This window comes from Lithobates pipiens, unplaced genomic scaffold (genome assembly GCF_037356315.1).
Source record: "Lithobates pipiens isolate NorthernLeopardFrog02 unplaced genomic scaffold, aLitPip1_a1.2 Scaffold_8, whole genome shotgun sequence".
Classification (NCBI taxonomy): domain Eukaryota; kingdom Metazoa; phylum Chordata; class Amphibia; order Anura; family Ranidae; genus Lithobates; species Lithobates pipiens.
Genome location: NW_027507903.1, coordinates 295,028,359 through 295,172,537, shown reverse-complemented (window position 1 = coordinate 295,172,537; position 144,179 = coordinate 295,028,359). Strand labels below are relative to the sequence as shown.

The 144,179-nt window shown below is 45.1% G+C and overlaps 1 protein-coding gene across 1 annotated transcript; it reads right to left on the bottom strand.

Annotated features, from left to right (window-relative positions):
• Positions 1 to 39,407: 39,407 nt before the first annotated feature.
• Positions 39,408 to 87,924, bottom strand: ZNF346 (zinc finger protein 346). The gene is made up of 7 exons (XM_077472487.1): positions 87,766 to 87,924; positions 71,957 to 72,060; positions 70,189 to 70,284; positions 66,972 to 67,116; positions 66,336 to 66,605; positions 53,110 to 53,203; positions 39,408 to 46,206 (listed from the first exon to the last, which is right to left on the bottom strand). Exons 1-7 carry the CDS (start codon positions 87,821 to 87,823, stop codon positions 45,903 to 45,905), a joined length of 1,071 nt encoding a protein of 356 aa, XP_077328613.1. The 5' UTR covers positions 87,824 to 87,924; the 3' UTR covers positions 39,408 to 45,902.
• Positions 87,925 to 144,179: the final 56,255 nt, after the last annotated feature.

Here is a 144,179-nt window from a genome sequence, read left to right as displayed (position 1 = left end):
ATTCAAAAAAGTGAATTTTTGCCAAAAAAATTGCGCTTGTAAGACTGCTGCGCAAATACGGTGACCGCCATTTTATTCTCTAGGATGTTAGAAAAAAATGTATAATGTTTGGGGTTTCTAAGTAATTTTCTAGTAAAAAAAAAAAATTTTTTAACTTGTAAACACAGAGTCTGAAAAAGAGGCCTGGTCAAAAGAGAAATTCTGGATATATAGATTAAATTCATTGATGCCTAAAGGGTTAAACAAGGAGTTAAATCTTCAGGTGACTAATTAGCTCATCTTTTTTATTTTCTATTAATTTACTTACCTGCTCTATATTTTTCAGCTCTTTCCATGATATAGCTCTTTGTAATGAGTGAATTTAAATGGAATGGATGGACTAAATGTGCAATGGGACAGATATATATGAATTATTTTCATTGTAGATTTGCACCATTTTTTACCATTGTTTTTCACTATTATGTGGAACAATCCCTGTTATCTGCTACTATTTAGTTGGATTTGCATTCAACCTGTGTTTTTTTAAAAGGTTGTAATATGTCAATGAAGCAGTAGGCACCCGCCAATGAAACACCTGTGGCTGGATTAAAAGTACTATTCATAAGTATTCATAAATACTGTTAACAGCCAGAGGGTGCTACGTCCTGATGAAGCTAGAGTCCCTAGCAAAACATGTAGACGCATGTCTTCACACGCCTGACACCACGACACGCTCCTGCCTGCCTCCACAGTAGCTTGGACAGTTCAGCGGTTTAGCTCACGCAGTCCATGAGCGAGACATCACATCTCTGCAGCTTCATCATTTTCTGCCCCTGGGTTTAGCATGAGATAATGCTATGATTAAGGCAAGTTATTATCCACACAGTTTGGAAAGGAGATCTTTCTCTCATCTCTGTGTATTTGCTTGAGCATTGGACCCACTTCATCATGACACATAGATGCTATTATATTATTTCTCTATATTATTATTCTAGTTTGTCCCACATCTATAGCCTCCCGTGTCCGCCCAGGGGAGGGACAATCGATTAGGGTGCCTCCAACGCCATTTGAGGCCCTCTTGGGTTTCCACTGGTGAGTTATGCTGCTTCTATCAAACTCCATAAACTAAGATTAATTGGTAGCGTAGCTACAATCTTGATTTATTACTTGTTCATTGTTCTTGTAATTATGAGAATGTATATATTTCTAGATGCTATTGCTGAATTCTCCTGAAGAAGCGACATACGTCACAAAACCTGTTGAGGTCTGTACCTACATCAGTTTGTTCCCATTCACCAGATGGGTTCTAGATTATACAAGTGTTAACCCAATGTTAATACATACAACAATTCCTAGGTTGTTTTGTTGTGATTGTATTTTATGTATCTTTTCATAATAAATGTATCAAAAATATTCTTTTATCTTAACTTTTCTCAATTATTGGGTACCGAGATAGTCCATCAACCATTATAGGCATTACAGGCATTTTATTATTGGAGTAGCCTATGTCAACCCTCCCCCTTTTTTCCAGTGCTGACCAGTAGGTATAAGTACAGGAGAAATATGGGACATTTGGGTTGCAAAGAAGCTAAATTGCAATTGTAACCTTTTAACAGCCCTGAGCTCTTATGCCACCTGCTATTGTCAATAAACTAATATTCAAAAGGTTGTTCTTTGCTGTTTAACTAAAGGCAAAACCTTTTTTTTCATTTTGGATAGAATAAGGGAGGGTTGTAACTCCTGCCAGGTTTGTTTACCATCTGTGTTCCATCAGAGAGATTTTCCTTCTCTTCCTGTCCCATAGCCAAAAGAGGAAGTGAGGCAAAATCCCTCCAAAATAAGAGAATCCCTGGTTGTCACTAAGGTTGCCCCTCTATTCCTGTTCTGGTGACAACCCAAAATTCATGATTTTCTTTCACTTTCACTTATGATAAACAGGACAAATAGATGGTGTATCTGGTTAACAGGGCAATGGCAGCGATAAAAACCTCACAGGTGTCCCAACCCTTTTCCACTCTACCTTTTTTTAAATGCAGTCGCCCACATTGCATGGTATTTTCCCTGCACTGCAGGAGCCTTGCCTACTACTTTAACCACTTCAGCCCTGGAAGGATTTATCCCCTTCCTGACCAGAGCATTTTTTGCAATTCAGGTCTGCGTCACTTTAGCTAACAAATGTGCGGTTATGCAAGGTTGTACACAAACAAAATTGATGTACCTTTTTTCCCACTTTCTTTTGGTGGTATTTGATCACTTCTGCGTTTCTTGTTTTTTTTGCGCTATAAACAAAAAAAGACTGACAATTTTGAAGAAAAAAGCAATATGTTTTTACTTTTATCTATTAAAAATATCCCCCAAAAATATATAAAAAAAACTAATTTCTTGCACAGTTTTGGCCAATATGTATATATGTATTCTTCTACATATTTTTGGTAAAAAAATTGCAATAAGTGTATATTGATTGCTGTTCACAAAAGTTATAGCGTCTACAAAATAGGGGATAGATTTATGGCATTTTTATTATTATATTTTTACTAGTAATGGTGGCGATCTGCGATTTTTATCAGGCTGCAACATTATGGTGGACAGATCGGACACTTTTGACACATTTTTGGCACCATTGACATTTATACAGCGATCAGAGCTACAAATAACCACTGATTACTGTATAAATTACACTGGCAGGGAAGGGGTTAAACACTAGGGCGTGATCAAGGGGTTAAGTATGTTCCCTGGATGTGTTCTAAATGTAGGAGGGATGGGCTCACTACAACATGACAGAGATCACTCCTCCCGATGACAGGGAGCAGTAGATCCCTAGGTCACTAGGCAGAACAGGGAAATGCCTTGTTTACCTAGGCATCTCCCCATTATGCCTCTCCGCGGGCCGCTGGTAAACATTGAGTTTGCGGGACCTCAGGCATGCTCCCATGGCACACAGTGGGCACGCGCATGCTAGGTGGCAAATGCAAAGGGACATACAGGTACGCCATTTTGCCTGCCCGTGCCATTCTGCAGACGTAAATCGGCGTGCGGTGGTCTGCAAGCAGGTAATAGTGTATTGGAGTTCTATTTAAAGTGGATGGTACTGCAAGGTGCTGCATCATGGTTTGCATGTTGTTTTGAGCTGTGGTGAAACACATTTCATCACAATGTAATAAGGTGAAGCAGTTTAAATTATAGAATAATCTCCCTGTTTGTTGTGGATGGGCAAACAATTACTTCTCACAAGCCTATCCACTCGTCCTGTATCCTACATGCAAATTTGTTTATATCTACAGTATAGTCAGGGCCAGCGCTACCGCTAGGCAAACTAGGCAGCTGCCTAGGGAGCAGCCAGGGACGCTGATTTCCCTTCGCTGTCCAGAGTTTCCAACACCAGCCACAGAAGGGGCAGTCGGCCACATTTCCTCCTCTAGTGCTGACTGCAGCCCTGTCACAGCAGGGTAATCTGTCCTCGCACAGTTTCACTTCCACTGGGGCAGCTGCTGTGCCAGTGTGTGCTGCGTGTCTGGGGCTGTATACTGCTTCCTCGCCCACCAGTGGCATAGCGTGGTGGGTGCAGCCAGTGCTCTCACCCTGGGTGCAACATTTTAAGGGGTGCAGAAAGGAGTTCCCATCCCCTGAAAAACCCATCCACCTGCTCCTTCCCCTCCCTCCCCGATGGCCACTCCTCTGCTCTCTGTGTATTTTACTGTGTGCTGACAGCGCAGGGGATGGCTCGGGAAGTGTAGCTATCCTAGGTGGAGAGGATCCATTCCCCACACTGCTCCGTCCACTCCACCTACAGCGTGCCTGCAGCCTGCCCTCAGAGGTGGGTGGGACGATTAAAAAGAAGCAGCCGCTAGCCACACTGAAACAAAAGCTGCTAAATGAGCCAGTGAGCCCCTGAGGACCATTACAAGTGAGTGAGCACTTTCACTGACCAGACCCTGCTCCACGCCCCCCTTTCTCTATTCCTGATCTCTCCCCCCAACCTCTCTCTCCCTGACCCCCTTTCTCTCTCTCTGACCTCCCTTCTCTCTCTCTCTGACCCCATTTCTCTCTCCCTGACCCCCTTTTCTCTCCCTGACCCCCCTTTCTCTCTCTCTCCCTGACTTCCCTTTTTCTCTTTCTCCCCTTGACCCCCCTCTCTCTCTGACCTCCCTTCTCTCTCTCTGACCCCATTTCTCTCTCCCTGACCCCTGTTTCTCTCCCTGACCCCCTTTTCTCTCTCTTTCTCCCTGACCCCCTTTCTCTCTCTTCCCTTGACCCCCTTTCTCGCTCTCCCTCTGATGCCCCCCCTCTCTCTCCCTGACCCTCCTTTCTCTCTCTCTCTCTCTCGCCACCTGCCCCCTCTCTCCCCTTAACCCCCTCCCTCTCTCTGACCCCCCTCATTTCTCTCTCTCCCTACCCCCTCCTCTCTCTGTCCCCTTGACCCCCCTAGTATAGATTTGGGACGGAGAAACCAGTAAAACACAGAGAGGATTTTACCAGCTGACCTCATTAGCACACACCCTTCATCCATGAATTATGTTTGCACAGCATTTCAGGCATCCCTCCACACGCAAATTTACCTGGCTTGTCAATGTAGGCTGCCACAGCTGCTATTGTTTGCTATGTCTGCATGCTAAGCTCTTTGAGGCTGCGTGTTGGACACCTCTGATGTAGTGCAAGGGCCTGCCTCATTGGATATAGAGTGATTGGATAGATGGTGTCTTCTCCTATTCCACAGTTTTGGTAAATCTAAAGGAGATTACGCAGAGATTAGACAATCAGATTGTATAGTGTATGCCCACCCTTATACACCAAAATGTAACTAGTTGCGCTTTCAGAGGCATTAATTTTTAACACACATTTGCCACATGAAAAAAAGGTGGCAAACGCAACAAAACGAACAGTAAAAAACATACAACTGTCACCACGCCAAAATGTCCCATGAGCTACTTTGCCATGTGTAGGACAGCCCATTGAAATCAACAGGCTGCCCTATGTGTGTCATGGGAAAACTAGCCAAAAAACATGCGCTCCCACTACTCTAGGTGTAATTGGGGCCTGAAAGTGAAATTGGTGTGTTTTTACAAGAACAATGTGCTTCCAAATGCATCGCAAACTGCACAGAAAATGCGCACTTTGCCGTGTGTTTCAGAAACACGCTGCAAACGCACCAAAAAGCATAGAAAAACACATACTATGTTCCAACTGCTATTTTTGCTGAACAGCTTGGTCTTTTGAAGGAAACTAAAAAAACTGACTTACTGGCTGGATCACCAGGTAATAAACTATGTTACAGGAGGAATACTGTGTTAATTCTACTGACAGACTGCCTTATACAGTCTACAGTGCCTTGCAAAAAATATTCACCCCCTTGGCATTTTTTCATGTTTTGTTGCCTCACAACCTGGAATTAACATGGATTGTTTGAGGATTTGCATCATTTCATTTACTGAACATGCCCACAGCTTTGAATATTTTTTTTTATTGTGAAGCAAACAACAAATAGGAAAAAATAATAGGACATCTCAGTCTGCTGCAAACAGAGTGTGTCAGCTTGTATTTAAACTGGCCGCTCTGTATGTAGCTTCTGACATGCTGCATAAGGAGCCCCATATCTCCAGAACCATATTGTGGTGTGCTCTCTACTTCTCCCTACAGTGCAGTACCCTACTGAATGAGGAAGCTGGAAAGGTACAGTACTGTGCTAAAAGCTAGATTCGTTTTAAAAGGGCTGTAGTCATGTGTCTGTGCATGTGTCTGTATGTGTGTGCATGTGTTTGTATGTATGTGTATGTATGTGTCTGTATGTATGTGTATGCATGTATGTGTATACATGTGTCTGTATATATGACTGTATGTATTTGTATGCATGTGTCTGTATGTGTGTGCATGTGTCTGTATGCATGTCTGTATGTATGTGTATTAGGGGTGTAACGGATCGTCACCGCCTCAATCCGCAGAGCGCTCCGCGGTCTCGGCCTTAGGAAAATGACGGAGCGATCACTTGTAAACAAACGGGCGTCATGACATGGTTCCTCTCTCCCCAGTCTGTACTGACCTGTACAGTGGAGGGGAGAGATCAGATGGAAGCAGTGATGTGGGCTGGATCTGTAGTGCCCACAGCGCTGCTCTGTGACAGCCATCCCTCCATACCCAGCCAATACTCTGCAATACCCTGCCAATAGTCTGCCAATACCCTGCCAATAGTCTGCGATACTCAGCCATACTCTGCAATATTCTGCAATACCCAGCCATACTCTGCAATACTCGGTAATACCCAGTCATACTCTGCAATACTCGGTAATACCCAGCCATACTCTGCAATGCCCAGCCATACTCTGCAATACTCGGTAATACCCAGCCATACTTGGCGATACCCAGCCATGCTCAGCTGTACCCAGCCATACTCAGCCAATATTACAGTGGGGGGAGATGTCCATTACAGTGGGGAGATTGTGGATATTACAGTGGGGACTATATGGTGGTGGAATTTTCTCAGGTTTTTACAGGTTTTTGCAAATTCAATTATTATTTGCGGATCCAAAAAATGATCAGATCCATGGCTCAGATCCATGGCTGTGATCCGAGGAATGATCCAATCCCTGAGTTTTGTGTGTACATGTATGTGTGTGCATGTGTCTGTATGTGTGTGCACGTGTCTGTATATATGTCTGTATGTATGTGTGTGCATGTGTCTGTATGTGTGTGTATGTGTGTGTATGTGTCTGTATGTATGTCTGTATGTGTATGCATGTGTCTGTATGTGTGTGCGTGCATTTGTATGTGTGTGTGTTTTACTTTTAATCCAGACCCCCTCCCCAATTCCTGTACCATCAGAACTGCTTTTGTAGGGCTTGTGTGTGATAGCAGCCAGGACTGCTGCTCCTCTGAAAAGCAATCCATGCACAGATCACTTTTCAGAGGCATTTGAAAGGCAGTAAAGAGGCATTATGTTGCCTCCTCGCCACCTGTTTTAAGCCCGTAAATGCAGCATCACTATACCGCAACTGTGCAATCCACACAGTTGCGGGGTAGTTGAAGTGTAGGCTCATTCACCCTGGGTATACCTCCAGCTGCAGCCACAGCATGTGTATACCCCCAGCTGCTCCCTCTGCAGCTAAAGGGGGAGAAGTCTGGGGTGGTAAAAAATCTTAACCATGTGGTTTTACTGCCCCTCCAACCTGACATGTGAACAAGCCCTCGGTTCACATCTGTGTGGCTGCGTGCTGTGTTTAGGTCAGCCCATTCATTTCAATGGGCTTCCCTAACTACGAAAATGCAGGGAAAGAAGTCCCCAAGCTTTTTTTTTTACATTGCACTGCACAAAAAAGCACTCCACGTTTTCCAATGTGTGGGGTACCATTAAGAATTAACAGTACGCCTAAAGAGCAGAGCATTCGTCTGTGTGTTGTGAACGAGCGCGACAAAGGCAAGAGAATTCTTGTTGGGCAGTGTATTAGTGCACGAACGGACACACTAAGACCAAATTTTAATGGTTCTAAGAATGTCAGGCAAAATGGTCGGCCCTCACGCATGTTCACTTTATTAAATCTGGCCCTCTTTGAAAAAAGTTTGGACACCCCTGGTCTAGGGTATGTTGAGAGCCAGACTGCAATCCTTGGCTCAGCCTCAAGAGAACTGGCTCCCTGGAGAACACCCTCCCAAACATTTAGCACCTTCCCAGCCACCTTCTAGATGTCCCCTTCCGGGATTGGCTGGGACATGATACATTTTCATTCTGGTCATTTGCTTCTACATGCCCTATATTCTGGAAGTTTCTTCCAGAAGTAGGTGGGAAACATCAAACACCCAGCTTTGGAAACTCTTAAGCCGCGTACACACGAGCGGACTTTTCAACGTCCAAAGTCCGACGGACTGAGTCCGTCAGACTATTCGATCGTGTGTGGGCTGCAACGGACTTTTGACTCGCCAAAGTCCGAAGGACTTTAGAATATGGAACATGCTTCAAATTTTCCCGACGGAACTCCGCCGGACCCGGGTCCCTTCGAAAACTCCGCTCGTGTGTGTGCTATTCCGACGGACTAAAACCGACGCTAGGGCAGCTATTGGCTACTGGCTATGAACTTCCGTATTCGAATCCAGTCGTACGTCATCACGTTCGAATCCGTCGGAGTTTAGTGTGATTGTGTGTGGCCAAGTCCGCCCCGCCGAAAAGTCCGTCAGAACTCCGGCAGAACTCCGACGGAACTCCTTCGGAAGTCTGTCGGACATAAGTCCTCTCGTGTGTACGGGGCTTTACCAGACCAAAAAAATCAATTACTGCTCTAATGACTGCAGTGAAGCCACAAATTACATTTAGCCTAGCAGCCACAACTACTACTACCACCTCAATACAGTGCACTTACACCCCCTTCCTGCCCAGACCAATTTTCAGCTTTCAGCGCTCTCACAGTTTGAATGACAATTACTTAGTCATGCAACACCGTACCCATATGAAACTTGCATTCTTTTTTTCACACAAATAGAGCTTTCTTTTGGTAGTATTTAATCACTAGTGGGTTTTTTTATTTTTTGTGCTAAAAAAAAAAGACAAAATTTTGTGAAAAAAATGCTTTTTTCTTTGTTTCTGTCATAAAATGTTGCTAATTAGTAATTTTTCTTCATAAATTTTGGCCAAAGTATACATATCTTTGGTAAAAATAACCCAAATTCGTGTATATTATTTGGTCTTTGTGAAAGTTATAGAGTCTACAAACTATGGTGCTAATCACTGAAAATGTATCACATCTGATCAGGCCTTCAGTACAACAGGTGTATCTCATTTCTTGAGACACTAACAAGTCAGGAAAGTACAAGTACCCCCCAAATACCCCTTTTTAGAAAGTGGACATTCCAAGGTATTAAGTAAGTAGCATGGTGAGTTTTTTTTAAGTTGTATTTTTTTCCCACAATCCTTTGCAAAATGAAGATTTTTTATTTTTATTTATTTTTGTCATATTATCAGGTTATTTCTCACACACAGCACATGCATACAACAAAATACACCTCAAAATACATTTTGCTACTCTTCCCGAGTATGGCGATACCACATGTGTGAGACTTTTACACAGCCTGGCCGCATACAAAGGCCCAACATTGAAGTGGCACCTTCAGGCATTCTAGGAACATAAATTACACATCTCATTTCTCAACCTATTACACTTTTGAAGGACCTGGAGCACCAGGACAATGGAATTGCCCACAAAATTATCCCATTTTGGAAAGCAAACACCCCAACGTATATTCTATGAGGCATGGGCTGGAGACAGGTACTCGGGTAATTAGATGAGCTGCAGACAGGTACTTAGATACTCTGATGGGCGGGTGACAGGTCCTCGGGTTACTCTAATGGGCTGGTGACAGGTACTCGGGTACCTGGCACTGACTTCATCACAGCCGATCATGTGGTAAACAACCATGGCTCTTTTTTCTTTTTACGCTGTCAGCGTGAGAAGAAAAAAAAACAGTTACTGATCTTCTGTTTACATCATGTGATCAGCTGTCATTGGCTGACAGCTGATCACATGGTAAGGGGCGAGGATCGACCCCTTACTCTGATCTGTGATCACCCCGAGCCTCATTGACTTGGTGATCACAATGCGTGCCGCGCGCGCCCTGCATGGGGCACGCGGGGAGCATGCAAAGGGGAGAATATCTATTGACGGCCTCCCAGCAAAGAGCTGTAGCCGTCATTCGGCTACAGCATGGATCTGAAGGGGTTTTAACGTGAATCTGTTAAAACCCCTTCAGATCCATGCAAATTAACCGGTTAACTTTGATGTCCGACACTTGCAGCCTTTTTTACTTGTGCCCCCACTCCACTATCCCACTGCTCAATGCATGAAGGAAAAAATAGCTGGTGCTGCCTGTTGCCTGGGTTCCTTCTCCTCACTCTCAGGAGATAATGGAGCAACAGGGAAGTAAAGGGAAGGTAAATATAAAAAACTGCAGGTATGGCTTTAAAGGGAACCTGTTTTGCCCTGCATTGTTTCAAGTTATGCATACAAAAATATAAAAAGTTCTCTCTGGAGAAAAAAAAATAGAATGACTTAAAAAACTTAGTAGAGTAGAAGAACAATTAACAAGGAGAAAAAGTTTACAGATATTATAATCATATGGTTGAAACTTAAAAAAGCTGCTGGCAGGTTTTTTAAGTGCAGGCTCACCTCTTTACTACTAGTCTGCTTTACTGGCCAATAAGAATGCATGAAAAGCTAGAAAATGTAGGCAACACAATACATTCTGACCTACAAGACTGACTTTTATAGGTTAAAAACTCTAGCATCAATTCAACTGTTTGTAGGGTGCCACCTTGTGGTTATTTGCAAAAGTGCAACTTATTTCTCCAAATGAACTAAAACAGCGGTGGCCAACTTGAAAATGATAGAGGGCCTCATGTACAGCCCCCCGCCACTTTCAGAGGGCTGTACAATAGCAGCGCATTGCCCAAAAACGTTGGTTATGCTGCAGTGTATCGCAATGCACACTGAAGAAGTTGGAGTACAGTAACCCCCAGCAGTGGTGTCAGTGAACACAATAATAACCCCCGACATTGGTATCAGTGAATGCAATATTATAACACCCAACATTGGAGTCCATAAAAGCAATGATAACCCTCAACATTGGTGTCAATGGACGCAATAACAACCATAACCTTTGGTGCCTGTGGATGCAATAATAACACCCAACATTGGTGTCAATGGATTCAATGATAACCTTAAAACATTGGTGTCAATGGATGCAATAATAACCCAAAACATTGGTGTCAATGGATGCAATAATAATCCAAAACATTGGTGTCATGGATGCAATAATAACCCCCAACATTGGTGTTAGTGGATCCAGTAATAACAACCAATACTGGTGTCAGTGGACGGAACAATATCCTCCAGCACTAATGTCAGTGACAACAATAATGGATCCCTAACTCACATGCATACATACGAATACTAGAGTCAATTTAGACAGAAGCCAGTTTGCCTATCAGCATGTCTTTGGAGTGTGGGAGGAAACCAGTGTAACCAGAAGAAACCCAGACAAGAACAGGGGGAATGTGCAAACTCTATACAGTTAGTGCCATGGTTGTTATTGAACCAAAAGTACAGACCACTATATTACTATGCTGTCACGTTGTTCTGCCTCAAGTAGATGCAAAGCTTAGATATGCTTCAGGCAATTTTTTGCAATAAATGCAGAAAAAGATTCAGAAAGAATATTTACTTTGCCCAACAATGCAGTTACAATGTTAATGACATCATAAGAAGGAAAGGCTATAGCATTAATGGCAATAGATGCTGCAAGCCACATTCATGCTGATTGCCTATGTATATTAAACTAATGGGCTCAATACACCCTCCATAACCTAAGCACCAAAGAGGACACTAGTGTAAGAAGCTCTCAGAATTTGGGGATTTCCATCTGTCCAGTTTTGAATAAGTCAGTTTTCTTTTTTACTATATGTTTAGTCATCCAAGTAATGTAGGGTTTAATTGCAGATTTTTTTTAGGTTCCTTCAAGTATTACTGAGTACAGGAACAGTGATATTGTAGCGGAGTCCCTTGTTAACCACCTTGTTCATAGGTGGGAACAGGCTCTTTGAACTCTTTTTCCACGATCCTATGGATTCCCAAAATCTACTAGGATTATACATTTTCCTGATTCTCACCCTACCCTCACCCTGATCATCAGTGCCCTGAATACACCAGTGCCAGCAATCAGTGCCCACCAGTGCCACCAATCAGTGCCCATTAGTAAAGCCAGTCAGTGCTGGCTATCAGTGCTGCCCATCATTGCTGTCCATCAGTGCCATCTATCCATGCCCACCTGTGCCATCCATCAGTGCAGAATATTAGTGCCTCATCAGTGCCACCTAATCAGTGCCACCTCATCAGGGAAAATTAGTGAAGGAGAAAAATTACTTATTCTCAAAATTTACAGACAGAAACTAAGAAAAGCTTTTTTTCCCCAAAATGTTATTTTTTTTTTTTGTAAAAAAAAATAAAAAAAAACAGCAGTGATTAAATACCACCAAAATAAAGATCTATTTGTGTGAAGAGAATTATAAAAATGTCACATGGTTACAGGGTAGCATGACTTTGTAGTTGTCATTCAAAGTGTGACAGCACTGAAAGCTGAAAATTGGCCTGGGCAGGAAGGGGGTGAAAGCGCACTGTAGGTAAGTGGTTAAAGCCATTCACTTGTGTGTCCAGACTGCAGACTCTTCATGTCACTTGCCTGTGAAGCAGGCCTGGGGATCTATCGAAGAAAGTCCACCTCCTTGAAAGACAGGTATAGCCCCAAAAAAAATGCAAGTAGAAGTTTGTACTTTACTGTATTTACTATATTTATTGCCTTTGTGATTCCTCTCCATATACTGTTCTGTAGAGTTTCTCAGAGACTGTGCTGCACTGCCACCTAGTGGCCTTCCTGAGTAATGCAGTAATTACTCTGGAGTTGCCGACTCAAATTTTTCATTTAAGCTATGCTCTAAAATGGTCTTTCCATTTATGCGACAAGATTGGGATAACACCTACTATACTATACAGTATTTGCTACATGTATCCATTCAAATAGCATACATAAAAAAATTAAAATAAACATTTCAGATTACCTTTTATTAGATGGTCATTTCTAGATTTTCCAGTAAAGAAAACTTTTATTTAGTTCTCTTTGTTATAAGGTGGCTGGGAAGCTGTGCTTATAATAATTAATCACATCTATACTGTGCAGAGCAGGTACGATCATATCAATTATACTAGATTTGAACACTATCTGTCTTAACCATTTGCCTACTGGGCACTTTTACCCCCTTCCTGCCCTGGCCAATTTTCAGCTTTCAGCACTGTGGCACTCTGAATGACAATTGTGCGGTCATGCAACACTGTACCCAAACTAAAAAAAAAAATCACATAAATAGAGCTTTTTTTTGGCGGTATTTAATCACCACTGGGTTTTTAAATTTTTTGCTAAATAAACGAAAAAAGACAGAAAATTTTGAAAAAACAAAAAACAAAAAAAACGTTTTAATCTCTTACTTTGTTTAAAATTTTGCAAATGTGTCATTTTTCTCTTTCACTGATGTGCGCTGATGAGGCTGCTCTGATAGGCAGCACTGGTGATGGGCACTAAAAGGCGGAACTGATAGGTGACACTGATGGGCACTGATTGGCAGCACTAGTGGGCACAGTCCCTAGCCAAGCTATTGAGTCAGATCATGCTGAACTACCTGAAAAATGCTTGCAGTCAACCATGACACCGTCTACTCAGAAATCTGCAAGGCCTCATACACACTTGCAGTCCTGCATTTGGCTTTTCTAATAAAAAAATAAGTTATCTGGGATGTTTAACCACTTGCCGCCCGCCCTATAGGGAATTGACGGCGGCAAAGTGGTTTCATAATCCTAACCGGACGTCATATGACGTGATTAGGATTATGAGCCGCTGCGCGCCCCCGGGGGCGCGCATCGCGGCGATCGTTGTTGCGGGGTGTCAGTCTGACACCCGGCAACTACGATCTCGGTAAAGAGTCTCCGACGGAGACTCTTTACCATGTGATCAGCCGTGTCCAATCACGGCTGATCACAGTGTAAATGGGAAGAGCCGGTGATCGGCTTTCCCTCACTCGCGTCTGTCAGACGCGAGTAGAGGAGAGCCGATCGGCTGCTCCTCTGACAGGGGGGGTCTGTGCTGATCAATTATCAGCACAGCCCCCCCGAGGATGCCCACACTGGACCACCAGGGACACCACTAGACCACCAGGGAAAAGGTAATAAAATCCATAATCCTCCCTAGACCACCAGGGATGCCAGTCAGCACAATGGGTGCCAATCAGTGCCCATAATGGATGCCAATCAGTGCCCACAATGGGCATCACTGATTGGCATGCATTATTGTTTGGCACTGATTGGCATCCATTACTATAACACCGATGCCACCTATGAGTGCCCACCTGTGCCGCCTATGAGTGCCCACCTGTGCCGCCTGAGTGCCCACCTGTGCCGCCTATGAGTGCCCACCTGTGCCGCCTATGAGTGCCCACCTGTGCCGCCTATCCATGCCCACCTGTGCCGCCTATCCATGCCCACCTGTGCCGCCTATCCATGCCCATCCGTGCCAGCTATCAGTGCCAATTTGTGCCACCTATCAGTGTCCGTCCGTGTTGCCCATCCGTGTCGCCCGTCCGTGTCGCCCGTCCGTGTCGCCCGTCCGTGTCGCCCGTCCGTGTCGCCCATCAGTGCCGCCTATCAGTGCCACTTCATTGGTGCCACATTGGTGCCCATCAGTGCCACCTTATCAGTGCCCATCAGTGTAGCCCCATCAGTGCCCATCAGTGAAGGAGAAAACGTACTTATTTACAAAGTTTTGAAACTGAAACAAAAAAAAACATTTTTTTTTTCAAAATTTTCGGTATTTTTTTATTTGTAGCGCAAAAAATAAAACCGTAGAGGTGATCAAATACCACCAAAAGAAAGCTCTATTTGTGGGAAAAAAATGATAAAAATTTAATTTGGGTACAGTGTAGCATGACCGCGCAATTGTCATTCACAGTGCGACAGCGCTGAAAGCTGAAAATTGGTCTGGGCAGGAAGGTGTTTAAGTGCCCTGTATTGAAGTGGTTAAACAACTTTTATGCCTCTTAGATCACTTTTTTCTGCAGTAAGATACTCCTGCTTTAAAGCTCAACTGCGGGGAAACAAACAGTTTTCCCATGCAGTGGAGATGTCCATGCATTGCATGGGCCAACTTCTTGTTTTCTCTAATCCTATCCATCTATGGAGCCTGCTCTGAGCTTGTTGATGCGGGGGGAATGGAGGATTAGGCAAGTAAATCTCCTTTTTCCTTTCCTCTAGAGTCTAGACAAAAAATAGGATTTTTATAACAGCTTACCTGTAAAATCCTTTTATTTTAAGTACATCACGGGACACAGAGCCATTGTAGTTACTATGTGGGTTATAAGCCACCTTCAGGTGATGGATACTGGCATGCTCTAAATTAAAAACTGCACTCCTTATATAACCCCCCCCCCCCTCCCACTGGTGGGAGTACCTCAGTTTTGTAGCAAAGCAATACACGTTTATACTAAAGAAGGGAGGGACCTCTGTGTCACGTGAAGTACTTTAAATAAAGAATTTTACAGGTAAGCTGTTATGAAAGTTATATTTTCTTATCCTTCATCACGGGACACAGAGCCATAGTAGTTACTATGTGGGATGTCCCATAGCAATGCCAACTGAAGGGAGGGAGACACAATAAAAGAAGGGCACCAAGAGTCTAGAGGACTTATACTGCAGCCTGCAGTACACTGTGCCCAAAGGTAATATTGTCATGATCTACTTGATAGAATCTGGTAAATGTATGGACTGAAGACCAAGTTGCGGCCTCGCAGATCTGAGCCATAGTGATGCAGCCCTGGAGAAGTGCGCTTTAATATGAAAAATCACTTGACAAATCCATTTAGAAATAGTAGATTTCAACGCTGCCTGTCCTCTTTTAGGACCGTCTGGCAACACAAACAAAACATCTGTTTTATGAATCTGAGCGGACACTTTTAATAGACTTTGACCAATCTCACCACATCAAGAGAATGTAGTGATCTTGCTTCCACAGAACGAGGTTCTGGAAAAAGTTAAGGCAGAACAATATCCTGGTTTAAATGAAAAACTGATATTACCTTTGGTAGGAATTCAGGATGAGGCCGTAATACAACCGCATCCTTATGAATAAACTAATATGGTTCTTTACAAGAAAGAGAAGGCAACTCTGATACTCTTCCTGCAGAAGCTATGGCAACCAAGAAAATTATTTTTCCTCGTCAAGAGGACCAAAGGAATATCTTGTATTGGCTCAAGAGGCTGCTTCTGTAAAGCCGACAGGACTAAATTTAAGTCCCAAGGGTTCAGGGGTGACCTGACTGGAGGATTAATTCACGTTACCCCCTGAATAAAGTTATGAACCAGAGAGTGTGAAGCAAGAGGTCATTAAAAAAAAAAAAACACTGATAAAGCCGACGTCTGGCCTTGTTAGTACTCAAGGCCAGCTTCATTTCTAATCCTATCTGTAAGAATTCAAGGATCCTATCTATGACATATTTCCTGGGTTGTCAACCCCTGGATTCACACCAGGAGACATATGCCTTCCAGATTCTATAGTATATGACTCCGGTGGCTGGCTTCCTATTAACCAAGTAGAAACTACTGAAGCTAACAGCCCATGATCTTTTAGAATGTGGGTCTCAATAGCCAAACGCAAAATGTAGCATTTGTAAGGTAGGATGGAATACCGGACCTTGCGAGAGAAGGTCTGGCCATAGCAGTAGGGTCCAAGGGTTCCCTACCGCCATTTTTACGATCTCGGCAAACCAAGATCACCTGGGCCACACTGGGGCCACAAGAATCACCTCCTTCCCTTCTTGCTTGATCCTGCGAGAAGGCGCGGAAGCAGAAGAACAGGAGGGAACGCATAGATCAGTGAGAAACTGATCCCATGGAAAAAACCAAGGCATCTGTTACGTAGGCCATTGGATCCCTTGTCTTTGACACAAAGTTGTCGATCCTGTTGTTGAACCTGGACGCAAACAGATCCATGTCCAGAACTCCCCATTTTTGGCATAATGACAGAAAGATGTTAAGGTGAAGGGACCATTCTCAATTCTTGGAGACTCAAGTAGTTCGCCTGCCAATTCCCTATCCCTGGAATGAAAATTGCTGAATGTTGTTTTCCCAAGATAGAATATGATTCACCTTTCTCTGGGCTGCACGACTTCTTGTGCCTCCTTTGTGTTTGATATAGGTCACAGCTGTGGCATTGTCTGATTGGATCCTGACAGGACAATTCTGTAGTCTGAGTGTCCAGGCCTCCAGGGCCAGGCATAGTGCCTGAATCTCTAGAATATTGATGGGCAAGGTCATCTCTGATTTGGACCATTCCCCTTGGACAGATGCTTCTTCCAGGACTGCTCCTCAGCCCAGAAGGCTGGCATCTGTTGTTATCACCTTCCAGGTAACTAGTAGAAAGGATTTTCCTTTTGAAGATTCTTGGATATCAATCAGCAATTGAGGCTCTGATGCACTTTTGGTGATTGGGAAGTCCAGAACTTGGACCTTCTTATTCCAAGTTGACAGGATACTGTTTTGCAGCAGTCTTGAATAAAACTGTGCATAAGAAACGGCCTTGAAAGAAGCCACCATCTTTCCCAACAATTTTATGCAAAGTCGAATGGAAGGATTCTTCTTTGTTTTGATCAACTGAATCAGTTCCCTTATGGAACTGATCCTTTCCTGGGGCAAAAACACCCTTCTCTGAGCTGTATCTATGATTAGCCCCAAGTACTGGAATCTCCTTGATGGTTTTAAGATTTTTCTAAGTTGGGAATCCAACCTAGATATTCTAGGTAGCTGACTGTGGTGACCAAACTTTGGTTTTAAGCGGGCTACCAATTGATCTATCAAGATTGTCTACGTAGGCTAGTATCGTTATACCATGAGCCCATAACCTGGCTACAGGAGGAGCCAGGACCTTTGTAAACACTCGAGGTGCAGTAGCTAGACCGAAGGCAGCTACAAACTGGAAGTGAAGATTTTATACCTCAAAGCTTAGAAATTTCTGGGGAGCGGGGAAAATCAGCACATGTAGAAAAGCATCCTTGATGTCGATTGATGCCAGAAGTTCTCCCCCTTGTAGGATGGAGACTACTGATCAGATTGACTCCATGTGAAAAGAACGGTATTCAAAAACCGGCTTGGATCTTTAAGATCTAAAATGGGTCTGACATCCTCGATTTTGGAATCGCGAAAAGGTTTGAATAAAAACCCTAATCCTTTCTCTTCCAACCAATATCACTCTTTGAGACAAGGAAAGATCCTAGAAAGAGAGACTTTTTTTTCCCTGGATGTCTGGGAACATTTGATCTGAGAAAATGAGGAGACAGGAACCCTCGGAAACTCTAGTTTATAACCTAGAGAAATTTAGGAAGCCTGTCTTGACATTGTTCCTGCCAGACCCTTGAAAACTGTAAAAGCCTTTCCCCCACTCGAGGGGGTGCCCCTTCATAAAGAGGCTTTACTATTTTGTTTTGTGGGTTTCCTCAACCAGGTCTTTTGGCCCTGGGACTAACACTGAGGTTTACCTCTTGAACCTGATGGTGGAGGCTGTCATGACTGCCTGGAGGCTGATGCCCCTGGCACCAGAGAAGAAGCACGTTTTAAAAGAAAAAATGCTTAAACTTCTTTTTAAGCAGTAAAAGGGAACTTTTCCCATTAGAAATTCTTTGGATATACCTATCCAGATTGTCTCCAAAAAAAAATGTACCATGAAATGGAAAACTGGCGAAGAGCTTTTGCATGGTGCTTTGACTGACCAATTTTTCAACCATAGGACCTATGCACATGTACCAGCCCTAGCATGAGCTGTGAGGCCTGGAGAATAGAATCTTTCATAGCATCTACTGTAAACCACAACTCTTCTGATATCCCGGCCAAATCTTGGGCATGCTGATCAGGAATAATCCTGAGTACCTGCATAAACTGGTCCTTGTGAAAAGAACGGTATTCAAAAACTGGCTTGGATCTTTAAGATCTAAAATGGGTCTGACATCCTCGATTTTGGAATCGCGAAAAGGTTTGAATAAAAACCCTAATCCTTTCTCTTCCAACCAATATCACTCTTTGAGACAAGGAATGATCCTAGAAAGAGAGACTTTTTTTTCCCTGGATCTCTGGGAACATTTGATCTGAGAAAATGAGGAGACAGGAACCCTCGGAAACTCTAGTTTATAACCTAGAGAAATTTAGGAAGCCTGTCTTGACATTGTTCCTGCCAGACCCTTGAAAACTGTAAAAGCCTTTCCCCCACTCGAGGGGGTGCCCCTTCATAAAGAGGCTTTACTATTTTGTTTTGTGGGTTTCCTCAACCAGGTCTTTTGGCCCTGGGACTAACACTGAGGTTTACCTCTTGAACCTGATGGTGGAGGCTGTCATGACTGCCTGGAGGCTGATGCCCCTGGCACCAGAGAAGAAGCACGTTTTAAAAGAAAAAATGCTTAAACTTCTTTTTAAGCAGTAAAAGGGAACTTTTCCCATTAGAAATTCTTTGGATATACCTATCCAGATTGTCTCCAAAAAAAAATGTACCATGAAATGGAAAACTGGCGAAGAGCTTTTGCATGGTGCTTTGACTGACCAATTTTTCAACCATAGGACCTATGCACATGTACCAGCCCTAGCATGAGCTGTGAGGCCTGGAGAATAGAATCTTTCATAGCATCTACTGTAAACCACAACTCTTCTGATATCCCGGCCAAATCTTGGGCATGCTGATCAGGAATAATCCTGAGTATCTGCATAAACTGGTCCTTTAAGGACTGAAATACTCTCATCGCTGCCAGCGCAGGCTGAACCTGCGAACGAAATACAGCTTTTAAAAAGGAATTCCAACTTCTTATCTGTTGGATCCTTTAGCATATGAGCATTGTCTACTGTACAAGTCAGGTACAGAGGATATAGCAGCATCAACTGCTGGAAATCCCCATTTCCTATAGAACTTTTACTCCATAGGATAAAGTATTGAAAACTTTTTTGGAGGAAAAAACTGTTTATCTGGGTGCTCCCACTCAGAATACATGAGCTTTTTTAGCCATAAATGGATAGGAAAAGCATGAACAGATTGAGGAGGCTTTAGTGATCCCAAACCAGAAGTGGGTTCATTGATTGACTGCTCTTATTGGCAGTAAAAATTGTAAACACTTTTGAACATCTAGTGTACAAATGTGTTTAGAAGAGAATGCAATCAGATCTGTTTAGGAATATTCACTGTGAATGGTTTATTTGTGACGTTAGTGTATGAAGCCCTATATTTTTTTTTTTTTTTTAGGTATGCTGTGTGAATAGGAACTTGTATCAAACAGATAGTGGTGTTTTCTCAAATTTGACTGCAAAAGTGGAAATACACTTAAAAGCTTTTGTTTGCAAAGTTATCTATGCTGTTATAAGTGTATATATACAGTATGTATATATAAGTATGTATGTATAAGTATGTATAAGTCTATATGTATGTATAATATATATATAATATGTATATATGTATGTATAAGTCTATACTGAATGCATAATCTTTGCATTTCTGACCAGGTTTGTACCGTTAACCTTACTCTACATTTATTAAATGAAGTCCAATTGACATATTTGGTAAGGTTGAATAAAGGCACCAGTCCATCCAGTTCAACTTGTGTGGATGTGTGTATGTATTATGTCTCTAGCATTTTCCATATCCCTGTATATTGTGTTCACTAAGATGCCCATATAATAGTTTTTTGAAATGATTGAAGACTTCCTGCTGATACCACCGATTGTCGAAGGAAGTTCGACATCCTTACCGCACTAACCTCCTAAGCAGTCTAAGGTTGAACTACTTCTCGTCCAACTTCATTGAGTGGTCAAGTGTCTTTTTAAGCAATGTTTCTTTTCCAGGGAAAATACGTTTATTGTGTGTAACCATTCCTCAAAACTGAAATCCTCCAGCCCCCTTATTAGCTTTAATGCATGCTAATAGTTTGCTGGCCTTGTTTGCTGCAGCTTGGCATTGCATGCTATTGCTGAGCTCATCTACTAGCACCCCCAAATCCTTTTCAATCCTCAATTACCCCAGAGGTTCTACCCCTAGTGTGTAATTTGCATTCATATTTGTAGCCCCCAAATGTATTACTTTAAGTTTTTCTACATTGAACCTCATTTGTCATGTAGTTGCCCACCCCTCTTTTTTATTAAGGTTTTCCTGTAAAGTTGCTATATCCTTTTGTAAGGTTAGCTTAGCTTTGTATCTTCAGCAAAAGTGAGATTGAACTATTTATACCAACCCGAATGTTGTTTATGAACACATTAAACAGAATTAGTCCCAGGACAGAGTCTTAGGATACCCCACTTACAACTTCAGACCATTTAGAAGATGCACTATTTATCACCAACCTTTGAACGTGCTCCTGTAACCAGATTTCTATCCCAATACATACACTATCATCAATATTAAAAGGCTTCAGTTTGTAAATTAACTATTTATGGATTACTGTGTCAAATGCTTTGGCAAAATTTAGGTACACTGCATTTAAATGCCTTCCTCTATCCAGACTACAGCTAACTTTCTCATAAAATGTTAAGAGGTTGGTCTGGCAAGAATGATCCCTCATAAATCCATGCTGGTTACTGATAATGATACTATTTTCATCAGCAAATTCTTGGATATAGTCCCCTATTATCCCCAATAGTTTACATACTATTGATGTTAGGCTGACAAGCCTGTAGTTTCCAGGTATATATCTCAGCCCATTTTTGAATATTGGTACCACGTTAGCTTTTTTGCCAATCAACTGGTATCATTCTGGTCAGCAAGCTGTCCTTAAAGATTATGAACAATGGTTCAGCAAGCACCTGACTAAGATCCTTGAGAACTCATGGGTGCAAGCCATCTGGTCCTGGAAATTGTTCACATTAAGTTTTTCAAGTCTTTTCAGAAAACTGGCTTCTGTTAGCCACACGGGTACAATCCATGCTGTGTTGCTAATCTTTATTAGTCTTTATTTGGCCAAAATCCTCATGCCACATACACACAATCGGACATTCCGACAACAAATGTTCGATGGGAGCTCGTTGTCAGAAATTCTGACCGTGTGTAGGCTTTATCAGAATTTCCAACAACAAAAATTTGAGAGCTGGTTCTCAAATTTTCTGACAACAAAATCCGTTGCCGTAAATTCCGAGCATGTGTACACAATTCCGACGCACAAAATTCCACGCATGCTTTGAATCAAGTACGAGCGTTCGGTCTGGTAAAACTAGCGTTCGTAATAGAGATAGGACATTCGTCACGGTGCACATTTTTTAATCTGTTAATGCAGCGCATTCTCTTCTTCTTTATAACGCTAGAATTATGAAGTTGTTTTGCTGCTGATATTCACACAGAGTTCTGACAAACTGATTTCTTTATTATTTCTTGTGATCTCATGAATAATCTTTTTTATTTTTTTGCCAGATTTCCAGAATAATGTTTATAATTTTTGTTTATAGTGAATCCCTTTTTTTTAATCAAGTTCTCCTATTTTTTTTCTAGTGATCTCCATAATATTTTTTTCATTTTGTGTATCAAGTTACCACAACACCATTATTCTCTTGTATTTTTTAACCTCAAAGAGGTTGGTTGGTGTTGGTGTCCCTTGTTAATTTGACATTGTATTTTTGAAATGTAATTGTCTACTCACAAACAAACTGTCCTTTTTTAGCTATAACACATTTAAGAAAAAAATAGACATTTATTAGGCGTCATAACAAAATAAAGAGGAAGGCAACGCTGGATAAACTGGTGAAATTAGCAAAGCCTTTGTACCCCAGGGCATAGATCAACTATTTGACATGCAAAATTGTGAGCCTGAGGAGTCCATTTAACAGGGAGCACAATCCAGTCCAGGACTCTGAGAGATCAGGAACAGCAGCAGTTGACATATATGTCCCCAGGCTGTGGGCTTACAACAGCCTGCGTCTTTTGCCAGACCAGACTGAACCCAGGCCATCACACTTTTGTCTTGCTTCCATGCTTGCTTCCAGGCTGTGGCTGTGGTGTTGGAGTTGTGGCAGGAGGTTGAGGAGGTGGAGAAGGAGGATGCTCCAACTCACATAGGTGGGGTTTGCTTGTTAGTTAGTCCCTCAACCCCTTATTTAGGGCCATATATATCACTTCCTCACAAAAGAGGCATTGGCCCACCTCCATTTCCTGCATTTTGTTGGCAGCCATGCAGGCATAGGCCTCAAGAAGACTGGGGGGGGGGGGGGGGTTCTGAGGGCCGCAGAAGCCTGGCAAATTAACACAAGTCCTGAGCCTTTTTTGTTGAAGGCGGAGGGGAAGGACCTGGGATTTGGTCAGGCTACTGGGCCTGGCCACCTCCTGGCTGCCACTTATCCCCGCCACCTCCTGGCTGCCACTTACCCCTGCCACCTTCTGGCTGCCCCTTTCCATAGCCTCTCCTGGCTGAGGCTTTCCTGTGTATGAAAAAGAGACATAGTTTTAGTTTATTGTTTATCTATCACACACAAATATGTTGAACAAAGCTATACCTGAGACTCAACCTGGGCTCCTCCACAACTTCTTCCTGGGTGGAAGGCCCAGTTTGGACATCGGAAGCCTCAGCTGGGGTGGAAGGAAGAGTGGAAGGAAGAGTTGAGAGGTGAGTTGATGGCCTGATTTCAGACTGGTCTGACAGAAATCGCAGTCTGTCGTAGTACCACAGCCTGGGGACATAAATCCTGGACCTTCTTGCAGTCCCTATTATATGTGCTCCTCAGGCCACCAATTTTTGCCTTCAAATAGTTGATGTCTGCCGTGGGGATCTGTGGCTTTACAAAAATCCAGTGCTGCCTTCTTCTTTAGTCGATTTGTATAAAAGGGGTGTTTTGTCTGCCACAGACAGGGCAGCTCTCTGTACAAATCAATGAATTGGGGGAGGAAATCATGATCGTTGAATCGATCCATTTTATCTGCAAGACATAACACAAGTTAAGATTGTACCTTCGTTAGAACGATCAGCGCTTCCGCTACTCCTTCCTCTGCTCACAGATCGTACGTACGACGCACGCGCGTTCTTCTTTATATACACTGCGCATGCGTCAAACTCCGCCCGCCCCTGACCATCTTTCTAGTATATTCCCCGCCCCTTCTCTTTTGGCGCAGTGGGAGGAGTACATGGCGGAGAAAGAACAAGTGCACAAAGACAGCAGTAGCAATGACAAAAGCCCGGAGCCACGAACATTCCAATCCCAGAGGAGATTTAAGGCCTCAAATATGTCCTTTGTAGAGATGGTGGACATCTTGAAGAGGGCTGACTATGATGGGAAGCATGGACCTTACCCAAACCCAAATGTGAGAAAGGCCAAGATCATGGCTAAAGTCGTGAAAAGTCTGCAGAAGAATTTTGGGGTACGACGATCTAAGGATCAGCTGAGGAAACGATGGTCAGACCTCAAACTGAGGGAGCAGTATCAGTATAGAAGGATCAAGAGAGTTCTGCAAAAAAGTAAGTAGTTGTCGTGTTCCTATTATTATTACTTTTGTGCTGCTCCATGTGCTTTTCTTTACTGTTGGACAGTTTAAGATGGTGGTTAAAATGGCAAGTTTCAGATTCATAGGCACAGTAATCGTTCATAGTAAACATTGTTCGTTCGCCCACTAAAACGATGTTTTTGGCAGATGCAGGTTAACTACATTTGGTCATTCCTATTTGTATTCAAAAAAGTTTGGTACAGTGTTGTCTAGATGGGTTTGTAACTAGAATGAAATGCAAACTTGATTCAGTGTAAGGAGAGGACACTCAGCAGCTGTTTACACATCTGGATGCAGGAGCACTAGTGTGGGACACCAGAACAAACTTTTTAGGGTGTCACACACAGGTGCTCCAGTGGATACTAGGGGTGTCTCCATGTGGGAAACTTTAACAAAACAGGTAAGTATTCCAGCTTTAAGAAAGGGAAAAAAGCATGTCTTCAGCTTGGAACTCTGCCAAAACAGACAATTGTACCACACTTCAAGCAATGTTTCACATTCCTATTTCTGCCTTCAATTATCTGTGTGTTAAGTATACCTTTTTTTTATTCGCATGGGGAGAAAAGACTCGGGATGCCTGAGGTCACCAGGGACCCCTAACCTCTTAAAAAAGGGAAAATCCCAAAACCACAACCTCAGGATGGGGAGGAAGGAGAGGTTTATGAAGTGGGTGAAATAGTGACCACAACAGGTGAGTGTCTGAGACCACAGCTTCAGGTAATAGGTGTATGCCTGCATATTTATAATACATGGTGTGTTTTTTTTATTTTAGGTGATGTGGATGTTGTGGAAGAAGAAACACATTTCACAAATTCAAGTGCGCACGTCCTCATTCAGGAGATCATGGTGTGCAATTGGGATTTACAAAAGATCAAGGAAGACATTAATGATGTGGAAAAAAGACTCAAAAACATCATTGATGTTTTAGGCAGAATCTAAAACACACCCACATTTTTGTAATTGTTTTATTTTTCAAACTTTTCTAAAAAATGTTGAAAGCCAAATTTTGAAGATGCACACAGTGTGTCAACATTTGCTATCGTGGGATATCAATGTACGCGTTTTGTGGGTGTATCCCCTTCCTCGCAATTCAAGTAAGTGAGAGGAAGGGGTCGCACCCCTGAGACACGTCCATTGATCCCCCATGATGGGAGCTAGCACATGTTGACCTTTGGCATGGGATCAGGAGGGAAATCCCCATTTTGACTCTCAATTTGTGTGCATGTTCAAAATTTAGCTTTCACAGGGGTGACATCACCCCATCTGATGAAGGCAATATCAGCACAGTTTGGACATACTAATGTCTGATACTGCCTTCAATTTATCAAAGTTGAACTTTGCAAGTTCCTGAGTTGTATATTGTTTTATGGTTTTAAAAACATACCTGTTTACCACAAAAAAATTATATTTCTACAGTCCAAAAAAAAAAAACATTTTGTTCCAAAAATATGTTGGTTTGTAAAAAACCTTTTCTAAACGCACGTGTGAATGTACGCAGAGTAAAAAATGTTCTACTCAACATTGTGTGGCTTCTTCTTTCAATACTCAATAGCAGTTTTTTGCTTAAGTTGGTGTTTACAGTGACAATGGGGGTTAATTACTAAAGCAAATCCACTTTGCACTACAAGTGCACTTTCAGTGCAGTTTCAGTGCACTTTCAAGTACACTTGTAGTGCAAAGTGGATTTTCCTTTTGTAAATAACGCCCACAGTGCTTTATAACTTGCATCAATCAGGCCATTTTCGTCGCTCCAAAAAATAAATTCATGGTGCTGAAAATTATGAATATTTTTATCATTAATGCATTATATACATTAACAACAAAAACAAGGTGTGTGTGTAGTAGACCCACAACATAATAGCTGAAGAAGAGATTGTCACGTCATGTATCAAAGAAATTACGTTTGCAGTTGCCTCTGGGCGGGAAAAGTCAGTTCATTTGAAAAGTACGGCGGACTAGCACACACACGGCCGTATTGTCCGCCGAAATGCGAGACCGGCAGACAGATTGATGTGCAAAACTACAATCTTAGTCCGCCGGACTTTTGGGTAAAAAAAGTCAGCCGGAGCCCACACACGGACGGATTGTCTGGCGGACTTGAGTCCGCCGGACTTTTCCACCGGATTGTTTGATCGTGTGTACGTGGCTTTATATATACATATACCTTTTTCTCCCTTCCCTTCCCATTTCCTTTTCCCCTTCCCTATTTTTCCTACCACTTTCTTCCATATTTCCCCCCCTTCCTTTTCATTTCTCCCCCATCCCCGTTACCCCTAGTAATTTTTCTTTTTTTATTGGATAGATTAACCCCAGCCTCTATTCCGGGCCTCTGCAGGCCAGCCTCCTGAGTGCAGCCCAGTGCCCGTCTCTCTATTCTATTTTTGGCTCAACATCAGCGTGCAGCCAACAAGCCCTCGTTGGTGGGTGGCTAATGGATCTGGACCACCACAATATATTTTTGTGTACATTGTTATTGTTTGGTATGTTCTTAACTGTATTTTTGATTTATGTAGTGACACATCAGAGGAAGCCCCAGCGGACGAAACATGTCAGGACACAATTGCTGAAAGACTCTGATCTACTCATCTACTAGATGTGCACTTATATTTGTGCAATGTTTGTATAGCCAACACCATTGGTTTTAACACATTTGTTAGCTGCTTAATAATTTTTTTTTACAACTCTTGGCATTGTTGACAACCTATATTAAGAAGCAGGACACATGCATGAGACTTTTATTTTATTTTTGATTGAATAATAATGATTTGATTTGTTATATTTATATATATGGATGTATAGAATGCACTTTTTGGTTAAGTTCTATTGCCAGATAACACGTCTAATTGTACCGTATATGCCGGTGTATAAGACGACCGGGCATATAAGAGGACCCCCTAATCTTACAGTTGTTTAAGCATTTTTTTTCTTGTACTTACCGTACAAGACGACCCCCTTGCGAGGCTTTCGACACTTGATATTTTGTCCTTCTTGCTGGAGCAGGAGCTGGCGCCATATCCTTCTTCCTGCTTTTGCTGGAACCAATCACGGCGAGTGATGTATTCTATTAAACGAATACAAAGCCTGCTTGGATTGGCAGAGGCTGTATCATCATCAGCCCCCGCCTCTCTGACTCGCAAAGCCAATCCGAGCAGGCTACAGAGTAGCCTGCTCGGATTGGCAGAGGTTGTTACTCCAATCCGAGCAGGCTCTGTATTCATTTGAATACATTGCTCACCAGGATTGGCTCAGCGGTATATACTGTATGTAGCTGAAGCTACATACAGTATTACCGAACCCTCAGCAGGCATCTGAGGGGCTGATCCGGCGTATAAGGCGACCCCCGATTTTTGGCCAGTTTTTTTAAGTGTAAAAGGTCATCCTATACGCCGGAAAATACGGTATTTGTTTTCTTTTTTTTAATGCACAATAAAGAAATTGCGGCGAATAATCATTGGCTATGTGTTTTACTTCAAATGACAGTTTGGGAGTAGGCAGTTACATTTACAAAAATACAATGTAAAATTAAAGAGGAAGTAAACCCTCTCTCTAAAAAAACAAGAAAAAAACACCATGCAGGACAAAGGCATAACACAGGGCTCGACAAACCCCAGGCGCCAGGTCGCCAATGCAACCAGAAATCGCAACCTGATGCCTAAGCTGCCACCAGCCCACTCACTATTGATGCCCCAGACATGCAGCAGCATTAACACTGACTGCCGTCCTCCTCCCTCCTCCACACTCAGCGGTGCCGCGCTAAGTGTGTGAAACTGACAAGCAAGGGAGAGAGGAGAATTTGTCAGATTTCAGCTTGATTTTTGGGGTGGGCGGACCCGGCTGGGGTGGGCGGGACCCAGCAGCTATCAAACACCAACCAATGGGATCTGGGCAGGCTGCTACGTGTATGTGGCCCCGCCCCTTTTCTTAAGCAGCCCAATCGTTGGCTGGAGTTTGACAGCTGCTGAGTCCCGCCCACCCGGCCGGGCCCCGTCCACCCCGACATCAAGCTCAAATCTGACATATCCGCCTCTCTGTTACTTGTCAGTTTCACACCCCAATCGGGTCCCGCCCATTCCGACATTAAGCTAAATTCTGACAGCTTCTCTGTTACATTTCAGTAACAGAGTGCTCCGTGTGAAATCTGTCACCGCCAATCAGTGCCACCTGCCAGTGTCACCACCAATCAGTGCCACCTGCTAGTGCCAACCAGTGCCACCGCCAATCAATACCACCTGCAACCACCAACCAGTGCCACCTCCAATCAGTGCCACCTATCAGTGCCAACCAGTGCCACCTGCCAGTGCCAATCGGTGCCACCTGCCAGTGCCACCATCAGTCAGTGCCACCTGCCAGTGCCGAGTGTCACCGCCAATCAGTGCCACCTGCCACCGCCAATCAGTGCCACCTGCCAGTGCCAACCAGTGTCACCTGCCACCACCAATCAGTGCAACCTGCCACCGCTTACCAGTGCCACCTGCCACCGCCAATCAGTGCCACCTGCCACCGCCAATCAGTGCCACCTGCCAGTGCCACCGCCAATCAGTGCCAACTAGTGCCGCCGCCAACCAGTGCCACCTGCCAACACCAACCAGTGCCACCGCCAATCAGTGCCATCTGCCAGTGACTAGTGCCACCGCCAACCAGGGCCACCTGCCACTTCCAAACCTGTGCCACCTGCCAATCAGGGCCACCTGCCAGTGCCAATAGTGCCACCTGCCAGTTCCAAACCAGTGTCACCTGCCAATGCCAACCAGTGTCACCTGCCAATGCCAGTGTCACCTGCCAATGCCATCTGGTAGTTCCACGTGCCTGCCAGTGGCAACCAGTGCCAGCCAGTGCCACCTGCCAATCAGTGCCACCTGCCAGTGCCAACCAGTGCCACTGCCAATCAGTGCCACCTGCCACTACCAATCAGTGCCACTGCCAATCAGTGCCACCTGCCAGTGCCACCGCCAATCAGTGCCAACTAGTGCCACCTGCCAACACCAACCAGTGCCACCGCCAATCAGTGCCATCTGCCAGTGACAACTAGTGCCACCGCCTACCAGGGCCACCTGCCATCACCAACCAGGGCCACCTGCCACTTCCAAACCAGTGCCACCTGCCACAGCCAGTGCCAATAGGGCCACCTGCCAGTTCCAAACCAGTGTCACCTGCCAATGCCAACCAGTGTCACCTGCCAATGCCATCTGGCAGTTCCATGTGCCTGCCAGTGGCAACCAGTGCCACCTGCCAATGCCAGCCAGTTCCATCTGTTGCCAGCCTTACTCTTACTGGTCAGCCCATAACCCTGATGTAACAGCATTTCAATGGAGTTATTTACTGGGTGCTCCATTGTGAGTTAGGGATAGGGGGTGAAAATGAGTGGCCTTACCCCGGGAGCTGACAATCCATACCACTCTAAAAACAAAAAACAAAAAAAAAACTGGCTCCCAACTTTTTTAACTGGCTCCTAAATTCAAAGCAAATTTGTCAACCCCTGGCATAACATACTAGCTCATTTTGAATTACTTGCCTGAGATCGAAGCCCCTGAAGCGACCCTCATTCACCTCCTCCGTCGCAGCCATGACTTTCGGGCATCGCTGCTCCGGCGCTGTGACTGGCCAGAGCAGCGATGGCGTCACTCCGGCGCATGCGCGCGGAAGCCATCAGTGATGGCATGATCTCCTTCACTAACAGCACGCTCAGTGTGCCTGCGCTGTAGAAATCGGTGCCCGTTTTTAGGAAAATATCTCCTTAACCGTGTAGGTTAAGGAGATATTTCTTGCACCTACAGGTAAGCCTTAACCTAGGCTTACCTGTAGGTTAAAGTGGTCTGTAAGGGTTTACAACCACTTTATCAAGGGACACCAAAATAGTTGAATGTTTGATCTTAAAAACTACGGGATAATGTTGTTGCGGTAACTTGCCCCACAAAAAAAAAAAAAAAAGCATAATAATATTATTCTTGATATGACGAGAAAAAAAGCCTTTGAAAATTTGTTTGCAATAACTCCATCAGTATCACCAGCAAAGCAGCTTCATTAATATCCCATTAAAGAAGAAGAGAATGTGCACTGCATTTCGAGATTTCATAATTTTCCACGTCACGAGTTTACAAAACCAACCGCTTCTGTCTCGTCCTTGCTTTGGAGAATGCGTGTTTGTACTTTGGTCTTTTGTCTGATGGACAAACGCACACGCTTGGAAAATCTGACAACAGACATTTGTCCACGGAAAATTTTAAAACCTACTATACAACATTTGTCCATGGAAAATCTGACAATTACTTCTAATTACTTTATTTTAATCTCCTCCTTTCTGTGACAGGGTCAGACCTTACAGATATTCTTATACTACAGCATTCAGTTTTCCACGTGCATGCTCCTGAAGAGTGGATGAATCCACGAAATGCATAGAGCTACTATATGCCATGTTTTATGCCAACTATATGTTTTATTTACTTAATGATCACTTGTAATATGTGATTTGTATTATTATTATTTTTTTTTAACAGTCAGGAGTGCTTTATTGAAGGAAATTTAACAATGCAAATGTCAAGAAATACAGATGCAGTACATGCAACACTGCATGTCATCTCATATTCATACAATAAACAATACATACTCCAACTAGAATAGCAGCAATGGACAGTAGAAAATCCCAGAGCACATACACCCAATACTATAGGCCGAGGAGAATGAGAACGGAATGAATAGTTAGCTAACCAGAAAACGTAACAAGATGCGAGAGCGGTATAGAGCACGCTTGTGGGGAAATCGGGGGGGGGGGGAGGGGAGGCACGGCGGACAATGGACGGGAGGAGCAGGAGGGAGGCCGGGGGGGGACACCCACCGCAACCCAACACTATGCATTGTCAACCCACCGTCCAGGACGACCAAATCTTTTCAAATTTCCACGGACAGCCCCGGTTAATGTATGTTATTTTATAGAGTGGCAGAGCGGCATTTATTCTGTTTTCCCAGGAGGACACCGAGGGGAGCACTGAGGAGGTCCACCTACACAATATTTCTTTCTTGGCATAGAACAGAAGATAAAAGATCAGCAATTTACTATGATGGGATCTCTGTTCATTGTCCATAACGCCCAACAAAGCCAACTCGGGCACCATGGGGACAGAGAGCTCAAGACGGGTATTCAATTGCTCAAATATCCCTGACCAAAAGGCCAACAGGGCAGGGCATGTCCAAAACATGTGTAGGAAAGTGCCCGGCCCCCTCCCACATTTTGAGCATTGCGGGTCCCTATCGGGGTACATCCTAGCCAAGTGCACCGGCGTAAAGTACACTCTATGGAGAAATTTTGTCTGTATAAGTTTATCTCCTGCAGAGATAACTTGCTTGGGGCCCCTAGCCAGACAATCCTCTCAATCCTCTCTGTCCAAATCAGGAATGTCTCCCCTCCACACGTTCCAGAGCCTGTCTAATTTACCCGAGCCAATGGGAAGCAAGGTGGAATATAGAGCAGATAGGGGCTTGACCAGATCGTCGCCTTACAACAGATCCTCAACCGGATCCATTTGAAGGAGCGGGGGCATAGGGAACTGGGCCCTAGCTGGGTGTCTAAGCTGGGCATATCGGAAGTACATCCAGGCAGGTAAATTGTACTGCTTCCTCAACTGAGGAAATGTCAACAGGACTCCCGACGGCATAATATCCCTCAGGGTCCATATGCCGAACCGAACCCAGACCTGTGGGTCCGGCATGGCCCGAAAATGAGGTAAGTTGGGGTTCCCCCAGAGAGGCTGGACCAGAGACCAGCGCTCTACCCGAAAGAATCTGCGTCTCGCCGCCTCCCACACTCTGAGTGTCGCCCTGGTTGGGCCGGGAAGATCCCTGTAAGCCCTTACCCCCCTATACACTAAGTTTTGTAGAGCCGGCAGTGAACCCAGTCCCGCCACCTCCACTTGTACCGCAGCGTTGGACCGCTCAGCCCGGAGCCACCAGTAGACCGTGACCATCATCGCCGCCCAATAATACACTTTGAAGTTTGGCAAGGCCAAACCTCCCACCCCGATGGGCCATTGCAGAGTGGATTTAGCCAAACGTGGAACCGACCCACTCCGAATAAAAGCGACTATGCACTTGTCTACATAGGCCGCCAGGATCCAGACCGGATTATTTCTAAAGAAGTAGTTGAATCTGGGTAGTACACACATCTTTATAAGGTTAATTCGGCCAATAAAGTTCAAGGGGAGCCCGGCCCAGGACTGACATCGTTCCCTCAGGAACCGTTTAGGGGGAGAATATTTAAGGAATAAAACTGGGAATAGTCTCTAGCGACCCTAATTCCAAGGTACTTAAATTCTGTAACCCAGGTAAGTGGTGTCGGGTTAGGTATAGGGGGAACCTGACCATCCAGTGGGAAGATGCTCGACTTGGACCAATTTATACATATACCTGATACAGATCCAAATTTGTCAAATAGTGCCAGGGCAGCTGTAAGGGATGGGCCGACGTCGTTCAGATACAAAAGAGTGTCGTCGGCATAGAGAGAGATTTTCTCCTCTACGCCCCCGATCCGCAGACCCCGAACCTCCAGCGACCGCCTAACCACAATCGCCAAAGGCTCCAGAGCCAGCGCGAACAGGGCAGGTGACAGGGGACATCCCTGCCATGTACCCCTATGCAGGGCAAAAGAATCCAAGATCCAGTCATTAGTCCGCACCCTGGCCCTTGGCGCACAATAGAGCAATCTGATCCAATGTACAAACCTAGGGCCGAACCCAAATCTCTGCAGCACCCCCCAAAGATATTCCCATTTCACTGAATCAATTGCCTTTTCGGCATCAAGGGAGGCAATGACCCGGGACCCTATGTTTGTGTGTGACAGGGTAAGATTTAAGAAGAGACGCCTAATATTAATATCGGTACTTTTACCTGGCATGAAGCCAGTCTGGTCGGCCTGAATTAACGTGGAAATTATTGAAGACAGGCGGGTAGCCAATATCTTCGCCAATATTTTTGCGTCGACATTGAGTAGCGAGATGGACCTATATGAGGCACACTCCTGTGGGTCCTTGCCAGGCTTAGGTATGGGTACGATTACAGCCTCCTCCATGGACCCAGGCAATGCATCCGCCTGCGCCAAACCAGAGAAAAGGGCCCCAAGACTAGGTGCAAGGAGATCAGCATGTTGGGTATACAATTTGGTGGGCAGACCATCCGCTCCGGGGGTCTTACCCCTTGTAGACCCCCCATTGCAGTCTGTACCTCTTCAAGTGTTATGTCCCCATCTAGTTTTAGTTTATCCTCAGCAGCCAGAGTAGGGAAGGGGATAGTATCCAGATATGCCTGCAGGTCAGCCGGTGAGTACTGAGCCCTAGAGGAGTACATCCCCTGAAAGTAATCAATAAATTCAGCATTAACACCCCCAGGGGAGGTCACCAGCTGGCCCTGAGCACCCCGGATACAGGCAATATGCGAAGAAGCAACCTGAGCCCTAGCAAGCCAAGCCAGTAATCTACCATTCTTATTGCCATGCTCGAATATCCTCTGTTTGGAATACAACAAATCTTTTCTCGTCTGCTCAACATTATAAAGGGATAAATCCCGCAGGGCCCTCTGCCACTCACTGTAAGCAGAGTCACTGGGAGATTGAACATATGTCTCCTCACATTTGGAAGCCCTCTCCTCCAGTGCCTCCCGCAAAACAGCCGCCTCCCTCTGAACTGCCGAGATACGGGATATATACTCCCCTCTACTGACTTAAAAGCATCCCACCCATTGTGGACATCCGTAGAGTCCCCATTTGCGGTCCAGTAGTTACATATAGCCTCCATAATTGGTTCCTGCAATCTAACATCCACCGCCCAGAAACTGGACAGACACCAAAGCCCCAGACATGGGGACCTATCCAGAGAAATTGTAAGGTGAATAGGAGCATGGTCCGATATCCCACGTGGCAAGTGCTCCTCCCCCCTCACCCACCTCAGAGCCCCATGAGAGGCATATGCCAGATCTATACGGGATAGCGCCCTATGAGAGGCCGAATGGCAGGTATATTGCCTCTCCCGGGGATGGAATTGACACCACTCATCCGTGAGGCTAAAGGCATCCGCCCAGCTTTGTAGAGCCGGTGAGGGCCGGACCACCACCTGCAGTCTGTCCATGTCCTGTGATGGAACCATATTAAAATCACCAAATAGGAAAGTTTCATGAGTGCCATAACCCATAACAATGTGCATGATATCATACAACAATTGTACATCCGCTGGGGGGGGGGAGATATAACCCCACCAGCACCATTTGTTTCTCATGCACAACTGTATGTATAATGACGTATCTGCCCCCAGGGTCTGTTCGGACATCGAATACCTGCAGGGGGAGAGACCTGCGGACCAATATGCTTACCCACCCAGCATAGCTAGAGTAGGTAGAATGATAGTGGGAGCCCACCTAAGCCCTCCGAAGACCAAGGACCTTATTACCTAACATATGCGTCTCTTGCAAAATACATATCTGGGGATGGTATCTCTGCAAATATTTTAAAAACAGAGATCGCTTAGTGGCCGTATTTAATCCCCTGACATTCCATGAGACTACTGAAATATTCGCCATGATCCGCCAGTTGAAAAAATTCCTATGATCCGCATGCCCCCCCCCCCCACCAAGCCCCAAAGGGCGCAGTCCACCCGACATAAGGGCCCATAGAAGCCCGTAGGGCCAGCAGTAAGCGCAGTATCAGGCATAAATCATACAAGCAAAACATCATGCAGCTGTATTGACACAAAGACTCCTGACTCAAAAACTGGCTGTAAACAAAAGTCCCCAAAATCTGCAACGGATCTCCCCACGCAACCTCAGGAGGTGTTTCAAACCCACAACCCCAACCATAACAATAAAAAGGGTATTTAAGGGAGCGTCAACTAAGTGCGACTGGCACGTGCAACTGATCAATAGAGATGCTGGTGCATAGTAATCAACCTTAGTCTCCTGGGAGCGATCCCAGGGGTACAAAAACTTTTGGTCATCCCACAACTCCAACCCATGTCCCGGGCTTCATTAACGTATAAAAACAAAAACAAGGCAAAAAAAATAGAAAAAAAATACATGCCCCCCCCCCACCACAGCAAGTCCCTGATAGAATGAAATCAGTCCCATGCCAGGAGGGCAAAGTCCCAACCTCCAGAGCCCCGACACAGGAGGCCATCCACCCTCCAAGCAGCACAGCCACACTCTATGTCCTCCCCCATCCCAAGCAGGGAGACAGCCACCCACCGGGCTGCAGCAGACTAAAGCTCTCCTCTACAGGGGGGGCATCCAAGAGTCTTGAGACAGTACTGGTGAAAAAAAAAAATAATTTGACTCCAGCGGTAATACCCCCAACACCCCCCCACCCCACATAGAACCCAACTCATCCACGACCGTGCCGCCGACACGCCAGGCTAGGTAGTCTCAAGGGGCCACAGCCACGCTGGTCAGCCGGGACTCTGCTACAGGAGCAAAAAATATATATATATACCAATCCTTTTCCTCACAGAACCGCCGTGGAACAGTGTCAAGCAGGATCCAAAGTCACCAGCGAGAACAGTCAGTCTCTAAGAGAGAGGAACAAGTACATCCATGCATCCCCCATGGAAATCAGTTTAAACCAAAAAGGGACAAATGCAAACGGGGGGGTGAAGGGGGGCACATAATAGACAAAGTCAGTGAGAACCTCGTCCGGCACCATCAGCGGGGGGGGCAGCGACTCCAGCCATGCTGCAGCATCCCGAGGGGTATTAAATCTCACCGTTTTGCCGTCCTGGACCCTCAGTTTTGCAGGAAAAAGGACACTGTACTTTATATTCCTCGCCCACAGCCCCAATTTAACTTGGTCGAAAGATCTACGGAGCTTCTGTGTCTCCATCCGATTTGTATTTTTAGTGGTCAATTGTTATTGCTGTATGTTTATCCATTGAATGGAATATATTGGTTTTCTTGGTGTACTCATGATTACCCTCATGCAACTTACCATTGATTTTCCAATAAATTTTAATGTTTCACACCTGCTTGCTTCATTCAAAGTCCCAACCCCCAGTCATCCTGATTGCTTTATTCAAATAGGGATGGAGGCGACTGACCTTAACCGGTCACCGCCTCATTTAAAGTCCCAATGTTCTCTTTTTCTTCTAAATAAAAAAATTCTCTGATGGAGCATACAAACTGTCAGATTTTCTGCCAACAGCCTGTCATCACACAATTTCCGTTGGAAAATCCGATGTGTATGAGCCTTTACTGCCCCAGAAGTGCACAGATCAGGAGTCCTGACTCTATTCTGATTCATCTTGTATGTTGGCTCTGAGATCAGTTAGTTGAAGTATTGACATCAAAGATAACAAATGAAACTAGCATTTACAAAAAGCGGGCAGATGGTCCCATCACAGATCCACAAAATCGAGGAAGCAGAAGCATGGAGATCCTACTGCTGAAGGCCTTTAGACAGTGAATGGCTTAACAGTGACATTACCAAATCTCTTTCAAATATACGTTTTTATTAATGCCCAATACGGGCTAAAGCAACAAATACAACTTATGCAACAACGTACAGTAGGGTATAGTGGGGGAAAAAGGGGAGGAGGTCCTCCTGATCAACAAACATACGTAGGGGGGGCAACATACACAGAATAAGCATAACGTTCCCTCCCCACTTTATATCAATTGTCCAGGCCTCTTGAGTTAATAAGTATAGGGTTCATGACCCTTTCCAGCTGGTAAGTTTTATTTCAAGGCTACTGGGCTCAAAGGAACGGTCCGACAACCACTCCCAGTCCCCCCCCCCCACCCCACTGGGTTGGACTCAATAGGCAATGGGGGGGGGGACCAATTCCAACAGATGGGAGCCTCCTGAAGAAAAGGAAATAAAAACATGGGAAGGGTAAGATGAGAAGGGTAGTAGGTGGGGTAGAGCGGTGGGGGGGCAGCTGTTCACAGAGACCTCCTTCCTTTCATAGATATCAGAAGGTGAGCTCTTCAGATTAATCTAAGGGCCATACCCTCTGGGGATAAAATTAAATGGAGCCATATATCCCATGTCGTTTTGTATTTTTCTTCTTGCTGTCTCGCGGTATGCACCAGATCCTCCATTCTCCTAATGTCTTCCACTTTTTGAATCCAGCTAGCTATCTTTGGAGGGGACTGACTTTTCCAGTTAATTGGAATGCATGGCATATGACCAATTTTTTATATTTCTTAATGGACATTGTGTTTACATGTAGTAAAAAGAATGCTGGGTCATTTGGGACCATGTAGTTTGTGAATTTCTGTATAGTTGTTCTGATTAGAGACCAGAAGTGTAGCAGCTTCGGGCAAGACCAGAATATGTGGAGCAACGTGCCCCTCTCTCTCCGACATCTCCAGCATAGTACAGAGGTGTTCGGGTAATAGGTATGCAAGATTTGTGGGGTCAAGTACCAACGTGTCATAAGTTTGTAGTCAGTTTCTTGTACTTTCGTACAGATAGAGGATTTAAGTGCTAGTGCTATCACACGCTGGGTCTGGCCCGAAGTGAACATACAGTTCAGGTCTCTTTCCCATTTACTTATGTAGGATGGGGGTGCGTTTTCTGTCGGGTAGAGCAGGAGGTTGTAGGTTGTGGATAATGTTCTTTGAAGTCTGTCTTCACCCGCACAACCAAATCTCTTTCTGAAATGCAAAAAGAAAAACTGCACCGCTTCAAGCTCCTAAAACAGCCATTCGGGAAGTCCACTGCTCTGGTTGCAGGTGACGAGCTTGTCTGGCTCAACAAATATAGCAAAATCTTGTGACAATTTTTAGTTTATTCTTTTATTGACATCAAGGTTTTTGATCTGAAGGTGTTGTTGTTCCTGTGTGTACCTGGGCGCAGCCCCTACTGAATTACCGAGCTGCAAGCATCTGTCTGTTATCCACCAATGCCTGCTCTCCATCTGCCAGCTGTCGCCAGTGCCAGCCTGCTCCTGCCTACTGCTTATCGGCATCTCTGCCTGCTGTGATTCACCGACGACCATCTGCTGCTTGACCCGGAGATCATGTCCAGTCCTGTGGCTAGAAAGACCACTCTGCATTTCCTGTCTACACTATCAGGGGCTCCGAGTCAGAGGTGTAAGAGAGGCCTTCCTCATTAGATCATGCTCTTCTACCAGATAGGTGACAATGGCATATTACTGTTTTTTCATTGGTAATAGAGCTCTTGATCCCTCCCACACACATAGAATACATTTGGGATTATGTAGTGTGGTATTGACGTAGGAATTTTTAATTGCATGATCAACTAATGTTTAAATGTTCTCCAGCCTATGCCACCCCCACTTCTATGATGAAGCCCTAGGTGGCATTCCAAAGTGGTGGGGACTGTATCTATCACCAGCTATACACAATAAACTTACAAGTAGGATTTCCGTGGAGTATGGACTCTTTCTTCGATCACCAAATCTATCAAGACTAGCCGCCAAAGACAGTAGTGCAACTATGAGGCTCAAAAAGTTTAGGCTGCTAAATTTACATCCACAAGAACCCCCAACGTACATACTGATAAAATGCTCCTGGAAGAAGCTTAATTATTTCCAACTAAGATTCTCATTTTACACTGTGTCAGCAACTGCCCTAAATGTGTTTGAATGAAAACTGTGGGGGGATACTTACTAGAACTGATGCAGCAGTGCATAGAAACCAGCTTATAGGTTTTAGCCTAGGTTCACATTGGTATGATTTGACATGTCAAATCGCATTCCAAATCGGCGTCTATTGCCGATCGGCGCTGCACCGATTCCCAAAAGTACTACTTTTGGCAACTTCGGGGGGCGATTTGTATAGACATCTGTGCAGGAACCCGCACAGATGTCAGTCAATATGCCACTGAAGTCAGACTGCATTGCCGGGTTAGAAATCGTGCAAGTTCAGCTGAACTTGCACGATTTCTAACCCGCTTCAATGTGAACCTAGGCTTATTGTCAAAAGCTTAAGATCCCATACACAATATTAGACTTTCTGCAGATTTTTGTATTCAGATTTACCAAAACCATATAATATGAAACTTACATGCAAACTGAGCTGTTGTTGTCACCGCTGGAGGTCACATCTATCTTCATCCGTCTTCCTTCTGGGTCTGCAGTCTCCGGCTGTGTGACTGGCCGGAGCTTAGTGATGTCACTACCACACATACGCAACGGAAGCTGCTGATCATGGCACAGAGCTTTGAAGAAATGGCACAGGCGGCCATTCCTTCAGAGCACATGCGCCCATGACGTCATCTGTGGCGTATACAGTAAATATCTCCTAAATGGTGCACGTTTGGGGGATATGTACAGTACCTATAGGTAAGCCTTATTATAGACTTACCGATAGGTACAAACAATCCAGGGAAGTTTACGTTCTCTTTAAGCATAACATTTTGATCACCAAAATAAAGAACACACAAATAAAGAAAACATATATGTTTAATTTACTAACACCAGGAGTTTTTTTACAGGTGGAATGCACATTAAAACACAACACAGTATAGAGAACATCTGTTACTCTTCACATTCAGAATGCCACAAGGTCACACACAGACAGGTGAGCCAAAACAGTATGGTTCCTGACAGGAAGGAGATGTGCTTTGTCAGATCCATACTTATCATCCCACTAGTGGGTACAAGCATTATATTATTGATGGTGGCTTTTCTGAAACCCAAACGATGTTCAGCTATGCCATAGAATCTAGCTAGAACAAAAAGATTCAACCCAAAACAAACATTAGAAATAGCAAACCATACAAGTGTATAAACTTTAGTAATCTTCTTTTAACAGATTCACAAATGCTAGCGCTGAACAGGTGTGCACAGAGTAGACAGCAAGCACCAGTAGCTTCCTTGGTAACAAGACATGGAAACAATTCTCATGGCAGACACTGTTACTCCAGGTACACTTAAGCAACAAGCTGGTCCAAATCATAGAAAGATGAAGGACAACCATGTTCTTAATATAGCCTAGCTTTCAACCTCTCTTCTTTCCCCTTTGGGTCAACAGTGGACAAAGCAGGAAGATGCAGCAACAGGAAAACTGCTAAGCAAAATAGTATAACAAAATGAATATGCTCTGTTAAAGCTGCTTTAATTCAATAAGTCACCATTTCGAACATCGAAATGTAAAAATGATAGGGTTTGATGTAGCTTCACATTCTGGAGCACTATTGCAAAAGACAAGACAACCTCACAAGACCTTTTCATCATTGTTGTATCCAGAGGCAAAGCTTAACTATATATCTGTCCCTGTATATGGATATATCTGTAATCCTTGCCTCTGGACAGCTTTCCCACTCAGACATTGTCAGTACGGCACCCACCGTTTACAAAGAGGAAGTGTCTCTTGGCTTCTTTATGCTCTGCATCATGTGGTCATGTAAGCACATGTCGTGTGATGCAGAAGGCAGCTGGCTTTCAGTTCCCTAGGGTGAACAGCAGACACTGTGCTGACATATAAGGTGTAAGTGGGGAATAAGTATGGAATATTGGGTTGCAAAGGGGGCCCAATTGCATCTGCAACCCTCCTGTGCCCCCCTACACCACATGCTTGATGGTTATAAAGTTCAATAGGCTGTTTTTTTTGTGTTTTCTAATAAGAGTTATAAATCCATTTAATCATCTTCGCCACCAATAAGACATAACATAGATGTGTGTAGTCAGATGTCAGAAAGATGTATTTGGATTATCTGCTGTTAATTACCAACCTTTGCCTGTAGCCTTAGCAAACAAGCTGCATCTATCAAGAATATCAGATATAAATTGTAAGTAAACTGGAAATCTTGCTAGCCCATCAACTATGCAAGGCAGAAAGAAATCTGCTTAGACTAGCTCAAAAAAACAAATCGGCACACTAGGCCATAAACTCCTGATCGTATTGCCAAGCTGTCACTTTTTAATGTACTGTTTAAGTAAACCTAGTAAAATGCTTTAAAAACTAAAAGTTGAAACTTGATCTATCCAGAGGTGTAGAAATAAAACATACAAGACATTCAATTATAAAAAAAAAATCTCCTTATTTGTTGGAGATAGACAGAGCACGCACTTGTCAGTCTATCCAGTTGTCCTAAATCCTACAGGTTAGTTTCGTTTTTATCACCAGTACAGAAATAGGCTATTCATGTATTGTTGTATTATGAATTGTGAATTTAATGAAAAAATTGCTGGATAAGCACCTGTCCTTAAAAATGGGCTCCTGAACTTTACAGATGACAAACAACATCAAATTTGTCTTGTTTAAAGGCAATCTTTGCAACTTTTTGTAATTCCTTGAAAACTAGGAACATGAATCCAGTGGACTTTTCCAGTTAACAAATGTAGGTTTAAGTTATCTTATGCTTTACCCATACATGGCTAAGCAAGTTAACTCTGCTATCGCTGGTACCTATAAAACTATCATTAAGAATGCTGACTTACAATGCAGCCATTGAAGGAAAGCATAATGATGGGGATTTACTAAAACTGGAGCACACAGAATCTGATGCAGCTGTGCATGGTAGCAAATCAGCTTCTAACTTCAGCTTGTTCAATTAAGCTCCGGCAATGAAACCTGGAAGCTGATTGGATTCTAGACAGAGCTGCACCAGATTTTGCACTTTCTAGATTTAGTAAATAACCCCCAATGCTCTTCACTAATTACATATTTTAAGCTGTTACTGCACAGTTTACCATAAAGTAATTTTAAAAAGGGGGCTTATTTTTTTACATGCTTTACATGTAGCAAAATAAAGAATTTGTAAATTATAAAATAGAAGAAATTCTATGCCGGGGAGAACATTATTTTTACTGGGCCAAACAATTCATGGACTTATTGTAAAAAGGAGTGAAAAGTATAACTGTTAAATAGTACTGCAAAGCAGAAGCAGAGCTGGGTATGTAGTAAGAACATACAGCTGCCCCTATGTAAACATATCATTTATCATTGCAAATGATATTTAAACCGTAACACAGACTTTATTTACATCAAGCTTATTTCTTTTACACGTATAGCCAAAAAAAGGTTAAAAACACTATACATTCCCTTTTAAGAGACAATGGGGTTGATTTACCAAAACTGGAAAGTGCCAAAACTGGTGCACCTCTGCACAGAAACCAATCAGCTTCCAGAATTTTTTGTCTAAGCTTAATTGAAGCTGGTTGGAAGCTGATTGACTACCATGCACAGTTGAACCAGATTTTGCACTCTCCAGCTTTAATAAATCAACCCCATTGCCACAAGCCCTCCCGACCCAATGATACCTTACCAGTAATCAGCTGCTCCTCTGCTTCAGGCACCAAAATCCTGGTTTCAGAGGATAGAGGGAATGTTAAAGCGGACCTTCACCCTCCAGCAGCACTGTCCTCCTCGCTATCCTGCACCCCCCCCCCCCCCCCCCTCATGAGGATTATTTTGTTGTTTACTTACATTTTTTTTCCTGCTAAAAGCCTCGGCCCACCCTCCATCTTCCGGCATTCACCTAGGCCAGATGTTTTGGAACTACATTTCCCATGATGCTCATGCACTCTGCAGTGTAGTGGAGCATCGTGGGAAATGTAGTTCCAAAACATCTGGAGTGCCAAGGTTTGCCATCACTGACCTAGGCGAATGATGACAGTGCCCCAACACCTCCTGAGATGCAAGATGTACAGTCCCATTCAGTAAGGGGGGGGGGGGGCAGTGTCGCATCCGTGCAACGGCTGCAGAGAGGATACCAGCAGGTCAACACTGGATCCGCTGGCTAGGCGAGTATCTGTGCAGAACACAGTATCAGGTAAATACGGGAAAACAAAAAATTAGGGGGGGGGGTGGCTGAATATCCTCTTTAATGTAGTCCCCTCTGTTATGTGACAGTGTTCGGGCCTAGTAAATGGCTGCTAGACCCAATCACCTGCTCCCCCATATTGAAAGCAAAGGCTATTTTTTCTTAGCTAGAGTAGAAGAAGGGGGAGCAGGGGATCGTTGGCAATGTATCAGTAGGTGGGAGACCTTTTTCACAGACAATGTCCAGTGTATTTCCCCTTTTACAGTAAAAACTGAGATGCCCCCCCGCTATACTTTTGTTATACGTTCACACAGCATAAAATTAGTAAGAAAATATTTCTTACTTTTCTGTTTTTTGTGGGGGTGTTTTTTTTAGCAGATTTATACACAGCACTCTATAGGCAGCTGTATTGTTCAGAACAGTTGGAAATGTGCAATTGAGGGATAGTCGTAGGGACATTTTTTTTATTCTTAACAGCTAAGGTTACCTTTAGGAACATGTTCTCAATGGATTACAAGTGTGTTAATCAGCACTGTCCTAATCTATTGACACTTCCTCCAGTTTTCTAACTGAAAGCCCTGCAGGGGTACGAGCAGCAAGCCAAAGAAAGTATCTGTAGGAGCCTGACATTTCACACGCAAAATTGGAGGTGCAATGCTTTGCGGGCCCCTGTGGGAAAAATAATAACTGTTTCTTTCTGCCAAAATATATCCATTTCCTATAGGTGAACTTAGACTTTAAGTCCATTACATAAAAAAATAATACCACCCAAACCACGAGATCTTTAACCCTTTGACAGACAGTGTGTACATCTAGTTAACAACTGCTGATGATCTTGCAGCACTATACAGGCAGGATTAATTATTGTAAACATTAAAATGAGGAGAGAGAGGGGGCAGGGTCGAACTGCAGCTGAATAGATATACGGAGCTGGAGCTTAGCTTGGGTGGCCCCATAGCAAGCCGCTTGCTGTGGGGGCACTCAACAGGAGTGAGGGGCTAAGAGCTCCAACCAGGCATTTGAGAAGAGGAGGGTTCAGGCTGCCCTATGCAAAACCACTGCACGGAGCAGGTAAGTATATTCAGGTTTATTTTAATATATTAAAAAAAGCAAGACTTTTCAATCACTTTAAGTATTACCACAGGATATCTTTGGGTCAATAGTTTCTGTATCACTACATTATTGTGATTTTGGAAGATCAATGGCTTGCTCACACTGCTAAAAGTCCCTTATGTAGCTTCCAACCTTAAGGCTTGGTTCACACTTCTGCGTGTGACTGTGGGAATCACACGATTCTTGCATTTGCAGTAAAAAATGCCCTGCTCTGCAAAAACGCGCAGAGCTGCCATTCATTCTGAATAGTAGCCCCACATATGTAAAATCGCAGTGCGTGTATGGGAACTGCAGGGAAATCACATGGTCAAAAAGACCACACGATTTCCCTGTAGCCGCATTTTTGAAAAGGTGCATGCACCTTTTTTTTCTTTTGCAGAAACGCAGGCACGGCAGCCTATTCATTTGAATGGGCTGCTGTGCCCGCAAAAACACATAGGTATGAACCTAGCGTAAAGTATTGTGATGCAGACATTATTCCCAAGATTTACATTTTGTGACTAAGCTATTTATTTTAGCTTAGAGCTATTGGATAAAGGGATAGTATGTGTAAGGTGTGTGGATTAAAGCAGCTTCAGTCAACCTACAAGCAAAAAGCCATGTATACTATAAACTGCTCCTGGTCTATAAAAGGTAGAATCTTAAAAGTGACTCTGTGGTCACTTGTATAGAAAAGCATACCTGCTAAAAGAAGAATGAATATATTTACTTGGAATAGTTTCACCGGCCTGGGAGCAGAAAAGCGATGGCGTTTTAAGGCATTGATCTCCGGAAAGGTAACGCCTGGTACGCACTATTCGTTCTTTCGATGGGTTGAACCAAAATAAAACAGTCAGCTCCGGTCGGAGCCGCTGTACTATGTGGAGTTAGAACAGTGATCTCCCCTGCTAAACTGTTGTGTTCTGACAGGGGGAAGATGCCCCCCCACCAGAACACTCCAATCAGCGCTCCTTGCCATTGGCTAAGAGCGCTTATCTGGAGTCGTTGGCTGCTGGTTTTTCCAGTCTGCTCGTCAGACAGAAGCCGACCAAACAAATTTTTTTTGTTGATCCAGCCAATGTCTCCCAACATTTGGCCCGTTTGTACGGTGCTTAAGTATACTGGGACTTCTTTTAGCAGGTAAACTTTGTATACAAATGATGCTGTGCTGATAGGGTCACTTTAAAGGTAGAACAGTAATAGTATGAAAGCTAATGTATCAATGCATTCTTATAAGTAGGTGAGTGATTTACCTATAATCGCCAATCAGGATCAGACTTTCAGGCAAGGCTTGAATCTGATTGGTAGCTCAGAGGTCATTTCAAGTTCTTAGTAGAATATCATTTGAAAATTGGGAAAGAGGTGGCAATGATAGCACATTTTACAGGATAGCTAGAAAAGGTTAGAGAATCTGTAATGTTTGCATTGCTGTGTGGTTTTATTTCCTTATAGTGTCAGAGGGGCATCACTGGGACACAAAATGAGGGTAAATATTCCCCAATCACCTGAGTCACAGACAGGGGAAAAAAAAACTGTTGGATGTACCTATCCTTTCCCACACTAAACTAAAAAAGTTTGGGCTGGAGTTGAACTTAACTTGACTAATTGGAGTTTCTGAGGAACTCTCCTTCAATCTATTTTCTGTAAATCAAAATAAAAAGGATGGTAAATAAGCACTATCCCTCCTTTCCCAATTTTACAGAACTTCCTGTGTTAAAGTCACACCTCTTTTTATTAGTATAGAGATCACCACGAAGCAAGGACAGGATGTTTTGCTGGGGTTGGAGGATGACTTCAATTTTATGGACCATGTAATGTGGATCAGTACAATATGAACATTGTTTTGTTCACTGAACTCAATGAGTTTACAATAAAAAAAATTAAAAAAAACAAACAAACTGAAATGTAAGAGTTTTATCTGTTCTAAACATTGCTCAGGGAGTAGCCAGTTCCTGTTTAAGTACTTTTCCACAGGATAGGAACAGAATAAGGGTTGAGGTGAGACAACACATTCATTTTCATTTCCGAATCATTGGTTCCACAGCACTGAATCGGCCAAAAACAACACAGACCGGTTGATCTAGTAGCCTTGGCCAAAGTAATGGTAGCCCTCTGGTCCTGTCGGATCTTTGCGACCATAGCGCTGTGATGCATAAGGGGGCAGTGATAGTAATCCCGAACGAAAACCAGATGACCTTTGAAACAAAAGTTCTGTTCTGGGAGGAGGTGTACCACCAGTATTAGGAGGTGCTGAAGAAAAGCCAGCTGATGGAAAATGACTTGCTGAAGAGGAGAATCTGGATGAGGGACCTCTAGCTGAATAAGGACCCATAGAATTAGAAGTTGAAAATCTGTCCACAGGTGTAGTTACCTTTGACGTTACACTGGTATAGAAAGAAAAACAGGCAATAAATAGACAACAGGGAATTTAGGCAGATAAACCTAAAGAAATAAATAGGTTCCCCACTTAGGTGGAATAATTAAAACAGTAGCAACCAGATTCCTTACCTTATTTGCAGGTTTAAGAGAAATACATTGTCTATTGTCTAGGGCAGGGGTGTCCAACCTTTTGAAATTCCTGGGCCACATTGGAAACGGAGCAAGGGCCACTTTAGTGACTTGGTAACAGGTCACAATTAGCAGAGCAGGCAGATGACAGAACCGTGTCCACTCTGCATATGCAGAGCAGACACGGACACAGCCCGCTCTACTCTACGGGCCTTCCAGGTGATCCTCCCAGATGAAAGGGGGGATCCGCTTCTGTTTTTTAAGTCCATTTACATTTGCCGCTCTATAAAGGTGAATAGAGAGTACGACTGGGTCCACCTGAAAATGGACAGGCGGACCTTAAAGTGGTTGTAAACCCTTACAAACCACTTTGACCTACAGGTAAGCCTAGATTAAGGCTTACCTGTAGGTCCAAGAAATATCTCCTAAACCTACATGGTTTAGGAGGTATTTACTAAAAGACAGGCACCGCGGAAGTGACGTCATCACTGCTCCGATGCTGTGAGTGGCCAGCGATACCCGGAAGAAGATGGACGCTCCGTACTACAGGGGACAGCGGTGACATAACTGGCTCTTGTGTCAATTAAGTGACACATAATGGGCTACTATGCGATGCATAGTAGCCCATTATGCTTTACCTTTGCAGGGAGACAAAGAAGAAGAAAACACCCATCAGGGTTTACTTCCTCTTTAACAGGCCGATCGTGTGAAAGGGGCCTAAGGCTGCTTTTACACTGATGAACTGCAATTTACTTGCACCTCAACTGACCTCAATCTTCACTTCTTCCTCAGGGTTCATGCAGGTATCCCTGGCTGCTGCTGTCCCCAGGGGGGGCTATGGCTGGTGGCTGCTGGTGGTTGTTCTCCAGGGCTGGTAATGCTGGTGGGTACTGCTGACTGGTTCCCAACCCGCCAACCCCAATCTGGGGTTGCCAAAACGCCATCCCTGAGCAGGAGGTGGCGGGCACTTCAAGGGTCAGTTGGGCACCCCTGCACTGGCAATAAGGATAGCAGTTCATCTTGTGGCAGTGCTGTGTGGCGAGGTGAGGGGGATTAGGAGTAGAGGGCTTTGGAGGGGCGCAATTGAAATCTGGGCCTTGTGCCCCCAGGTAGGGCCATGCAGTATTTACTTACCTGGTGCCCCTGTATTCCCTACTGCCGATGCGATTGCAAACATGGCAGACCCGGCATCCCTCCAGGCTTACATTCGCCTGGCTTGTCAATGTAGACAGTCGCCGCCGTGTCAGCACGACATTACCGCTGTCCCTACAGATGTGCATGGGCTGGTATTTTTTGTGTCAGCCGCTGTGGTTGCTTTGCTTGCACATCATCCCACCCCAGCACTTCCCTAGCTATGGCTATGCAGCATTTACTTAGCTGGCACCCCTGCTGCCATTGTAATTGCAAACATGGCAGCCCTGGCATCGTTCCAGGCATGCATTTGCATGGTTTGTCAATGTAGGCTGCCGCAGCTGCTATGTTTGCCTGGCTTCAACGGCATCCCTACAGACATGCATGGGCCAGGATCATCTACGTAAGCTGCCATGGCTGCTGTGCTTGCACGGCATCACCGGTGTCTCTCCAGACAGCCTAGGTCACATGCTGTACTCTCTGGAGTCAAAGGTTGGACACCCCTGGTCTAGGTTGTCATTTATCCAGGTCATGGTATAGCAAAGTAGTAATTGCATCTTACTGGACTTGTTCTTTTTTTGAAGACATCTCACGGCTTATCCAAGCCAATTATTCAGTTCTAAAGAGTGTCAGGAACATAAAGTACCCCAGCATTTATAGCCGCACAGAAAACTCAGTCACATTTTTAAACTCATGATGGAATAAGTCAAAGCAGATACTGATTCTCCATGAACAGGATGGGAGGTGTGATAGTTTATTCAAACATGCTGTTCTAATTACACAATCCAATCCCATGGTGCTAAGAATCTTGCAGTAAAATGTAATTCTTCAATTTTCATAGCTGTAGATGTGTAGTCTTTTCAAATGACAGGGTAGACATGTTAGAAAGGCAGCTGTGTAAATCATGTAAAGCCCAATCTCCAGCCAGCAATGTGCACAAAAGCAGCTCCCTTCCTCATTGGCTCAGACACAGCAGCGGGAGCCATTGGCCACTGCTTTCAATCCCAGCAAGTGAGGAGGGTTGAGGACAAACAGAGTGGGGCTTGGGAGTAAGCATGTATGTGTGCCCCCATAGCAAGCCACTTGCTATGGAGGTATTCAGCAGAGGGGAGGAGCCCAGAGCGCCTGGCGGGGGACCCAGGAGAAGGGTAGGAACTGCTCTTTGCAAAACCACTGCATAGAGCAGGTAAGTATAACATTTTCCTTTAATATCACTTTAACACACATTGCAGTCATCCTGGGATTGGATTGTGTAATCAGAACAGGGTGTTTAAACAAACTATCATACCTCTCATCCTTCTTGGACAATCAACATCTGACTTGACATTGTTACCTGTGTGGCTATAAATCCTGGGGTATGGCTGGCACTTATTAGAACTGAAGAAGCTGCTTTGATAAGCTGCAAAACATAAACAAGAGCGAAAGGATGATAATAAAATTAGTAATGAGTATACAAATGCCCCCTATAGTGAATTTTTTTACAAATCCTATTTAACCGCTTATATATGTTTTATTACCTTCCCGCACATTTGTTTATTGTTCATTTCTAACTTATTTTTTCAAAACTGACATCATACAACTTTTGCTTGTGAAAGTTAATGAACATTTCTCTGGTTTTATCAGAATCTACAAGGTAACATTAGTACTTTAAGTTGATGAATATGTTAACCCAACAAGCACATCTAGTAACCATTGCATATTGGAGGATCCACTTACCAATTATGATGATCACGTTTTTTCAGTGCAAAGATGTCTTGGTCATTCTAGTAGGGGCTTAGGGACCTCGTCCTCAAAATATACTTCTACCCCTGAAGGGCAACCGGCTTTTGGAGAGGCTCTGAAACAGTGAGGTCAATGAGGAAGCTTTAATGCATCTTGCAGTATATTGTTTTGCCCCAACTAAAGCACAAGGAACAACTTTGCAGTGAAAACATGGCAACACGACCTAGGCTATATTTAACAGATGTAGATGGATGACTTCTTCATAGCTCAATAGTTTGATTAAAAATACAAGTTGTGTGGAGGTGAAAAGTTGAATGAGGGGAAATCAGGGAATGTCTTAATGTGTACATGTCTTCTTTATTAAGAATGGGGGTTTTAGAATAATTTACCTTTTTTTAGACTAAGGCAGGACTATCTGACGCCCCAAATATGCACACAAAACTATAGATATTTCCTGAAAAGATAAGTAGTTTTAAGCCTCATACACACACAATGAGATTATTGGATGGATGTCCATTTCATTGTCCTTTTTTTTGCATGCTAGTCTCATGACTCGAAAATGAAGAGGTTACTAAAGTAATGAAAATTCTTGCATGACAGAATACAACTTCGGAACTGATGTAATGTGTTGTGTTTTATTGTAATGTATTCTGTAGTTTCCGAGCATGCGTGGTCTTGCTGTTCAGGTTTTTTTTTTTTCAGGATGAAAACTGTACTGATTAAAGTGATATTAAAGTCTTTGTTATTTTTAAACAAGAAAAACCAGCATGTCATATTTACCTGCTCTACCTGCTCTGTGTAGTGGTTTTGCACAGAGCAGCCCAGATCCTCCTCTTCTCGAGTCACTTGCCAGCGCTCCTGGACCCTCCCTCCTGCCGAGTGCCCCCTCAGCAAGCAGCCCCACCCATTTTCTCCCCTCATTGGCTCACTGACTTTGATTGGCAGCAGCAGGAGCCATTCAAAAGGGAGAGTCCCGGACAGCCAAGGCTTTCGTGCAACATCGCTGGATCGAGATGGCTCCCAAGTATCAGGGGGGCTGCTGCACACAGAAATGAAAAAAAGTCTACACACCCCTGTTGGGTTTATGTTATATAAAAAAAAATGATTTCAGAAATGTTTCCACCTTTAATGTGACCTATAAACTGTGCAACTCATTTGAATAGCAAACTGTAATCTTCGGGGGGGTGGGGTAAAACAAAAAAAAATTAAAAATAATGTGGTTGCATTAGTGTGCACACGCTCTTACAACTGGATGTAGCTGTGTTCAGAATTAAGCAATTACATTAAAATCCATGTTAAATAGGAGTCAGTTCATGCCTGCCCTCATTTAAAGTGCCTCTGATTAACCCCAAATAAAGTTCAGTTGTACTAGTAGACCTTTCCTGAGATTTTCTTAGTCACATCCTACAGCAAAAGCCATGGTCCACAGAGAGCTTCCAAAGCATCAGTATCAGTCAGGAGAGGGGTACAAAAGAATTTCCACGGTAATAAATATACAATGGAACACAGTGAAGACAGTCATCATCAAGTGGAGGAAATATGGCACAACAGGGACATTACCAAGAACTGGATGTCCCTCCAAAATTGATGAAAAAACAAGAGTAAAACCGGTCAGGGAGGCTGCCAAGAGGCCTACAGCAACATTAAATTTGCTGCAGGAATATCTGGCAAGTACTGGCTGTGTGGTACATGTGACAACAATCTCCCGTATTCTTCATATGTCTGGGTTATGCGGTAGAGTGGCAAGAAGAAAAACATCCAAGCGTGGATGGTTTGGCGCAAAAACTACACTGTACATCACCAAAAGAACACCATACCTACAGTGAAGCATGGTGGTGGCAGCACCGTGCTTTGGGGCTGTTTTTCTTCAGCTGGAACAGGGACCTTAGTCATGGTAGAGGGAATTATGAACAGTTACAAATACCAGTCAATATTGGCACAAAACCTTCAGGCTTCTGCTGGAAAGCTGAATATGAAGAGGAACTTCATCTTTCAGCATGACAACAACCCAAAACATACATCCAAATCAACAAAGGAATGGCTTCACCAGAAGAAGATTAAAGTTTTGGAATGGCCCAGCCAGAGCCCAGACCTGAATCTGATTGAAAATCCATGGGGTGATCTGAAGAGGGCTGTGCACAGGAGATGCCCTCGCAATATGACCGCTTTAGAGTGGGTAAATATTGCCATGTCTAGATGTGCTATGCCAATAGACTCATACCCAAAATGACTGAGTGCTGTAATAAAATCAAAAGGTGCTTCAACAAAGTATTAGTTTAAGGGTGTGCACACTTATGCAATCACATTATTTTATTTTTACTTCCCTCCACCTAAAAGATTTCAGTTTGTTATTCAACCGAGTTGTACAGTTTATAGGTCACATTAAAGGTGGAAAAAGTTCTGAAATTATTTATCTCAGAGGTTGTGGCATTACTCGGGGACCTGAAGAGAGAGAAGAGTGGAATGATGTAAAAGCTGGAATTTTTTTCTGTTGCACTGTATTATAGGAGGCACACAAACCACTCTGAAAACAGCAGAGGGACAGGTTATAGTGGTTCTAAAGGCAGTTTTTTTTTTTTTTTTACCTTAATGCATTCTATGCATTAAAGTGGTTGTTAACCCACTGTAAGAACTTCATATAATCCTCATTGTTTCCTAATAGGTGCTCCTGTGTCTGCAGATTTTACCTCATATCAGAGTGCCTCTAGGCGCTCATGTGACCAAATGGCTCTCTCTTCTCCCCATCTGACAGATGCAGCAGGTGGGGCCGAGACCCCCCCCCCCTGTACTGATGTCAGTCGGGAGGGAAGGAGGAGAGAGCCCGCTGTCACATCAATGCCAAGCAGCGCTCTGAAATGAGGTACAATCTGCATTTTTTTTATATACAACACAGACAGGAGCACCTATTCTTAGTAAACAAAGATTATATAAGATATTAAATGTTATTTCAGCAGCAGGAGCTGAGGGAGGGAGGGGGGAGAGGAGGACAGGAGAGCTGCAGATGATGGAGGCACGTAAACTGACCACGGTGTCAGCACTCAGCAGCCATGATACACCGTGGTCAGTTTACAAAAGCGGAGACAGAAACTGGCAGGATCAGCCAGGTATTTCAGGGGGGGCAAATTACACAGCACAAGCACTGTGCTGTATAACATGCTTTAAAGGAACAGGATCCATTTTTTTTTCAGGTTAAAACTCTTAAAGGTAAAAAAATAACAAAAACAAAAAAAAACTCCTGGGTGCAGTTCCCCCCAACCCCCTTATATTTACCTGAGTCACATCTCAATCCAACAATGTGCATGAGAGCAGGGGGTTTCCCAGGTCTCTCCCTCCTCATTAGCTTACACAGCAGTGGAAGTGGTCAATAACAGCCAGTTAGAATGAGGAGACAGCACAGAAATGGGGCTTCGGGCGAGCCTGCTGAAGTGCCGCCATAGCAAGAGGTTTGCTATGGGGCACTCAGCAGGGGGGAGGAGCCAGGACCACCAGTGGGGTAACCAAAACGAAGAGGATTGGGCCCGCTCTGGGCAAAACCATTGTACACATGCTTGTTATTTAAAAAAATAAAATAAAATTACAACCTTTAGAATCACTTTAAAATGAAGTGTTAGGTTGCATATATGTAGGTGGAAGGGTTAAGAGTTATATTAACAGTAAGGGATGGGTTAGAGGTCAGGGGTAATTATGTTAATTACACCCTATACTGAAGCCCTATACTGAGCTGGACTGGGAGCTCCTGGAATCAAAATCTAACATTTGAATAAAGATTAATTTAATTCAAAATCTGAAAAATTACCAATGCAGAGATTTATTTAGAAGTAAATTAAACTGTACTATGCTCAAAATAAGCATATATTAAAATTCCCCGCTACTTAAGTTCAATATAGTGAATAAGTAGATTACTTACATAATGGATTGATACTTACTTGTTTTTGTGTTTTGCACCACTGATGTGAGCCTCATACTGTGCTATAGAATTCACAACAATATTGCATATGTCACAGGTGAAGCCGTTCCCAGCTGAAAGACACAGGAATAGCATGCATTTATTATGATGGATATCCCTAGGGTAAAGTCATTATATGAATTGCGATGCTCCCGACTCCAATTGCTATGCGGCTTTGATATCATTCATGTTTACTCACGTTATACCTTATTATGGCACAAGGTTCACAAAAAAAAAAAAAACACATGGGTACAAAAGATAAATGATTGCCAGGACTGTGCAGCACAGCAGAGAACAAACTATGCTGCCTGAAATCTCAAGGAGAAATATATAACTAAATCCAAAGCAGAAACAATTTTTTGGGTTTTGAATACGGTAGGAAAGGGCTAAAATATTTTTTTTTTTGCCGGTTGCCATTGAGGGAAATTTCCCTTTACTGTCCCATAGGGCATAACCAAAAGTGAGGGGACCTCTAAAGTGAGTCGTGCTCTTATTGGAAACCTCCCCTTCAACCCTTGTGCCAGTGGAAAACTTTAAACTTTGTATTCTTCCTTATGGTTAACCCCAGTCATCAGGACAGACAGACAATGACACACCTCTATCCAAAGAAAAAAATAGATAGATACACACATTACACTTTTAAGTCCCATGTGTGACCATTCAGTGTACCTAACACCCATTTGTTTTCTCATCAACATGTACACTTCGCAATCCCAATATGCATGTTTGATTGTCTGAAAATCATGCCAATATAGAAAACTGTCCTCTACTGTCAGCCGGAGTGAGCATTGCCAGGCCTAAATTGACATTGATTTTTTAAAGCTGTGATCGATACAGATATAAAGGGCACACATTAAAGTGGAATTAAACTCCGCTTTTGAACCTACAGTGAATATCTCCTAAATTCACACAACATGCAGCCGGTGACGTCACTGGAGCATGCGCTCTGAAGAGACAGCATATCATGTTGGAGTCAAGGGATCCGGTGCGCATGTACGAGAGGGACGTCATCGCGGCCCCGGCCACTCATACAGCCAGAGCTTGCAAACCCAGAAAGAAGAACCATAGCAGCGCTAGGAGATTTGACAGCGTTGTGCTGGAGGGCTCCGTGTACAGGTAAGTTTGCCATAATGTACTAGTATGCAGGGCATACTAATACATTATGACTTAAACCAGCAAGGGGCCTATTGTTTTATTTTGTTGGTGTTTTACTACCACTTTCATGCAGCTCTGTATTCAATAATACATAATTCAGTGTATTTTCTGTAAAGCGGCAGCAAACTGCAGTAAAAAAAAAAAAAAAAAAATTCTTCTCCCTGCAAATTAATGTCATAATGTGCTAGCATGCATCGCATGGTAACACATTTTGAAAGACTTACCTGAAAACAAACCCTTCCATGCTTTCACCGCTGACAGGGCTCCCATCTTCACCTGGTCTTTCTTCCGGGTTCACGGGCAGCCGTCATTTAATTGGTGGTGCCACGTTTACTCCGGCAGCATGGCTCTCTTTATGAACGGTACATCGTCCACTGAGAGCGCAGTATGCCACATCACCCTGGCACTGCCAATCAAACGGCAACCTTATTATGGGCTTACCTGTAGGTATAGATTTAAAAAAAATCCTTAACTACTACTTTAAATGGAAGTAGTTTAAGTACCCGAGCCAATCAGTTGTGCTGCCATGCAATGAGCTTGCTAATGGGAGGAGAGAGCAGAGTGACTTAGAGATGAGCTCATTAGTCTGCAGATTCTTCTTTCACTGGCCAGTCACAGGCTGGGAAGTACAAAACCTGGAACTGTTACTAAACTGCAGCAGATATGAATTAGATCTTCTGGGCTGTGCTGCCCTAAAAAAAAAAAAAAAAAACACACAATTTTGTTACCCTCACAGTGTGACATCAGAAACAGGAAGTGATGAGGATTTCATCACTTCCAGTTCTGGGCCGATGTAAAGAAGCCATTAGACCCAAGATCTCTCCATAAAGATCTCTCATGGCCAATGCTATCACAATGGATGTTGTGCATCCCTTCTGAGAGGTATAAAAGATTAAAAAAATAAATATAGTGTATAATATATAAATATAGAGTATATATATTTTTTTTATATGTTAAAAAAATATATCTTTAAAGCGCCATCCCATGGTCACAGGCAAGGGGGAACACATACGTAGATCACACACACATATGTAAGCTGTGTTTGCGCCACACCTGACGTATTGCCATGAATGTTTTAGGGAGAGCAATAATTCTAGCACCAGATCTCAAGTGTAACACTAAGCTGGTAACCTAAAGACTTCTAAAGCATCGCCTATGGAGATTTATATGTGTCACAGTTTGGCGCAGTTCCAGGAACGTGCAAATTTAAAGCGTGAAATGTTAGGTATCCATTTACTTGGCGTAAGAATTTATGTGAGAAGTGTTAGAATTGGCCTGGTGTTAAAGTTTACAGGCTTAGCAGCCACACTGAGCTGCTCACAGGTGTTGGCAGATTCCCATCACTGCCATTCACACCAGGGAAAAACACCGGAGTGAATGTAGCCAGCCATAGATGAATCAGAAACCAAACGTTGCCTCAGTCGAAAATGGCCAATTTGATGGTGCCATTGTTTTGTTCTTCTAAAAAAAAAAAATTATATATATCTCCAGGTTGTCAGCTCAGGCACTTTTGATTGCAGCACAAAAACCGCATGTTGCAGCTGGCGCACGAATGATGCGAAAACTGAACGACCTTATTCTCCAAGATTTTTCACGTAGTAGAAATCATGGCCCAACAGATTTCCAGCATTAGCTACCAAAAGATATTGGGGCACCAGCTGGAAAGTGGCATGTGTTAGAATTGTTCAGTTCAATTTGGTATTTAAAGCAGTTTTAAACCACTGAACGTGTTTTTTTTTTTTTTTTAAACCATAATGTGCTACTCTACTAGCTCACTATGTTTAACTTACCTTAAAACGTAGCCCTCCCACGTCGAGATGTCAGAGCTGGGGGCCGCTTTCATCTTCACCCATCTTGCTTCCGTGTTCACAGACTCTGGCTCTGTGACTGGCTGGAGCTTCGATTAAGTCACAGGGCTCTGAAGAACGGCATGGGTAGCCGTTCCTAGCGCATACGCCAGTGATGTCACTGCATGATGGCTGCATGTACAGTAAATATCTCCTAAACGGTGCACGCTTAGGAGATATTTACACTACCTATAGATTATCCTTATTATAGGCGTAACTATAGGCAAAAGTCAGTAATGGAAGTTAACTTCCACTTTAAAAGTGGCAGATGTGGAATGCTCATCCTTTCTACAGGATAAAAGGAACACTTTACCTTCATGAACCAGCTGCATTAGTCCGAAGACTGCACTAGGCCATAGCGATGGTTTCCATGGAGGGACAGATGTGTTGCTGCCTATAGCTCTTGTTGAGATACATTCCCAGTCCATTTAGTGAAATACTATTGTGTTATTTTGCTTTAATAGTGTGGGTCCTTGAAACCCGCTTTTCATAGCTGAAATAAAAATTATACCCTGCTGGTATTGGCTAGTGGCACAGGATAAGTTACCTAGTATGAGGCGAGGGCATTCTCAGCATGATCTAGATGCCTGGGACTAAACTTGTGGCAAGGACAGATAAAAGTAAAAGGTATCCATAGACATGAGATGTTGAAGACGACACTTGTTCAAATCTATCATTTTCTGTTGGAACTAACACCCTTTGCATAAGGATGTTAGAAATGGGAATTAAGTTGCTTGCCAAAGGATTTGTAATCCTGTTAGCTAGCTAATAAAAACAAAAAATAAAGCTACTCTGGTAGATTTTAAGATAAATTTGTCATTGTAATGGATTAGTCTACTGCATTGTATCAAGACTGGCTGGAGTTCTGAATAAATAAATCAATCAAGTGATATTTCTCCAATGTTTAAATTAAGAACATAGGAAAAAACTTTTTGGCGTTTGTGCTAAGGAAGAAAAAAAACGAAGCATAACTGGGAGGAGTTGGGTGAAGTTTCCTGTGTTGACACCTATGGCCAATGATATGCATGTACAGATTTAAAGTTGTGGACATTGGGATTGGACACATGTTGACAGCCTCCATTCACTGCTGGGTAAAATTTTTATTAAAAGCAACAGTATATGCTAGTTTATAAAAACCATGCATGCTTCAAATGTGTTACAAATGGCAGTATATAAGAGAATCAAGTCTAGAAACTATAAAACTTTTCTTACAACTGCTAAATCAGCAAAAGCAATGATTTTACTAAACCCAGGGCCCTGCATTTACTATATCTGGTCTCCCACAGCAGGGCTTGACAAATTTGCTTGGAATCTAGGAGCCACCTAAAAAAGTTAGGAGCCAGGTCCGTGACGGCGATCCGGACCTGTCCCTGGCCTGACATGGAGAAGCGTGAGGGGAAGATAGCCCCCCCACCTGTCTCCAAGTCATTGCCCATAGCTCTTAGAGGGACATTTTATTTATTTTATTTTTTTCAAATGTCAATTTTTTATTAAATTGCATTTTAGTGTAAATATGAGATGTGAGGTCTCTCTGACTCCAGATCTCATATATAAGAGGACCTGTCATGCTTTTTTCTATTACAAGGGATTTTTACATTCCTTGTAATAGGAATAAAAGTGACACAATTTTTTTTTTTTTTAAAGAACAGTGAAAAAAAATTAAAATAAAAGTTAAAATAAGAAAAAAATACAAATTTAAACGCGCCCTGTCCTGCCAAGCTTGCGTGCAGAAGCGAACGCATATGAAAGCGGTGTTCAAACCACACATGTGAGGTATTGCCGTGATTGGTAGTGAGAGCAATAATTCTAGCCCCCCTCTGTAACTCAAAACATGCAACCTGTAGAATTTTTTAAACGTCGCCTATGGAGATTTTAAAGGGTAAAAGTTTGTCGCCATTCCATGAGCAAGCACAATTTTGAAGCGTGACATGTTGGGCATCAATTTACTCGGTGTAACATTATCTTTCACAATATAAAAAAATTGGGCTAACTTTACTGTTGTCTTATTTTTTTATTAAATACATTATTTTTCCACAAAAAAGTGCGCTTGCAAGTCCGCTGCGCAAATCGGGTGTGACAGACAGTATTGCAACAGCCACCATTTTATTCTCTAGGGTGTTAGAATAAAAAATATATATAATGTTTAGGGGTTCTAAGTAAAGGGAAGGAGATAGGCGGGCAGTGAAAACAGACAGGGGAAGCTACACTAGCATTGCTGGTTGTCATACCAACGGCCACCACAAGAGGGCGCCAGATTCCAGAAGGAACCATAGGACCGCAGAAGGCCTCAAAGCCGCGGCCTCAATTACCGGCGGCGTGGCAAGACACGATCAGGCTGGGGGGGGGTCCATGGAGACAGAATACCCCCAGCTGTGCTGCCCCAGGTCGCCAATTCTAGTCGCAAATGGTTTTATCGAGCCCTGTCCCACAGAACATGGAAATGCAGTTATTTTTGTAAATATAAACTGCTAAATACCTTTTCTCATCAGCAGTATATAGCAGTTTTAGGACTTCCTATGGCCTCTGAGGCTGCATGACCCCTGGCTGTCTGGACAATGCCGATTACATGCACCCTCCCAAAAAAAATTAAAAAAAAAAAAAAAAAACTCTAGCAATACACACCAAACTGAGCATGTGCAGTCTATCTCCAAGGCTCTGTTCTATCAGCAAATGGATTAGGGACAGTAAGAGGGGGGGGAGGATAAAACAGCCTTTTTACACAATGCAGAGCATTAACCCCTTAGGTACCACAGCCCATATAACAAGCATGCTTTACTGCATATACAGACTGATTTTACTGTTGTGGGTTTGGGAACACTTTAAAGCTAAACTTCACTGCATCTGGGCACCAAACGCACTATTTAAATAATTTTAATATGCAAAGCAAACTCTCCCATCCATCCAGGTCTCCATGCTTTGTTGAGAATTTACTTTGGAAAACACCTCCTTGGCATTTCTGGCCGTAGCCATCTTGAGTAAAGGCAAATTATCCATCTGTCCTCAAAACATGCATGCAAGAGTGTGCGCTTAGCTGAGAAAACCCCTCTTGAAGACTCCTGGGATGTAAGACATAAATTTGCATAGGCAAGAAGCTAGGAATTAACTGAAGAAATGTAACAAAAAAAAAAAGTTTAACACAACTGACATACTTTCCTATCTATTTACGAATGCTAATAGGAGGATTAAAAATAATCAAAATGTTTATCGAGAGTGGTGTGCCACTTTAACTGGAAACAATAAAGATTTGCATGGTCTAGCACGTAGATTTCACTTAAAAAATGCTGTAGGTCAGTGGTGAAAGCATAATTTTAGGAAATGGGTGGCCATTCCATATGTCCTATAGTATGTCTAAACCCAAGAATGAAACCAGAATACATTCCAGCTTGCTAGTTATTCGATGTGGTGGCTGCATTTGGTTTATTTTCAGGCAAATACATTTTTGCAGATATATAAAATGCCTGTTGATTCTACCAGTCCTTGTACCTTTGTGCACTAAACTGAAATATAAAAGAATGTTATGAGCCATCTCATCTGTCGCCTGTAAAATTAGAGCACACCTCCGAGAAGTGTGTGCAGGCCAAACTAGGAGGAGAGCAGCCTAGGGCAACAATACTTCTCCACAGATACAGTACAAGGAAAGAGAATTGCCACCCCAGGTCAGGAAGTGTTACTGACACTGTTGAGATGTTGCAAATGCTTTCTTCATTAAAGTCGTAGTAAACTTGTTAGTAAAAAAAAAAAACAAAAACAAAAAACACACACACTTTCTACCTGCAAGGTAAAGGCATAATGTGCTAGTATGTATCACATTGTAGCACATTAAGAAAAACTTACCTTGAAACAAAGCCCTCCAGCGGCAAGCTGTCACCGTTGCAGAGGCTTCCATCTTCATTTGATGTTCCTTCCAAGTTTGTGGGCTGCGGCCACTTGAATGGCTGAGCCACGATGACACTGCTTGCGTGATGGCAACGGCATGGGTATGCCATTCCTTCAGATTGCAAGCACCAGTAATGTCACCGGCTGCTAATCAGACGAATATTTCCTAAACGTTGCACGTTTAGGAGATATTCATTTAAAGCGGTTGTAATAAGCTCCTGTCCCTTTAAGGCAATATATAACAGTGCTTTTTCAGTGTAATTTGGCTCTTTCCATGTTGTAAAATACCTGGTTGATCCTGCCTGTTCCTGTGTGTACTGGTCACGCTCATAGTAGCTGCTGATTCAAGATAGCGTGGTCAGTTTAGGTGCCTTCGTCATCCTGCTCTCTCCTCAGCATGTCTATCTCCCCCTCCCTCTCTTTTCCTTTTCCGTAGTCTGTGTGTGAACTCCCATCCCCCCCGCTTGGGGGATTCTATTCTCTGCAGCTGCTCCACTGCTTGTTTAAAAAAAAAAAAAAAAAAAAAAAAAAAAAAAAAAACACCACACAATTACTTTTATCCTCTCTGTTTTAGGTCTATGTTTAGTACAGTGTGCGTTTTTTTAAGAACGGTACATGCCTTCTTTGCACAGTGCTGCTGTGCAGCCACGTGTCCTCCCTCTGCCATCTTGCATACATAAGGGAATCTCCGCCCCACCCACTGTGCTCTCAGATTGGAAGGGAAGCAAAGGGAGGACACAACTGCACAGCAGCACTGTGCAAAGACAGTATTTAGCATTAGAATATTAAGAAAACATACATGCTGTACTAAACAGACTTGAAACAGATGATCAAAGTAAATTAATTGATGTGACTTTACAACCACTTTAACCTACAGGTAAGCTTTAATATAAACAAAATCCAGGGATTACAACCCCTTAAAAGTGTTACCCCAAAAATTAAATAGGACATATGTTTTTTGCATTCATATAATTTTTAATAAATTTAACCCATTTTGTTTAGCATCTATTTTGTAAAATATCGGGTGGTGATCCTGCCTTCTCTTGTTGCTGCTAAATGATCACATCATGCACAGAAGCAGATGCATGCTGACATGGTCACCTTGTGCATCTGGGATTGCTGCCAAGTGCAACAGGACGCAGTGGCGATGCATTGTGTGCCTGTATCTTCCATGCCAAGCTCTGTCACCATGCCCCCTGTTAATACTTCTTTCCATACAATAGCATTGCGTGCTTATAGAGACTTACTGCCTGCCCAGCAGAACTTGATTGCCAGTGGCCCATGGCAGAGATTATGGGCAAGACTTGCCCCCTGCAAAATGCGACCGCCAAGAAGCTCCTGGTAGGAATGGTGGGGAGCAGTAGTAGTCTCCCCCACTCCTCAAAGCTTGGGAACATAAAAGGATATAGTGATCATGTGACCACCAAGAAACCCAGGTCAAAAAGGGTTTATGAAATTGATTTGAGAAAAAAAAAAAAAGAAGAAGTAATATGGCATTTCCATAAGGGTACTTGTAAATGTGAACATGCATTTAACCTCTTGGGGCCAGCCGCATGCAGAGATTCAACCTCTCGTCGGACAGGCCTTGGCGCTGAGTGGTCGCATATTTGCATGCATTAGTGCAAATACTGATGTGCTGAGAGCAAATGCCCTGCACTGTTACCAGCAGCTAATGGAAAGCTCCTGATCGATTCCTTGCAATTGGGAGCTTTCTGATCATGTGACAGCCAATCATGTGACCACAAACCCCTCCCAGCAATCTAAACCCCTTAAAGGGCCAGGAGGTGACAGCTGCAAGGGCTTAATCTACTGAAATGTTGACACGTGAAAGTGTATGTTGAGTAAAACACTATTTTTGAGGAAGGTTTAGAATTCCTGTAGCCATCTTGGGATTCCTTTGAAAGATTTTCTGTGCCGCCAACAATAGATTTACTAGATAGGAAGTGTAGAAAAGCTGCAAAAGGATACAGGTGGTATATTATTAACCCCCCACCACACCCCGAGTTTATACAATTAATTTTTTTCAAAGCCTTGTCAGAAATGTAACAACTTGCACTTGACTTTGTCCCTAATGAACAAATCCCAGTAGCTGGGTAAGCAATGCTCATGGTGCAAGAAAAGTTTTAGTGAAGAGAACTGTAAATTTTGAAAATCCCAGAAAAAAAAAAAAAACAAACACACACACACACCCTAAAATTCCTGTTTTTAGTCAATTCTGCAGCTACATATGCACAATCATATCACAGTTCCTTCTTTCCTTTGTAGTCTACAATTAGGTGGTTGAGCTACAGTTTAACTTTCCCCTTTAAACTACAAAGGCAGCCGGATGGGGTTGTACACATGCCAGCCATGGCTGTGATACTTTGTGGCACAGCAAAAAAAAGTCATATCCATGATCGTGTTCAGTGGGTAGTGGGGGGGCGGGTAATATGTCCAGCAGCTCCATGTCTTACATGCCTAGCAAAACTTCTCTTAACCACTTGCTGACCGTGTCATGCAGATATACTGTGGCATAATGGCACTCCTTGACAAAAACCCGTATGAGTACGTCCTACCCGTTTTCGGATCGCATCGGCCAGCATGGGGATTGGGCACATCCCTGTGCCATCAGAGGAGAGGAGCCATATCGTTTCTTCCTTCCAAGTAGGAAAAATTATATGGCTCCTCTTCTAGTCACTCCCATCCCCACACAGTTAGAACATGCTGAGGGAGTACACATTTAGCCCCTTAATGGCCCCCTAGTGTTAACCCCTTCCCTTCCAGTGACATTTACACAGTAATGGTGCATTTTTATAGCACTGATCACTGTATAAATGCCATTGGTCCCAAAAATGTGTCAAAGGTCTCCAATCTGTCTGTTGCAATGTTGCATTACCTATAGAAAAAATAAATTCGCAGATCACCACCATTACTAGGAAAAAAAATAAAAATAAAAAATAATAAAAAAAAACACTTGTTTTTTTATTTTATAAAAATGCCATAAATATTTCCCATAGTTTGCAGACGCTATAACTTTTGCGCAAACCAATCAAATATACACTTAGAGTGATGCAAATTTTGTTTGGGTACAGCGTTGAATGACTGTGCAATTGTCAGTTAAAACAACGCAGTGCCAAATAGTAAAAAACTGCTCTGGTTAGGAAGGGGGTAAAGTCTTCCGGGGCTTAGGCCCCAAAACAGCCGACTATGGCGATATAGGGAGATGTGCACACATTTCTACAATTAAGTGGATCTCCTTTTTTGTTGAAAGTGGAAAATCCCAGTGAATAACACCACTAATATGAATGTATGGGTGTCATGATATTGCTCATATTGCTGAGGAAAGAACCAAGAGACTGAATAGAAACTTTTTTTTTTTTAAGCCATTAGGAGTATGGCACAGCAAATAATGAAAAACTGATTATTTTTAATATTTAGTCACATTAAAAATAATTCAGTTACAATTTCCTCTTTAAATAATGTCAGACAACTATATGCATGTGAAAGTTTAATACATATTTTATTTTTCTTTTCACTCCAGGAAAGAATAAATTTTATTAAATCACAATCACATCTTCCAGTGATTCAGACCTACAAATACTAATCAATACAACAGTAATGTTGGTTATTTAAAAATAGAATGAGTACTTATGATGTGGCATTAAAGGAGAACTTCAGGCTCCCCAAACAATGAAAATGACAAAGGAAGCTACTTAAAAATGTACATCTCCCATTCCCGATCTTAAAAAAAAAAAAAAAAAAAAAAAGAAGAGAAAAAAAATTGACACGCTTATCATAAAAAGGAAACCACCAGTTTTGTATCTACAGAGAAGAGGAGAATTTAAAAAAAATAAAATAAGTGTGTGCGTCTGCCAAAAAAAAATAAAAATTTGACTTTCTCTCCCCCCCTAATCACGACAAAGACTTCTAATTTCTTGCTCCTGTTAAATGTACACAGAGGCGATAATGATTACTGGGACCCAAGACATCTACAGAAAATCTTTGGTGAGATACTTGTAAAATAAATGTACAGCTAGGAGGTCTTTAGGGGGTGGGTGGGCTATGGGGTTTCTTATTACAATACTGGAATAAACTGCTCAGTTGTTACAGTAGGCAGATCTATCTAATTAAACATTTTTTTTCTTCTTTCCCCAAGTAACTAGATTATTTACAGAAGAAAACCAAGAATGAGCCCAGATAAAAAGTTAACTAAAATCATTGTAATGTATATGGAGGAGTGGAAGGGCATATTATGTGCATGCAACAAAACTGCAGTGTCCCTTTAAAGGGTAACCCAGCTGAAATTTATAAAGACAAATCTAAAGTAGGTTTTATCTACCTCAAATCTGAAGTTTACAAAAAAAAGCTAAATTTATTCCATGACTGCAAAGGAGACCTCTTCCTTTGCTTAGACCTGCCTGCACAGTGCCCCAATCTACTGCTGCATACACCATGTGACACCTGAATTCTGGTTTTGGGGCAAACACTTCATTCTCCAATCCCACTGTGGTGTCTCCATCATGAAGATGTAACAAACTGGAGTTTGAAAAAAGTAATGATCTGGTAAACTTTGCAGCTGATTCGGGGGGAGGGGGGGGGTAAGAGGGTGGCAGGAGCACTACAAGTTTCCATGTGGTACTGAAGGAGGCTGCCCGCTATACATCTGCAGGTTCCTCCTGTCAGGATTTACTGCTGTAGGAGGCTGTTAGAAAAATTTCCTTTCATCACTACCTTTTTACCGAACAGAAGTGAAGGAATCACTCCAACACAAACAAAAATAAAATAGGATTTTTTTACTCCTTGTAAAATGCCTTTCCTGGAGTCCATAAAAGGGACAGAGAAGTCTTTCACTGTTGATTATACTGCCACTTACAAGAGGATTGGATACTGGCAAAAAACCTATAGGCCAGCCTAGGACAATCCCTCCCACTACCAATATGCCTCAGTTTTGAAGCCAATACGACTGATGTGTGCGCCACTGAAGAGGGTTGAAAGAGCCTCTCACATCGCTGGATAGAGATTGGGCTCAGGTAATTAAGGGGAGCTGCATACAGAGCGCTACAGAAGACCCTTCGCTGTTATGGTGGTCAATCTGGACAGATAAGCATCCTTATACTAAAAAAAGAGACTGGAACTCCTCTTCCAGTTGGGAGTAACAGAAGATTACGCCACCTCTAGGATAGGCTTTTCAGGCAAAGACTGGATTGACTCAGAATCAGAGCCTCTCCAGTCCATGGCTCAGAAGCCACAGATGCATCAGATATAGAATCCCTAGGGAAGCCTCTGCAGTAAATGTGGCAGCAGAGGCCACCAAATATAAAAAAACAAAAAACAAAAAAAAAAAAACCTCAGCTGAAAAGTTCCACATAGAACTTTGCATGCAGCAGTGTCCAGATACTTACTTCAAACTGTATGATAAGAAACAGCATGAAGCATGCCACACGCCACCCAGCAGATGTCAGTGCTCAATGCCAGTGTCAACCCCTCTGCAATAGAAACCACCATGACATGAGGAATTGGGGTAGCTCTCAAAGGCTGGTCCTCACTAGACGAGTCTTCATAGATAGGGAAAGCAATGTGGCAGAGACAGCCAGTCTAGGCCTGGAAAGTATACCACGGTTAAGTGGTTACCAGTACAGTTTGGAAAGCACCTTATGCTGAACTCAGTACCTGAAGGTCACTTTCAGGCTCTCAGCAACATCCAGTTCAGCAATGTCCTGAAGAAAAGATGTGCATCCTTCCTGAACACTAGCAGAAAAATTAAGCATGCTGGTAGTAAGAGGGGTTATTCAGAGCTGACCATAATTCATTTGTGTCCAATGCTCCTGTGGGCAGCAGTATAACATGAAAGGTGAAAGACTTCAGCCCCTCTATTGGGGGGGGGGGGGGGGTGGGGGGGGAGGAATTCTACTACAGATCATTAAATTCTTTATAAAGGCATCTAAAGCTCACTGTATAAAAGTCAAAATTAATCATAACAGGAATTTTCCAGCAGACAAAACAACTCATCTTATCTTCAGTCATTACCGTATCATTTCATGGTGGGCATAGTAGAAGCAAGACAGACCAGTTTACAAAACACAAAAAACAGTACCAGTCCTAATCTACATTGCATGTATGTTTCTTTAAACTAGCAAGCTACCTTTTATACATCCCTAAAGATATAGCATTGAATATACTAGCAGGTCATGCATACGTTATGCAGATACAATAAATGCTGTAAACAAAAAAGGCTTGTAAATAAAAAGTATGGGGCAATGGAAAGATGTCCCCACTAAAAAATAAAACACTACGACATTCCCTCAAATATCAGCAGGTTTTTCAGTATCAGGCTCAGCATTTAACTCACTTGAAGCAGAGCCTGGCGTTAGAGGTTTGAGAGGTGTACTTTGCGGCAAAGCGTTCCCACAGCTGGTATATATAGTCATGAGCTTGCTCTTGGTCTCCTGCTTCTTATGTTTCTTGCCCGCATAATGTTGTTGTGCCATATGAGGATTGTTAAATGTGGCATTGCAGAGCTGGCAAAACTTTTCAGGGTCCGACCGATCAATTATCCCTGTCCCTGTATTTTTTTCTGGAGCAGGTGGCGTTAGACGAGGCTTCTTGGGAAGAGGTATTCCTGTTAAGCACAAAATCAAGTTTATGCAAAGATAACATCTTTGGCAAAGGAATACACATTCCATTTACAATATAGACATAAAAGCACACCTAAATTACACCTTGCAATGCAAGGATAGAAACGGGGGGGGTTAGAGAAGACACTGATCTTCCCAGTGAAAGGTTGCGCAGGCTGGGGGTGAGAGATGCTACAAAAAGGCATAAGCACAAGCACCCTCCCACTTAGCAAGAGGACAACTTGTAATATGGCGGGTGGGAAGAAGTTAACCCCTTCTATGGTAATTTTTAACCATTTTTAAAATTATATTTAAAAATAAACAGCAGTCTAGCAGTTTATAAATAGAGAAAAAAAAAAAGAATTGGTTACCTTCCTTAACTCCACCCTGTAACGACAGCTTCAGATTTTTTGCATGCGTTTTTCCTTCATAGTGGGATGCAGCAACCACAGGAGATGAAAAGGTCATGTTGCAGACTGGGCAGCACTTATTCCTATCGGTCTCATTACCAGCGTCCTGCAAATACAAAAAATAGTGCCAAAGAACATAATAAAATGAGTCCCTTTACATAAAATATGCATTTTATAGTGTGTATTCTTTGATCATTTCCAAAAATCCCCTCTATGCAGGGTGAATAAAAACGAAAGATTAAAAAAAAAAAAAAAAAAGTTTAATAAAATGCTTTTGGAGTAAAAAAGTCCGTAAGATAGTTTTCTATTGGCCATACAATAATTTTGTAGGATGAGGCTGTAGCTGTATATTCTGCAAAAATGTATTTTTTGGTAAACTCAATGAATCCAAGCTCTGCAAACTGAGATTATGGACTGCATTATTGCATGCACACAATTTCACAGTAACCATGAGATAAAACAAAGTTCAGGAATATTCCTTTATCCCATTGTTTTGCAAATTTATGTACACTACAAACTGTATGATTGTATTGGTTCTGAAATCACCGTTTTACTAACCCAACAGCTTATTTTAAATAAGAAACCTTCATTTTATTTGCAAATATTAAAGATCGTAAAATGTCAGCAAGAATAAGTCCTTACTTTTAAAGAGCACCGGTCAATTCAGATCCATTATGGCAGCAGCGCCCGTTAGCGGGCAGCCCCTCACCTGCTGCGTCCCTCACCTTAAGCAACTACCACATCACCAGCCATCCCATTAAAGTTAATGGGACTGTCGGCGAGTCAACAGCGAGCGAATCAGAGGAGGAGCCGCTGCAGGACAGAGATGACAGTTGCCCTTTAAAAATCATAATTTAAAGAAAGTGGATTTAAATCAAGCATTTTTACTAGCGATTTAAATCTATTTGATTTAAAGCAAACCCACCCACCCCAAGAATGATATAAAATGCAAATATTTAATAAAAATTTTTTACACTCCTAAAATTGCTGTTCATTCTGAATGGAGAGTCAGCTTTTATTATAATCACCTAGCATTTCAGTGTTATGAGCAAAGCTACAGTATCTGCACCCCATAATGCAAAAAGAAAATTCTTAGTGCAGGGATGTCTTAAATTTGACTGGTCTCATACGTCATGGAAACAACTGAAATATTTTTTAAATGTTAGAAAAAATCAACCCTTTAGCTACTGTTTAAAAATGCCCATAATAGATGCAGCTCCTTTCAAATGGCTTCATGGCAGGGTGGATTTGATTTAGGCTGCATTCACACCTGAGCATTTTCAGCTCATTTTTCAGCTCATTATTTTAGCAAAAAAAGTGTTTTTTTTTTGTTTGTTTTTTAACTTGTCGCTCTTTTTGTTTATAGCGCAAAAAAAATAAAAAAAATGCAGAGGTGATCAAATACCACTAAGGCTACATGCACACTGAAGCTGATAAACTGCAGTTTATTGGCGTTTGGGCGTTTTTTGTAAAAGCCCATAAACTCCACTCTATGTTAGCCTATGTGTCCATGCACACATGGACGTTTTTCAGCTTTAATGAGCAGTGGAGTTTATGGGTTTTTATTCTGAACGCCAGAAATTCGCGTTCAAAGTGCCGTTTTTCAGCGGCAAAAAACGACAAACGCTCATTAACGCTCGTTCATTAGTGTTCGGCATTCTATTTTTCAATGCATTGTGGGATTTTTGGAGTGTCCTCTGTGTATTTTTATAGAAAACGCCCATTAACGCTAACGCTGTAAAACGCTCATTAACGCTAGTATAAAACGCTGTTAAAAGCAGGTTTTTCAACCAGCGTTTTCTGCCAGCAATCTGGCGTCCAGAAATAGCTTTTTTGAGCTTCAGTGTGCATGGAGCCTAAAAGAAGCTCCATTTGTGGGGGGGGGGGGGGGAACACGTCAATTTTGTTTGGGTACAGCGTTGCACAACTGCGCAATTGAAGGTTAAAGCAACGCAGTGCCATATCGCAAAAAAAATAAAAACGGCCTGGTAAATTCTTCTGGTCCTTAACTAGTTAAAATAAAAACATTTAAAAAGCACACATTGATTTATATCCACCCTGCTTCATGGCAACTTTGAGACAGACTTAAGTAAATAGATGCGTAGGGTTCAAAGAGCTCAACAGAACTTCTTACAAAGTCTAAACAAATTTTTATTCAAACTCCACCCACAGTGGCACTATACAGGGGGTTCCTCAGCTTACAAACATCTGACTTACAAATGACGCCTTCTTACAGAGGGAGGCAACAGGAAGCGATAGGAAATCTACTCTAGGAAGGAAAATTCAAAATTCAAAAGAAAAAGCAGCTTTATCACCAATCCTTGTTTCCACAACAACCCAAAAATGTCAAAATCCAATTGTGACAGGGGCAGAAAGTGAAGCGAAATCTTCTGAGCAGGGGGGACAGACAATGAAAAAAATGTTGCAGTGGTGTTAACCTTTTCTATGCCATCCACAAATCTTAAAAATATTTTATCTTTGGCTGGAGCTACACTTAAAGCGGTTCTTCACCCTAAAGGGGAAGTTCCGCTAGTATTATCCCTCCCCCCCTCCGGTGCCACAATCGGCACCTTTCGGGGGGGAGGGGGGTGCAGTTACCTGGATAATCCAGGTATCTGCACCCACTTCCGGCCAGACCGCCGCATGGCTCCGCCCCCCCCCCCCCCGTTGTGTTCTGGGAAACACACAGTTCCCAGAGACACAGCGGGGGACCATAAGAGAAGCGCAGCGCAACTCGCGCATGCGCAGTAGGGAACCGGGCAGTGAAGCCCTCATGCTTCACTTCCCGATTCCCTGACAGAGGATGGCGGCGGTGGCTGCAGCGAGACGAGCGATCGCTCGTTATCTGCCGCCGACATCGCTGGAACCTGGGACAGGTAAGTGTGATATTATTAAAAGTCAGCAGCTGCAATATTAGTAGCTGCTGGCTTTTAATATTTTTTTTTTTTAGGTGCAGCTCCTCTTTAAAAAAATATTGCAAACAAACCAACTTAAGAACAAACCTACAGACCCCATGTTGTTTGTAACCTGGGGACTGCCTGTACTTTATAAAAGAAATAATGGAGTGGATTTATATGGAGTCAGACAACAGCTTGAATGAGCAGAGTACAAACTCACCTAAAATTTACAATGTATAACAGCTAAACAGCACTATTTTTATAAATACCATAAGGCTTACCAGAGCAGCAGTATCAGCTCTTCTTTTTGCTGGTGTAACACCCTCTGCCTGGTGAATGGTCAAGTACCGTCGATATTTACTTGCATGTTTCCTGCTCTAAAAAAAACAAAAAAACAAAACACATTTAATGATACTAAGACATTAAAAGAAATGTTTGACGTTAAAAACAATCCTGCTGCTCCAGGTGAACCAGCAATAATGGCGCATGGGGTGTACGCCCTGTCACTGCTGCAGGTTTACATATGGAGAAAGACGATTTGGATGGCTGCTCACCCATACAATGCAAATCAAAGCTTGTTTACTAAAAAGTTGTAACAGAAAAAAAAACAGGCACAATAGGCATATTGGGAGAAGCAACAGTACACTGAGCTTCCCAATGAAAGGATGTGCAGGGGGACTGAGTCAGGACAAGTCTGATCATTGGAGGAGAGCAGGCAGAGTTCCAGCACACCTAGAGAACTGACCACACAGTGTACTCCATTGCTTAGTGTGGTCAGTTTTTAATAGGAAAGCAGAGGGACTGGCAGGAACACCAAGGATTTCACACAAAGGAAGCAATACAAAAATAACAAGTTACTTGTTCATACAAGTACATGGTGCAGTAGTCATATTTCAGCAATATAAAATGTTAGGGTAACAAACACTTTAATCCTCTAAAACACAGAAATCCTGATGGGTAGGGTCTTTATGTACGATACAGACCTGTGATCAAGCAGCTTCCAAAGACCAATGGAAACTGGAAGTTCATACATTTAACCACTTGAGACCCGCGCTATAGCCGAATGATGGCTACAGCGCGGATCTCCTTTGCCGGGACTACGTCTATTGACGTAGTCCCGTGCACGAGCGGCCTGCGCGCCCCCTGAGGGGCGCGTGCGGCACGCTCTGTGATCGGCGAGTCTACGAGACTCGCCTGATCATCGATCCGTGCAAGGGGGTCGATCCCGACCCCTTATTACGTGATCAGCTGTCAGCCAATGACAGCTGATCATGTGATATAACGGAGCCGGTAATCGGCTATTATTCCTCCTCGCGCTGACAGCGCGAGGAGAAAAAAAAAAAAAAAGCCGATCACCGGCGGCCGTGATCAGGACATCAGTCCCGATCACGGCCAGCCCTGCCAGTGCCCACCTGCCCCCTGCTTTGCCACATGAATAAAAAATGTGTCCCCTCTGTCAGTGCCACCCAGCAGTGCCCACAGTGCCACCCAGCAGTGCCCACAATCTGCCTCAACAAAGGTGCTGCACCCCAGTGCCACATATCCGTGCCCAGCAGTGCCGCCCATCAGAGCCACCTATCAGTGCCCATCTATCAGCGGTACCTATCTGTGCCACCCATCCGTGCCATCTTATCTGTGCCCGTCTTTGCCCATCGGTGCCTTATCTGTGCCTATTAGTGCCACCTTATCTGTGCCCATCAGTGCCGCCTCATCAGCGCACTTCAATGAAGGAGAAAAATGACCTGTTTGCAAAATTTTATAACAAACTATTAAACATGATTTTTTTTTTGCATATTTTTTTGTTTGTTTAGCAAAAAATAAAACTCCCAGCTGTGATTAAATACCACCAAAAGAAAGCTCTATTTGTAGGAAAAAAAAAAAATGTTAAAAATTTCATTTGGGTACAGTGTTGTATGCCCGCGCAATTGTCATTCAGAGTGCATCAGCCTGGGACTGAGGGGGGTTTAAGTGCCCAGTAAGCAAGTGGTTAAACTAAATTTTAGATTACTCATCTAACAAAGTTCACTGTAAATATGAACAGAAAGTTACCTGGTAATGTGCAAGCTTCTGTGACTCCGAAATCAAAACAGCACTGCACACTTTACAGTGGCCATCAGAGAAAAGGTGGCCATTTTCTCGGATTAAACGGTTTACTGAAAATTAAGAATACAAGAAATGTGTTAAAAAACGTTTACTACATAAACTAACTCAAAAAAGCATTTTTGAGCAAAACTGAATTCACACAAGTACAGTTAGTAAGAGAAAAAAAAAAAAAAAATCCAAAAATAGAGTTTATGTTCTAAAGCCAAAAGAAAAATGCTATTCGACTGGGAGCCATTCTGTGTCTTCATACCCACATATATGGCCCCCTTTTTTGCTCTATGTTCAGAACATTAGTTTTCCTTTATTTTACCTATAACCCATTAATTCTGTTCATTTTCCTTAAAGCAGCATTAAACCGAAAGAGAGAAACATTTACTATATTGCAGCTTACCAACTGCATTACTTTCCTTTTTAGGCTTTCCTCCATTTTGCATCTGTTTTTGAAAAGCACAAGCTCTCCAGCAGAATGTATCAATTTAACACTGGCAGGAGTGATTCAAATGATCAGATTTTCTTTATTTTTAAAACTTTATTCCAAAAATGACAAAAAAAAAAAAAGAAGTTTGCTCTAATTTTAACATGTTAGCTGGAGTTTGGCTTCAATTTGTTAGTGGCTCTAAATCTCAAAACACTCCCCAATCAATCAAAACTCCCCTCCAAACAATGTTGCCGTGCCTCCTTTTCTCATTGCTCAAGAGTAGTGTTATAATATAAGGGGTGCATTAGGGGCCATATTACCAGGTAAAAAACAGAGGGGTAAAAAACAAGGAAATTAAAAATGAATGCAGCCACCACATCCAATGATTGGTAAGCTGCAATATATTAAATTTTTGGGTTTATTACCACTTGGAAATCAAGTTCAGATCCAACTATGGTTAACAATGCTCCCACCCACCTTCTAACGCCTATTCTAACAACCCTATAAAAAGGAAGATGATTATACCCACTTTACCTCAGTTCCCAGTAATGATTGGAAGCCAGCAGGACTGGGTCACAATCATGTGACCATTGTGACAACCAATCACAGCGGTCACACGATCAGGCAGACCTTCCTGGGCATAATGCAGAAAGCGTTAGCCTCCCTTCTCATCTCCATGCTGTCACTGTAGGTGACCTGGACATGAATCCCCTCATCTGTAACTATGATGCACTGTGTCTAGAGCACCATTAGCAAGTGCTCTATTGTAACCATATCTACACCAACATGTTTATTAGTTACCAAAAAGTTTGTTATAGAGCATTTAAAGAGAGCAGTTAACAGGCTCCAGAGACTGAAACCTGGTGTTGACCAAAAATGTTTAAAGTCTGTTTTTAGTGCATCAATGTGTGGTATTAGCCCCAACTAATGGCAATGCACAAAAACATATGCAACATGGACATGGTAAATAGCCGCCCCCCCCCCCCCCCCCCCCAGCAACCTCAATGTTTCATGAGCTGAGAGAATACAACATAGTACTGTGTATACATGAAAACCTGCTAAACAAAATGCAGAATACACACGTAAAAGGTTTGCACCCAGTCTAACAAGTAGTAAAAACCTTAAACTGGTTCTAAAGCCAAAACATTTTTTTACCTTAATGCATTCCCCGCATTAAAGATAAAACGCCAAATTTACTTTTGCACAATGAATGGAACTAGAAATCCCAACATAGATCATACCTTTGTACCATGTTGCACACTTGTCTGCAGATCCCCCGATATCCCGGGTTTAGTTTTGTCACTTTGGACATGGTATATCCAATGGATGACGCTATTCCTTGTACAGCCACTTCCTGCAGTAGCCAGTCAGTAGACTACCATTTGTAGTCCTTCTGACTCTATAAAATGATGTAACGACGTTCACAGCGCTAATGCTATGTGGGATTGCATGCATCTAAATTAGCATTTAATAGCGCCCAATCACACCTACAGGAAGAATCCAGACCCCCCCCCCCCCCCCCCTCCAGTCCTGTCTCACAGATTGCAGAATTATTTATTTATGAAGAAAATACCTCAAAATGCACACTGCCCGTTTAGAAAGTTAGCAGTGTTGATACTGGGTGAAATCAAAATGGATCACAATTAGAATTCAATCCTACCCAGCTAAATCCTGTGCTGCCCAGTATATTGAAAGACGCCCCGCCCTCTCAGATGCTGACCTACAAAGTCCCACCCCCAGATCACTGTTTTATTTAAAGAGGAAGTAAACCCTGATGAGTTTACTTCCTCTTTGATTCCCTGCAAAGGTAAAGCATAATGGACTACTATGCATCGCATTGTAGTCCATTATGTGTCACTTACCTGACACAGGAGCCAGCAATGTCACCGCTGTCCCCTGTAGTCCGTAGCATCCATCTTCTCGTGGGTCTCGCTGCTCGGCCGCTGTCGTTCGGCAAAGCCGCGATGACGTCACTCCTGCGCATGGGAGCCGCCACTCGCGACATATCGCGGTTGACAGCGGCGCGCTCAATGCACCTGTGCGCCGATGTCTACGGCGCATGCGCCGTAGACAGCGGTGCCTGTCTTTTGGCAAATATCTCCTAAACCATGTAGGTTTAGGAGATATTTCTTGGACCTACAGGCAAGCCTTAATCTAGGCTTACCTGTAGGTCAAAGTGGTTTGTAAGGGTTTACAACCACTTTAATGGCTAGTTCTGATGCTGGGTGGGATTGAATGGATCACAATTAGCATTCAATCATGCCCTGTTAAATACTATGCTGACCAGTGTGAAGAGTCCCACTCTTCAGAGCCTGCTCTCTGTGCCACAATTTACACATGAAGGAAACACCTTCACAGAAACCTCCCTGGGCCCTGTGTAGTCTTGCAGTGTGCCAATATTATTTGGCATACTCCAAGACACATATGGCACTTGAAAAATTATTTTTGCTCATTTACACTTGCCTTGACGTCTGATTAGCCATCTGTGTTTGGATCACTCTTCAGACTGTTTAACAAATGGTGAGGAGTTGAATCACCTCCACGACCTGATTTAGACCCCCTAAATGCCAGACTAACACTGCAAATGTGCAGTTGCAGCTTCATCCAACAGAATGGGTTGGACTTGGTGGGCAGCAGTGCCTGCTGAGTGCAACAGGGGGTATAATTCCTGCCACAGCCATGAATGAAAAAAAGTCTGGCCGACACAGCATGTGTACATCCCCAGCTGCTGCAGCTAAGGGGGAACAATTCAACCTTAAAAATGTACCCCCCCCTTATAAGATTAGTGTAAATGAGTCCTAGGACTGCAATATTGATAGCAAGGTAATGATCCCCTGTATCTAATGTCTACTGCAAAAATAAAAAAAGTGTGGCACTCTTTCCCCCTAACATCCATAACCGACACTGCATAGTGAAAACACACATTTCTGATCGCAATTTTTCTTGGGCAACATACATGCATTTCTACATGCTTGTTTGTGCTTAGTGGTGCTGCTTCAAGCTGAGGTCCCCCGCCTTCCTTCCCCCTCCCCTTATTTATCCAGGAGGCAGCTTTACTTTATTTTCACATTCTTTCATTACACCTTTTACAAAATCACATGCACTTTTCACTGATTCAGTTCTCCCAGTCGATGTTTAAATTTTCTTGTCCTGCTCTCATGCCTCACTTCTATGATTAAAAGTGGAACTTCATCCAAAAAGGACAAGTTCAGACCCCTCCTCCTTCCCCCCGCAGCCTTCTGGGACACACACACACACACAGGTCCCAGAAGACTGCAGAATCATTAAAGCGCAGTGCCTTCATGAGCAGTAGGAAAGCAACTGTGAAGCTGGAAGGCTTCACGGCCCGTTTCCCTTACCCAAGAGGTCATGCTTGGACCTGTAGCCGATTGAAGGATCATCTGAAGTGAGGACATTGCAGGATTCTTGAACAGACAAGTGTCCTAAGGCCCCTTTCACACTGGGGCGGTGCGGCTGTCAGCGGAAATCGGCGCTATTTCTAGCGGTGCTTTACCGTCGTTTTAGCGTCAGTCTGCGGGAGCTAGCGGGGTGGTTAAAACTGCCCGCAAAGCGCCGCTGCAGCGGCACTTTGCCAGCGGTATAGCCGCGCTGTCCCATTGATTTCAATGGGTAGGAGCGGTGAATACACCGCTTCAAAGATGCGGCTAGCAGGACTTTTTTTTTTTTACGGTCCTGCTAGCGCACCACTCCAGTGTGAAAGCCCTCGGGCTTTCACACTGGAGTGAAAGGGGCCGGTTTTTTCAGGCGCTATTTTTAGCGCTGTAGCGCCTGAAAACCGCCCCAGTGTGAAAGGGGCCTTATATTAAAAAGGCAGTAGCTATAACATTTGTTGCTGCGGACTTCATTTTGGTGTTCCTCCAAGTCCAGGTGGGCAGGGTTAACAGGTCAGTAGGCTTGGTCTGAGGTGTGGCGTTGCCTGAGGCTTTTACATGCACACTTTCTTACTAGGGTGCAGTGGTTAGTTGCTTTATTGAATTTTTACATGTTGTGCATAAGGATCACTTGAAGCTCCTGCACCTTTTTTGCAACAAGCTTTGCACATTTTACCACGATTTCCACATGTCAATTAACATGCTTGGAGTGCCATTAAGAATAAATGGCACCGAAATGCACGTTGCAGCACGATTTTATCGCAGTCTGGAAACACGGGTAGAATCACCCCGAATCCGCTTACAATTCCAAATCCCTGGATGTGAACAGGACTTTGGTGTCTGCCATGATTATAAAAGGGAACTCCATAGCAAACATTAAAAGTTGTGTAGGGTTCCCCTTTACCATCATTAACAAGACACTCAACCAGGATTAGGGTCTGACATGAATATAAAGGGCAACTCCATGGCAGAATTAAATTGTGGTGTCACGCCACCAAGTATTCATACTCTGTGGTAAAAAAAATGAAAAGCGGTGTGGGGTTCCCCTTTGATACCTTTTAATATAACAGACCCTTATCCAGGAATAGAATCTCAAATGAATATAAAAGTTAATTTTGGCACAAAACAAAAAAGTGTGGCGGTCTCACTCAATATTCATACCAAGCCCAATCCTTGTTTCTTAATGTGTTTTTCTGTCTCCTTGCAATATCTTATTTTGGTGCGATTGTTACGGGATCTCTTTAAGCATTTATGTTCTGCCTGACCATCACAGAAGAAATTGCAGCAGATGACCATAGAAAAGCAGGAATGCTCTCAAACATTTATGAAAGAATAATTTTTTTAAATATACAAAGCATAATGCATTCCTTAGTAGTCATTTTAAAGTATTGCTGCCTTTGCATGGCTGTGATCACATCGGTATTCTTCCTGTTACTCCAGTTGGTAGGACTGAGGTTGTTCTGTGTGCATCCTGAATGTTTATTAAAGTCAGGTGAAAACAATTGCTCAACATTTAGGCCCCTTTCACACTACCGATCTGTTCAGGTACGCCTGTCGTCAGTTTTTCAGGCGGACCTGAATGGATGCTCCATAGAGGTCTATGGAGCGTCGGATGTCAGCGGTGACATGTCCGCTGACATCCGACCCGCTCCAATCCGAATAAGTGTGACGGAGGAAAAAGCCATTTTTCCATCCATCATCGGATCGGGTGACAGCGAAAACTGCGGTCCGAGCAAGCGGATATTCACGGGGTGGATCAGCACTGATCCGTCCCGTGTGAAAGGACCCTTAGGCTTAAAAACACTTATGCAGATCAGCTGTCTTTTTATGCCTGTAAAAGCACATATATGTTAACCTATGTGATCATGTACACATTGGCATTTCCAGAAGTATTTGAAGAGGAGCGTTCACAGGCAGGAAGAAAAAAAAAATCCAAAGATGGGCCCTAAGGAGGAGCTTTTGAGCAGAGAAAATGTGTGTAAAAATTTACTTCAATGGCCAGAATAAAATTATTCTGGCCAGTAGAATGAATTTATGCTCAAGTGGCATACATGCTTAAATGCACATGCATATTGTAACATTAGAGAAGTTTTTTTGCTGCCAAATTCCAGCAAAAAAAAAAAAACCCCCATTTGTATGATGTGGGGTGGGCTACCCATAAAAGCTTGTATTTATTTTGATCAGCCCCAAATGAGAAAAAAATAAAATAAAAATCAAGCGAAACCTCCATCCTCCACTACCACCTACTGTACTTCGATTTTCAACCACAGGTGCTGTGGCTACCGATTGGATGTAGGCACTGCTCAGTGAACAATTTTTATGAGTGGCTCTTGATTTTATTTTTTTTTATTTTTTTTAAGCCAAGGTTTGTTGAGCCAAATGGTCCAATTCTGCAGGAACTGGCTGAAATTCAGGTTGCTTGTGGCTAGAATTACCGTAGTTTACCATTTCAGTCACATGACAAGTCACTATTCCCACTGCTTTTTAATGGACTACCACACATGTATACATCTAAAATTGGATATGACCCTCGGCACACCACATACACCAGTACTGCAAAGAAGGAAAAAAAAAAAAAAAACTGCACTTTTGGCACATGGACACGTACAGGAAAATGAGAAGGCAGATGCAGAAAAGCATGTACAGCCACGAATGCTGGCACATCAAGAAACTTGCTATAATTCGCACTTAAAAAATTTGAATGCATGGTTTTGTTTCATGTCCATCATTTGTAATATTAGAACTTGTTTAACCACTTCCCGACCAGCGCACGACGATGTACATCGACAGAATGGCACGGGCAGGCATATTGGCGTACATGTACGTCCAATATTCAATGCCGCCCTGCCATCGGGAGCGCGCCGGCGGCGGCGCGCTCCTGCGCTGGTCGGGACCCCCGTGAGTCCGGTCGCGGGACCCGCGGACTCGATCGCCGCGGGCATCCCCGCGATCGTCTCACGGAGCGGCCGAATGGAGGAAATGCTGTATAAACAACATTTTTCCATTCTGCCTAGCAACTAGTGACGCTGATCTCTGCTCCATGTGATTGGAGCAGAGATCAGTGTACACTAAATGAAAGCCCAACCCCCCCACAGTTAGTAACACACCCCTAGGAACACTTAACCCCTACACTGCCACCCACTGGTTAACCCTTTCACTGCCAGTGTCATTTACACAGGAATCACTGCATTTATATAGCAGTGATTACTGTATAAATGACAATGGTCCCAAAAATGTCCGATGGGTCCCCGACAATGTCGCAGTCACAATTAAAAAATCGCAGATCGCCGCCATTACTAGTAAAAAAAAAAAAAAAAAATTATTAATAAAAATGCTATAAAACTATCCCTATTTTGTAAACGCTATAACTTTTGCGCAAACCAATCAATCGCTTATTGCGATTTTTTTTACCAAAAATATGTAGAATACGTATCGGCCAAAATTGAGGGAAAAAAATGTTTTTTTATATATTTTTGGGGGATATTTATTATAACAAAAAGTAAAAAATAATGCGTTTTTTTCAAAATTGTCGCTCTATTTTTGTTTATAGCGCAAAAAATAAAAACCGCAGGGGTGATCAAATACCACCAAAAGAAAGCTCTATTTATGGGAAAAAAAGGACGTCAATTTTGTTTGGGAGCCACGTCGCACGACCGCGCAATTGTCAGTTAAAGCGACGCAGTGCCGAATCGCAAAAAGTGGTCTGTCTTTGACCAGCAAATTGGTCCGGTCTGAAAGTGGTTAAAGGACACGTTCACCTTCAGGAACATGTTACATGTTCCACCTGTTTTTAGAGTGGAACATGTAACATGTTACTGCATCCACTCGGGGATGCACTCTGTGGGACAGCAGTATGAGAAGTTCCCTGTACCAGCTTTCACTTTTTGAGTTCTGTGAATGAAAGCACTGACATCCTTTGTGGATGTTGGTTTGTAGTTCTCAATGAACTACCAGGGTGCTGCTGAGAACTCTAGGTAGTTCATGGATTCTTCCTGCCAGTGTGAAACTGTCTGCTCATACGATCTACAGGCAGACAACTTAAGCCCCATACACACCATCAGATTTTCAAAAACCATATAATATGAGGTCAAACCTTAAGAGTTTCAATTTGTATGCAAATCAGGCAGGCCCTTCCACTACATGGTTGATAAATCTGAGGACAAAAAAAAATCAGCAGAAATTCTGATAGTGTGTATGGGGCTTTACACTGACAGTCTGCAGGAGTCCTGCGTTGGACCAGTGGTCTGCTGATCATTGGTGCAATACTTTCCAGGCTTCAGAAAATAAAATAATAATAAAAAATAATAATAAATTGTAAATGCAATTTGTTTGCTGCTGCAAAAAAAAAAAAAGTGCATTTAGATGAACTTTAAAATAAAAAGAGTGGCACAGCCATGACAAATGCAGACAAGTGCTGAACTTTAGGTACCACCAAGTTGAACACTATGCAAGATGTAACTTTCTAGTGTGTTGTAATTTTGTGTATGCGTAATTCTTCATATCAGCCCGGTGTTTACTTTTTTGTATGTAAGGGACCACACTATTGTGACTCAAGGCAAACCCACCCATCTAGAATTCCAAAATGGTAACTAGAACAGCAGCTTTAAAATGCATCTATGCCACTGGTTCTCAAGCTTTCTAGTGACATGACCCCTTGATAAAATTTCCCAAGTTGTGGGGACCCCTAACAATAAAATTATTTTCGTAGTGTGGGTGGTCAGCACCCAAGGCAAAACAAGCAATTTGCACCCCTAACCCATGGACATTTAGCTCCCCCTGAGTACCTTCCACTCGTACAGCAATACAACCTCTTATGGTACATTTTAGGATGTATCACCCTCTCTTTTGTCCGTCCCGTTCCCCCCCCCTCCCCTTTTATCTCTCTCTCTCTCTCTCTCTCTATGCTAATTTCTTGTTTCCTCCCCCATCCCTCTCTAGCTGTTTTTCTTGTTCTCTTATTCTTTCTCTCCCTTCTTTGTTCATCCACTTCTTTTCCTCGTCCTTCTATGTATACTATTTTTAGTCCTTCTCTTCCTCCTTGGTGGGGGGTGGGATCAGTGGCAGTGCTGGGGGGGGGGGGGGGGGGGGATAAGTTCTGATCAGCCAACTTAGGTGCTCTTGATCAAGGTCATCTGCTGATCTGAGAACTGTAGTGGGGACTTTTAATGGCAACTATAATCACAGGTAGTGTTACTCACTGTCTCCAACATTGTGGTGTCTCGTAGCAGTGACACCTATGCCGAAATCAGGAGATAGGGTCTCCTCCAGCCCCTCCCACTTCACATTCCTCACCAGTCAGCTGACCTCTAGTCTCTGTCCCCTAGCCATGCTGTGAACGGAATGGGTGGCTGTGAAGCGGCAGAGTGGGTGGCCATGGGAGAGCGTGCGGGCTTCAGGAACAGCCCAGGAATTGGTGACCCCTGGCAAATCGCCACTTGACCACCGAGGGGGCCCCGACCCCCAGGGTGAGAACCACCGATCTATGCCCAGATATAAAACTATGGTTACACTTACTGGTAACGGTATTTCCAAAAAAAAATAAAAATAAATAAATCTTCCAGCACAGCTACACGAGAGGTGAGTGGGTCAAGGTTCAACAGGAAACACAAACCAGAAAGATTCAAAAGCCCCTCTTCCTCAGTTGTTGTAAGGAAACCTCCACCAATGTACCGGTAAAAACATCTGGGTGGAACTGATGCCTGTAACCCATTCCTTTCCAAAGGACAGGTTCTAGATGGACATTTCAACACACACACTAAAAGATAGTTCTTTAGCAAGGAACATACATTTTGCATTAATAATTATACTACCAAAATGTGTGTGTGCTGTAAACTGCCTCCAGTATTGTCCCTGTTTCTTCTTGCTGGAAGCTGCCATTTTTCTGAAGACCTGAGCAGCAGTACATCTGTGGGCTCTGCAGATCAGCCTTTAGTGGCTCTGGTTTTTTTAGCGCAATGCAAAAAAATGGAGCAACTGAGCATGAGCAGAGCAGGGTGTAACAATGTACTACTGGATTTTAAACAGTATTTGCACTTTTAACGATTTCTTTACATAGCTATACTTGCAAAAGGAGCCAGCCTGAAGTGATCTAGTAGGACTTAAGTTCCTGACTAAAGATCCAATGCAAGGACTATACCTGAGCCCTATATGGGACCACTATACAAGACTAGAAGTTGGGTAGAACTCTTTCCAATCTAATTTCCAGAAAACCTTAAAGGGCCGCCACCTTTACCTTAAAGAGGAGGGCCGGTTATACAAAAAAAAAAAAAGTCAGCAGCTGCAAACACTGCAGCTGCTGACTTAATCAACACACTCACCTGTCCAGGGTGCCCGCGATGCCGGCCGCCCGAGGCCGACCCGTCCCTCGGCTCTCGGGTCCCGGTGCTGCCATTCCTTGTAAGGGAAACAGGCAGTGGAGTCTTACGGCTTCACTGCCCGTTTCCTACTGCGCATGCGCGAGTCCCGCAGCTACTGCGCATGCGCGAGACCCGCAGCGCTTTCTGAATGGGACGCGCTGTGTTCTGGAACACACAGTTCCCAGAACACAGCGCGACTCATTACCCAGAAGACGCCGCGACGAAGACAGAAGACAGAAGATCTCCGCGGAGGAGGAAGAGGAAGATTAGGAGAAAGTGCCTAGCAACAGGCATTTCTGGTAAGCAAAAAAAAATAAATTTTTTCATTTTTTTTTTTTTATATTTTTTTGTAATTTTTAATGTTTTTTTTGTTTTCAGGGTGGCCCTCCACTTTAAGGGTTTGCTCACTTGTTTGTTAATTCTGAATAAATCATTTGTGATGAAAAAAAACACACCGCAAGGCATAAGTAACCCAAAAGAAGTTGCTCGTCATTCTGGTGAAATAGGACAGGGTGGATGCATGGCTGGACAGAGGGGAATAAGACACTACAGGCTTTAGCCACCACATATGAAAGTGTTACAAGTTAAAATGAATTTCCATGTTTCCTGTCACTTTAAAAATAGTGGGTTGGGACCAAGCTGCTTCAAAAAAAAAAACTCTTTCACTAAGTGCTGCACTGGCTGTTGAGTGCTATATAAACTGCAGGTAACTTCATACAGTACTGGGTTCTGGCTGCGCAAGGGACTTTGTCTCACACCCGGAACAATGCAGAGTTGGTCTGAGCAGTGCTCAGTCATTCATGGGTAGCTTTGTATTCTGTGAATACAAAGCTTCCTCTGATTGGCTGAGTCGGAGGGGCAGGCTAACATCACACTCTTCAACTTAGTCAGAGTTAGCTTTGTATTCAGAGTACCATTCAAGCCAACTCTGCATTGTTGCGGGTATGAGACAGAAGTCTGTAACAGCGAGAGCTCAGAACTTTATGTAGCTGAGGCCACATGCAGTACACACAGTGTCTAGAGACACTGCAACAGTTAACTACTTGCCGTCCGTGCTACAGCCGAAAGACAGCTACAGCGCAGACATAATTTGCCGTGAGGGCGCCCATGGACGTCCTCCCATGCTCGAGTGGCCTGAGCGCCCCCCTGAGCTGTTTTCAGCGGGTCTATGAGACTCGCCTGATCACAGATCACATGACCTCAACAGAGCTGGTAATTGGCTATTTTTCTCCTCACGCCATGAAAAAAAAAAAGCGATCGCCGGCAGCTGCGAGAGGGACATCGGTCCCGATCGTGGAAAGGCTTCTGTGCCCACAGTGCGTCATCACCAGTGCTGCCTATCAATATCACCTACAAGTGCCCATCAGTGCCACCCATCAATGACATCTATCGGTGCCACCCACCGCCTTATCAGTGCCCATCAATGCTTCCGCCTCATCAGCGAAGGTCAATGAAGGAGAAAAAATTACCTGTTTGCAAAATTTTATAACTATTAAACTTTTTTTTTTTTTTTTTAACGAAAATTTGTCTATTTTTGTTTGTTTAGCAAAAAATAAAACCACCAGTGGTGATTAAATACTACCAAAAGAAAGCTCCATTTGTGTGAAAAAAAAGATGAACATTTCATTTGAGTACAGTGCAGCATGACCACGCAATTGTCATTCAAAGCTGAAAGCTAAAAATTGGTCTGGTCGGGACGGGGGTTTAAGTGCCCAGTAAGCAAGTGGTTAATAAAGGAAATGGTTGGTCCAAACAAACTAAAGTGAGAGGAAACATGAAAATCTGCTTTAGGGCAAACCAATGACAATTAAAAGCACACAATTCAAGCACATCAATTTGATGAAAGCATACCCTTACACATGGACATCATAACAACCCTTATGCAAATGGTAGATTCTAATCCTACTAAAGCATGATACATTTCTCATACAAAGCTTGATTTTACAACCCCAGCATTATATACGAGTAGAAAAGCCTTGCTTAGAGCCCAGTAACAAAGCAATGTTTCAACTCCAGTCCTCAAGTGCCCCCAACAGGTCAGGTTTTCCCTCAGATGAAACGGCTGTGGTAATTGCTAAAGCTGGCCATACACCTATAGATTATCTGCAGATTTTCTATGGTTAGATGGAAAAAAGTGCAACAGATTTCTCCATGTATGCTAAACTGTGTGGATGGAGGAATCTCCCACTGGGCCAAGCTTCAGTATCTTGCTAGTCGGCCCCACTGGCACCCAATCAGAATGTTGAGGCATTGTGAGAGATAGCAGGGCCGACTAGCAAGATATGGAAGCTTGGGCCAGTGGTAGATTCTTCCATCCACACAGTTCAGTGTAGATGGAGGAATCTGTTCCACTTTTTCCATCTGACCATAAAAAATCTGCAGATAATCTATAGGTGTAGGGCCAGGCTAAGGCAGTGAAACCGATCAAATGACCTGTGCAAAATAATGGAGAGCCTAAAAACAAGACCTGTTGGGGGTACTGGAGTTGAGAAACATTGACCTAAAGCAAGGCACTTGCTTTGGGCTTACCTTAGGCAGTGCAGCTCTGAATGTAGAGGTAGACCCCCAAGCTAGCCTGCTCAGGAGGCTACATTACTTCCTGATGCCACCTCAACTCGCTTCACAGAAGGGAGATTCTTTCAGAGGCTTGCTGTCTGGGCTCTGCACACAGCAGTATGCCCTCCACTTCTGCAACCTGTACCATTCACTGGCTCAATGCCGAAAGCGTCAGGAAGACAGAGTTGCTTGCTTCAGTTAAAGTGGAGTTCCAGGCTGAAATCCAAATAGGTTTTAAACAATATAGCGCCCCACCTACCCCTCAGTATCTTTTCTGCGTTTTTTCAGCTGGACTTTCATCCAATCCTGCTGCAGCGGGGTACATCACATTCACGATTGCATCGGGCCCTTCGTCTTTCCCCTTTTTTGTTATACAGGCTGGAACTCTACTTTAAGCGGCAAGGTCCAGAGCATGCAGGGAGAAAACCTCCAGTAAGCAAATTGACCAGAAAACAGGCATGCCAGGATCTAGTGACCTGTGGGGTGAGCCAACAACCACTATGTTCAGAGCCAGGGGGAACAAAACATAACTGTGTACTCTTGGATGATGAGAAACATAAAACTGAGAAAGATGGGGAGGGAGGGGCTTTTCAATCTCTTTCTGGGTTGTTTCCGATTCAAGGTGGAACCAGATATATATAGCTTGCGTAGCTGTCCCAGAAGAGGGTTTGGGAAACAAACTTGAATATTAAGCAGAACAAGATCTTTTAAACAAGCTATCCCTAATAACTCTGAAGTATTTTATTCCTCAAGGAAAGGAAAAGGAAGGGGGCAAAGGTGAGTTCAGTGCTCATGTTTAAAAGATTATTTTCTATACGTCTATGCCTACAAAGGCAAATGAGAGGGTTTTAAAGTGTCTTTTCTACGTGCACTTTAACGTGTAAATGTAAGGAAATATAGAAGACCCATATTTAATCCCGTTTTTTCCCCCACATCTCCACCTCTCATTTTCTCCTACTCTCTTCCGATATTTTTTTTATTCCATCTGACACTCAAGCCTCCCCTTCCTGCTCTTTTCTTTCCCCCATCCCTTCCTCTCTACAATACTCACTTCCTCTGATGTGCAGTCCAGCAGAATCACTGCGGTGCCGATCCCAGGGTATCACACTCTTCGCTTTTTTTTATTATACGAACTGATCACATTTCACCTCCACATCTCTCCTGCCCCCCCCCCCCCATCTCTCCTGCCCCCCTATCTCTCCTGCCCCCCTCTTCCCTAGCCCCTCCTCCCTTGCACCTCCTCCTCCCTTACTCCTCCTCCTCCCTTACTCCTCCTCCTCCCTTACTCCTCCCTTGCCCTCTCTTCCCTTACCCCTCCTCCTCCTCCCTTGCCCTCTCTTCCCTTACTCCTCCTCCTCCCTTGCCCTCTCTTCCCTTACCCCTCCTCCCTTGCCCTCTCTTCCCTTACCCCTCCTCCCTTGCCCTCTCTTCCCTTACCCCTCCTCCTCCTCCCTTGCCCTCTCTTCCCTTACCCCTCCTCCTCCCTTGCCCTCTCTTCCCTTACTCCTCCTCCCTTGCCCTCTCTTCCCTTACTCCTCCTCCCTTGCCCTCTCTTCCCTTACTCCTCCTCCTCCCTTGCCCTCCTCCTCCCTTGCCCTCTCTTCCCTTACTCCTCCTCCCTTGCCCTCTCTTCCCTTACTCCTCCTCCTCCCTTGCCCTCCTCCTCCCTTGCCCTCTCTTCCCTTACTCCTCCTCCTCCCTTGCCCTCTCTTCCCTTACTCCTCCTCCTCCCTTGCCCTCTCTTCCCTTACTCCTCCTCCCTTGCCCTCTCTTCCCTTACTCCTCCTCCTCCCTTGCCCTCTCTTCCCTTACTCCTCCTCCTCCTCCCTTGCCCTCTCTTCCCTTACTCCTCCTCCTCCTCCTCCCTTGCCCTCTCTTCCCTTACTCCTCCTCCTCCCTTGCCCTCTCTTCCCTTACTCCTCCTCCCTTGCCCTCTCTTCCCTTACTCCTCCTCCTCCCTTGCCCTCTCTTCCCTTACTCCTCCTCCTCCTCCCTTGCCCTCTCTTCCCTTACTCCTCCTCCCTTGCCCTCTCTTCCCTTACCCCTCCTCCTCCTCCCTTGCCCTCTCTTCCCTTACTCCTCCTCCCTTGCCCTCTCTTCCCTTACTCCTCCTCCTCCCTTGCCCTCTCTTCCCTTACTCATCCTCCTCCCTTGCCCTCTCTTCCCTTACTCCTCCACCTCCCTTACTCCTCCACCTCCCTTACTCCTCCACCTCCCTTACTCCTCCACCTCCCTTACTCCTCCACCTCCCTTACTCCTCCACCTCCCTTGCCCTCTCTTCCCTTACTCCTCCTCCTCCCTTGCCCTCTCTTCCCACCTCTCCTGCCCCCACTTCCCTTGACCCTCCTCCTGCCCTCTCTTCCCTTGCACCTCCGACTCACATGCCCTCCCGTCCCTCCTGCCCTCGACCCTCCCCCGTCCCTCCCCTCCTGCCCTCGACCCTCCCCCATCCCTCCTGCCCTCGCCTCCCTTGCCCCTCCGCCTCTCCTCCCTTGCTCCCTACAGCCCTCTCGAGAGAGAATTCTCTCTCGAATACTTAGGGGTGTGCAGCTAGCTCGTTTTTCATTCATTTACATTTATGCACTTTTTTCCTCCTTACGTTTACCTACAGCCCTCTCTTCCTTTATCCCTCCCCCGTTCCTTCCTCCATCCAGCTCTCCCGCTCTTTACCTATATTTCCATATTTCTTCCCCCATCCTTTCAATGATCCCTCTTGCTCTATGTCCCCGTACAGAAGCAATGTCCGGGATGTTCTATAATATGACCAATGACGGACAACCGGAGCTCGCTCTGCACATCCTCCCCTGCCTTTGTACGGCTCCTCTCCGCCATCCAAAACGTATACGGCCCAGTCCTGATGAAAGCCCGGGGTGCAAAGACTATTCATCCCTCAGCCAGTAGGTGTGAGTAGGATACCGAGATCCGCGCTTCTTCGAAGGTGATCCGGCGTACATAGATGGCCTAGGCCAGTCACACCCCCCCTCGACCTTGGACACCCGCATCCCGTCGTAAACCTCCCTAAACCGATCTTACCCGCTTCTATCCCGACGGGCAGCTCCATCCCGTCCCCGTTATCGAATGTGTCCGCCATCTTCTAGCTGCTCAGTGACCCTCCGTGCACACGACAAAGTACACGCGCTGAAAGACCTAGGTATCGCGAGACTAGAGGCAAAAGCTCGAGCGTGATTCAAGCCACCGAGAGTATCCGCCCAGAAAAAACAAAGCTTTATTACTAGGAGGACAAAGAACAAATCTTTTACGTTAGCCACCAAGAGGGCGGGAATAATGCACATTGTCTGCTACAGTACAGATCTCAAAATGGTGTACAAGGCGGTGTACACTGAGTAAACTTCTGAAGAGAATTACACGGCTTAAGCACTGCATATAATAAACAACTGACACTTTTAGAATGTATTGGGTTGAATTTAATAAAACATTTCCAACACTTTTCTGGCATTATGGTCCCTTTAACCATTCAATTTCAGGCACTTTCACCCCCTTCCTGCCCAGACCAATTGTCACCTTTCAGCACTCTAATACTTTGAGGGCCGGTGTTCTGCCGTATAGTCTCCGGCCATCAAATAGTGTCCGCCCCGTACTGCGCATGCTGAACGGCACCTGCGCCGTGAGTGGAGGTGGTAGCCCCACCATCCAAGCGGACATAGGGTTGTGAATATTAGAGGGCCCCTCGCGGACGAGATTCGCTTGCCACGCTTCGGGCTCGGCCTCGCAACGCTCGGCTCTTTTTTATTCCTACTCTATGTCCACTTGGATGGGGGGGCTAGAACCTGGACTCACGGCGCAGGCGCCGTTCATCCTCGGCAATTTTCGGAATCTGTGTTGCTGTGTACTGCGCATGCGCAGTATGCAGCGGACACTATCGGATGGAGGACATTATATGACAAGACACCGGTTCACACTATTGTGATGGCAGACATTGCATGTAATGCGCAGCGCACTGCTGTTCACATTACATGCGATGTCTGTGCGGTGCGATGTCAGCCATACAGATAGTATGGCTGATATCACACCGCATTCGGTGCAAACACGCACAGGAGCCTTTTTTCTGTTCGGACCAGAATCGGATCGCATGTGTGTTCACACATATGCGATCGGATTCATGTCCGAACTGTCAGTTCGCAGTGCGATATGCGAGCTGAAATGGGGGTGTCGGTAACATATAATGACACTCCCCAGCAGTTCACATATTGCAGTGTGAACTGCCATGCGTGCCGGGTGCGATGCGGGAACCCGCAGTTGATTCGCAGGGTTCTCGCATCGCAATAGTGTGAACCGGCCCTGAATCATAATTGCGCGGTCATGCTACACTGTACCTAAACTACATTTGTATCAAAGACCCTCTGTCCCTCCTCATTTGTCCCTTATCTATGTTCATATCTTATATATCTGTAGCACTACCTCAATAGGGGGTTGCTGGTGAATGTGGTCCGTCTCCCACCCTGCACAGCCAGGTACACAAATTTCCAGACATACTAAGGGAAGATACAGCCCTTGCACTTTGTTTTATTAGGGGAATATAACTTAGATGGGGTACATGTGGGATGCCTACTTGATTGAAGAAATATATAGGGAGTGAACTATATACACTCACGTATTTACAACCTCTTCTCTTTCACCTTCAGCACATACACTTGCTTGCAGACTATCACTCCCAGGACCAGCTAGCACTGATGTGGGGACCTGATTCTGACAGGCCCAAAGCAAATGTCCATTGCAGGCAGGGACCGCGGGCCCCTATGGTGTAGCAAAAATATTGTAGTCCTTAGTGTTAGCTGTCCCACATGTGGCTACTTCTTCAGGCCCTGCCAGACCTCCTGGCTGCCTCTTTCCACTGCCTGTGCCACCACAGTCTTCCTGACTGGCTCTTCACTCATCCCAGACTGCTCCATCCCAGTCCTCTCAGGCATGCCTTCCAGTTCTCCTGACAGTGTGTCACTCACCAGCCCACCTGGCTGCTCCTGGAGACTTGCCCGGCAGTGTTCTCCCACTGTCCTTATCCAGGACACCTCAGTAGTTTTGGGAAGGTTCCGTCCACACCTGAGCCCAGACCCAAGGTCACCCCCCTCAAATGCTACGACAGCCTAACACTCCATCTCCAGCTTCCACCTGAATACAACTCCTGCCCAGCTGGGTTCACCCTGAGTATTTGAGGGGGCCTGCCCCCTGACAATCCAAGTTGGGGATTGGTCAGGGCCCTCAGAATATTCCAGGCAACTCCACCTTACCTCCCCTCCCATTCTTCTAGAAGTTTCCAGAACATTCAAAACTGAACGGTCATGGGAGGACATCAATAGACACCATCCCAGCTGTAGCCGTTGTTCAGTCGGCCATAACAGGGTAGTGAAGAGGTTAAAATGTAATCTGAAAATTAAAGTGGAACTTTACTCACCTCGGCTCCAGTGATTTGGGTCCCCAAGCTCCCTGCCCAGCCACTGACACCTTAGAGTGGACAGTTTCCGGGTCTCGATCGCAGGCCGCTTCCATTGGCCAGGCGTGGATAACTTAAGAGGTAAGTTAGTTAGCACAGTGTACAATGACTCATGAGACGGTTTCGTTGTCCATGGCCATAGGAGCTCTTCACTAGGGATGAGCTTCGTGTTCGAGTCGAACGTACGTTCGACTCGAACATTGGCTGTTCGTCCGTTCGGCGAAATCCGAACTCTTGGTCCGTTCGCGTCAAAATTCGTGTGGCGCGCACGGCCCACAATGCACTGCGATGGCGCAGTGCATTGCTGGCTCATGATTGGCCAAGCATGCACTGTGACCCCGCATGCTTGGCCAATCGCAGCGCCAGCAGCGAGGAGAGCCATGATTGGCCACAGGCAGGATGCCTGTGGCCAATCATAGCTCAGGCTGTGTAGTGCACGCCCCACACTATATAAGGCCGCCTTTGAGGCGGCCTCGTGTAGTGTGTTGGCATCTGAAGCAGTGGGTGTTCTGTGTACCTTCAACACAGTTAGACACCGATCGTTTTTGGCTGATTTCCTATCTTGCTCTTGTGTAGTGGTTATTGTCTGTGCCCTGACCGCAGTATACACCACTATATTCACCTCACCTATATAGCTAGTGATCTATCTTTAATAATAGAGCTTGCAGTCAGTAGTGTTAGGAGATAGTGCATGCTGTCTGCGTGCTCTGTACCCAGTACATACCGCTATAATCCACCTACATATCTGTTCTCTATTTGAGCCCAATTGCCATCTGCAGGAGTTATTGGAAGTTGTGTGTTCCTCCAGCACAGCACAGTATACATCTGTATATACCCCTTTATCTCTGCTGTTTTCTGGTTATTGTCTGCGTGCCCTGACCGCAGTATACACCGTGATATTCACCTCACCTATATAGCTAGTGGTCCATCTTTAATAATAGAGCTTGCAGTCAGTAGTGTTAGGAGATAGTGCGTGCTGTCTGCGTGCTCTGTACCCAGTACATACCGCTATAATCCACCTACATAGCTGTTCTCTATTTGAGCCCAATTGCCATCTGCAGGAGTTATTGGAAGTTGTGTGTGCTTCCAGCACAGCACAGTATACATCTGTATATACCCCTTTATCACTGCTGTTTTCTGGTTATTGTCTGCGTGCCCTGACCGCAGTATACACCGCGATATTCACCTCAGCCTAAGGCCCAATTTTTCTGCCCCTGTTTAACAGGGGCGTTTAAGTACAATTTTTGATGCAATGCTTTGCAGCAGGGCTAATTCCAGCAAAAAAACTAGAGTATATGGAAGAGGTTGCAGTGTGCTGGCACCAGCAGCAGTGCCTAAGGCCAAATTTTTCTGCCCCTGTTTAACAGGGACATGTAATTACAATTCTTGATATAATATTTCACAGGAGGGCCCCTTCCTGTGCCCACCCAGAGTAACGGTGAGGACTTATAGTGTTGTGGCACCAGCACCACAACCACCATAGGTCAATTTTTCTACCACTGTTCAACAATGGCATGTAATTACAATTCTTGATATAATCGTTCACAGCAGGGCGCTCCAGCGCCCACCAAGAGTCACTTTGAGGGCTTACAATGTTGTGGCAAAACCAACACCTTGTTCCGCCATTTCTGCAGAGCATATAGGGCAGGCCCCTACTTTCAAACATCCAACTTACAAACATCAGACAGCAGCAAGTGAGATGAAAAAAGATGGACGACAAAACAAATTATACAGGGGTGATAACCCTTCCCTATGTTTTCCAAAAAGCTTAAAAATATAGTTTTTTTGACTGGAGCTACACTTTAAAAATATACCAGTTGAAAATTACAAACAGATTCAACTTAACACAACAAACCTACACAGTCCCTGTCTTGTTTGCACCGCCTGTATACTGCTGTTCTGAGTATATAGGGCCTGGGGGCCACACGCATTTCCTTTTTTTAATATGGGTACAGGGTTCCCCTTAATATGCGTACAAGACCCAAATAGGCTGGTAATGGGCAGGGAGGGCTACCCATGCCATTTTTCTCAATGATTTTCAACCATATTGCAGGAACCAGATATAACATTAAAACCGCAAGCAGCTTTAAATGGTGTTATTTCCGTTTAATGTCATTTTGTGCAGGGACTGTTCTAAACACGGGTAATATTTCACTTTTTTTTTCACTTTAATCGTCATTAAAATCAGTGCTCCCGCCAAAACGGCCGTTTTTAAAACTTTTTTTTGCATTGACCCATGTCCCCTGAGGCAGGAGTCAGGTCCCCAAACCCTTTTTAGGACAGTATCTTGCATATTAGCCGTTAAAATTAGCACTTTCCATTTTGAACGTTCGAGTCCCATAGACTTCAATGGGGTTCTAACGTTCGTAACAAACGTGGGGTCCGTTCGAAAGTTCTGGTGCGAACCGAACCGGGGGGTGTTCGGCTCATCCCTACTCTTCACCATGAGATAATCCAATTCCAAGTTATTTCCTCACCTAAGTTTCTGCTGGTTATTGGTTATCCTTGGCTACAGAGGCACAACCCCTCTTTTGATTGGCTCCGTGCTGAGGTTCTCTCCAAGGTCACCACAATGCAATGAGACATGCTTCCAGGAGGTAGCCAAGGTCCTGTCCTCTTCACTCTCCTCCCTGCCCGAACAGTACTGCGATTTTAGCAATGTCTTTGACAAAGGTCAAGCCGGTATTTTGCCTTCTCACCGGCCGTATGATTGCACAATTGACCTTCAACCTAGTGCCATACCCCCTCATAGCTGGGTTTACCCTTTGTCGGTCTTGGAGGATAAGGCCATGTAGGATAAGGCCATGGAGGAAGAGGATAAGGCCATGGAGGAATATGTTGTTTACACACTTTTTTGAGGGTTCAGGCACAAATCCTCGTCTCCTGCTGGTGCTGGTTTCTTCTTTGTGAAGAAGAAAAGTGGTGAACTGAGACATTGTATTGATTATAGGGGTCTCAATCATTTCACGATTAAGAATGCCTATACGATTCCATTGTTTATGGAGTTATTTGACCGCCTCAAGGGAGCAGCGCTTTTCACAAAGCTAGAAGCATACAATCTTATGTGGATTAAGGAGGGCGAAGAGTGGAAAACTGCGTTTAATAGCAGAACAGGCCATTATGAGTACCTTGTAATACCTTTTGGCCTTTGTAACGCCCTGGCAGTTTTCCTGGAATTCATTAACAATGTCCTCAGAGATTTGTTGCAGGTATGTGTGGTGGTTTATCTCAATGATGTCCTCATATTTTCCAAGTCCCTAGTGAGCCACCACATAGATGTGTCGTGTACTTCAGAAACTAAAAGAGAACAATCTCTATTGTAAACTGGAGAAGTACGGGTTTCATTGTGAACAGGTTAAATTCCTAGGCATGTCATTTCCACTGCTGTTTTTTTTCGATGGACCCAGAGCAACTTTCAGCTGTCCTACAGTGGCCCGACCTATGGGTTTACATCCTCTGCAGCGTTTCCTGGGCTTTGCCAACTATTATCGGAAGTTTATTCGTAACTTCTTGTCTCTGGTCAAACCCCTGACTGATATGACCAGAGAGGACGGTAACCCACAGAGTTGGTCTCCGGAGTCCATTAGGGCCTTTGAGAGTCTCAAGGCTGCCTTTGTTTCTGCCCCTGTGTTGGCACATCCTGATCCTATGTTACCGTTTATTCTTGAGTAGGGATGAGCCGAACACCCCCCGGTTTGGTTCACACCAGAACTTTCGAACGGACCCTAAATTCAAACGAACTTTAGAACCCCATTGACGTCTATGGGACTCGAACGTTCGAAATTAAAAGTGCTAATTTTAACGGCTAATATGCAAGATACTGTCCTAAAAAGGGTTTGGCGACCTGGCTCTTGCCCCAGGGGACATGGGTCAATGCCTAAAATGTTTTTAAAAATGGCCGTTTTGGCAGGAACACTGATTTTAATGATGATTAAAGTGAAAATAAAAAGTGAAATTTCCTTTAAATATGGTGCCTGGGGGGTGTCTGTAGTATGCCTGTGAAGTGCCACGTGTTTCCCGTGTTTAGAACAGTCCCTGCACAAAATGACATTAAACAGAAATAACATCATTGAAAACTGCTTGCGGTTTTAATGTTATATCTGGTTCCTGCGATATGGTTGAAAACCATTGAGAAAAATGGCATGGGTAGCCCTCCCTGCCCATTACCAGCCCCTTTGGGTCTTGTACGCATATCAAGGGGAACCCTGTACCCATATTAAAAAAAGGAAATGCGTGTGGCCCCCAGGCCCTATATACTTAGAACAGCGGTATACAGGGACTGTGTAGGTTTGTTGTGTTAAGTTGAATCTGTTTGTAATTTTCAACTGGTACATTTTTAAAGTGTAGCTCCAGTCAAAAAAACTATTTTTAAGCTTTTTGGAAAACATAGGGAAGGGTTATCACCCCTGTATAATTTGTTTTGTCGTCCATCTTTTTTCATCTCACTTGCTGTTGTCTCCTTCCATTTGCAAGTAGGAGATGTTTGTAAGTTGGATGTTTGAAAGTAGGGGCCTGCCCTATATGCTCTGCAGAAATGGCGGAACAAGGTGTTGGTTTTGCCACAACATTGTAACCCCTCAAAGTGACTCTTGCTGGGCGCTGGAGCGCTCTGCTGTGAACGATTATATCAAGAATTGTAATTACATGCCATTGTTGAACAGTGGTAGAAAAATTGACCTTTGGTGGTTGTGGTGCTGGTGCCACAACACTATAAGTCCTCACAGTTACTCTGGGTGGGCACAGGATCGGGCCCTCCTGTGAAATATTATATCAAGAATTGTAACTACATGTCCCTGTTAAACAGGGGCAGAAAAATTGGGCCTTAGGCACTGTTGCTGGTGCCACGACACTGCAACCTCTCCCATATACTCTAGTTTTATTGCAGGAATTAGCCCTGCTGCAAAGCATTGCATCAGAAATTGTACTTAAACGCCCCTGTTAAACAGGGGCAGAAAAATTGGGCTGATGGCATCACCCAGAACCAGAAATGTTCTTCCAACATATCGGCGGAGGAGGAAGAGGATAGACAATCAACATAACAGGACAGTCACTCAGCATAGGCAGTCTTGAAGGGATGTGATATTTCAAAAAAAAAATTATTCAGTTACATCAGCTTCAGGTGCTTGGTAGCTGTGGGTGATACAAGACTGATTCATCTTGATGAAGGTCAGTCGATCAACTGATTCGGTGGACAGGCGCACCCTGTGATCGGTAACAAAGCCACCAGCAGCACTGAAGGTGCGTTCCAAAAGAACGCTGGATGCAGGACAGGCCAGTAGCTCAATTGCATACTGTGCAAGCTCTGGCCAGTGATCCATCCTCAAGACCCAGTAAGCCAGAGGATTTTCGGTGAGAAAGGTGTCCAAGTCTGACCTTGCCCCTAGGTATTCCTGCACCATGTAAATCAGACGCTGGCGATGGTTGCTGGAACCGATCATACCTTGGGGCTGCGGACTAAAAAATTGTCTGAAAGCATCAGTCAGACGGCCACCGCTCCTTCTGACCGATGCCTCAGCAACACGTTGTCCAGGACCAGGAGTTTGTAACCTCCCAGTCTCTGGGAAGGCGTTGCACAGACCTTTCTGCAAGGCCTCCCGGAGATGTCTCATCCTCTGCTCCCTCTGCGATGGCAAGATAAGGTCGGCAACCTTACCCTTGTACCGTGGATCAAGGAGAGTGGCCAGCCAGTAATGGTCCCTCTCCTTGATCCGAAGAATACGAGGATCCTTCCGCAGGCTTTGCAGGATCAGGGAGGCTATGCAGCGTAGGTTAGCTGAGGCATTCGGTCCGGAGTCCTCTGGGTCACTAAGGACAACATGATCCGCAGCTACCTCCTCCCAGCCACGTACAAGTCCACGTGTTTCTTGGGACTGTAAATCATCCCTACAAGACTGCTGCTGCTGATGCTGAGTGCCAGCCTCCACCTCCATGCTGACACAATCATCCTCCTCCTCCTCTTCCTCCTCCTCATCCTCTTCCTGTGTGATGGGTGGCACAGCAGGAACACTGTCTGGATAAAGGGGGCCTTGAGAGGCAAGGAAGTCCTCCTCTTCCTGCCTCTGTTCTGCCTCAAGTGCCCTGTCCATTATTCCACGCAGCGTATGCTCCAAGGAGGTGGACAAGAGGTACAGTGTCACTGATGCATGCACTGTCACTGCTCACCATCCTTGTGGCCTCCTCAAACGGTGACAGGACAGTGCATGCATCCCTGATCATGCCCCACTGGCGTGGTGAGAAATGCACACAGACTTTCCTGGCCTGCTTCAGTACATCCTGTAAGCCGGGGTACCTGTCCAAGAACCGCTGCACCACCAGGTTAAGGACGTGAGCTACACAGGGCACATGGGTCAGTTGTCCCTGTCGGAGGGCGGAGAGGAGGTTGGTGCCATTGTCGCAAACCACCATTCCTGGCTTAAGCTGGCGTGGCGTCAACCACCTCTCGGCCTGCCCCTGCAGAGCTGACAAAACATCCGCCCCAGTGTGGCTCCTGTCCCCCAAACAAACCAGCGCAAGCACGGCATGGCAAATCGTTTTGCCTGCGTACTTGCGTAGCCCCTGGAACGCCTACGGAGCACCGCTGGTTCTGAGGACAGAGCACTGGAAGAGGCCATGGAGGAAGAAGAAGAGGGGGTGGAGGAGAGAGGTGTGTCACAACCAATAGTAGCATTTTGGAGGCGTGGTGGCGGAACAACCTCCAACACTACTGCACCTTGTCCTGCATCCTTCCCAGCTGCCAGAAGAGTGACCCAATGGGCCGTGAAAGACAGGTAACGTCCCTGTCCATGCCTGCTGGACCATGAGTCAGTGGTAATATGCACCTTACCGCTGACCGCCCTGTCCAGCGAGGCAAGGACATTGCCTTCCACATGCCGGTAGAGAGCCGGAATTGCCTTCCGTGAGAAAAAGTGTCGTTTGGGGACCTGCCACTTAGGAACCGCACATTGTACAAACTCACGGAAGGGGGCCGAGTCTACCAACTGAAAAGGCAGCAGTTGAAGTGCTAGCAATTTAGCCAAGCTAGCATTCAACCACTGGGCATGTGGATGGCTGGGAGTGAACTTCTTTCGCCGGTCCAGCATTTGCCTACTATAATCGGACGTGGGTGTACCACTAGCAGAGTTCCCGGAAGCACTTGGCTGTGACACACCTAATTCTACACCTTCATTCCTCTCAGAGCAGGTTTCATAGAGGACTGAAGGTCTAGTGGGGTTGGAGATGCCAGCTGATGAGGAGCAAGGAGAGGTCCGCTTTGTTCTTTGGTGTGGGTCTTTGAGGTATGCTTGCCAACGAGCTGCATGGCAGGTCAACATATGTCTGGTCAAGCATGTGGTGCCCAAGCGGCTGATGTTTTGGCCACGCGAGATACGCTTGAGACATATGTTGCAAATAGCAGCGGTGCGATCTGATGCACTCGTCTCAAAAAAGACCCACACCAAAGAACTTTTAGAATAACGTGCACTGGCAGCGCCCTGCACAGGCGGAGCTCTGCGGTGTGATTCAGTCAGTGTACTGCCCCTAAGCTGGCCCCCGGAGGGCATCCTGCCTCGTTGGACATGTGCCTCCTCCTCCTCCTCCTTTCTCCTACCAGGCACCCACGTGGAGTCAGTGCCCTCATAATCCCCTCCCTCTTCATCGCTGTAGCAAACCTGGCAGTATGCTGCAGCTTGTGGAACATGACTGCCAGATTGCTGTCCTTCTTGAGCATCCCCTCTCTCTGCGCTCACGCTACTGCCTTCCTCTAGCTGAGTGTCATCATCAGAGCCCACAAAACACTGGGCATCCTCCTGGAGCATGTACCCAACACTGTGCTCAAAGAGTTCAGGAGACTCCTCAGGAGGACGTGGTGGGTCTAGGGAAGGAGTCACTGATGATGACATTGAGAGGAGGGAAGACGATGCGTTGGCAGCTGCTTTGCTAGTACCCTGAGACTGGGTGAGAGAGGATGAGGAGGATGAAGAGGGCTTGGTCATCCACTCTACCAAGTCGTTGGCATGTTGCGGTTCAACATGTCCAGCTGCCGAAAAGAAGGACAAGCGTGTCCCATGGCCACGTGCTGATGACAATGCACCGCGTCCACGACCAGCACTGTTGTCTCTAGACACAGAGCCTGCTTGCCCTCTTTTATCGGCTCGCACCTGTCTGCCTCTCCTTGCTGGCCTTCCAGACATGGTAATGGCCTGAAGGGAGTTGGGTAAAACAGCAGTGTAATGGAGTCACACAACACCCACTAAGCCCTGCAGATGCCTCTATTAGAGAACAGCAATAAAGGGTAGATACAGGTGTATATTGTGCTGGAGGCACAAAAAACCCACTAACTCCTGCAGATGCCTTTATTATAGAATACCAGAGATAAAGGGGTATATACAGATGTATACTGTGCTGTGCTGGAGGCACACACAACTTCCAATAACTCCTGCAGATGGCAAGTGGACTCAAATAGAGAAGAGCTATGTAGGTGGATATAGCGGTGTGTACTGGGTACAGAGCACGCAGACAGCATGCACAAGCCTAACACTACTGACTGCAAGCTCTATTATAAAAAATAGATCACTAGCTATATAGGTGAGGTGAATATAGCGGTGTATACTGCGGTCAGGGCACACAGACAACAACCACTACAGAAGAGCAAGATCGAAAATCGGCCGATAACGATCGGTGTGTACTGTGTTGAAGGTACACAGAACACCCACTAACTGCTTCAGACGCCAACACACTACACTTACCTGCCGCGCTGGCGGCCTTATATAGTGTGGGGTGTGTACTACACAGCCTGAGCTATGATTGGCCACAGGCATCCTGCCTGTGGCCAATCATGGCTCTCCTCGCTGCTGGCGCTGTGATTGGCCAAGCATGCGGGGTCACAGTGCATGCTTGGCCAATCATGAGCCAGCAATGCACTGCGATGACGCAGTGCATTGTGGGCCGTGAGCGCCACACGAATTTGGCGCAAACGGCCCATAACGTTCGGAATTCGCCGAACGGGCGAACAGCCGATGTTCGAGTCGAACGTATGTTCGACTCGAACACGAAGCTCATCCCTATTCTTGAGGTTGATGCTTCTGAGACTGGTGTTGGCACCCTTCTGTCTCAATGTCCTACCTCTGAGTGCACTATGCATCCTTGAGGCTACTTTTCCAAGAAATTGTTACCTGCGGAGTGCAATTACAAGATTGGTGACAGAGAGCTGTTGGCGATCATTTTAGCCCTGAAAAAATGGAGACCTCAAAGGTACCACTGTGCCGGTTCTCATTCTTACCGAATATAAGAAACACACATACTTGTCTGATGCTAAATGCATCTCCCCAGAAGGCCACGATGGGCTGTTTTATTGTCAAATTTCAATTACAGTGTCTCATTCTTACCCGGTACTAGGAATGTAAGGGCTGACACCTTGTCATGACAATTTTCCTCCACTTCCAAGTTGGGGTCGGTTCCGGTTCCTGTGATTCCTCCTGATCGTATTCTAGCTACAGTTCACACCAGTTTCACTTCTCCTTTGGGTGCCAAAATTCTTACTGCTCAGGTCCATGCTCTACCTGAGAAACCTTGTGACTGATACTTTGTCCCAGAGCGTCTACGTACTGCCATGCTCCAGACTTACCATTCTCCCAAGGCTGCTGGCCACCCTGGGAGGAATCAACTCGTTTGGGCCATTTCGCAACAATTCTGGTGGCCTAGTCTACGTGCTGATGTAATTGCCTTCATAGCTGCCTGTTCCTTGTGTGCTCAGAGTAGGACTCCACGACACCTTCCAGTAGGCCTCCTGCAACCCATACCCAATGGAGAGAGGCCCTGGACCCCTGGACCCACCTGTCAATGGATTTCATTGTGGAGTTACCCAACTCCCTGGGCAACACAGTTATCCTTATGGTGGTTGACTGGTTCTCATAGATGTGTCATTGTATTCCACTTAAGAAGCTGCTCACTTCTAAGGAACTAACTTCCATTTTTGCTTGGAAGATCTTCTGCTTACATGGGCTACCCAAGGTTCTGGCAAGCCTTTTGTACACAGTTGGGAATTCAGCTTGTTTTCTCCTCTGCGTATCACCCGCAGTCTAATGGGGCTGCAAAACGAGCCAATTAGTCCTTGGAGCAATTCATACGTTGCTATATTTCTGACCATCGTAACAAGTGTTCAGTCCTCTTACGGTGGGCAGAGTTTGCTCACAACAGTGTCTTGAATTCTGCTTCCCAATTGTCCCAGTTTATGGCGAATTATGGTTTCCAACCTTCCATGTTGTCAGACTTGTTTGTTCCGCACAATATTCCTGTGTTAGAGGAGCATCTCTGTGGTCTTCGTTCCACTTGGGCACAAGTCCAGGAGGCTTTGCGTCATGCTAATGATAGGTACAGACTCCATGATGAAGGCTCCATGTGCCTTCCTACCAGTTGGGAACAGGGTCTGGCTGTCATCATGCCCCTGGGCTTAAGTCACATTTTGGGGCCCTACCTTCTATACAATACCGTATTTATCGGCGTCTAACACGTGCCGGCGTATAATGCGCACCCCAAGTTTAGGATGGAATTTTAAGGAAAAAAACTTTTAGGAGGGAAGTTTAAGGAAAAAAACTTACATTTAAATGCCCATCAATGTAGCCTTATCAGTGTCCATCTGCAGCCTTGCCCATCCATCTGCAGCCTTGTCCAGTGTCATTGCAGCCTTGTCAGTGTCATTTGCAGCCTTGTCAGTGTAGCCTTGTCATTTTCAGTCTTGCCCCAGTGTCATTTGCAGCCTTGTCATTTGCAGCCTTGTCACTGCAGTCTTGAAGTTTAAAAATGGCGCCGCCGTGATACAGAGTCCTGTGTATCTCGGCAGCTCTCTGGTCCTCTCGGCGGCTCTTGGGTCCTCACAGTCCCTGTGTTATGTCCATCATAGGGCGGGATTGGGCGTGACTGTGAGTGGAGCTGAGCCGAGTACACTCGGCTATGTATCTCCGCGGGGCCCCCTATTGGGCGGGGCCCATGGGCTTGAGCCCAGTCAAGTCCAATGGTAAATACGGCCCTGATCACAAAAAACATCGCTTACATTCCTGTTTAAAGACTGGCTTTGCTGACATCCCTTCTGGCTCCAGATCCTGCTTGCTGTTCCACTACTTTGATCCCTGACTTCTGGCTTGGCTGACTATCCATTCCAGTTACTGAACTTTGGCTATGTTTTGACTATGTTTGTTATTTTTACTTTTATTATTAAATAAGTGTGATTTAACGGTACTTCTGTCTTGGTCTGATTTCATGGTTTCTGACACAAAGTATCCGAAAATAGTTTGGGTAGACCGCCAGACGGGATGTCTGAATCTGTAATGGTAGAACACTCTTCGGCCGGGATATAGTTGCGATTGGTGCTTGCTTTAACTGGTACAACTGCATTATCCCCCCTAACGGCCACAGGTATCACCTCCCCGGTTTCTCAGACACTAAGGTGAGTTGAGCCTGACGGCGGCCTCGAGGAGCGACCGGTGCACTAGGTCCTGGGGTGGTCGTTGATGCAGGGTTAGCAGCTTCCTGCACAACTCTGGTGATGGCTGATGGGCTCTTGCTATCACTTCCAGCCGGCATAGCAAAATTCTTGTCCCAATCAACCTGTAGTATCCGCAGAGGCTGAGTTGGGGATGTCCCTTCAAACAGGTGCTCTCCGCAACCTCCACAGACAATCCAAGGCCTCAAGTGCATGGTCAGACTGGAACACTTCTCACAGATCAGTCCCAAGGCCTAATAGCCTCGAGGCCATAAATGGGGCAAGCTTACCCTTCAGTGTATACCACAATCCAGTGTCAGTCAGGACTGATTTGGCATCGCTCGGACCGAAACCAACACCCGGAGCCTACTTTTTCCAATACATCATCTTGCTTATGAACTGCGCCATCTTTCTCTCGACCCCCCCACAATCAGGCACACGTGGCAGCACTTCCTTATCATCCTCCTGCAAAGCGGGGGAACTCCTCCCCCTGACCAAATGATTGGTGTAGATACTTTCTGGGAACTATTGTGCCCACCTACTTCATGCTGCGGCATGCCAAAACTGTAATGGAGTCCATTTTGGAGTCCATTTTAACACTCACAGCGCTGGCAGGAAGTGTCAAAAGACCTGGCTGATCCTCTCCCATGAGCAATGAGATTTGCGGATTCTTCCCCACGTTGTTAGTATGCACGACAACACAGGCAGACAGCAAGAAATACAGATATTACTTGCCGCGAAGACAGACGAAATCCCGATGAAGCTGTAACCGGTTGCTTAGGGTGAAATCAATTGATCCCTAACAATGAGCCAAGGTAACTACACCTAGCAGATAAATGTAGGAGCAAACCTGCCTAAACATCAGGGTGCTACATGTAAAAAATCTTTGAATATGACTTATGTACTTATATTGCGTTATAGATATGATACTCCTTATATCCCTGATGAAGGAGATGTGAACTCTCCGAAACGCGCCAAGTCCAACCTATGTGTGTAATTTTATGTCAGTACTACATTGTATATCCCTGTATGTTTTGGTTGTTCAGGTGCTTATATATAGTTGCTTGAAGCTACCGATGCTCCCCGCTGAAACCACCACCTGAGGAAAGGAATTGCATATCCTTGCCGCTCTGACAGTAAAGCACTCTCTACATATTTTACGGTTAAAGTTTAAGGTTAAACCTCTTTTTTTATTTTAACGAGTGGCCACGTGTCTTATCGTCCACAAATACAGAGATTGAGCTGTTCACCCCCTTCTCCAGGTCGTTTGTGAATAAATTAAATAGGATTTGTCCCAGGACAGAACTCTGGAGGACCCCACTTTCCACCCCTGACCATTCCGAGTTCTGCCCATTTATCACTACCCTCTGAACTCGCCCTTGTAGCCAGTTTTCAATCAATGCTCACCCTATGGGTACATGCCAACTGACCTTACTTTGTACTGTAAACATTTATGGGGAACTGTGTCAAATTCTTTGGCAAAATCCAGATACACCCCGTCTATGGGCCTTCCTTTATCTAGATGGCAGCTCACCTCCTCATAGAAGGTTAATAGTTTGGTTTGGCAAGAAGGATTCTTCATGAATCCATGCTAATTACTGCTAATGATACAGTTTTCATTACTAAAATCTTATATCTAGTCCCTTATCATCCCCTCCAAGAGCTTGCATACTATTGATGTTAGGCTAACTGGTCTGTAATTCCCATGGATGTATTTTGGCCCTTTTTTTAAATATTGGTGCTACATTGGCTTTTCTCCAATCAGCTGGTACCATTCCCGTCAGTAAAAATTAGGAACAATGGCAATTACTTGACTGAATTCCCTAAGGATCATTGGGTGCAAGGCATCTGGTCCCGGTGACTTAATAATGTTAAGTTTTTCAAGTCTATTTCCAATTCTGTCTTCTGTTAGCCATGAGGGTGCGTCCTATGATGTGTCAGGAGGATAAACACTGCAGTTTTTGTTACTTAAGCCCCCCGAATCCCTTGTGAAAACTGAGGAGAAGAATAAATTCAATACCTTCGCCATCTCACCATCCTTTGTATGGTCTGTCCTCCCTCTTTTACTGTTTATATACTTAAAGCGGAGTTCCACCCAAAAGTGGAACTTCCACTTTAAGCACTCCTCCTACTTTAGAGTGAGACTTCCTGTCCCACTTCCTCTTTCCCACGGAACCACCTTGGTGACTCCTCCTCTCCCCTAGGCACTCCCTCCCTCTCGGCAATCTTCTGGGACACGTGACAGGTCCCAGAAGATTGCCTGTCCACTGGGAGAGTGCATTGCGACTCGCGCATGCGCAGTGCGCGGCTAGCTGTGAAGCCTCAAGCTGTCACGGCCAGGTGCCCACAGTTCCAATGGATGCCCCACATAGCCTGGAAGTCCGCTTTAAAGAATTTCTTGTTTTTTTTCTCTCCTCTAATTGCACCCTTACGTTTCTTGTTGCATTCTTTGTAAAGACTGAATACTGATGATGATCCATCAGCCCTGTATTTTTTGAAGGCCTTCTCCTTTGCTTTTATATGCATTTGTACATTGGAGTTAACCATCCAGGACTTCTGTTCGCTCTTTTAAATTTATTTCCCAATGGGATGCACTGGCTAATGCCCTTATTTAATATGCTCTTAAAGCAAACCCATCTCTCCTCCGTGTTCTTTGTTCCTAAGATTTTTTCCCAATTTATATCTTGTAGCAAGGTTCGTAGTTTAGGAAGTTGGTTCTTTTTAAATTCAGTGTCTTTGTATTCCCCTTATGTTTCCTATTTGTGTGATTTATACTGAAGCTAATTTACCTGTGATCGCTGTTTCCTAAATTATTTCCACATCCGTGATCAGGTCTGTATTGTAGATAATCAGTAGGTCTAGTAATGCTTTGTTTCTAGTTGGTGCATCTACCATCTGACCCATGAAATTGTTCTGCAAGACATTTAGGAACTGGCAAGCCTTACCCTTGTACACACGGTCGGAGATTCCGACAACCAAATCCGTCGGATTTTGTCCGAAACTGTTGTATACACACCGATCCGAAAATCTGATCGTTCAGAACGTGATGACGTTATTTCGTTACGACGGGACTATGTTCAGGCTAGTAGCCAATAGCTTTGATGTAGGAATTTGATCTGAGCATGCGTGGCACTTTGTCCGATCGGAATTCTCTACACATGATCGGAATATGTCCAATCGGAGCATTTTGTTGGAAAATATTTCCGGCAAGTTGGAAAATTTGGTCCGACGGATATTCCGACGGAAACAGTCCGATGCAGACCACACACAGTCGGAATATCCGACAAAACGCTCCGATCGGACACATTCCGTTAGACATGTGCAGAGTAAAATATTTCGTTTCGGAATTTTGTTTTCGTCCGAAAACTTAATTTATTTAGTTACTCCCGAAATTCGTTTTTATCTATTTCGTTTTTCGTTCAAAAATTGCATTCGTCCGAAAATCCACATGAATTACGGTTGAATCTGTCTTTGAAGGCTTATGGTGTCTGTCGAATGTATAAAGAAGATTCGACGGAGCTAGTATATAGCATACTTTAGAACCCCTGTTAAAGTCTATGGGACTCCAACATTCAAAATCTAAAGTGCTCATTTTAAAGACTAATTTGCAAGTTACTGTCCTAAAAAGTGTTTGGGGACCTGGGTCCTGCCCCAGGGAACATGTATCAATGCAAAAAAAAGTTTTAAAAACTGCCGTTTTTTCAGGAGCAGTGATTTTAATAATGATTAAAGTGAAACAATAAAAGTGTAATATTCCTTTAAATTTCGTAGGGGGGGGGGGGGTTGTCTATAGTATGCCTGTGAAGGGGCTCATGTTTCTGGTGCTTAAAACTGTCCCTGCACAAAGTGTCATTTATGCAGGAAAAAAAGTCCTTTAAAATCACTCGCAGCTATTATGAATTGTCGGCTCCCGTAATACAGAGAACACTCATTGAAAGTCATTGATAAAAAAAAAAATAAATAAATAAAAAAAAAGCGTGGGGGTCCCCCAAATTCAATTACCAGGCCCTTCAGGTCTGGTATGGATATTAAGGGGAACCCCGCGTCAAATTTAAAAAAAAATTGACGTGGGGTCCCCCTAAAAATCCATACCAGACCCTTTATCCGAGCACGCAACCTGGCAGGCCGCAGGAAAAGAGGGGGGGACGAGAGAGCGGCCCCCCTCCCTCCTGAACTGTACCAGGCTACATGCCCTCAACATTGGGAGGATGCTTTGGGGGTCTGTGACCCCTCAAAGCACCTTGTCCCCATGTTGATGAGGACAAGGGCCTCATCCCCACAACCGTGGCCGGTGGTTGTGGAGGTCTGCGGGCGGGGGGCTTATCAGAATCTGGAAGCCCCCTTTAACAAGGGGACCCCCAGATCCCGGCCCCCCCCCTGTTTGAAATGGTAAGGGGGTACAAAAGTACCCCTACCATTTCACAAAGAAAGTCTAAAAAATGGTTAAATAAAACAAACACACTTTTGAAAAATATCTTTATTAAAAAAAAAAAAAAAAAAGATTCCAGCGGCGGTAATCCACTCTTGCTATCCAGCGACGGACGGTCATCTCTCCAGCGATGTCTCATCTCATCCAGCGCAGCCAATCCATCCTTCGTCTGTCTCCGCAGAGGAGACACTGCAAGGATTCCGGCGGCCTGACGTTTCTTATATACGGAGGGCGGGGCCACCCGTCACCTGACCCCGCCCCCCTCTGACGCAAGGGGAAACCCGGGGTTCCCTGTGACGTATGGGTGACCCCGCCCCCCTCTGATGTAACGGAAACCTGCCTGTGTTACATCAGAGGGGTGCGGGGTCACCCATACGTCACAGGGAACCCTGGGTTCCCCCTTGCGTCAGAGGGGGGCGGGGTCAGGTGACGGGTGGCCCCGCCCTCCGTATATAAGAAACGTCAGGCTGCCGGAATCCTTGCAGTGTCTCCACAGCGGAGACAGAAGAAGGATGTATTCGCTGCGCTGGATGAGATGAGACATCGCTGGAGAGATGACCGTCCGTCGCTGGATAGCAAGAGTGGATTACCACCGCTGGAATCTTTTTTATTTTTTTTATTTTTAATAAAGATATTTTTCAAAAGTGTGTTTGTCTTATTTAACAATTTTTTAGACTTTCTTTGTGAAATGGTAGGGGTACTTTTGTACCCCCTTACCATTTCAAACAGGGGGGGGGCCGGGATCTGGGGGTCCCCTTGTTAAAGGGGGCTTACAGATTCTGATAAGCCCCCCGCCCGCAGACCTCCACAACCACCGGCCACGGTTGTGGGGATGAGGCCCTTGTCCTCATCAACATGGGGACAAGGTGCTTTGAGGGGTCACAGACCCCCAAAGCATCCTCCCAATGTTGAGGGTATGTGGCCTGGTACGGTTCAGGAGGGAGGGGGGGCCGCTCTCTCGTCCCCCCCTCTTTTCCTGCAGCCTGCCAGGTTGCGTGCTCGGATAAAGGGTCTGGTATGGATTTTTAGGGGGGCCCCCACGGCAATTTTTTTTTTAATTTGATGCGGGGTTCCCCTTAATATCCATACCAGACCTGAAGGGTCTGGTTATGGATATTTAGGGGGAACCCCACGTCAAATTTTTTCTTAAATTTGAGGCAGGGTTCCCCTTAATATCCATACTAGACCTGAAGGGCCTGTTAATTGAATTTGGGGGACCCCCACGCTTTTTTTTAAATTAATTTATTTATTTTTTTATCAATGACTTTCAATGAGTGTTCTCTGTATTACGGGAGCCGACAATTCATAATAGCTGCGAGTGATTTTAAAGGACTTTTTTTCCTGCATAAATGACACTTTGTGCAGGGACAGTTCTAAGCACCAGAAACATGAGCCCCTTCACAGGCATACTATAGACAACCCCCCCCCCCTACAAAATTTAAAGGAATATTACACTTTTATTGTTTCACTTTAATCATTATTAAAATCACTGCTCCCGAAAAAACGGCCGTTTTTAAAACTTTTTTTTGCATTGATACATGTTCCCTGGGGCAGGACCCAGGTCCCCAAACACTTTTTAGGACAGTAACTTGCAAATTAGTCTTTAAAATGAGCACTTTAGATTTTGAATGTTGGAGTCCCATAGACTTTAACAGGGGTTCTAAAGTATGCTATATACTAGCTCCGTCGAATCTTCTTTATACATTCGACAGACACCATAAGCCTTCAAAGACAGATTCAACCGTAATTCATGTGGATTTTCGGACGAATGCAATTTTTGAACGAAAAACGAAATAGATAAAAACGAATTTCGGGAGTAACTAAATAAATTAAGTTTTAAGTTAAAACTTTTTTTTGCATTGATACATGTCCCCTGGGGCAGGACCCAGGTCCCCAAACACTTTTTAGGACAGTAACTTGCAGAATCTTTTCTCTCTGTCAAATCTTTTTTCTCTGTCGAATATTTTCTCTATATAATCTTGGACTAATAGAAGTAAGGTTAGGCACATTCGACCACAGGTTCTATAGACAGATTGTTATTGTGAGGCCGCGTACACACGGGCGGACTGTTCGCCCAACTTTGTCCGCTGAACAGTGTTTGGGTGGACAGTCCGCTCGTGTGTGGGCTTTCAGCGGACAGTTTCAGCGGACAGTTGGACGGACAAGGTTTTTCGGAATTTCCGAAAAACTGTCCGCTGAAACCTTGTTTGAGCGAACAGTCCGCCCGTGTGTAGGCTTGTTCGTCAAACAAAGTTGCGCGCATGCTCAGAAAGGATTTTCACGCCGAAAGCTATAATGCAGTGTATAGGACGTCGTATTTTTCGTCCCGTCGTACGTGCCGTTCACGTCATCGTGCACGGTTTCAGCAAACTGTTCGTCCGTCGTGTGTGGCCATGTCCGTCCATGCTAAGTTTGAGCGGACTGTTTGCCGAAACTGTTGGACGGACAAAGTTGGGCGAACAGTCCGCGCGTGTGTACGCGGCCTCAGAGTCATGTCGAATCTCCTATTCTATATCGAACTGTTGTAACAATGAAAACGAAAAAAAAGCATTTATTTATGTCAGATCTTTCGTTTTTCGGATTTTGAGCTTTCGTTATCGTTTGTCAAAACGAAAACGAAAATAGCTGAAATTCGGACGAAAACGAATGCACATGTCTACATTCCGTCGGAATCTCCGATCATGTGTACAAGGGCTTAGAGGAATGGATGGTTCCATCTGCCCAGTCTATGTCTGGATAATTAAAATCCCCCATTATGATGACACCTCCCATCCTTGCCTTGCCACGTTGATGTATTAATTCATTCTGCTTTAACGTATTTCACTTCTCATACATATTTTTGGTATTCAAGTGTCTAAAAAGTCCCAAAAAATTTGGAATTTATTTGTCTTTATGTATTGAATCATAGGAATGTAGCACTTTGCTGAGTGTTGTCACCTTGAGTCTATCAATATCTCACTATGGTATCATACATGCCATAGGTCATATATGTCAAAAAAGCCAAGCTATTGTTTGCCCAAGTTACAGACTTGTTTACCATAGTTACAGAGACAATAAAAACATCTAATGGTCAACTGAAATACAAAAATAGTTATTTCTTCTAATTCAAACACATTCTTCTTAAAGGGAAACTGCAGTCTGCTGACATAAATTGTAATAAAAACATCTTTGCCATTCTGAAGCTTCCCTCCAACCACTTTGCATATTATTTTATATATACTGTGATTCTGCTGCAGAAATCTCCCTTCATTGAATCTGGCTGAAACCACTTTAACTGTGGGCAGCTGAAGCTGCTACCTGTTCACTTCCTGGATTTACACAGACACACAGAGGCACACCTCCAGCTCTGCAGCTCTCATTGGCCCTCTTATGACTCACCCCCCTTCCTGGCAAACTCTCACGAGAGTGGGAGAGAGAGCTGTGTGTGATGTCATAAGCCTAGGCTTTTTACCATACAAGAAACAGGAAGTGGGCTTTATACGGTATTTACTGGCAGAAAAAAAAATGTTTTACTATCCAAAATTAAACCAAGAGCAGAAGATTTAATAGTTGGAAAGTTGAAAAAATGACTGAAGTTTCGCTTTAAGCAAGTCTGTGAAATTATATATATAGTAAGGGATTGGGGGTGACAAGCCAGCTCAGACAGTTCAATCAACTTAAAAAGGCTTTATTCAGCAAAAAGCAACAGGAAATTTACAAGCTTTGTCTTTATAGGCAGTTCAAACAACACAAAACTCTTCTTTGCAGTTTAAGACAGTCTTTTTAAATAATTCTCAGCATCCCAGCCACCGCACATAACATAGCAAAGTCCCAGTTCAGGCAAGCTCACCCAGCAAGATCAAGTCATAGGTAACAGGAGTCCTTCCAGCTCCTCTCAGCTTTGATATCTCAACAGCCATCTCTCTCCAAACACACTTCTCCTCTCTGACATTTTCAACTCAGCTGGCAATAAGCAGGTCTGAAGGGGAAGTACCTGCTAGGTCCCCCCTAGGTTCGCCTAGCCGAAGGGGTTACTGTCAGGGTGATCCCACTGAAAGTGGGGGGAGAGACTGTGGAGAGGCAGCCATCACTGAGGGCTCAGGAGAGGGGTTTAGGATTGGTTGGGACAGACTCCACTGATGCCGGTGCCCCCCGTTTCCTTCTATACTGATATGAGCAGGCTAGTTCATAGCCTAGTGAAGAATGGATCTGGGAATGGCAATCAGAGTTACCGGAGGCTCAGATTTTTCTCAGGACAGTTTCCAACCCCTATCGGTGAAGATGAGTTTGAGACCTGGATGAGTCAGGTCATTCAAGCTATGGAGGAGTGGAGTGTTCCCGAGGCTGTGACACGTCAGCAGCACAGTGAGAGTCTTCGAGGTCTTGCTGCTGATGTAGTCCATAACTTGAGAATGGGAAAGAGAACCTGTATTGCTATGAACTACATAGATGCTTTGTATGCTGTATTTGGAAGAGTGGAAAAAACTGCAGATCTGATGTATAAATTCAATCACACCCATTGACAAAAGGGAGAGAGCCTCTCTGGATACATCTCCCGAGTAGACAGTATGTTACACCAGATGATGCTGACCAAGCTCGTTTAGCTCGGGTCTTGCAAGGGGCCCAACTGAACCATCCTATTGTCTTAAAGTTACTCCTGAAGAGAACCAAGGTGGTACCCAAATATCCTGAGTTGATAAGAGAAGTACAGGAAGAAGAAGCTCTACTGGAAGAAAAGAGTCAAGGAACGAGAGAATTGAGCTCTATTGCTACTAAGAGAGACAAACTAGTTGCCTGAGCTGTCCATGTTGAAGCAGGTTTCGCAGATGAGGACTAGGGATGAGCTTCATGTTCAAATCGAAAATACGTTCGACTCGAACATCGGCTGTTCGCCCGTTCGGCGAATTCCGAACGTTATGGGCCGTTCGTGCCAAATTCGTGTGGCGCTCACGGCCCACAATGCACTGCGTCATCGCAGTGCATTGCTGGCTCATGATTGGCCAAGCATGCACTGTGACCCCGCATGCTTGGCCAATCACAGCGCCAGCAGCGAGGAGAGCCAATCATAGCTCAGGCTGTGTAGTACACGCCCCACACTATATAAGGCCGCCAGCGCGGCGGCCTAGTGTAGTGTGTTGGCGTCTGAAGCAGTTAGTGGGTGTTCTGTGTACCTTCAACACAGTACACACCGATCGTTGTCGGCCGATTTTCGATCTTGCTGTTGTCTGCATGCCCTGACCGCAGTATACACCGCTATATTCACCTCACCTATATAGCTAGTGATCTATCTTTTATAATAGAGCTTGCAGTCCGTAGTGTTAGGAGCTTGTGCATGCTGTCTGCGTGCTCTGTACCCAGTACACACCGCTATATCCACCTACATAGCTCTTCTCTATTTGAGCCCACTTGCCATCTGCAGGAGTTATTGGAAGTTGTGTGTGCCTCCAGCACAGCACAGTATACATCTGTATATACCCCTTTATCTCTGGTGTTCTATAATAAAGGCATCTGCAGGAGTTAGTGGGTGTTTTGTGCCTCCAGCACAATATACACCTGTATCTACCCTTTATTGCTGTTCTCTAATAGAGCCATCTGCAGGGCTTAGTGGGTGTTGTGTGACTCCATTACAGTATACCCCTTTATCTCTGGTGTTCTATAATAAAGGCATCTGCAGGAGTTAGTGGTTGTTGTGTGCCTCCAGCACAATATACACTACCCAACTGCTGTTTTACCCAACTCCCTTCAGGCCATTACCATGTCTGGAAGGCCAGCAAGGAGAGGCAGACAGGCGCGAGCCGATAAAAGAGGGCAAGCAGGCTCTGTGTCTAGAGACAACAGTGCTGGTCGTGGACGCGGTGCATTGTCATCAGCACGTGGCCATGGGACACGCTTGTCCTTTTCGGCAGCTGGACATGTTGAACCGCAACATGCCAATGACTTGGTAGAGTGGATGACCAAGCCCTCTTCATCCTCCTCATCCTCTCTCACCCAGTCTCAGGGTACTAGCAAAGCAGCTGCCAACGCATTGTCTTCCCTCGTCTCAATGTCATCATCAGTGACTCCTTCCCTAGACCCACCACGTCCTGCTGAGGATTCTCCTGAACTCTTTGAGCACAGTGTTGGGTACATGCTCCAGGAGGATGCCCAGTGTTTTGTAGCCTCTGATGATGACACTCAGCTAGAGGAAGGCAGTAGCGTGAATGCAGAGAGGGGATGCTCAAGAAGGACAGCAATCTGGCAGTCATGTTCCACAAGCTGCAGCATATTGCCAGGTTTGCTACAGCGATGAAGAGGGAGGGGATGATGAGGGCACTGACTCCACGTGGGTGCCTGGTAGGAGAGAGGAGGAGGCACATGTCCAACGAGGCAGGATGCCCTCCGGGGGCCAGCTTAGGGGCAACACACTGACTGAATCACACCGCAGAGCTCCGCCTGTGCAGGGCGCTGCCTCTGCGCGTTATTCTAAAAGTTCTTTGGTGTGGGCCTTTTTTGAGACGAGTGCATCAGATCGCACCGCTGCTATTTGCAACATATGTCTCAAGCGTATCTCGCGTGGCCAAAACATCAGCCGCTTGGGCACCACATGCTTGACCAGACATATGTTGACCTGCCATGCAGCTCGTTGGCAAGCGTACCTCAAAGACCCACACCAAAGAACAAAGCTGACCTCTCCTTGCTCCTCATCAGCTGGCATCTCCAACCCCACTAGACCTTCAGTCCTCTCTGAAACCTGCTCTGAGAGGAATGAAGGTGTAGAACTAGGTGTGTCACAGCCAAGTGCTTCCGGACACTCTGCTAGCGGTACACCCACGTCCGATTATAGCAGGCAAATGTCCCTGCCCCTGCTGCTGGACCGGCGAAAGAAGTTCACTCCCAGCCATCCACATGCCCAGCGGTTGAATGCTAGCTTGGCTAAATTGCTAGCACTTCAACTGCTGCCTTTTCAGTTGGTAGACTCGGCCCCCTTCCGTGAGTTTGTACAATGTGCGGTTCCTCAGTGGCAGGTCCCCAAACGCCACTTTTTCTCACGGAAGGCAATTCCGGCTCTCTACCGGCATGTGGAAGGCAATGTCCTTGCCTCGCTGGACAGGGCGGTCAGCGGTAAGGTGCGTATTACCGCTGACTCATGGTCCAGCAGGCATGGACAGGGACGTTACCTGTCTTTCACGGCCCATTGGGTCACTCTTCTGGCAGCTGGGAAGGATGCAGGACAAGGTGCAGTAGTGTTGGAGGTTGTTCCACCACCACGCCTCCAAAATGCTACTATTGGTTGTGACACACCTCTCTCCTCCACCCCCTCCTCTTCTTCTTCCTCCATGGCCTCTTCCAGTGCTCTGTCCTCAGAACCAGCGGTGCTCCGTAGGCATTCCAGGGGCTACGCAAGTACGCAGGCAAAACGATTTGCCATGCCGTGCTTGCGCTGGTTTGTTTGGGGGACAGGAGCCACACTGGGGCGGATGTTTTGTCAGCTCTGCAGGGGCAGGCCGAGAGGTGGTTGACGCCACGCCAGCTTAAGCCAGGAATGGTGGTTTGCGACAATGGCACCAACCTCCTCTCCTCCGACAGGGACAACTGACCCATGTGCCCTGTGTAGCTCACGTCCTTAACCTGGTGGTGTAGCGGTTCTTGGGCAGGTACCCCGGCTTACAGGATGTCCTGAAGCAGGCCAGGAAAGTCTGTGTGCAATTCCACCGATCATTTAATGCCTGTGCTCGGCTGGCTGAGCTCCAAAAGGAGTTGAACCTGCCCAAGAACCGCCTTATATGTGACATGCCCACCAGGTGGAACTCAACGTTGGCCATGCTGCAGCGGCTGCACACGCAGCAGAGGGCCATCAATGAGTACCTGTGCGACTACGGCACCAGGACAGGGTCAGGGGAGCTCGGTTTTTTCTCACCACGCCAGTGGGGCATGATCAGGGATGCATGCACTGTCCTGTCACCGTTTGAGGAGGCCACAAGGATGGTGAGAAGTGACAGTGCATGCATCCCTGATCATGCCCCACTGGCGTGGTGAGAAAAAACCGAGCTGGGAGGAGGTAGCTGCGGATCATGTTGTCCTTAGTGACCCAGAGGACTCCGGACCGAATGCCTCAGCTAACCTACGCTGCATGGCCTCCCTGATCCTGCAAAGCCTGCGGAAGGATCCTCGTATTCTTCGGATCAAGGAGAGGGACCATTACTGGCTGGCCACTCTCCTTGATCCACGGTACAAGGGTAAGGTTGCCGACCTTATCTTGCCATCGCAGAGGGAGCAGAGGATGAGACATCTCCGGGAGGCCTTGCAGAAAGGTCTGTGCAACGCGTTCCCAGAGACTGGGAGGTTACAAACTCCTGGTCCTGGACAATGTGTTGCTGAGGCATCGGTCAGAAGGAGCGGTGGAGAAGGTGGCCATCTGACTGATGCTTTCAGACAATTTTTTAGTCCGCAGCCCCAAGGTATGATCGGTTCCAGCAACCATCGCCAGCGTCTGATTTACATGGTGCAGGAATACCTAGGGGCAAGGTCAGACTTGGACACCTTTCCCACCGAAAATCCTCTGGATTACTGGGTCTTGAGGATGGATCACTGGCCAGAGCTTGCACAGTATGCAATTGAGCTACTGGCCTGTCCTGCATCCAGCGTTCTTTCGGAACACACCTTCAGTGCTGCTGGTGGCTTTGTTACCGATCACAGGGTGCGCCTGTCCACCGAATCAGTTGATCGACTGACCTTCATCAAGATGAATCAGTCTTGGATCACCCACAGCTACCAAGCACCTGAAGCTGATGTAACCGAATAATTTTTTTTGAAATATCACATCCCTTCAAGACTGCCTATGCTGATGCTGAGTGACTGTCCTGTTATGTAGATTGTCTATCCTCTTCCTCCTCCGCTGATATGTTGGAAGAACATTTCTGGTTCTGGGTGATGCCATCAGCCCAATTTTTCTGCCCCTGTTTAACAGGGGCATTTAATTACAATTTTTGATGCAATGCTTTGCAGCAGGGCTAATTCCTGCAATAAAACTAGAGTATATGGGAGAGGTTGCAGTGTGGTGGCACCAGCACCAGTGCCTAAGGCCCAATTTTTCTGCCCCTGTTTAACAGGGGTGTTTAATTACAATTTTTGATGCAATGCTTTGCAGCAGGGCTAATTCCTGCAATAAAAATAAAGTATATGGGAGAGGTTGCAGTGTGGTGGCACCAGCACTAGTGCCTAAGGCCCAATTTTTCTGCCCCTGTTTAACAGGGGCGTTTAATTACAATTTTTGATGCAATGCTTTGCAGCAGGGCTAATTCCTGCAATAAAACTAGAGTATATGGGAGAGGTTGCAGTGTGGTGGCACCAGCACCAGTGCCTAAGGCCCACTATTTCTGCCCCTGTTTAACAGGGGCGTTTAATTACAATTTTTGATGCAATGCTTTGCAGCAGGGCTAATTCCTGCAATAAAAATAGAGTATATGGGAGAGGTTGCATTGTCGTGGCACGAGTACCAGTGCCTAAGGCCCAATTTTTCTGCCCCTGTTTAACAGGGACATGTAATTACAATTCTTGATATAATATTTCACAGGAGGGCCCGTTCCTGTGCCCACCCAGAGTAACTGTGAGGACTTATAGTGTTGTGGCACCAGCACCACAACCACCAAAGGTCAATTTTTCTACCACTGTTCAACAATGGCATGTAATTACAATTCTTGATATAATCGTTCACAGCAGGGTGCTCCAGCGCTCACCAAGAGTCACTTTCAGGGCTTACAATGTTGTGGCAAAACCAACACCTTGTTCCGCCATTTCTGCAGAGCATATAAGGCAGGCCCCTACTTTCAAATATATAACTTACAAACATCTCCTACTTGCAAACGGAAGGAGACAACAGCAAGTGAGATGAAAAAAGATGTACGACAAAACAAATTATACAGGGGTGATAACCCTTACCTATGTTTTCCAAAAAGCTTAAAAATAGTTTTTTTGACTGGAGCTACACTTTAAAAATGTACCAGTTGAAAATTACAAACAGATTCAACTTAACCCAACAAACCTACACAGTCCCTGTCTTGTTTGCACTGCCTGTATACTGCTGTTCTGAGTATATGGGGCCTGGGGGCCACACGCATTTCCTTTTTTTAATATGGGTAAGGGGTTCCCCTTAATATGCGTACAAGACCCAAAGGGGCTGGTAATGGGCAGGGAGAGCTACCCATGCCATTTTTCTCAATGATTTTCAACCATATTGCAGGAACCAGATATAACATTAAAACAGCAAGCAGCTTTAAATGACGTTATTTCCGTTAAATGTCATTTTGTGCAGGGACTGTTCTAAACACAGGAAACACGTGGCACTTCACAGGCATACTACAGACACCCCCCAGGCACCATATTTAAAGGAATATTTCACTTTTTTTTTTCACTTTAATCGTCATTAAAATCAGTGCTCCCGCCAAAACGGCCATTTTAAAAAACATTTTAGGCATTGACCCATGTCCCCTGGGGCAGGAGCCAGGTCCCCAAACCCTTTTTAGGACAGTATCTTGCATATTAGCTGTTAAAATTAGCACTTTTAATTTCGAACGTTCGAGTCCCATAGACTTCAATGGGGTTCTAACGTTCGTACGAATTTGGGGTCCGTTCGAAAGTTCTAGTGCGAACCGAACCGGGGGGTGTTCGGCTCATCCCTAATGAGGACAGTGAAACTGAGTCAGAGCAGGCTGGGCTGGCAGTCCCTGATACTAACAAGCCGGTTGCTGAACTCGGATCAGCTGAATTGATGACGCAGATAACCCAAGCCCAAAGTCAGATGTATCATGCTCTAATGCGAGTGATGGAAACCCAAGAGAAGGGCCAAGAACAAGGATTTCATCAAGGGGGATCAAAGCTTTCCCGAGTGCGAGAGAAGAAATGTTATAGTTGTGGGGAAATAGGACACGTCCGGTCCGAGTGCCCCAAGGCTGGAATCAGTCCACGACTATTCACTGAAGTTCTAAAAGTCTTTCAGAAGCTGTTTTTCCAAAAGCAGATAGGAAACTCCAAGGGACCTCAGTGAAGGAGCTAATTGAGAATCCCAAGTGAAAACTGCGCTCCAAAGCTAAGAAGAAAAAACAGAAGTCGTCTACTACCCTTTCCCTCCTTTGACTGTTAAAAGCAAAACTGAACCCCCAGAGAGGGAAAGTTACTAAGTCGACTCCACCACACTCAAAGAAGTAGATTAGGGCCCAGACTATAGAGTCACCAGCTAGAAATCTGCCAAAGAACCTAGTAGGGCCTTCTCTGATGGTCTCGATACAGGTGGAAGGTATCTATACTCAAGCTTTGCTGGATACAGGAGCTCAAGTGACTTTGCTGTATCAGGACTTCTACAAAAAGTACTTAAAGCACATCCCATTGTGTAAACTCGAAGAGCTGGAGATTTGGGTGATAGGTACTCAAAATTGCCCATATGACGGGTATATCCCTAGCAAGATAACCTTTGATACCTCCTTGGTGGGAAAACCGAAAACTTTTGACATCTTGGCCATTGTTTGTCCTCAACCTCCTGGAGAAGGCCGCAACTCTCTGTTAATACCAACACCAATCTGGTGAGAAGACTACTTGCCCCATTGTCCTTGGAAGGCGCCCCATTAGGGAAGATCCATCCTCAATTGAGCAAGCTTTTCAGCGTATGCTGCAGGAAAAGAAGTCCCCTATGGAAGGAGTAGGAAGACTATGGCGGTTGGATACACAAGAAAGCGTATTGCAGCCTGGTGAAATAACTTTCATGAAAGCCACCATTAAGCTATCATGGAATCAACCAGGTCCCTATGTGGTGGTAGAAGCTGATCCACTGGAGGAAGATAGTGGAATAGAATTGGTCCCAGAAATCATACCTACTAGGGCCCCACTGAGAAGCGGGGGGAAAATCCCTGTCAGTGTGAGGAATGTAACCAGCCATCCAATAAGCCTGAAGCATTCTATGGTGATTGGGAAAGTGAGTGCTGCTAACCTGGTAACAGGTAATGATCTAGTCCAGAAGCAAAATGGAAGAGAAACCACTGTTTAGTGCCCAAATCTGTCCCCCAGATGAGTAGAGAGGATTAAAGCCCAGTTGGCTCGGTGGGAGAAAATGTTTTCCAAGAATTAATTCGCTGTGGGTTGCGCCAAGAACGTGGGTTGCCCAACACTGAAATCCCTTTAGTGAAAATAAGCCCTTCCGAGAAAGAGCAAAGATCCCTCTGTGTGACTTGGAGGACCTTCGGGAATAGTTAGCTGAACTGAAGAACTCGGGGGCCATTAGGGAATCCAGGAGCTCTTATGCCTCCCCTATTGTGGTCGTGAGGAAGAAAAATAGGTCCCTGCGGATGTGTATTGACTAGACATGGGCGCCGTCAATAAATTTGTTTCGTTCTGTTCAGTTACGGTTCGTATTAAAATCAATTCGTACGAAATACGAATTGTCGTTAGGTTCGTTAACTTGTACGAACGTTCTTTACGATGAATTTAAAGGCAAAAATATACCTCAATATGACAGTCGATGCTGATGGAAGTTTGGTTTTTATCCGAAATCCGAAATTCCGTTGAAGAATTTCCTATCCGAAATACGAATTTTCGTTAGATGAGGGGCTCCCACCATCCCTGTGCCGTGCTGACTTCCTCCTGGGGCTGTACCCCTGCTGTGCTCAGTATGTCAGCAAAGCACAGGAATTTGGTTACAGCCCCAGGAGGAAGTCTGCATAGCACAGGGATGGTGGGAGACCCTCATAATAAGCATAATGAGCCGTCGACGCAACGACAACTGATCCGAAAATTCGTAAACAAAAGTTCGTATTTCGTACAAAATTCGGACGCATGGCAATTCGTAATTCGGATCCTCGGATTTGAGATTTGTTCGATACAAAACTAATCGCACATGTCTAGTATTGACTATCGAACTTTGAATCAGAGGATTATCCCAGATCAGTACACAACTCCCCGTATACAAGAGGCTCTGCAATGCCTAGCAGGAGCTAAATGGTTTAGTATGCTAGATCTGAAGAGTCTATATTATCAGATACCCATGAATCCGAACGACTGTCAGGCTAGGAGCAGATAACAAGTAACAGTTCAGGTGTGCTGATTATACAAAGAGTTCAAAGCACATACCATGAGCAGGTCTAAGCAGAGCAGGTCAGCTGGGACTTGTAGTACACCGCTGCAGACGAAGGTAGATGATTGCTGGACCTTGTAGTTCACTGCTATAGATGAGGATAGATGATGGCTGGACCTTGTAGTTCAATGCTGTAGATGAGGATAGATGATTGCTGGACCTTGTGGTTCACTGCTGCAGATGAGGGTACTAGTAGAATCAGGCAAAGCGTAGTCTAGGCAAGCTGGGTCATACACAGGTAGATCAGAATCCAAACGGTACCGAATCAGAAGCAAGCAAGGAGGGTCAAACAAGCCGGGTCAAACACGAAAGACACAGAGCAAATATCAGCTGGATCAAACACAAGTGAACTCTAACACGAGCACTGACTGAATGCTGATACAGGTGATTTAAACGTGAGCTAGCCAATCACTGTTGTTTCCCAGACACAGGCTGTGTCAGGTGAGTTGTGCTGGGTCCTAAAGGGATTCTAGTGCTGACAGTACCCCCCCCCCCTTTCTCGAGGGGTTGCTCCTGCACCCCCAGGCTTACTTGGATAACGGAGATGGAACTTCTTCTTAATCAATCGATCAGCATGAAGATCACGAGCTGGTACTCAAGATCGATCCTCTGGGCCGAACCCTTTCCAATGAACGAGATATTGTAAGGAATTGCGCACTCGTCTGGAATCAAGAATAAATGCCACTTCATATTCTTGACTGTCCAACACATCCACAGGCTCTGGTTCATTTACTAGGAGGCTGGAATGAACAGGTTTCAACAATGAAGCCTTTTAGATGGAACATGCAGGGACAGATTCCGAGATGATAACCACACTTTCTCACCAACTTTATATCCTGGTGCCTTTGAGCGCTTCTTGTCAGCAGTTTTCTTAAAAGCCTGCACAGAGCGAGAAATAGCACGATTTACATCGGACCAGATTTTGGAGAAATGTTCAATCGTGGTGTTGGCATCTGGAACATCAGAGGGCGGAAGATCAAAGGAGCACACACGAGGATGCAACCCGTAAACACAAAAGAAAGGAGAGGTCCCTGTAGATGTGCTGGCACAATTATTAAAGGCAAACTCTGCCCATGGAAGGATGTTGACCCACTCCACCTCATCTTTGGCCATCAGACAACGTACCATCTTCTCTAGAGTCTGATTAGTCCTTTCTGTTTGGCCATTTGTCTCAGGATGATATGCTGAAGAATATGATAATTTAATCCCCAGCTGAGAGCAAAGGGCCTTCCAAAACTGGGCTATAAACTGAGAGCCACGGTCAGAGACAGTGTTAACTGGTGCCCCATGGAGCCTGAAAATATGCTTAATGAATAAAGATGCCAGTTCTTTAGCAGATGGAAGCTTAGGAAGCGGAACAAAGTGGGCCATCTTACTGAACCTCTCTACCACCACCCAGATCGTGGAACATCCCTGGGACAGAGGCAAGTCTGTGATAAAGTCCATAGATAAATGGGTCCAGGGACAGGTAGGTATTGGTAGAGGACGAAGGAGACCGGGGGGCTTAGAGGTACTGCTCTTGCTTCTGGCACAAACTTCACAGGCCTGGACGAAGGCTAACACATCCTGCCTAAGCGATGGCCACCAGAGGTTGCGAGGTACAATCTCAAAAGTTTGTCTAAACCCTGGAAGAGAAGCACGGATTAAGAATGAAATGATATAAGGAGTGCTGGACATGACAGTGTGGATGAGGGACACAGAGGGTTAAGCTTTAGGGGGTGGAGTGGAGAAAGAGGTTTGCAGGAAACAAGTCAGTGTAGGGGAGGGGTCACATAAAAGGGAGAGGTGTGGCTTTAAGGGATCATTCGGAGCCCAGTGTGATACAGAGGAGGCAGTTTTTCGCTGCTCCTCTGCTATGGCGGACCTCGAGGGACTCTTCGCGCGGCTGCGACGGGCGGCGGAGGTGCACGGAGCGGACTGGCTGCGGGAACGCGTGGGTGACCTGGCGGACGGCGATGTGGACGGCGGCGGGACAGGTGAGGTTCCACTGCGCGCGCGGAGGTCTCGGCCTCCGGCGCGTTTTTCTCCTGGGCCTACTCCTCGGCCGCCTCGTGACTCCCGGAGCCCGGGGGAGGACCGATCGGTCCCCCCGGCGAAACGACAGGTTCTCGGCTCTCCCCGGTCCGGGCGGTCGTTGCGCCGCCGACCGGAGGGGGGCGGGGCTTCGCGGCCGCATGGCAATGGCGCCGGGACTGCACGGGGCCCGGTGGAGGTGGGGGGGGGGGGTGCGGATGGCTCTGGGTTTGAGGGCCAGGGGGGGGTGCACGTGGCGGGGGATCTGCGGCATGCTGGGTCAGGGGCCAGCATCCGCGCGGTGGGGGGGAGGGGGGCGCACCGGGGGGGTCGCATGCTGGAGGGGGGGAGGGAGGGTCGCAGAAGGCCGCCAAGGTGCCTGGCAGGGCTGGTTTTAGACGCCGGCATGCCGGGGGCGGCGGGGGGAGGAGGACATTGCCTGCAGTCCCGGATCGCATGGACCGGACGGGCCGCTCGGAGCACAGGGGGGTGGCTGCGTCCCCGGTGCGCGCTGGTGAGGTCGGTTCGGAGAGCGAGCTGTCCCAGGAGGAGGAGGTGTCCTTTTCTGCACCCGGACCGGTGCCGGTCGCCGAGGCCCCAGGGGGGCCGGGTAAGTTGCGGGAGTCTACATTGCTGGCGGATGCTTTGCGGGGTCTGATGGGGGTGGCGCAGGGGGGTGCGGTGCCCACGGGATCCCGGGACGTCTCGGGGGGGTTTCGGCTGGTTCATCGCAGGGGGCGGGGCCAGTGGCCCCGGGGGGGCCGTCAGGTCCGTTGCAGGAGCTGTTGGAGGGGCTGCAGGCCCTTGTTGGTAAGTTTGCTGGGGGTGCGGGGTCGCCTCAGGTGGCCCCCTGGTTGGGTACTGGGGGGGGGGGCCGGGGGGGCGGAGGCTGTGCCTGCGCGGGATGCACCGCCTGCTGCGGTGTCGGGGGGCATGGATGCGGGGGCTGTGGGCTCGGGGGTCCCCCCGGTGCCCGCGGACCCGGGGGCGCGGTCTGACCTGGTTAGGATTGCGGATGCTGCCCGGTGCGAAGTTTATGTTTGTTTTGAGGGCCCGTTGGGGGCACATTTGAAGCAGGAGGTGGGGGACAAGATCGGCAAGGGTGAGTATGTGGAGATTTTCTCTTTGCTCCCCCTCGAGAAATTTAATTTGGACAGGGTCAAGCCGGACAGTTCCAAGAAGGACGACGAGGAGAAGCGTAGGTATCGGCTGATCCCGCGCACATTTGCGAATTGGCTTCAGGCGTTCGCTATCTTGGCTAGCGTGATAGGGGAAAAGAACCCCGAGCATTGCTCGGCGTTATTTTGTTACCTGGACGCGATTGGTGAGGCTCATCGGGTGTACGGAGGGCTGGCGTGGCTGCGCTATGATGAGCAGTTTCGTCAGCGTAAGGCAGTGCGGGCTGACCTGCGCTGGGATCACAAGGACATAAGCCTCTGGATGAGGCTTATGTCTGCTCCGCGAACGCCCGCTCCGTTTCTTCAGGGGGGGGCCGGGAGTGCGTCGTCCTCGGGACTGCCGGCCGGAAAGAAGTGGGGGGTGTGCTGGCCCTTTAATGAAGGGGCTTGTAAATTCGGGGGCGCGTGCCGTTTCAAGCATGAGTGCTCCGGGTGCGGCGGCACCCACCCCCTGTCCCGCTGTTTCAAAAAAGGTCAGCGCGCCGGTGCCGCCGGTCACAAAAGGGATGACGCCGGTGAACCTGGGAAGGATGCTTCCTTTCCTAAATAGGTATCCGGATGGTGAGGCGGCGCGGGGGTTGATTTCGGGTTTTCGGGACGGTTTTAGGATTCCCTGTTCTTTGGTAGGGGTGCCGCCGTTGGCCAGGAATTTGCGATCGGCTTTAGATCACCCGGGGGTTGTGGATGACAAATTGGGTAAGGAGGTGGCGCTGGGCCGGATGGGTGGTCCTTTCGAAGTGCAGCCGTGGGGGGACCTGGTGGTCTCCCCGTTGGGTGTGGTTCCTAAGAAGGAGCCGGGGAAGTTTCGCTTGATTCATCACCTGTCTTTTCCGAAAGGGGGGTCGGTCAATGATTTCATTGACCCGGAGGCGTGTACGGTTTCCTACACGTCTTTTGACGTGGCGGTACGGTGGGTCAGGCGGTATGGTCGTGGGGCTCTCATGGCCAAGGCGGATGTGGAATCGGCGTTTCGTCTTCTGCCAGTCCACCCGGACAGCTTCCGGCTGTTGGGATGCCATTGGCGGGGCAAGTTTTATGTAGACTTGTGCCTGCCCATGGGTTGTTCCATTTCATGCGCCTATTTTGAAGCTTTTAGCTCATTTTTGGAATGGGTGGTGAGAGATGTTTCGGGCCTGGAGTCGGTCATCCACTATTTGGATGACTTTCTGTGCGTGGGCCCGCCTGCCTCCAATGTGTGTGCGATTCTTCTGTCCACGTTGCAGCACATTGCGGGCAGGTTCGGGGTGCCGTTGGCGGGGGATAAGACGGAAGGCCCGGTGACGGAATTGAGTTTTTTGGGGATCGTGATTGATTCTCTGGCAATGGAGTGTCGCTTGCCAGAGAATAAATTACGGGATCTGCAGGCGGAGTTGGCAGGAATGCAGGGCCGGCCGAAGGTTCAGCTTCGGGCCCTGCAGTCCCTGTTGGGCAAGCTGAATTTCGCTTGCCGGATCATCCCTATGGGCCGTGTGTTCTGCCGACGGCTGTCGGGGGCCACCGCCGGGGTAACCGCCCCTACCCATTTTGTGCGTTTGCGAAGGGAACACCGGGAGGACCTGCGGGCTTGGCATGAATTTTTGGAGTCGTATAATGGGCGGGCCATGTGGATGTCGGGGCCGGTGAGCAACTTCGATGTGGAGTTGGTTACTGACGCGGCTGGCTCTACGGGTTATGGGGCATTTTTCCGGGGCCGGTGGAGTGCGGAACCTTGGCCACGCTCCTGGGAGGTTGCGGGGTTGTTGGGCAATTTGGTTTTGCTAGAATTGTTCCCGATAGTGTTGGCATTGGAGCTGTGGGGGGCGGAGTTTCGTAATTTGAAGTTGCGCATCAATTGCGATAACATGGGGGTGGTTCAGGTCCTCAATCGGATGACTGCTTCCTCCCCCCCCGGTCATCCGGCTGCTGCGACAGCTGGTCTTTCGCTGTTTGCGGCTCAATGTTTACGTTTATGCTGTGCACATACCTGGGGTGGAGAATTCTTTGGCTGACTCGCTCTCTCGTTTTCAGTGGGACAAGTTCCGGCAGCTGGCGCCGGGAGCGGAAGAGTCGGGGGCGCCCTGCCCCGGGTGGATGTGGGAGCTTCCCTTGGAATCGCCGCAGGTTGGTTAAAAAGGTCGTTGAGTGAGGCTACATGGTCCGCTTATTCTAGAGTGTGGGCGGAATGGTGGGCGTTCCTGCGGGAGGTTGGAGTGGCTGGTCGGGGCTCCGACCGGCGCTGGGTGGTATTGTACTGGGTGGCCCGGAACATTGAGACGGGCCTGTCTCCCGCGTCTATTGAGCGGAAGCTGGCGGGGTTGGCCTTTTTGTTCAAACTGTGGGGGGAGCCGGACGGGACTAAGGATTTTTGGGTGCGGCAAACGTTGAAGGGGTACAGGAGGGATTGGAAGGGTCGGGATGCGCGCCGGCCGGTGTCGTTTGACAATTTGGTGGCAATTTGTTCTCGGCTGGTGGACGTTTGCTCGTCTGCTTACGAGACTGTTCTGTTTACGGCAGCGTTTTCGTTGGCGTTTTATGGGGCGTTTAGGATAGGGGAGTTGGTGTGTCGCTCAAAACGGGTGGCTGGGGGTCTGTTGGATCAGGATGTGCAGGTAGTTGCGGATCGGGTGAGTATACGGTTGCGTAGGTCCAAGACTGATCAACGGGGCAAGGGAGTGGCGATTACGCTGCTCGCCCTTCCGGGCTCGGTAGTGTGCCCGGTGGCGGCGGTACGGGCTTTCCGGGCGGTACGGCCTGCGGGGGCGGGCCCCTTTTTGGTGCACGCGGAGGGCTCTTTTCTATCCCGGTTTCAGTTTGTGTCGGTCTTTCGGCAATGCCTGAGGGCGGTGGGTTTGGATGAGCGGGACTACGCGTCCCACTCTTTTCGGATTGGGGCGGCTACGGAAGCGGCTCGATGTGGGCTGGAGGAGGCGGTGGTTCGCCGGATTGGTAGATGGGAGTCCCGGAGGTTCCGGTCCTATGTCCGGCCGCAGTTGCTACTGGGGTAGGGTGGGTGCGGCTGGGGGTGTTGTTTGCTGTTGGATTTATGGGGGGGAGGACTGTGCTGGTAACATTCCTTTGGTTATTGTGTTAATTCTCTTGTTTCATTCCAGATGGAGGTTCTCAACGCCTCGTTTGGATCCTGGGGCATTCGTACGTCTGCTGGGGGGCCAGGAGAGGTGATTCTCTACCAGCAGGCAGGCAATTGGGTATCCCCAGGCGGGTAGCTAGGGTGATGTGGTTGGGTTTCCCGGGCATGAGGTGGGAGCGTGTCATGAGGGAGGTGGAGCGCTTCGCTTTGAGGGATAGGCCCCCGGATGTGCTGGTTGTTCATGCGGGAGGCAATGACCTGGGAGTTCGGAAGGTGAAGGACATTTTGGCGGATATTAAGGCTGATGTGTTGCGCATGCGAGTCCTTTTCCCGGGCACCATTTTAGTGTGGTCGGACATTGTGGCCAGAACGGTGTGGCGGGGGGCTAGGTCTTTAGCCAGCCTGGAAAAAACTAGGATTAGGGTTAATAAGGTAGTTGGGCGGTTTGTGGTGCAGAACGGGGGCATTGTGGTTAGACATAGGGAATTGGAGGTGAATGTAGGGCTTTATCTTCGGCGGGATGGCGTTCACCTATCGGATGTGGGGATTGACCTCTGGTCCTTTGGCTTACAGGAGGGGATACAGAAAGCTCTTCGGGTGTGGGGTGGCCCTCAAGGTTGAGGGGGTCACCCTTTCGGGCTGTGGCGGTGTGTTTTCTGGTGGTTTCTGACGGTAGACAGGTACTCAGAAGGGATCTGAGGGTGTGGGGGGCTCATCTAACGATCGGCCCCTCTGGGTATTCCTGAACGTTGGAGGGAATACGGTTATGTTCACTGGCGGAAGTTGTCTCCGACCGGTCACAGGTGGAGGCCTTTGGGAAGTTGGTCAGGTGTACCGCAGTGATTTGGTATTGGCTTAAGTGGGGTCACCGTCAGAGATCACCAGAATGGGCAGTTAATGTTATTTTAATGTGGTTTAATGTTAATAAAGTTATTTATATTTATATATTTATATATATTTATATATTTTCATATTTACAAGTTATTGGAGTGAATTTTGAGTTATGTTTAATAAAGGCTGTTGTGGCCAGTTTTACTCCAACCTATGGTGTGGTCTCGTTCCTAATAGTTAAGAAATAGTATAAGGGGAACATTCAGACTACACTAGTCATGTGCTGCAGGTTTTGAACGGCTATATGCAAGGTTTTTGTGGTCAGTCAGAACTATGAATGGATAGCGAGCTCCTTCCAGCCAATGTCTCCACTCCTCCAAAGCTAGCTTTATGGCTAAAAGTTCTCTGTTGCCTACAGTGGTGTGAAAAAGTGTTTGCCCCCTTCCTCATTTCCTGTTCCTTTGCATGTTTGTCACACTTAAGTGTTTCGGAACATCAAACAAATTTAAACAATAGTCAAGGACAACACAAGTAAACACAAAATGCAATTTGTAAATGAAGGTGTTTATTATTAAAGGTGAAAAAAAATCCAAACCATCATGGCCCTGTGTGAAAAGTGATTGCCCCCTAAACCTAATAACTGGTTGGGCCACCCTTAGCAGCAACAACTGCAACCAAGCGTTTGCGATAACGTGCAATGAGGCTTTTACAGCGTCCTGGAGGAATTTTGGCCCACTCCTCTTTGCAGAATTGTCCTAATTCAGTTACATTAGAGGGTTTTCGAGCATGAACGGCCTTTTTAAGGTCATACCACAACATCTCAATAGGATTCAGGTCAGGACTTTGGCTAGGCCACTCCAAAGTCTTCATTTTGTTTTTCTTCAGCCATTCGGTGGTGGACTTGCTGGTGTGTTTAGGATCATTGTCCTGCTGCAGAACCCAAGTTCGTTTCAGCTTGAGTACACGAACAGATGGTCGGACATTCTCCTTCAGGATCTCTTGGTAGACAGCAGAATTCATAGTTCCTTTTATCACGGCAAGTCTTCCAGGTCCTGAAGCAGCAAAACAGCCCCAGACCATCACACTACCACCAACATATTTTACTGTTGGTATAATGTCCTTTTTATGAAATGCAGTGTTCCTTCTACGCCAGATATACTTGGAACACACCTTCCAAAGAGTTCCACTTTTGTCTCATCGGTCCACAGAATGTTGTCCCAAAAGTCTTGGGGATCATCAAGATGTGTTGTGGAGAAATTGAGACGAGCTTTGATGTTCTTTTTGCTCAGCAGTGGTTTTCTCCTTGGAACTCTGCCATGCAGGCCATTTTTGCCCAGTCTTTTCCTGATGGTGGAGGCATGAACGCTGACCTTAACTGAGGCAAGTGAGGCCTGCAGTTCCTTGGACGTTGTTGTAGGGTCTTTTGTGACCTCTTGAATGAGTCGTCGCTGCGCTCTTGGGGTAATTTTGGGCGGCCGGCCACTCCTGGGAAGGTTCACCACTGTTCCATGTCTTCGCCATTTGTGGATAATGGCTCTCACTGTGGTTCGCTGGATTCCCAAAGCTTTGGAAATGGCTTTATAACCCTTTCCAGACTGATAGATCTCAATTACTTTCTTTCTCAATTGTTCCTGAATTTCTTTGGGTCTCGGCATGATGTGTAGCTTTTAAGGATCTTCTGGTGGACCTTACTGTGTCAAGCAGCTCCTATTTAAGTGATGCCTTGATTGTGAACAGGTGTGGCAATAATCAGGCCTGGGTGTGGCTAGAGAAATTGAACTCAGGTGTGGACAACCACAGTTATAGTATGTTTTAACAAGGGGGGCAATCACTTTTTCACACAGGGCCATGATGGTTTGGATTTTTTTTCACCTTTAATAATAAACACCTTCATTTACAAATTGCATTTTGTGTTTGCTTGTGTTGTCCTTGACTATTGTTTAAATTGGTTTGATGTTCCGAAACACTTAAGTGTGACAAACATGCAAAGGAACAGGAAATGAGGAAGGGGGCAAACACTTTTTCACACCACTGTATATCATAATTGCGCTCTGCTGGGGAATATTTACGGGACAAGAAGGCACAAGGGTGTATGGCAGCATTTACAGGATCTTTTTGTGACAAAAGCGCTCCCACCCCTACTTCAGATGCATCTACCTCTACAATAAAAGGTAGCTCAGGAACAGGATGGCGTAAAATTGGTGCAGAGGTAAAGGCTTTCTTTAACTGAGTGAAGGCTGCCTGGGCTTCAGTAGTCCATTTAAATGTACTAGGAGTCTTCCTGGTGAGAAAGGTGATGGGATGTGCAATGGTGGCAAAGCTCTTAATGAATTTTCGATAGAAATTTGCAAAGCCCAGGAAGCGTTGAACTGCCTTCAGGTCTGAAGGTGGTGCCCAGTCTAAAATGGCTTGAACCTTGGCTGGGTCCATGGTGAGGCCTGTGTCAGAAATTAGGTAACCCAGGAAAGGTACTTGTTTAACATGGAAAAGACATTTTTCAGGCTTTACAAAGAGGCAGTGAGTCTTTAGTTGGGCTAATACTGAGCAGACATGCTTCTGATGTGTTTCAAGATTGGGAGAGTATATCAAAATATCGTCTAAATATACAAGCATGAAGCGACCCAACATGTCACGGAAAATGTCATTCATGAAGTTCTGAAAGACGGCTGGTGCATTCCTGAGGCCGAAAGGCATGACAAGACATTCGTAATGACCATCCTTGGTGTTAAAGGCCATCTTCCATTCATCGCCTGCACGGATTCGCACCAGATTATAGGCTCCCCTTAAGTCCAGTTTGGAGAAAATTTTGTCTCCCTGGATTTGAGAGAACAACTCTGTGATGAGAGGGAGAGGATACCGATTGGGAACAGTTATTTTATTTAGACCTCTGTAATCAACACAAAGTCGCAGTCCTCCATCCTTCTTCAGGACAAAGAAGCATCCTGCTCCTGCGGGAGAAGTGGAGGGACGGATGAAACCCTTAGCTAGGTTTTCCTGGATGTATTCTTACAAAGCAAGATTCTCTGGTTCAGACAGTGGAAAGACTCTCCCTCGAGGAGGTGTAGTGTCAGGCAAGAGGTCAATGGGACAATCATAACTGCGATGAGGAGGTAAAGTGTCAGCAATTCCTTTAGAAAACACATCCCAAAAGTCCTTATAACAAAGCGGAATCTGTTCCATTCCCACTTGACAGGTATCAAGTCGAACAAGGTGCTGGATGCAGCTCTTTTTACACTGATTGGACCAAGCCAGAATATCTCCTGTTGGCCAGTCAATTACAGGATTGTGCTTCTGAAGCCAAGGAAGGCCTAGGATCAAAGGAGTGGATGGAGAGTCAATGACAAGACATGAAATCTTCTCCCAATGCAAAGCCCCTAATTGTAACTGGAAAGGGTTGGTGGATTGGAGCACTAGGTCTTGTGAGAGAGGCCGATTATCCACGGAGATCAGGCGGACTGGGCAATCTAGAGTTTCCAGGGACAAAGAGGTGATCAGAGTTTTATCAATAAAATTCTCAGCTGCTCCAGAATCCACCAAGGCCAGCAGTTCATGAGCCGCTGTCCCAAAGTGAATGACAGTAGGTAAAAGTATACGATTGTCCCCCTGGGGAGATGAGAGTAGACCTAAGGTGACCTCCCCGCAAACACCTAGGTCCTGGAGTTTCCCAGACGTGTAGGGCACGAACGGAGCATATGACCCTTGAGGCCACAGTATAAGCAGAGTCCCATATTATGCCGGCGTTTGTGTTCCTGGGCAGATAACCGGGTGGAGCCTAACTGCATAGGCTCTTCCTCAGATTTGGCACTGGAGATGGAATAATCAGGTGGTAAGGAAGGTATATAGTTTGCCACAGCCATTGTTTGTTCTCGCCTCCTCTCTCGCTGGAGGCGGTCAATTCTAATGGCTAGACACATAGCCTCCTCCAGTGAGGCTGGGTAGGAGAAGTTGACCAGAGCGTCTTTAATAGCATCTGAAAGGCCAATTCTAAACTGGCTGCGGAGAGCTGCATCATTCCAGCCAGATTCCGGGGCCCACCTGCGAAACTCTGAGCAATACATTTCAGCTGTGGTAGTTCCTTGTTTTAAGTTACGCAGGGTCGATTCTGCAGTAACAGCACGATCTGGATCATCATATAGCAACCCAAGGGCTTCAAAGAAGGCATCTACTGTTAGCAGGGCTGGATGGTTTGGTTCCAGGTTAAAGGCCCAAGCCTGGGGGTCACCCTGTAGTAGAGAGATAATGATTTGAACCCTCTGAGTTTCAGGGCCAGACGAGGATGGCCTCAACTTGAAATATAATTTGCAGCTGTTTTTAAAGTTGCAAAACCCTTTACGGTCACCAGAAAACCGGTCGGGCAAAGGAATTTTTGGTTCAGATGAAGTTTTTGTAATGGTAGTAGTAGGAGATTGCACCTTGGTGAGCTCTGTGGCCATTTCCTGAACTTGATGTGATAAACGGCAAAGTTCTTGTGTAAACAACTGAGCCTGTTCAGGATTCATGGTTTCCCTTTATGTATGGCTCCTGTTAATGTCAGGCTAGGAGCAGATAACAAGTAACTGTTCAGGTGTGCTGATTATACAAAGAGTTCAAAGCACATACCATGAGCAGGTCTAAGCAGAGCAGGTCAGCTGGGACTTGTAGTACACCGCTGCAGACGAAGGTAGATGATTGCTGGACCTTGTAGTTCACTGCTGTAGATGAGGATAGATGATGGCTGGACCTTGTAGTTCACTGCTGTAGATGAGGATAGATGATTGCTGGACCTTGTGGTTCACTGCTGCAGATGAGGGTACTAGTAGAATCAGGCAAAGCGTAGTCTAGGCAAGCTGGGTCATACACAGGTAGATCAGAATCCAAACGGTACCGAATCAGAAGCAAGCAAGGAGGGTCAAACAAGCCGGGTCAAACACGAAAGACACAGAGCAAATATCAGCTGGATCAAACACAAGTGAACTCTAACACGAGCACTGACTGAATGCTGACACAGGTGATTTAAACGTGAGCTGGCCAATCACTGTTGTTTCCCAGACACAGGCTTTGTCAGGTGAGTTGTGCTGGGTCCTAAAGGGATTCTAGTGCTGACAACGACCAAGAGAAGACAGCCTTTATAAGTCCTCTAGGATTCTTTGAATTCGACCGCATGCCACAGGGGTTAACAGGGGCCCACGCCACCTTCCAGAGACTGATGGAGAACACAGTGGGTGACATGAACTTGATAGAAGTACTAGTGTATCTGGATGACATCATTGTGTTTGGCAAAATGTTGGAGGAGCATGGAGCTCGATTGGAGAAAGTTTTCCAACGGCTACACGCAGAGTGGCTGAAGTTGTCATTAGAGAAGTGTCAATTCTATCAGACCTCAGTCACGTATCTCTGACATGTAGTAGCCACTGACCATCAGAAGTTGGAGGCTGTTACCTTCTGGCCTCGCCCAAGCACCGTTACTGAATTTAGGTTTTTGGGTTTCTGCTCCTACTATCAAAGATTTGTAAATAGGGATGGGCTTTATGTTCGGGTCGAACATGAGTTTGACTCGAACATTGGCTGTTCGCCGAATAGCGAACAATTTGGGGTGTTCAAAGCAAATTCGAAAGCCATGGAACACCCTTTAAAAATCTATGGGAGAAATCAAAAGTGCACCTCCTAGTCCATTGTTCTTGAATAGACTCCCTTCCTAGAATCTCCAGGATGGGCCTTTTGCAGGTTCGCTTCCATCTGCTTCTGCAACAAATCATTCAGAGGCTTGGCAATCTGCAAAAAATTCTTCACAAATAGGGATGGACCAAACACCCCCCTGTTCGGTTCGCACCAGAACATGTGAACATGCAAATTTTTTTTTCGAACACACGAACACTGTTAAAGTCTATGGGACATGAACATGAAAAATCAAAAGTGCTAATTTTAAAGGCTTATATGCATGGTATTGTCTTAAAAAGTGTTTGGGGACCTGGGTCCTGCCCCAGGGGACATGTATCAATGCAAAAAAATAGGCTTTAAAAATGGAAGTTTTTTCGGGAGCAGTGATTTTAATAATGCTTAAAGTGAAACAATTAAAGTGTAATATTCCTTTAAATTTCTTACCTGGGGGGTGTCTATAGTTTGCCTGTAAAGTGGTGCATGTTTCCCATGTTTATAACAGTCTGACAGCAAAATTACATTTCTAAAGGAAAAAAAGTCATTTAAAACTACTCACGGCTATAATGAATTGTCGGTCCCGGCAATACACATAAAACTTCATTGATAAAATGCGTGGGCGTCCCCCAAATTCCATACCAGGTCCTTCAGGTCTGGTATGGATTTTAAGAGGAACCCCGTGCTAAAATTAAAAAGAAAATGTTGTGGAGTCCCCCCAAAACTCCATACCAGACCCATATCCTTGCCCGGTGGTTGTGGGGGTCTGCGGGCGAGGAGGCTCCCCCCTTTAACAAGGGGATCCCCAGATCCAGGCCTCCCTGTGTGAATTGGTAATGGTACCATTTCACAAAAAAAGTGTCAAAAATGTTAAAAAATACAATAGACAGTTTTTGACAATTCCTTTATTAATGTCTTCTTTCACCGCTTCTTCTTCCATCTACTTCTGGTCTTCATACATAAATGGGGGACCTCGCCCCCTCTGACACCACGGGGAAGGCCATAGGGAATTCCCTGTGAATCAAAGGGGGACAGGGTCATCGGGTGGCCCCGCCCTCCATTATATAAGAGCTGTCACCTGAACAGAAGCATCACACAGCGGGAGACTCCCATTGAGGCGGATCATCCAGAGGATGAAGCGGAGAAGAAGAAGTCGGAGGAGGATGTCGGATGAGAAGACTGGAGGAAGAAGTGGAGGAAGATAGAAGAAGAAACAGGGGAAGCACAAGATGGAGGAAGAAGAAGAGCACAGAAGGAAGACCAGAAGAAGGTGGAAGAAGAAGCGGGGAAAGAAGAAGACATTAATAAAGGAATTGTCTTTTTTAACATTTTTTACACAGGATGTAGAGGAGGTGCTGGACTGGCTTACTAAACCTTCCTCATCCTCCTCATCCTCTGTCACGCAATCAGAGACAAGTGTGCAGTTCCCTGCAGTTGCCAGAGTGGATAAACCTGCCTCCTTGTCCACATCTATTCCTGCCATAGCCCCAACATCAGCCATTGAGGAGTCAGCTGAGTTATTTGACCACAGCGTCAGCCACTTGCTCCTTGAGGATGCCCAGACATTACTGGATACAGATGTTGGTTCTGAGGTTGAGGATGACAGGAGCATGAGCCTAGAGAGAGGGAGGAACACTGGTAGACAAATTGGCTTTCATGTTCCCCAAGCCGCAGCGTATTGCCAAGTTGTCTCCAGTGGTAATGATGAAGATGGAAGAGATGGAGATGATGATGAGGTTACTAATGTGACTTTGGTGCCAGATAGAGCAGAGTAGGAAACTGAAGGTGAGGCGGCACAACTCCAAGGAGGCCAACATCAAGAGAGAGTAGAGAGCAGCCACCCTATTCAATTACATTCTGCAGTTATTATCTCCCAGCCCACTCCACAAAGCTCAGCTGTCTGTCTATTTTTCAGCACATCTGCAGCAGATCGCACTGTTGCTATCTGCAAACTGTGTCTCAGGCACATCAAACGTGGCAAAAACACCAACCATTTGGGTTTCACATGCTTAACAAGACATGTAACATCCAACCACTCAGCCCGTTGGCAAGAGCACCTAAAAACCACACAATGGGCACAAATCTGTCCCTCCTCCTCCTCCTTACCGACTTCAGTTTGCACCTGCGATAGCAAGTCATTACCTTCCAGCATATAAAAAGGGAAGCTGCACTGAAAATTAAATCATTCCAATGACCTATAAAAAGAACACACTGAATATGCGTATCACAAACAAAGTGACAGAGTTGAAAAAAAAAAAAAAACAAAAAAAAAAAAAATATATATATATATATATATATATATATATATATATATATATATACATTAAGAAAAAAATGTGAAAAAATGATAATTATAGTCTGCTTTTCATCAAACTTCAAAAAATTTACAAATTTTAAACGTGAAACCATATAAAAATTGAAACAAATGTCACAGATGGTTAACCACTTCAGCCCCGGACCAATAAACACCTTAAAGACCAGAGGTCTTTTTCCAATTTCGCACTGCGCTGCTTTAACTGGTAATTGTGCGGTCATGCAATATTGCACCCAAACGAAATTTGCGTCCTTTTCTTCCCACAAATAGAGCTTTCTTTTGATGGTATTTGATTGCCTCTGCGATTTTTATTTTTTGCGATATAAATAGAAAAAGAGCGAAAATTTTGAAAAAAAAATATATTTTCTTCTTTTTGTTATAAGAAAAATCGAATAAACTAAATTTTAGTCATACATTGAGGGCAAAATTTATTCAGCCACATGTCTTTAGTAAAAAAAATGTCAATAAGCGTATATTTTTTGGTTTGCGCAAAAGTTATAGCGTCTACAAACTAGAGTACATTTTCTGGAATTTGCACAGCTTTTAATTTATCACTGCCTATCTCATTTCTTGAGGTGCTAAAATGGCAGGGCAGTACAAACCCCCCCCCCCCCCAAATGATCCCATTTTGGAAAGTAGACACCCCAAGGAAATTGCTGATGGGTATGTTGAGCCCATTGAATATTTTTTTTTTGTCCTAAGAGATTGAATAATGACAAAAAAAATAATAATTTACAAAAAGTTGTCACTAAATGATATATTGCTCACACATGCCATGGTTATATGTGGAATTGCACCCCAAAATATATTCCGCTACTTCTCCCGAGTATGGGGATACCACATGTGTGGGACTTTTTGGGAGTCTAGTTGCGCACGGCACCCTGAAAACCAATCACCACCTTCAGGATTTCTAAGGGTGCAAATTTTTGATTTCACTCCTCACTACCTATCACAGTTTCGAAGGCCATAAAATGCCAAAATAGCACAAAACCCCCCAAAATTACCCCATTTTGGAAAGTAGACACCCCAAGCTATTTACTGAGAGGCATGTTGAGTCCATGGAATATTTTATATTTTGCCACAAGTTGCGGGAATATTACAAACTTTTTTTTTTGCACAAAGTTGTCACTAAATGATATATTGCTCACACATGCTATCGGCATATGTGGAATTGCACCCCAAAATACATTCTGCTGCTTCTCCTGAGTAAAGGGATACCACATGTGTGGGACTTTTTGGGAGCCTAGCCACGTACGGGACCCCGAAATCCAAGCACCGCCTTCAGGATTTCTAAGGGCATACGTTTTTTATTTTACTCCTCACTGCCTATCACTACCTATCACAGTTTTGAAGGCCATAAAATGCCAAGATGGCACAAAACCCCCCCAAATGACCCCATTTTGGAAAGTAGACACCCCAAGCTATTTGCTGAGGGCCATGTTGAGACCATTGAATATTTTTTTTTGTCCCAAGGGATTGAATAATGACAAAAAATAAATTTTTTTTTTTTTTACAAAAAGTTGTCACTAAATGATATATTGCTCACACATGCCATGGTTATACGTGGAATTGCACCCCAAAATATATTCCGCTACTTCTCCCGAGTATGGGGATACCACATGTGTGGGACTTTTTGGGAGTCTAGTCGTGCACGGCACCCCGAAAACCAATCACCACCTTCAGGATTTCTAAGGGTGCAAATTTTTGATTTCACTCCTCACTACCTATCACAGTTTCGAAGGCCATAAAATGCCAAAATAGCACAAAACCCCCCATTTTGGAAAGTAGACACCCCAAGCTATTTACTGAGAGGCATGTTGAGTCCATGGAATATTTTATATTTTGCCACAAACTTTTTTTTTTTTTGCACAAAGTTGTCACTAAATAATATATTGCTCACACATGCTATGGGCATAAGTCAAATTACACCCCAAAATAAATTCTGCTGCTTCTCCCGAGTACGGGGATACCACATGTGGGGGACTTTTTGGGAGCCTAGCCACGTACGGGACCCCGAAAACCAAGCACTGCCTTCCGGATTTAAATATAAAATGCTACCAAAAAAACTTTTAGCGATCGCAGGGATCAGGCCTGACTCTGCGATCGCTGCAGTTATGTGTTTAGTGTTTTGTAAGTGACAGTGATCAATCGATACTGCACTTGGGTGGGCTGGGCAGAGGGGCAAGACGCAGGTGCTAGCAGGTATCTGGGCTGATCCCGCTAACAATGCGTTTTTTTGGAACCCTAAACTGCTGGGGACGCTAGTATAGATCTGATCAGATCAGATATTGATCTGTTCAGATTCTATACCACTACGGGAGGTTTATGCTTTGCGTGTGGGTGTTAGCGGTACTGGCACTAACCTAGCGCTGCCTGGGGCGACGCAGACCCTGACCCTAAAACCTAATTGATATCACCCGCCGGGTGATCAGGGGGTTAAACCTTTATTGGGTAATAAATGGTGGGTGCCCTGATGCTATAAAAAGCAAACTAACCAGAGTCACCCGTAACACTTATACAGTGATCAGTGGTGAAAGGGTTAACTAGGGGCAATCAGGGGGTTCAAATTTTTATTAGGTAGTATATGGGGGTCCCTGGCGCTATATAAAAACCTGACGGGGAACCTAAATATCTAACTGGCTAACCAGCGTCACCAGTGACACTTATACTGTGATCGCTGGTGAAAGGGTTAACTAGGGGCAATCAGTGGGTTAAAACCATTATTGGGTAGTATATGGGGGTACCTAACGCTATAAAAACCTGGCGGTGAACCTAAAAAAATAACTAGCTACCTAACGACACTAGTGACACTAATGCAGCGATCAGAAAAACGATCGCTTAGTGACACTGGCAAAAGGGGATGAAAGGGTTAACTAGGGGCAATCAGGGGGTTAAAACCATTATTGGGTAGTATATCGGGGTACCTAGCGCTATAAAAACCTGGTGGTGAACCTAAAAAAATAACTAGCTACCTAGCGGCACTAGTGACACTAATGCAGCGATCAGAAAAACGATCGTTTAGTGACACTGGCAAAAGGGGGTGAAAGGGTTAACTAAGGGCAATCAGGGGGTTAAAACCATTATTGGGTAGTATATCGGGGTACCTAGCGCTATAAAAACCTGGCGGTGAACCTAAAAAAAAACTAGCTACCTAGCAAAACTAATGCAGCGATCAGAAAAATGATCGCTTAGTGACACTGGCAAAAGGGGGTGAAAGGGTTAACTAGGGGCAATCAGGGGGTTAAAACCATTATTGGGTAGTATATCGGGGTACCTAGCGCTATAAAAACCAGGCGGTGAACCTAAAAAAATAACTAGCTACCTAGCGACAGTAGCGACACTAATGCAGCGATCAGAAAAATGATCGCTTAGTGACACTGGCAAAAGGGGGTGAAAGGGTTAACTAGGGGCAATCAGGGGGTTAAAACCATTATTGGGTAGTATATCGGGGTACCTAGCGATATAAAAACCTGGCGGTGAACCTAAAAAAATAACTAGCTACCTAGCGACAGTAGCGACACTAATGCAGCGATCAGAAAAATGATCGCTTAGTGACACTGGCAAAAGGGGGTGAAAGGGTTAACTCTAGGGGCAATCAGGGGGTTAAACCTTTATTGTGGGGTGATAGGGGGCTACCCTGGACCTAACACTAACTGCCCTGACAGTTTTTACTGTTACAACTGACACTGAATGCAGTGATCAGTAAAGAAATGATCAATGCAATCAGTGACACTGTGACTGGGGGGGGATCGGGGGGCGATCGGGGGGGGATCGGGGGGGGGGGGGTTTGTGTGCCTGTGTGTACCTACATGTCAGTGTAGTGTTGGTGCACACTTACTTTTAGTCTTCTCCTCGTAGTCCGGTCAAAAAGACCGCCCGAGGAGAATGACATCACTTCCTCCTTCCTGTGTAAACAATACACAGTGGGAGGAAGCTTCTCATTGGCCAGGAGCGATCCAGAGGGGGTGGCCAGAAACCAACGGCCATCCCCTCATCACGGATCACTCCTGAAGCGAACCGGACCGCCGTATCCAGTGGGAGTGGGTCCGATCGGACCCCCCACCCGCTGGAAGGCAGGCACGTACATGTACGTGCTTGTGCCTGCCTGTGCCATTGTAATGACGTACAATGGCAATACGGCGGTCCTTAAGTGGTTAAAAAAGCAGTCTATAACGTGAATAATGAAAACGATGAAAGGTAGCAGCACCCAGTGACGAATCTTCAGGGAACGGAGATTGTGAACCCACCACCACACAGAATAAAGGCTTACCAGCTATACAAGCTAGATTAGCTTGTCACCCAACTTGGGTACTACGATCTTGTGTGTTTTTATCCGTGGTTATTGCCGGCCGGCTTTCTTTACTATATGATTGAGTCTTATGTGCCGACCAATCTTTTCAACTTTATAAAACCCAATTTACCAATGGTGAGTTTTTTGTACTTTTTTCCCAGGCCGCACATCTCCATTGAGACCGTGTTCCCATCCTGGGTTCAACAGCAAGCCCCTCAGTGGTGAGCGTTGTTTAGCACCGATACATGTGTGCCGGCATCCTCTCCGGTTGGGATTCGAGGAACGCTCCATTTACAGGCACCTATCAACATTGGAAGATCGTAGTACCCAAGTTGGGTGACAAGCTAATCTAGCTTGTATAGTTGGTAAGCCTTTATTCTATGTGGTGGTGGATTCACAGTCTCTGTTCCCCCAAGATTCATCACGGTGTTGCTACGTTTCATCGTTTTCATTATTCAGGTTATAGACTGCTTTTTTAACCATCTGTGACATTTGTTTCAATTTTTATATGGTTCACATTTAAAATTTTTATTGGTATCAACATTTTTTGAAGTTTGATGAAAAGCGGGCTATTATAATTTTTTCTAATTTCTTTCTTAATATATATATATATGTATATATATATATATATATATATATATATATATATTTTTTTTTTTCATATCTGTCACTGTGTTTGTGATACGCATATTCAGTGTGTTCTTTTTATAGGTCATTTAGAATGATTTAATTTTCAGCGCAGCTTCCTTTTTTATATGTTTCACTGGTGTTGTATATCATCTTAAGTTGCAGCTTGGTATTCACTTTGTCTTTAATAGCGCAGTTTTTTTCCTTTTTATTACCTTTCAGCAGCCTCCACTGACAGGGATGATGGTATAGCACAGGGTCCTAGCAGCACATCTGCCAGCAGCACACCACCAGCTGTAGACTGTAGCCGGCAAATTTCTCTGCCCCATCTGCTGCAGCGGAAAAAAAAATACAATCCCTGACACTCACATGCCCAGCGTCTGAATGCAAGCCTGTCAAAGCCGTTTGCTCTCCAACTTCTGCCTTTCAGCCTGGTGGATTCTGCCCCCTTTTGTGAATTTGCACAATGTGCTGTACCACAATGGCATGTTCCCAGTCATGACTACTTTTCACGTAAGGCCGTTCCATCCTTCTACCATCACGTGGAAGGGAATGTTCTGGCACCATTGGGCAAGGCAGTCAGCTGTAAAATCCACCTTACTGCTGACACATGGCCCAGCAAGCATAGGCAGAGACAATATATTTAGTTCACAGCACACTGGGTAACGCTGCTTGCAACTTAAAAGGATGGAGGACAGGGCTCGGTGCTGCAGCTTGTTGTGCCCCCATGTCTCCATACAGCTGGTGGGGATGATGCCAGACCTGTGAGCTCTACCCCTTCCTCCTCCTCTGCCACCTCCATGCCCTCCTCTGCAAAATTGCCCTATGAAAATCAGGTACCACCTAAGTGTTCAAAGGGCTATTCCCAGAGTTAGGCTAAAAGGTGCCATGCAGTGCTTCAGCTGGTGTGTTTAGGGGACAGGAACCACACCAGAGCAGAGATTCTTGCAGCTCTGTAGGGACAGGCCCAGAGGTGGTTCACACCATGCCAGCTGGAGCCAGGAATGGTGGTGTTCGGTAATGGCTCAAACCATGCCTGGCACATGTCCTCAATTTGGTGGTGCAGCATTTCCTAAGTACGTACTCAGGTTTGTAAGATGTACTAAAGCAGGCCAGAAGAGTCTGTAGCCATTTCAGGTAGTCAGACACAGCCAGTGCTTGGTTGGCTGAAATTCAGCGGGAATTCCACCTGCCCATAAACCGCTTGATTTTGACATGCCCACCAGGTGGAACTCAACTTTGGGAATGGTGCAGTGGCTATACATGCAGTAGAGGGCCATCAACGAGTACCTGTACCGGTATGGCATGACAACAGGCTCTGCTTTTTTCCCTCACGCCAATGGCTAATCTTTAAGGATGCATGCATTGTCACCATTTGAGAGGCCACAAGAAGGGTGAGCGGTGATGTTGCATGTGACACAATCCCTGTTGTGTTCCTGCTGGAGCAGACTCTACTTGGCATTATGGACAGGGCACTGGAGGCAGAGCAGCAGGAGGAAGAGGAGGACTTCCTTTCCTCTCAAGGCCCACTTTATCCAGACACCATCATTCCTATGTCACAGAACACACAAGAGGAGAGAGGGTAGGAGGATGAGGAGGAAGATTCTGGCACTTTCATAGGCTTTGAAGAAGAGGAAGACATGCGTCAATCTGTAAGTGATGGCTTTCCAACCCCAGGACCCTTGGGAGTAGTACGCGGCTGGGAGGAGGAAGTTCCAGAGGAGTCTGCTTCTCAAGCCTCAGCAAATTTAAGGCGCATGGGCAACCTCATGCTTCAAAGCCCGTGAAAGGACCCAAGATTACGTGGCATAAAGGAGAAGGATGATTACTGGTTGACAACCCTCCTTGACCACTGTTATAAGGGGAAGGTCTTAGAATTCACCCCGTCCCCATAGAGAGTGTAGCAGATAAAATCTCTTGAGGACACGTTAATGAGGATTTTATGTTGTGTCATGGAAAACACAGTCTTCTGTTAGTCAAGAGAGGAGCGTTGGAGAAGGCGTCTGCCTAAGTGAGACATTTTGGATTTTTTTAGTCCTCACCTCCCAGGGCTGTCAGCTTCCACATCCCATCAGCAAACCTATACCAAAAGCAATCTTGCAGATGAAATTATTGAACACCCTCAAAGCTAGGCAGCCTCGAAGTCCTGCAGAGAGATTCCACATCCCAAAAAGACTTAATCATTGACATCGGTATCAGGGGCTTCATAGCTGGTAATCCAGGACTGATTCATTTTTATATAAGTCAAACGGCATCATCCCATCAGCAGCATCTACATCACATGGTAGACGATTGCCCCGGGGCCAAAACAGAGATGGAGAGCTTTCCAGCTGACGATCCACTGACTTTCTGGGTCATGAGAATAGACCACTGGCCAGAACTTTCCCAGTATTCTATTGAGTTATTGGGCTGCCCTGCATCCAGCGTGCTTTCAGAACGGGCATCCATTGCTGCGGGAGGTTTCGTTTCTGATCATAGAACGCATCTGTCCACAGACTCTGTGGACCGTTTGACTTATATAAAAATGAATCAGTCCTGGATTACCAGCTATGAAGCCCCTGATGCCGATGTCAATGATTAAGTCTTTTTGGGATGTGGAATCTCTTTGCAGGACTTTGAGGCTGCCTAGCTTTGAGGGTGTTCAATAATTTAATCTGGAATATTGCTTTTGGTATAGGTTTCATGGGCACAATTAACACCCAAAGACCAATTTTGCAGCACCTGTTTGACAGGTGCATATCAATGCAATTTTTTAACAGCAAGGCCAATTCTTGCTTTCATCAATAGTACCTCTATAGGGTTATGGTGGGAAGACACCACCGACACCCAAAGACCAATTTTTCTGCACCTGTTTGACAGGTGAATATCATTGCAATATTTAGGCCAATTCTTGCTTTCTTCAAGATTACCTCTATAGGGTTATGTGGGAAGGCGCCACCGACACCCAAAGACCAATTTTTATGCACCTGTTACTTCTATCCAAAGTCAGAGTAAAATCAGAATGTATCCAAAAAAAACTCTAATCTTGTTCCCAGTGCACTACATTGTGACCTCATCATATACACTGGCTCCCCAGCTGTTACTGAGCAAAATAAAGGAAGTTTGCTTTTTAAATGCAATTATTGCTGCAGCAGATTCTAGACATTGTACAGATCTGCCACTTTACATGTAGACTGAGGGGACCCTCCAGGCACTATATTGGAAGGAATTTTTAATTTGTATGCTTTCACTTTAAAAATCAAAAAATCACTGCTCATTTAAAGGCCAGTTTTCAGTTTCCAGCACTGTCGCAATTTGAATGACAATTGCGTGGTCATGCAACACTGTAGCCAAATTACCTTTTTTTCATTTTCCCCCCACAAATAGAGCTTTCTTTTGGTGGTATTTGACCATCTCTGCGGTTTTTATTTTTTGCGCTATAAGTAAAATAAGAGCGACAAGTTTGAAAAAAAACACAATATTTTTTACTTTTTGCTATAATAAATATCCCAATTTAAAAAAAAAAAAAAACATTTTTTTTCCTCAGTTTAGGCTGATATGTATTCTTCTACATATTTTTGGTCAAAAAAAAAAATCACAATAAGCATATATTGATTGGTTTGCGCAAAATTTATAGTGTCTACAATTTTGGGGATAGTTTTATGGCACTTTTATTTTTATTTTTTTTACTAGTAATGGCAGCGATCACGATTTTTATTGTGACTGTGACATTGCGGTGGACATATTGGACAATTTTGACACCATTTTGGGACCATTGACAATTATACAGCGATCAGTGCTATAAAAATGCATTGATTACTGTATAAATGTTGCTGGCAGGGAAGAGGTTAACACTAGGGGGCAATCAATGGGTTAATGTGTTACCTAGGGAGTGATTCTAACTGTAGGGGGAGGGGACTCACAAGGAAAGGAGACCAATCGGTGTTCCTCTGTACACGGAACACATAATCGGTCTCCTCTCCCCTGACAGGACGTGGATCTGTGTGTTTACACACACAGATCCACGTCCCGCCTCTGTTACCGGCAATCGCGGGTGCCCGGCAGGCACGTGCATCGGCTCTAGAGTGAAGTGGTAGCAGCGCACGTGAGCCCCCCAGGTGGCCAGGAAGCCCAGGACATCCTGAGGATGTCATTTGACTATGGGCGGGACCTGAAGTGGCTAAAGGGGTTCGTTATTTGGATCCCAGAACTTTCACGGTGTTCGAAAGTTCTAGCGCGAACCGAACAATTCAGCCCATCCCTAATCACTATATAAGTGAAAAAAAGTTGCGCTACTAATGAATATGGCGAAAGGATGGGTCAGCAGCTAGCATCAACAATCTAGTGGAATTGTATAACAAAATGAAAAAAAAAAAAAATGCAGCGTTTGTGAGAAAAATGATCTGACAATCCCAGGGGCAACTCCCAGGGATAGATAATAAAATGCCGTCTTCTGATTTATCTAAGACCAGCAACGTGTTTATGCACAACAAATTGTGCAAATGTGCTAACACACTGTGTGAGTATTTATTTAAAAAAAAGAAACAGAACCAACTCTTGTGAGTATATGTTGTGAGAGTATCTCTCAAACAATAAAGATCATATTTATGTGAATATGCATCAGAATGTGTCAAAATACAACTGATACTTGCATACTGTGACCAAATACAAAAAAATCTAAAGAATAACAATCCGTGTTAAAAACAGACAATGTAAGCAGTGAAAAGAGTAAACTAGTGCGCTCCACCTAATATGTCATAAAAAAATATACAAAATTGATGCGCATAGGAAGCAGCCAGCATAAAAACAGTGATCTCTGCACTAAAAAATAGGTATATAGATTAATAAGAATGCGGCGCTACCTAAAAGTGCTAAAACTTATAAATAAATAATAATCCCAAATTCAATATAAATCAAATAATAACAACTAAATGAAACATGGATATAATAAGAAATGAATCAATGTAAATCATCCAAATTAAGATACGCGTGCACGCAATAAATGTGCAACAATTAGTGAAAAAAAGTCAGTGAAAAATTATCAATCCAGTGATTAAATAGAAATAATTTGCATAGATAATCCAAATGTAAACAAGCATATAAAA

Bases quoted from the DNA above. Each gene is read 5' to 3' on its own strand.
- ZNF346 (XM_077472487.1), bottom strand. From the start codon at position 87,823: ATGGCGGACACATTCGATAACGGGGACGGGATGGAGCTGCCCGTCGGG. The intron at 72,061-87,765 runs GTAAGATCGGTT...CTTAATTTTCAG, and splicing joins GCCCGTCGGGATAGAAGCGG to TAAACCGTTTAATCCGAGAA. The intron at 67,117-70,188 runs GTAAGCCTTATG...TTGTATTTGCAG, and splicing joins GAGCTGATACTGCTGCTCTG to GACGCTGGTAATGAGACCGA.